Raw genomic sequence first — 144,179 nt, forward strand, 5'->3', positions numbered from 1 at the left:
TCTTTCCTGCACGAAGAAAAATGTCTGGGATAAAACACTGTCCTGAAGCCTGTTTCAGATCTCGTAAGTGGAAAATTTCACTGTAATAAATTACCAATGCTGACACACTAAAGGGCTTTGTGGATCTGTCATATTCAAACATTTCATTAGACAATGGCATCAGTACATGATGACACAGCTTAGGTCAAACCATTCCAGACCTGGTAACTGTATCTCTTATTTTCTCTCCCCACAGAGCTTCGTAACTGGATTTACTGCAATGCGATACAGGAGCAAGTACTGACTGTGGAGATGGTGGTTTGTGGTGTGTGTAAGTGTGCGTATGAGCATATGTGTGTCACTGTGTTTTTGCGTTTGCGTGAGTGTGTTTGCGCATATGTTTCTGTGTACGCGTACATTTGCGCATATACCGACACACTACTGTGTTTAGGAAAGAGATCAGATGTTTGCATGGTCCATCTCCTGGATGGTGGAGGAGCAGAGGACGCTAGGATATGCCCGGCCCGAGGGGATCCTCTTGTGTGCTGAATGGAATTGAGGAATGCCACCATAGACAAACACGCTGCAAGCTATGAAACAACCGCCATACAACTGAAATCTACACTGTGCGTCCCTGCTATCCAGCACAAAAGGGAAGTCAATCCAAGAAACTAAAGGAGAGAGAGAGAGAGGGAAAGAGAGAAAGAAAAGAAAAACAAACATTACAAGGGTGCCTCAGTATAGCCCAGAGGGGTTTCAATGTAATGTCACAGTAATGCTTAATATGGAACACAGCATGTAATGAGTTGATGTAATAATAACACATGCATTTCTCTTTTTTTAATTTTATCATCTAACAAGATCTATCCATAGTCTTACAAGACACATGTGTGGTCAAGACTATATCACTACTGCAAGCTAGAAACTCATGCAATGCAGTTTGAAATGATACCGTCAACATCCAAGATCCTTTGTTTCCATGTAGTTACATAATGAAGTTTGATAAGACACAAGGTAAAACAGGTCAGGTGTGTTGGTGACTGCAAGTGTAACACACAAATCTACCTTTAACCAATATATTTTTCTGGATCGTTCACTTATTTTTACTTAGTTATAGTTCATAAATCGACTTTGTCCATCCAGAAATCAGGTGATAATTCTCCTGTGCGATAGCCTGTGCAGTTGACATGCAAAAAAAAATATTGTTTTCAAGTCTTCACATGGGTCAGCCATTGATCTTTGAGCCTTATATGTTAAATTGCTCTTGAGTGAAACACTGGACTATGAATTGCTCCCAATATATGTGTAAAAACTATTTTAAGTTTATATTGCTCTGGGCTAAAAAACATCTGTCGAAAATGAGCAAATGTATATGAGTATTTTATGTTATCCTTGGAAAAGCCTTAAAACTTTTTAAGAACAGCAGTTTGAGTTTCACAAAGCTGGCAAATTTTCAACCACTTATAAACATTTCTGGTTTTCATGATACACTGTATTTATTCCTTAAGGCCCATCCTTGCATTCAATATTTTTAGACCTCTTTAAAACACTATCCACGCTGAAGGCAACTGTGCTATCTCAATTGATTTAGAGGAACTGTTGATGGATAATTAATATATTGAGTTTCTAGTATTCTGTGCATGATAAAAGGCCCAAGCATTCCAAAAAGTCCATGAATGATTCCATAATGAAGCTGCATCCTCCTAAGAATGGTTTATGGACTTGTTGCACACATAGAGAGCAAAGACCTTGGATAATAGGACTGGAGGAGCTCTCTGGTTTTGGTTCTTCCTCAATGTTGTTTGCCACATTTGCTTTATGTAGAACACCCACAATTAAAAAAAAAAGCTTCCTGCACTGGCAAGGGGTTTATGAGGTGAGGGAGCTTTTTCTTTTTCAACATTCAGACAGATAGCATTATCATACCCGTGCGTGTGGATCCGCAACATTGGCTGACAATTGTCACTCATGTACTTTCTAATAATTTGTGCATGCTTGGCAGGATATTAAGCAGGCTTACGATCATGTGAGACGAAACGATTTGAACTCGTGTTTGTGATAGAAGGCGTGCGTGTGTGAGGGAATGTAATTGATTTATTTATTTTATGACAAAGATGCAAAGCAAGTGTGAGATTTCCTACTGTAATGCAGCTTCGGAGAGAGACATGGAGCCATTGTGGGATGAAGGTGGGGGGAAGGTAGCTTCTCGTCTGTGGCAGGCCCTCGCAATCCTTCCAAACCTTCCAAGAACGTTGATAAGCAGATCCCTGAAATGAAATCTTCCCCAGCACCCGGCTGGATCTGCCCCTAATCGTTTTATTTACAGTCACTATAAAAGACGCCTCCCTTTTAATGGCGCTGTGAAATAATAGGCAGCCGAGGAACAATCGGTACAGTCCTAAGCGCATTCCCCCCTTCCATTTTCACATTAGGCTAATCGAGGCGAGGGGAAGGATATAAAGACATCAGTTGGATGAAATGAGTGTAATTGGAGAATAATGTAGTTAGTTTGCTCTAATCTTCTGCATAATATTAAAATGTTCTCAATGCACCCCAGCTGCAAGCAATCACCCCGCTCTGAGGGGAAACCTGGGCGACGATGTTTGGAGTGAGGAAGGAGTGTTTGAGTGAGAGATTTAGGAAGAGATATATGAGAGAGCAGGAAAAGGAAAGTGGGAGAAACAACTGAGAGCTTCAGTAGGAAGCCCAAGCAACTGTCTATGAAGGCCTTTGCCTGGATAAACTGAGCCTTCATCTATCTTGTCCCTGTCATGGAAAAGCAATCCTTGCACCCTGCTGACGGCTGGCTAATTTGTACTGAGGGCTTGTTGGTTGCCAAGAATGGTTATGGTGCTGTTGAAATCAGGAACAGTCGGGACCAAAACTGTCAGCATGGGTTTCAGAGGTTCATTTTCTCCATGCTGAGTGCAGCCTGGTACAGCCTGACTGTTTTTATTTATTTATTTATTTATTTGCTGCCAAAAAGCATCCTCCAGTACACCAGCTTACAATGTAACCAAACTGTTCTGAGCACACAGATGCATTTTGGGAATTAACAAGTTTTCTCTGTGACTGGAGTAGAACAACTTGCTTTGTGTACACAGAGAACCATTATTTGAAATGATTAAAGATCTACTCGAGGTGTGAAAACATCTTCGGCTACATCTATTAAATTTTGTGCAACTTTAATGGCCTTGAGATTGGATATTGAGAGGTCATCAGTCATTCTGTTCAATATGGTCTCTTATACCTCTTTAGTTTTAAAAAATGACTGTTGCCTCTAACGCCTCCAACGCTGGGCCAAAGAGGCTAAATGAAGTTTTGATCATCCCGCTCTATACAATTAGGACTGTAGGGAAGTTGTAGTGTGAGCAGGCACAGCAGTAGCCTCACAGTGGAATTAAGGGTGAGGTTTATTAGTCCCCCTTTGGCTTAGCCTTGTCTGTGATTTCAAGGCAAAAAAAAAAAAAAAAAACTCGCTCTGAGGCGGCTCTTTAACTGGTGTTATTGTGCAAGAAAATTGTCATTAGACAGTGGAACAAATAACCTCGAAACGTCATGGGTGTCTTCACTAGGGATCTAAAACAACAACAAAGAATTAATCAAATTAAAAGGAAGCCTTGTTATGCGATTTCAGTTTAATTTCCACAACCAAGCCCTCTATTTAGTGTTTCACAAAACCTAAAAAAAAGGGCAAGTCACAGTTTAGGGGCTCAGTAACAGTTTTATATTAGTGAAGAATTATCAATCCTTTAAGCTAATTTGGATAAGTTGGGGAGCCATAAAGTGGGCTATGAAAATGGAGTAGCCTATTTGTTAAGCTCCCACCCCCTTCCACACTCTTTTTATGCCACTGGAGCACTAATGCACTTTTGTTTTCCCTTGTTGATCATCTGCCATTTAAGGCACATTAAATCCTGCAAATTAATATAAATCTATGAAAGCTATTAGTGATTACCGCCCGGTATCAGGCACCCACACAGGCCTTGAGTAGGTCCTAAATAATTACCATAAAAGGCGTAAAGCCCTGTCGTCTACTCTATGGAAACAAACTATGGTGAACTTTTTTAGTGTTGTTTCACAGATACTGCAACTTCTAAAACTCCTCTAATTCCTCGTTACTCTCTTCTCCCCTCCTATTGTCCCTTCTGCACTTTTTCTTCATTTAAGTAGACCTTCCTCTGCAGTCTCTTCTCCACTTTCTCCCAAATCTTTTCCTCTCCTCTCTCTGTTCCTCATAGCCAAGCAGTTTAGGCAAGTGCCATATGCCCTGATTAAAGCTAGCGGCAGGCCAAGGAGCACAGGGAGGCTGTTTTGTCATTAGCCCCTCACGCGGCTGAGGTGGAAACTCATTTAGCCCCATGCTGGACCTTCATTATGATAGACTTGTATCAGATGGCATCTCTGGCTGGGATCTCTGGCTTCTGGCTAACGGATGGGGAGATGCTGCGGCTTCGGCCCCTCTCCAGCCCCAGCAGGGAAAGAGAAAGGGCTTTAAATGGGGATAGGGCTGGAGGAGAGTAGTTGTGGCTTGGTAATGGGAAGTGAACGGGGATGGGAGGAGTGGCTGAGAGTGGTGCAGGGGGAGAAGAGCAGGAGTTGGGGTCAGACCTGAGGTTAAAGGTTAAGGGTCCTCGAGGTGGGACTGAAAAAGTATGCAGCTATGGATGAGAGAGGAAGAAAATATTAAGGATAAGGAATTTTTTTTGAACTCTTATACTAATCTGAGTTGCACTGAATTTGAGCAGGTGTAAGTTTTTGCATAGTGCCTTCTTCTCCTGCAGATCACCTGTCAGTTATCAGGGTGTCCAGTACTGTGATGTCTCTCTCTAGGCTCAAGTAAAGTTTCTACTCTTGTAAGTGGAGCTCTCTTCTTATTCTCAAATTCTCGTTATTCTAGACACATATTGGATACTAGCTAGTCCTTATATTTAGTATTAAAAATCGTTACTGCTGGGAAACACATCACTTCCTATGAGACAGAGGATTTTACCAGCAAAGATCATCTGCTGTACAAGACATCAGATGTTACCGAATGTTTGTAAATCACCATTGCACTATAGTACTGTGAGTGCTGATATAGGTAGCAAAAAAGATTTAGTTATAGGTAGACTTTACTGTCCCTCTGAATGAATGTATGGTGAAGTGAATTGGCATTTTGATGGGAAAAGGCTGGAGAAGAGATATGAGGTGGGGGTGTCTTGATCGGTAGAGGTTGTTTCCGCAGCAGAGGAATAGGCCTATGAGGGGATGGGGATGGGGCTGGAGGGAGCTGAGGCCGAGGCCGCATAGAATGAATAGATATGGGCCTGAGGGTCCAGATTCAGAGTTACTAACATGGTGACTGTGAAGACAGTGGGGCAGGAAGAGTAGGAGAAGACAGCTGGGCCTGGAGGAGAAGGCAGTTGATGGGGCTCTGGTCTTGAGATGGGGCCGTGGAAGGATCTGGGTCTTGCTCAGCCTGGTGCCTCTCTGGCAGATGCTGTAGCAGACTGGATGAGGGGACCACCACTGACAGACTGCTGGCGGCTAGAGCTGTGTGTTCCTGGTAGACCGAAACCACCTCTCTGTCTGGCTGTCTCTCTCTGCCTTAGTCTCCCTGACTCTACCCCTCCCTCTCTCTATCTTTCTCTCTGTCTCCAATTCCTCTTCTTCCTCCCTCTTTTCATTGTACCCACTACCATCAATGCTTACAGCTGTACCTCCTACACACAAATCCACACACACACACACACAGCAAAAACATGCTTGCTGCTGACACACACAAAATACCCTGCATACAGTGCGTACATGGAGTACAAAAATTATCAGCTTCAAATGTTCCAAAGCAAATGGCTGAAACAAATTTCTCCCTATTTGCTGACAGTTGTGCTACCTCCTGTAATAAAAAGTCAATGAACCAAGAGCAGTCAATATATTCCAATAACAAAGAGAGAGATTTGTCATTTTCTCACTCTCTGCTTTTTTTCTTTTTTTTTTTTTTTTTTTTTGATGAAAATATGATTTTCTTCCTTAGCATGAGAAGAATGGGGGTGGTGGGAGAACCACACATGCACACAAACACAGTCACACTGTCTCTTAAAAAAAGAGAAATCCAGGGAAATATGCCTGCACCCCCCACTAAACACAACCTGAAGAGAAGGCATCTGACTGTGACAAACCAAATACACTCTGTAATAGAATTTTCCATCTCTGCAAAACTGATAAGGAAGAGAAAACATAACAACAGCGAGTGGCACATATCTGAAGTAGATGATTTCAAAGAACAACACCAAGGCACTCCAGATGCCTCCTCCCGCTGAGTTCTTACATAAATATGCCGTTAAGCAATATGATGTATTATTATTACCTGAAAACATGCTATGAGCCGGAGTAGGCAGCATATGAGCCAAGCGCCTTAGCTCCCCAAAGGAGATTGTCTCGACACCACATATCAGCCTGTGCTATTGGATTCCCTGACTTTTAACTGGGTTAACCCACTTCCTGGTGAATACAAATTCAATTTTAACTGCCGCAGTTTTTTATTTGCCATGCGTGCCCCCCCCCCCCCCTCCCTCCTTCCCTTTTCACTTGCCTTGCTCTCAATAGACTGGCATAACCGCGTAGAAACAATTTTCCTCTATTGAGTATACACAAACTATAAAATTAAAATGAAGTGCTATTACAAGTGAGCAAAAAGGAGAGGGGGGAACTGGAAATCTCCTCTAGTTTCTTTTATTTCTGCCATCCATCTATCTTCGCCCATAGCTCTCTTTCTCCCCCTTCTCCTGCCATCCATACTGGTAGATGTTGATAATCTTACATGTCCTGTTTCCTGGTTCAGGATGGAGCAGCCATTTACAATGGATACAGACTCAACTTTAGCCACACTGTAAAAAAAAAAAAACAATATTTCTGCAAATGTTAAGGCTTTAATGAGATACAGTTTATAAAGTTTACTCGATGAATATCCATTCTAAAAGAATTTCTCAGGAATTATTTGCTGAAAGTCTGTCATTCCAGATTTATATTGCAAAAATTGAAAGCAAATTGACTCTGATGGAAACTGATTAATCTATCAAGTCAACAACCAGTATGTTAGATCAGAATTGAAGAATTTTATACTCTATGTTTATGATAATTGTTTTGCATTATTCATAAAGCACTTCATAAGCTAATTTCTTTGTAGTATTGTTTGCCTGAATGTATTAAGAGGCTATACTTTACTGTAATTGCATAATATATTATGAAAGAAAAACAGGAGGCACAAAAACGTATGATGGCTACACATCTTATAAAAACATAACTATCAGAAAAATAAATGTCCATTTTAGATGATCTCAGAACATTTAAAGCTCCCCAAAGGGGCTTCCAAGACAGTACTTGATGGAAAACAGTGGTCCTTACAAGCACCTCTGAGCACTTTTTAAGGCACACTGAAGGTCTTCAAAACACCACTTTTTTAACAGTGCAGGCCTGTCTTCCAGGGCCTGTGTGACTGTCTTCTCAATGGGCTAATGGCTTTCCTCAAGCAAAGGGAGGGTGAGCGGGGCCTAAACAAAGCCAGATGAGAGAGTCAGGAAGCCTTTCAGGACTTCATTAGGTCTTCTCTCTGAGAGGGGAGGTTAAGAGCCCAGCAAGCTGGTACTGTTTAGCTGCTTAACATCAACAGGAATGCTCACGCAGCTGCCCCATAGACCCACCGACGAGCACACACAGGACACAGCAACGTGAGGCAAACACACACATTTGCAGATATGTGCGCCCCGTCTCACAACATACTACATGCGCACATGGAGACAGATAGACGGCCGCAAACACACACACACGCACATACATGCGCACACACAGACTGTCCCCATGTAGCCCCTGGTTCAGACAACACACACCACTAAACATGGGCTGGTTAGCATGAGAAAAAGGCCACACAAGGACTCAAGCAGTCTCTCTCCTTGGTACAATCATGTTGTTGCTACGGGCACCAACCACCCACACACACACACACATGTACACACACACACACACACACACACACAGATACTGTAAGGACATTAGATCTTTCTTTCTTTTTGAAGTTCACTGACATGTTTATTTCATTTGTTCACTTCTGCCGATGACATGCTCCACAAACTGTGGGCAAGGTAATACATTATTGGACTCTATCATTTATCATTTACTGTATAAGTTGCATAAGTAAAAATGTACTGCAGCATAAAACAGAACAAGAACAGCATGTGTGCCTACAGTATGCATCTCTCTATCTTTCCTTTTTCTCTCTTGTTTTTCAGTGATATGGTGTCATATGTATCAGCAATATAAACATTTCTATGTAAGTAAATTAACTATATAGTAAAGTAGTAGGAAGTGTGGTTTTGGAATTATTTGTAAAGTATAGCTAATTTGAATGTTTGGACATTCAGAGTGGAAATGTGTCTAGGATGTTTAAAGTATTTGTGAAATTAGTAGTGTCCTACTTTCTGATAAGCGTGGTAATAATAGAAGATAATCAGTGCTGTTCAAGTTACAGTACTATCAGCTACCAGATCATTTTTACAGATTTTAATTAATTTCCCTGTGATTGACCTGCCTGGCCTTAAATCCTGTCTGTGGAAGGTCACAGGTTCCTGCACACAGAAATTAAATAAAATATTGCTGTTCAAGATGTTTGCTGCACTTGTTTCAGGACATTCACGACATTTTAGCCTAACAAATCCACTTCATCGGAACACTCACAAACAAAAATCTCTTTATAGCAATTACTGTATTTATAGCTTACACAGACACATAAATGCGCACACACGTGCGCCCAAACACACACATCCTGTACTGTAGGTCATCAGAGCATTTGGCCAAGAGAGTTGAATCACTGTTACAGTACGTGGGGAAACTGTGTGTGTGTGTGTGTGTGTGTGTGTGTGTGTGTGTGAGTGATTATATGTGTGTGTATGTGCTTTCACAGGTATTGTGTTGCAACTGGTCGCCTGCCCCTGAAACACTGAGCATGGTACAACACCTTCCTGGTAAAAAAGAAGGAAAACAGAGGAGAAAAGGCCAGATGATTAGCTGGATATCATAGCTTTAGACACGTGTAGCTGAGACTTGATGAGTAAGGTAGGAAGAAGTGTATGTGTGTGTGTTTGTGTGAAAGGCAAGGAGGGAGGGGTGAAAAGGAAGCTGATGAATATCAAATGAACAGAGGTCTGTAAGTTGAGCCTTGCATCTTTTCGCCTGCTTTGTGTGTGTGTGTGTGTGTGTATATGTGTGTCTGAGCGTGAGTGCGTGTGCATGGTTGTGTGTAAGGGCAGGGGTGGGGGGTGTTTTGTTATTGTCTTAGAGTGAATAGAATGGGAGTTGATGATCGTGCGTGTAAAGAAAAGAAAAGAGGTGTGTGTGTGTGCTTGTGTGTGTGTGTGTGTGTGTGTGTGTGTGTGTGTAGGTGTGCGTGTAAGTGTGTGAGGCCTGTGTTCAAGCACCACCTAGTGCTCGAGTGTGGCACCTCACCTGTAAAGTATAAGCATAACACCTCAACTGTTACAATAAGAAGTTAAACCTTGCAACAGACTTATTGCATAATACATTAAATATGAGCACAAATACTTGATATATTTGGATGTCATTAATTTTATACTGTTTAAATGTCAAAAATTGTATTAGAGTAATAATATTGAGATAAACAAACATGTTTTGTCACACTGACATTATATTAGTTGTGAACCTTTTATATTATATCTCAAAAGTTTGGCTGTTTAGCACCATCATGATGCTACAGAATAGAAATATGCAGTCATATACACGTGTTTGAAAAATTAATATGGTAATAACATACAAAATGTATTTATCTTTATAGTATTCAAATGCAATACAAACATTTATGATATGACATGGCCTGTAGAGAGAAAAAAAATACAGAAATTGCTACCACATAACACCTCCTCACTATTGTAAGATTTAGGGGCTATTGTGAGACAGAGATAATGTCACAGTCGATTCTTCACTCATCTGACAATCACCAACAGCCACCAGATAAGAGGCACTAGAAGAACCCGGGATAATTATGGCACACATGGCTTAGCAAACTTTCCCCCATTTCGCCAGCTCATTTCAATGTGCCCTTGAATACAGTATACTGTCAACACACATCCATCGCAGTCGGCTTACTCCAAGTTAGCACCACAGCCCCATCAAGCCCTTCCAAACAGGCTGGTGACAGTGATGTGAGGCTGTCGTGCTGGATCAAGGTAATTCAGTCTGAGCCCCCGCCCCAACCCCCCACCTCCCCACCCTCCACCCCCCGTTGTCAGTCGAGCGCGCTGTGACCCTCGGGCATCCAGATTCAGCTCCCCAGACCTGTTTATTTTTATCACAACAATGAAAATTAGCATGATGCTGAACGCCTATGCACACTGCACGCCTCCGAGGCTGTTTGTGTGCATGTGTATAAATGTGTGTGTATGTATATTTATGTGATCAGGCTGTGTGTTTGTGCGTGTGTGTGTGTGGGCGTGACAGTGTCACCTTCTTATCATGGGGCCAATGTTGTGTAGACAGGGAGATTTAGCTGAGAGATTGAGGGGGCTTGGTGGTTACTACTGTGTGCTGTGACAGGTATCACCAATACAAGGATTATCAAAACAAAGATTCCATAAAACTGTCAGAATGAGTGAAGTGTCCCATGGCGGTTTTAGAGAGGAAATGTCAAAATTACTGATCACGCCGTTTCTCTGCACCTTATCTCATTTGGTTTTAATGTCAAACGGATTTCATTCTCATTCAGATATGCATCATGGGCTGAGTTTGTTTTGGTGCGCACATTTTAAAAAGTTAACTTACATTTTAGTTTGTATCTACATTTTTAAGTTTAATTTTGATGGATGTGTTCACAGCAACACTTTATTGAAAAGTAGGTTTTATAGGACAGAGACAGACACAAGACAACATCAGATGCACACTGCATGTAATGCAACATGTAACTGAAAAACGCATAGAAGCAATAGTGGTGGGATTGGACACAGAAAAGACATTTGACTCTGTTAGACGGGACTTTTTATATAGGGCGTTGGAGTGGTTTAATTTCAATGAGACGCTCATCAAAACCATACAGGCTCTATATAATAAACCAACAGTTAGGATCGAATTAATGGGAGTCTGTTGAATTGTATCATGCTTGAACACAGCTGTCGACAGGGATGCTCAGCGAGTCCTCTTCTCTTCTCCATTTTTCTGGAACCTCTGAACCAGAGGATAAAACAAAATGGAAATATAAAAGGTATAGACATGGAGGGGGGTGCAGAAAATAGCACTATTTGCAGATGATGTCCTGGTATACCTATCAAGACCCACTACATACTGCCTGGACTTATGTCAACTCTTACAGACTATGGTCTACTATCTGACTATAAATTAAATGTACAAAAGACACAGACACAGGCCACACCAAACTACCAGAGTAAGATATGGAATATAGTGGGAACTGAAATAAATGAAGTATCAAAGTATCAAAATTAAACTCCATCATTTACAACCCATTACTCTCTAGAATAAAATCTGATATTGGAAGGTGGAGTCTAATTCCTATTATGAGCATCACCTCAAGAGTTGAGGTGATTAAAATGAATATACTTCCAAGGTTACTATACCTGTTCCAGACTCTGCCAGTGGAGGTAACAGACAAAGATTTCATGGAATGGGTTTAAAATGATTTTGAGATACATTTGGCAAGCAACAAGACTGAGGACAAGGTACAGGACTTTGAGAAATTAAGGGAGAAATTACCTTGATTAAAGAGCTATTATCAAGCCACAGAAATAAAAACACAGTGCAGTCCCTCCTACTCAGCAAGATGGAAAGAAATAAAGAAATTGAAGGTAGTACAACGATGGTGTTCCTATAGAGACTATAAATGGTGATAATTAACTAAGAAAACTTAGAGAAGAGACGAATCCATGGTTGGGCATATCTTCTAAGATCCAGTTCGAAATAATCACAAAGAATAGCCTGAAAGCACATAGTAAGGTATTACAATGGATTGCATATGACTCAGAATTTATACTAAATAGAACAGATAAGAAGTTTAAAACTTGGGAAAGAGGGCCTACAATATACTGGGAGCTCCTAAAGAAGAAGGAAATCAAAAACTTTCAAGAATTAAAGGATAAATATGGCTTAACCAATCATGACTTTTATAGATACTTGCAACTGACACATTACTTCGAACAAACAATAAGAAGGGAGAATCTAGATGGGCTAGGTAGAAATTAGTTAGAAACTAACTAGTTAGAAATTATTGAAATGTTTACCTCAGCATATAAATCAGATTCAAGTAGGAATTTAATCTCAAAATTATATAGTGGAGTGGAAAATTTGTGGAAAAGGAAATGATACACTATATATAAAAGAGAAGTGGGAGAAAGAGGCTAATATTGTGTTATCAGTGGATGAATGGGAAAAGATTGATGAACAACAGTGGAAAACAACTTGCTCCTTATCTTTAAGTGAATACAGATGGAAAAATATGACAACATTTTTCTATAACACCGGCACAGAAAAATATCAAGATACAAGGTGCTGGAGATTATGCGGAGCAAATAAAGCCGATCACTTCCATGTCTTCTGGGATTGCCCCTCTATTAGCCTTTACTGGCAGGAGCTAAAGAAATGTATGGAGAAAACATTGAGGGTAGAATTTCCACTTACCTTTAAGGTATTATACTTGGGGAAAACAAACGTGTGTATGGATACATGGGTATGTATAGATATATGTGTCAATGTATATACAGTATCTTGAAATCAGTCCTTTTATTTTATTCAATTTTTGGGATATTTTTCATGTTTAAAAAAAGGAAAATGTATAAGAGAAGACAATGTTTGGCAGATATATGAATATCTATCTCCATAGAAAGAGAAAATAATAAAATGTAGGTTTTATTATAATTTAGTATTAAGGCATTTCCTTATTTAATGCTGTTAAATCGTTTCAGGATTTTCATCACAGAAATAAAATCTAACCAAAAAATCAAGACTAATTAGAACTTAAAAGAACCTGGAATTGATTTGTTATACATTTCACATTTCACTTTAATACAATTGAATTCCGTTTCTTCAGTGAACTATGACATATGTTTTTTGTTTGTTTGTTTTTTTGGTTTATTACACACTGATGTTTGTACTTAGCCTGTAAGGCTAGCAAGTCCAAACGTTATACATTATAAACTATTTCTGTTATTTAGGGTATAAATTTATTGATCACACACAACAATGGCTACAAGATTGTCAGTTTTTCATTGGGTCTTTACAATGAGTATTGCTGCAGGAAGTTTAAGTGTTACAGTTTTAAAGCCTTTGCACAGGGGCGAAGAAATGCATTACTGGTCTGTCCGGCCTAGTGGATGGAACTGAGACAGATGTTCAATGCTTTGCCTGCCTGCACACACACATACCAACTATACTGGTCCCACACATAGATGTACGTGAGCTCATAGATGTATGCTCTATCTCTCATTCCACTTTACACACACACATACATACACTCACCAGTGAAAGCGTTTTCCAGTGTGACTGACAGCAGTGATGGAGGTGAAGATAAGCCTGATTAATTGGGAGGATGGGTGGGAGTGGGAGTCTACACAGAGGCTACGCTGCAGTGCTTCAGCAATGCCTTTGTGGCATCGCATGCCACTACTCAAACGATTTGTCAACACCGCTGAACGACATTTATTTGAGTGCACCCATGGTCTCCATTTTGCAAAGTGGTATTTTGTCATGGCTGAAAAATGGCCTTCCCGAATCAACTTTGACACCCAGCTCTGAAGTTTTTTTTTGTTTTTTTTCTTTTTTTCTCTTTACTATCCCCAGTGTAATGATTGGAGATGAGTATGGCAGTTCAAATCCTCAGACAGCCAAAGGTCTACTCAACAGACTGTCCTTCTAATGAAAAACACATGTGCCTTTTGCTCATAATACATGGAAACAATTTCTCAAACTCTTTCTACAGGAACCCGTGATAGCCCTTGACATTAATGCCACAACCCATTGGGACCTCACACAACCTGGTGAATCTCAATAGGACCAATTACGCTTGAGTTAGACACGGATGATTTTACAATGAATTTCAGACACAAGTTAAAAAATATTTGTACAAAAAAATGTACTGTATCATTTGTTAGATCTTAGTACTTGTGGGCTTTAGTCATGTTTTTCTCAAAAGGCTTTTGTAAAATTCATGACACAGAAAGCAAGATTTTTTGAATGAATGTTTGAATAAAGCTTGTCTTAATTCTATAGACCCAAAGCTCTTATCAAGATGGGATGATGAATAAAGTAAAGTCTAATTCAACAATATAATGGACTCCCTCTGTATTAAAGCCATACTGTACATGTGGCTAAATCTATGCGATTTTATTCTGTAACTGGAGTCCTACATTTGGAAATCAGAATCACAATATTTATAATTAATGAAGTCCATTACAAATTAAACAGCTATGTGCTTAACTTATCCCACTCCCTAAAATCCCAAAAACTCAACACTATTTTTTTTTTTTTTCAGGATGACTGCAAAGACATATCTTGGTTGACAAACACAATCAATCACTATCACAATCAAGAAGATGAAATGGCAACCTCAACACATCTCCATATAATCATTAAGAAGTAAGTGATTTTGCAATATAACATGTAACTTAATCTGGTCTGATATGATTACCTCACACTTTAACATGCAGCATAATTGCCCTCTGTGTTTTGAAATTGGGCTTTCTGAAACTGATTTCCTCTGTGATATGATTGCTGTCTCTTCACTGTCAATCCTGTCAATTTAGGATTTTGTTAATGCAATCAGCATTGTAGAAAACTTTCCCCCCTAAACATATGTTCAACAAACACAATCCAGTTGTGTGGTTTCACTGTGATTCAAGAATCCCTGAGTGCACTCATTCAAAACTGCAGGGAGAAAGACTGATATGGCAGAGCAGTGAGGATCCATTCAAATATGATTATAACTGAATTAATAGACATTGACGTTTGTGTTTGTTCCAATGTGGTGAACAGCCCAGCCTTTCCTGCCAATGGGCCCATGGATGACACTAATACCTTGTAATCAAAGGAAATGTGTATAGCTCCACAACCATTACATTCAGATTTTGTCTCTCTCGTTTTCTTACTTCACTCTTGTTTGTTTCGGTGTAATGCAGATCAGTTCTGGGTTTATTTTCTACCCTCAAAGCTGAATCTTTTATTTGATTTGCGGTAGAAAAAAAATCTTCCTGGTGAAATTACATCCACATGGCAGAGCCTCTGAGCTCATACTGTAGCTGGGTTGGCATTGACAACAGCCATGCCATGATGACAAGACAAGGTTAGCAACAACTGAGGAGTTGTTTTCCAAAACACTAAGCTTCTATTTTAGGTAATAAATTATTAAATGAAGGCCATTACTGATTATGTTTAAAATATAGAAACATCAAGAGCAGGAGTGTTTGATTCACTAATTCACAAATTTCTTAACTCCATCTGGTTATTCATGCTTGTTTGGGAAGCAGTTAAGATTGTAATGGCATAACTGACTGTTGCTAAAAGAAAAATCTTAGAAAGTATAAAAATTAATTCACCCTTTGTCAGGCTTTGCAAGCATACCATCAAAATTGCTTTTTGGCTAACTAAATATTTATACATTTTTACAAAGAAGATAGCACTGACATTACAAAGTTGCAAGGCACTCCCACTTAATCATTCATTGTGTCCTCTTCACCTCAGGATGTGGTTGACATGGCATGAAGGGATCTAGATGCGCTCTCATATCTATCACTGAGCGACTTTTCTTCCTTTTTCTTCTCTAATGCCTGTGAAGACAGTTCACCCTCAGGAAAGAGGCGGCTACGTTTTCACCTCTTCCGAAAGCACAGAAGGGAATTAACCAGTTGAAAGGTTATGTGGTAAGTCAATATTAGCTTTTCGGCTTACCTCAATGATTGAGCCCTGTAATTATACGACACAGTTCTGAACCCTTATTGGTGGAATCCTTGTCTCTCCTTATCCTTTAACTTTGACAAAATACACCTCTGAAGCTTCTCATATATACATGGTACTTTTGTTTGAGCTTGTAACTGCAAATTTTTGGGATCCGTTAAGTAATAAAATACAGAATTTGCATTTAGGGGTGTGCTGGTAAAGACTGGGGTACATTTTGTCTCCGCTTGCAACACTGCGGTTTTTTGACTTAAGCTTTTGTATTCCCTGTTACTGTCACTGTTTAGCATTTAATCACACATAAATACCCCTAGGGTAATCTTTCAAAAATATATAACTATATAGGGGATGACTGGCAAGCCATAGTAACAGCTTAAAACGTATAATGTTAATGGGGCCATCTCTGAGGTAAAGCCCCTGTAATAGAAATTTTAGTGGATTTACCTTATGACAATGTAGCATAACTATACAGCCTGTAGAGAGCTCTTAATCCTTGAGAAAACAATCTTTGTACAAACTGAGTCTGTACTTTTGCTAATATTCACTATTTACCTTAGAACAGGGACATGATGTCCCCCACTGACACTAATCCACAATAAATTAGGGTCTTTACTGTTAATATTTACAAAGTCACGAAATGAATAGGCTGGTATCCATCTGGATTTCATAGAGACAGAATTTCCTTGCTAAGGACACACTGTAGGATGACACAAACCAGCCCTGCACATACCATTAAAAAAAACAACATTTGTTTGTTACACTATTTCACATGATGAAGGGACGTGGGATATTCTTTCAGCTCAGTGTTTACAGCAAAGTCAAAGATGGTATGCTCTCTGGATTTTTTTTAGTATTTTGACACAAATGCCCGGTCAAGTGGGTATGTACTAGTATGTTTGTGTATATCTGTTTATCCAGAGGACCTTGAGGTGATGTTGCCTTGACATCCAGTAGTCAAATATAAACTAAATACATTTTTTTCTGTAGTGGAAGACAAGATTCATCCACAATCCAAGTGGGAACCTATCCCAGCATGCAATTAGTGAGAGTCAGGGTACAGCCTGTACAAGTTGCTAATCTATTACTCATTCCAATATAAAAACTTTAAACAGAACACTGTCAAACGAAACACACAGCATTATGAGGTAAAACAGCACATAATTGTCATCATAATGGCAGTAAGTGTCAATAAATATGGTACATGTGTCAATACAAACTTAAGCAAACTGTTTTTTATTTTATTCTTGTGTTAAGGCTCACTCCAGTTCAGATTTGCCACAGCAGACACTAAACAGTCCATCAACTACCATATCATTGTCTGTCAGAGACTTCCGCTTGTACTATATTACCTTCTTGCCGTTGAACATAGCTCATTAAATCTCACTTTTCCATACCACTTGTCCCAGTAAATAAAGTTGTTGTTGTTGGCGCATGCTGCTTTCACAGTCATGCTCTCTCTCTCTTTCTCTCTCCCTCTCTCTCTCACTACGCGCAGTGTTCGAAGGTAATTGAAAATGTGATCCATGAAGTCACAAGTGCAATTTAACTCAAAGCCTACCCATGTTAGCGCTTCCACTCGTAACAGGTCAAAGAATGAAATTAATTTTTAAAAAGGCGACCCATGAAATTGCACTCATGATAGATGGGGGGTAAAAAGCAATATTTTAATACATTTATGGCTATATATTTTCTAGCCACCTTGACATGGAAACACCGCTTCTCTGTATTAAAAGATAGTGTTATATGAGTTCATTTGGAGAATGAGGGGAAGTGTGGTACATGGTAAACTTTAAGTAAATGAATATGTTCTTGTGAATGAAGAACCCTTCAGGAGCATTTGAACTCCTACGGTCTTCACTCACGCAAGCCTTTACATTCATTACTATATTACACAAAATGTGCGCTATTAATTGTCAATATAAAGTGCAAATTTATATTGCAGCCTTGGACATAGTTTGAGCTGAAGTAATGAAATAATTTAGCACCCATACAATGCATGTAGCAATGATGGAGTTTTGGTACTATTTTCACAGGTTTTCAAGTTGGGTACCTTTCATCATATTCTTCATCTTATTCAAAATGTTTGCTGACTAGCTGGATTTTATTTTACGCTTAGCTTTTTACTAAATTCAAAACATCTGTGCAACCCTCTACATGGGAGAAAGTCATATGTCAGATGGTACAGGGCAGAGGGAAAAAGTACCGATTGGTCAGTCGCGTCTGTTGGGAATAAAAAGGCTCAAGTACGTCAGTAAGTAAGTATGACATACGTGTCTTAGAATAGTTGTCTACGTCTGAGACCATTTAAACCTCTATAGTTCACTTGACCTGCCCATAGAGAGTGCTCCAAAGCAGTGTTCCTATTCTTAGAAACATTTTTACATGCAGGACCTGGCTAGTACAGTAGCATCAGAGCCAATCTGCAAGCCTCTCAAAGGTCCCTCACCAACTGTCACCTCCATACTCCACAGAGGGAACAGGGGCGATGTGGACGATTCTGGAGGAAGACTGAGGTGCTGAAGGGGCAGCTGCCTTCGCTTCGGTCTGAGTCCTCTGACCCACTTTCCCACCTTTTCCACCTCACACGAAATCCCCTTCGCCATCTCCTCTCCCGCTCTCTCGCTCAAGATTAATGGTGTGAACCCAAACCTGCTGGCAAACTGGATGTAAGGATGATGTCTGAGGTGAGGCCTGACAGAAGTTTGGAGTGCAGGATAGGAGTACTGTGTGGTTGTGTATGACCACTCTGTGCTCAAATAAATATGGCAGGTCCGTGGGGACGGTCCTTATGGTGAAGACATCTTGTTGCAGGAGTAAGCGAGGAGCTGTAGCTCATATTTCACTCTCTCTGAGCTGCCCGAGTTCTCCGTCTTTCACTCTTTCTGTCTCTCTACCTTGTTGCCTTGAGGGTGAAAAGGCAAATTCTCAAGGCCTGAAAGTATGTGAGAAGACTTGGTTGGACAGAAGTTCAAGATGTCATAGGAGAGAAGTTGTGTTTCGACACGAAGCCTTGTTTGTGCTCATCAGCAAACCTGTCAGGAGGCCGTTTGATGTTGTATTTGGGTGATGTCCTCGGGCACTGTGTTTGTGTTAGCTTCCATATGGATTAGCTTCATATAACTCGGCCTTGCCTTAGATTATCCATCAATAGGAGACACAGCGATGCTCGAGTCAAACTCATCCACTATCGCTTATATTCACATATACCCCCTTCCACAGGAAAAAAGTGCCCTCACCGGGATTTGAATTAATGACAAGGTCCAAGAGGAATTCTTCAATATAATTACTCCAGGGGGGAAAAGTTTTCTACAGAGCTGAAATTTTCTCAAATCACCACCATACCTCCACCTGCATAATTGATAGAGTCCTCATGATTAAGCTAATGAGGCTCAGAGCTTAAGCCCTATCCAACAGCCCCTAATTACAAATATGTAATATCCCCCCTCTGCTTCAATTAGCATTAGAACAGAAGGTTAAGAATCATTCAATATTCATGCGGACGGTGAACTTCAAGGTTAAGGAGACTGGTCATTTAACCTCAGCTTTAAAATAAAAGTCATTTTCTTTAATTGTCTTTGATGAGAGCCACTAAGTATATAGCTGTGGGAGATGCTTCATCAAGTTTTACCAAGGTACAAGCGAAATGTTATTGCATTACCTTCGTCTACTTTTCGTGTCCGGGGGATGCTTTTGATGAGTCGTTTTGGTGTTTTAGATGTTTAAACAACTTACAGACCTGATGCTGTTCCTCGCATTTCTTTGTTCTCTATCGGTTCACATATTTTCTTTTAGAATACCTGAGCCAAACAGGTGTGTGACGTAAGGTAGCCGAGCTGTCAGACCTGTGGAGAGATGGTTTCTGATTGACACCCCTGGAGGCAATAGGCCTAATCATGGGAAAGCTCTCTGCAGACTTGTAAGGACCGCTCTCTTATGTGATGAAGGCTCAATGAAAAAGGGATCAGATGGCAAGGTGTGCATGTGTAAGGACTCTTGCTTTGTGCAAAATATACTGAACTTCCTTTTACACAGTTGGCACACTTTGTCCTACATCTGCTTTGTCTGTTGCTTTTCAATAGTCAGGGTACATTAAAATAGGTAAAAAGAGTATAACATATGAGTATAAGGTCATGTATGAATTTCTTCTCATATTTTTACAATATATAAATATTATTGCACTATATTGAGGAGAGACATGGGAGTTACATGGAACGGGAGTTTTAACTTTGGTCTTGCTTGAGTCCACCTCCTCCAGAATGTGTCTGACCATTGACTCGGGGTTTGACGGGGGACTGCATTGGCGTTGTGTCAGCAGTAGAGACCACAAAGCAGGGCCTGGGACTCAGAGACTGGGCTTGGAGCCTATAGCCTGGAGGCTGTAGGCCCAGCACTGCACCCGCTAGCCTAGGCCAGCCCAGTCCAGCACAGCCTAGACCAGCCCAGCCCATCCCAGCTCTGCTCAGCCCCCTCCTCCCTGTGGCCTCCCTGCACCTTCACCAGCTGCGCTTTTCTGGCTCCAGCTGCTAGGTGTATATGTGTGTGTATGCTGTCCGCCCCCTCTAAACCCCCTTTTTTCCCCCTGCATCTTTTGTTTTTCCCTTTTCTGGTTTTCCCTCGTTCTCTCGTTCTCTTATTTTTTCATTTCTGATTTGTCCTCTCACCGTGTGCCTGCCTCATCGTCTCTTTTTTTATCCTCTCTGCCTCTCATCCTACCCTCCCTTGCCAGACACAGGGGTTGTAATAGTGCCCAGCAATTACTGAGTTGGCATGTGCTGCATTGTTTACTCACAGTCCTATTCCTACTGGACTTTATTAAAACACCATCTGCCGTCAGCTCTGGAATGGTAGAAGAGGTGGTGGAGGAGGAGATGGAGGAGGAAGGCAATGGGAGAAAAGCGATAGATTTGGCTGCAGAATGGAAGGAGAATGGCTGGACTCACGTGGAGAGCGCGGGCTGCCACGGTGGTCTCTTGTCAGAGGGACATCGATGGTACATGAGATAGAGGAGGCTAAATGAGATTTTTGGTGCAAGCGAAAGGGTCTGGTAATGGGAACAAACTAAGTGAGTGTGAGCTCCAGGAGACATGGATCCAAGTTTTTGGAGAAATTATCAGTATTTCAAAAGTGTGTATAAATATCTGTAATCTAGTATGAAAAAAAGTAATCTTAATAAAGTGTCGATTACCACTTTTTACAGATTTGACCAAAAGACGTGAAGGCAGAGATGACAGAGATCCTTCATCAGGCCTGTCGGTCACACAGAGCGACTCAGGTGCTAAATAGCATGTGGGATAATAACAGCATGGCCACGGCTGTTTATCAACACTCACATAACCTCTTTCTCTCTTACACACACACACACACACACACACACACACACACTATAGAGCCATGCTGGGTAATAATGCTGTGGCCCGCCCATGTAATGACATTCTGATGGTTATTTCATTAGCTGTAATTTGTTACGGGACGTGTCATTTCGGACGAGAGTCTGGATTGATTGGAGAAGTCATTGAGAGGAGGCGGGCTGGACCCACTACAAGCTGGATCAATTAGTCAATTATTGCAGAGGCTTGGCTTCAACAGTTCTGGCATACCATGTGTGTGTGTGTGTGTGTGTGTGTTACGGAGTGTTTCTCTACTGCATTATCTATATACTCGAAATGAAAAAAATTCCCAATCTTTAAAGTCAGTCTTCTGGTTCAGCAACAAGTCCAGTTTTCCAACTGCAATTGAATGTTTTTCTCTAAACTCTTACAAAATCCATTTCAAAGTATGATTTCTTGGGCTTCACATGATCAGTTTAGAACAGAAAGAACCTGAATCACAGTACTATTCATAAGAATGCATAAATATTTTTAGAATAAATAATTGTATATTGTAATTGTATAATAATAAATAAGGTGCAGTCCTTAGGGATGTCTCCATGTTGTAATGCCAGATTTTTTGCACATGTTGACATTTGTGGAGGATCAAAACTGAATTCCTAAAATAATTTCTTTGATAATCTCACTGTGAAATGTTTGTCTTCCACATCCAATGGCTACATCTGTAGCTTTTACTAAATGGGGCCCATCATAATACAAAGCAATGTCTCGTTATGTTGTGTAATTTATACCAGGCACTGGAGCAATCATTGTCAGGCTATTAAAATAATAACATGCTGATCGTTTAACAGCCAAGGCTTATCCTTCATGCTGTCCAGACTGAGGCGAGTCTAGTGGTTGTTTATTTGTGCTCCGGAAATGTCTGTAGGGATCAATGAGGTGGAAGACACAAGCACACTCACACAGATACATGTGCAAACACAACACGCAATTATTAGGTCTTTCGAGATGCTCTGTGGTCAGTCTGTTCCACAGAACCCAGTCATCATAATTGGATGCATATTCGGTAGGAAAGTAAAGGCTGGCTGAGGGAAGATAAGGTGAGGTAAAAGAAGGGCACTTGTTTAGGCAGTTTTACCTCAGCTGGGCTGGACAGTGAACATGGGGCCTCATTTGTACATTGTCTACCTAAATCAGCTGTCTGTCTCTGCTGATGTCTGCAACAGATAGAATTATCTGGCAGCATGAGAAACACTGGAGACTAATGAGAGTAAAGAGGTGCATCCCGGCCATTGTAGGACAAATCAAACCAGCACAGATTCTGTATAGTCACGCGGCAATCATAATGTCGCAAGCTACAGTTAGCTAGCTCATATGACATAATGCTTGTCAGACATGTGGCGAAAATATCCCACATGCCTTTCCTTTAGTTCTATTTTGCTATATATCTTAAAAGACAGTCAGTATTTTGAGACAGTATCTGATTCCTGTGAAAACTAAGCTATAAAAACTGATCATAAATGTTAATCTGTCATTTATCATTCAACTTATATCCCTTTTATAAGGTTAAATTAATGACTGCCAATTTTCTCAACTGTATGGAAACGTATACATGAATACAGTTTTAATACATTCACCATATCATGCTGAAACTATCAGTTAACTGCAATGTACAAATATTTTCTTGAGCTAAATATAATATCTATCAGGTTTAAATAGTATTTCATATTTTGTTATGGTTATATTAGAAATATTCAGTACTGTACAGCATGTACACATTTGCCATTTTATACAGTAGAGGGGATTATCATATTCTGTTTTTATTGGTATGGATATATTCAGTTGCAAATGAGGTAAAATAGATACAAAATGGGCATAATATGGAAATAAAAATCTCATTTGAGGCAAAGACAGCAGATATCACACTTGCAGTCATGAGTTATTCATGCATTAGAGATATTGTAGATTGACAGCACAATTATGTCAGATGGTATTACGCATCAGCAACCATGTCGTGCCCCCTGGATGGGCACATACACCACACTACAGATTGAAAAATAGAGGGCATCTGAGGGGAATTCACTCTAACTGCAGTAAACTGAATACTCAGATAAGCTAACAGATGAAACCATGAGAGTTTAAGAATAGGGGAGGGCAACTTGGATGTGTTTGCGTGTGCGTGTGTGTGTGTGTGTGTGTGTGTGTGTGTGTGCCATACCACACAAGCAGATCCTCTGTGGCAGCCCTCAGCTGCTGATGTTGTCGGGGGTGGGAGGTCAAAGGTCGGACCAAGGTTCATTATGGCCTGCCATCTTTCAGCCTGTCCAGACGCCAACACCCCACTGTCAGCAGCACTGACACAAAAAGATCAAATTAAGGATTATTGTCATTCAAACACAATACATGAAGACTTCCGATATCAAATGAGAAAATGTGAAAACTACAGAAAAAATCTGCCTCTGTAGGTCTTGAAATATGAACATTTTTAATTAGAAGACGTGTTTTGTGGAATCTTTGAAGTGTAGAGTAGCTATTCCACATTTGATGTTCCTTGACTTCCATATTGTAACAATGACTCACATTGTTTCATTCTGAACATACTGTGTTCAAAGCACATTAAAGACAAACAAATAACATAAAATAATCCTGCAAAGTCATAAATAATTTCGGTGAATGAGATCCACCTGCTCCTCAAATAGATGCTTTTTTTTTTTTAAAAATGAGCACACATGCCAGGAGAGGATACAGTAACTGTGCCATTAAACTCAGAGGTGTCGTGCACTCGTGTACAGTAGAGTGTAGTTATCTTTAACGAGAGTGAAATCACTGTCTCTTAAAACAACGCATACTGTTTTATAGGTCACATCAGAGCTGCGTTCAAAGCAAGCATCCTCCGCCACAACAGGATGGACCGCTCACCACTTCCTCCTCCGCTGCATTTCACTTCCTCTATTAATGCTTTTATTTACTATTAGGTCGCCATTGTGTATGATACTAGAAGATAAACAAACAAAGACATCTGTGCCGACACTGTGACAGTTTAATATGTAGCATCGAAACAAACGCTGATGATTCTTAAGTGTTGAAAAAGTCAGGAAAAATGGATTCTCAGTTGCATTGACACAGTAGACTTCCAGTGGTTAGCCCCAGACTAGCAACAGCAATCAATAATAAATAGAATAATAAATCAGCATCATCATACACAGCTTATATGAGATCAAATGGATTTCAGTATCCATTTGCTGTTAAACCATGAGATAAGATCCTGTCAGTCGTAGCAATCTGCGCTCTCTTAGCACGTCTTGTAAAAAGTAACTGTTTGCTGTAAAAGAAAAGTTTATCTCCATTCAAGTCCATCCAGGGCTTTAAAACACCACGTCAGCGTTTCTCCGACCTTAAGGAAATGGAGAAAGGCCATCTGGGGTGCTTTTTGTTACATTTTTATTTAATATTGTAAAGTGTTAGACGCAATTTTAGGTGAGAAACCTCGCTTTAAGCCCAGGCATTAAAAACAAATACACGAATTCAATTATCACTCAGCACAGTTCATCAACCGGTGCGACAGGGAGTTAAAAGTAACAAGACTGGGGTGTCTAGCGCGGTGTCAGCATGTCTCTATCACCTCAGTGATGGAGGGGCCAGCTGAGGATGGACTCTTATGGCCTGCGACATGTTCCTCCACCCCGTCGCTCCCTCCCCTTCGCCTCCGTTCGTCCCACATGCCCTGCCTCCTACAAGCACCTTTTGTGTGGGCTAAATGGGGCTGGATGCACCCCTTTAACTTTGATTTCCATTTTCCATTGTCCGCCTATTGACGGGGAGGGTGACTCCATCTGTGCCTGCCTTGCGTGGTGCCACCCTTTCAATAGGCATATGCTCCACATGTAAGAGCCCTAAACTTGCAAAAGAATGGGTGGAGGGAATAATGATATACAAGACGGGCCCCTCACTTCATAGAGGGAGAGAGAGATTGAGAGATTGAGGAAGAGAGAGAGAGAGAGAGAGAGAAAATACTCCATTCATCAATTTATTGTATAGCCCTTAAAACTCCACAGCCTTTTTATGTATATTCAAGAGCGCAGAAGAGATTACACAAAAGCCCCTGCTGAACTGATGGCGTTTTAAATTGCGGTCAAGCTGCTCCACTCGCCTCCTGAACTGTGCTCAAAATGTGCACGTGTGTTTTACACGAAGGGAGACGCAGCTTGCCCGCCACCGGCCCACAATGGAAGCCCCACAGAACAATTGATAACTGTTAACTGAGGTGGCGCGCCGGGTCAGTTTTGACTTGGAAATGTGCAATATGCTGTGAAAACAGCCCCTTGTGTTCGCTCTCCCCCTTCAGATCTTATCTCCGCATGTGATAACACCACTTAAGATCTCATACAGTAACACACATTAAGTCATTTCCCTCTCCAAACAAACTGAAGAGGAAAGTCAGTGAAAAAAATAAAAAAACGTGAAATTTGGTACTAGATCATTATTAGCCAGTGTTTTTTCTTTGAGATTCTTATCTGCAAGCCCAATTTTGATTTAAACTTTTTTCTCATGTTAGGATTATTTTCGTCTTGAAACCCAATTTAGCTGAAGAAAGAGCCTCATACAGGGTGGGAAGAGGCGAAGCTCATGGCTTAATTTGCCTTCCATTCCACTTCATTCATTTACTTATTCATTCATTGCCTCTTTCTCCCTGTCCATCAACCTTACCCTAATCTCTCTCTTTATCCTTCTCCTCCTACTCCTTCCTTGACACCCATGACGCCCAGTGCCCCCACACTCACCCCAACGCTGTCTAGCCCCACCCCTCTCCGTTCCTCCTGTTCAGTTATAAGGCTCTATCGATTACAAGCCTGTCGTACAAAACGACCTAATGGAGGGTCAGCTTTAATGTGAGTGGCGGGGGGGCCGTGTCTTAGGTAGGAGCTGAGCCTGGCTTTAAACACCCCTTCTCCTTCCTTCTCCTCCTCCTGTGTCCCTTGCTCCCTCCTGCTGGGCTCCACCTTGTCCCTCTTAGCCCCTTTCCATTGGAGAGTGGGGGCCATGAAAAATCAACAGCGGAGCCATCAATCCCCCCCCCCCCCCTCCCTCCTCTCTCTTTACAAGGCCCACCGCCGGCTGCAGCGGCTGCCCATGTGCGAGGGTATTTAGTGGGGGCCTGAAAGCTGAAAGGAGAAGCGCCTGGATCAAATGTGGAGCGGAGGGGGGGGGAGTTGAGGGAACAGAAGGAGCCCTCTCAGGAGGGGTGCTGAGGCCCCGGCTCGTTTTATAGACTCCCCTGAAAGAACGTGATTACAGATCATTATCCAATTGAAGCAGATTGATGGGCCGGGGTCAAAGTAATATAGCTCATAGTAGCTCAGCGAAAGGGGAGGGGTGATAGGAAAGGACGGAGGGCAGCGCAGAAGTGTGGGGTGAGGTAGGGGGGTTTGCAGACAGGGTGAAGATGGTATAATGACCGGATTGTCACCACAGAATGGAGTACGGGAAAGGGGGGAGAGGAGCAGAGGAGGAGAGGGAGGAGGAGGAGGAAGACCCAAACTTGTCGAATGAAAGACTGGGGCTTTTCTTTTTCAGGAATGAGTTGAAGTAGCACAACAAGTCCTGATGGAGAGGAGAGATGCTGGATTGGCCTTGTCACTCCAGAGGGCAGATAAAGAGATCTTTATGTGGAGGGGAGGCAGGAGAATTTGTCCAGAGTGACTTGGCTGTGTGTCTCCTTGTAAATAATGTGGTTCATTCTCTTCTTTTTTTTTTACTGACAGAATCAAGATTGAATCAAGAGTTGTTATAAAATTAGACAGCTGTTGGATTTAAAAATGGTATTTTAATTCTTTTCAAGAATTTAGGAAAAGGCTATTTACTTATGTTAACTTAATTATATTAACTTATGTTATTATTTTGACTGAACTCAACAAATGGTAATTGCACAGAACCACTATAATTTGTGTATTTTTATGATAGATATTACAATATTTTTATGAGTTCCAGGAGAAAATAAAGTCCTTTTTTTTTGGTTTCAGAAAGTTATTTTAAGCATAGGCGTGGACGGTGGCACCATTAGATTTATTTATTTTTTTCATTTTTCATATTTCACATTCAGTACGTCATTTGCTGCCGTCAGCTAATGCCCTGACCTCTTTTTATGATCTTTCGATAGCTTATTAGCCTGTGTACCATTTGCTTCAAACTGTTCTGTTACATAATACAATGCATTACAATGCATAATGTTCCTGACCTTTCCAATGCACCGGAAAGGTAGATCTCTGATGATTATCACTGTTCAAGTACCGAGAGCACAGATCCGGTTCTCCTGTCTCCTGTCCTCACAGAGCATATGCATGTAAACCAACATGAGAACACTACACTACAAAGGACTTGTGAAAAGGCCTATTTGTGAAAGGTCCAAGTGTGTTTTTAGAGGACAAGAAGACACATCATAACTGAGATTCTTACTGAGTTGCATCATTCATTCACATCACGTCAAATTGCATTGTCTTGAATCAAATCATGTCAAATCACACTGCATCCCAATGGTAGTTGCTTCATATGTACCTTAAATGTAATTGGATCGTTGGCAGTGAATCGAGATGCGTATCACATCAGTCACAGTGATGGAGATTCACATTCCTAGAATGTATATGATGATATACATATGAGGCTGCATAGCTGTTCATAAAACCTTACGTGACATTGAGTGTAATTTTAAATGGATTAAACAATATCAGTGGCAATAATAGAACATGTTTAGCACTTGTTGGATGCCACAGTGTTAGTCATAGTTCAGATATGTACATTTATATTGCTGAGGGCAGATACATTTTGATAGTCAATATGCCTGATTTTGAGATTTTATCACTTGTTTTGTCAACCCACAACATGGCTTCTGCACGACAACAACTCAAGCGGCTTTCTCTACTCAAACACAACTCATACACACATTCATGCACATGAGAATCACGCCAACATGCCATGAGTTGGTATGTCATGGCGTTTTATGTTACATCTATGAATCTGATGCATTCATTAATGGTTTGTTTGCAGGACGGCGGTTCTGTAGATGGTGCCAGTGGACTGGAGTCTTGTGACAGGGAGCGTCTTCATCTACAATAGAGTGCTTATGGGTAATGGCTATGGTACTGAATAGCCTTTTGATATTGGCTGAGACAAAGTGTCTCTAAATGTCCCTTGCTTTCCAGATTCACAGATGTAAAAAAAAAAAAGAAGAAAAAGACAGCACGAGCATGTTTTAGATCAAACTTGACATTTTTCATTTCATTCATTTTTTCGCATGGGATATTTTAAACAAAATGTATCCTAAATGATGCAGAACTTTGGGACTTAAATCGGACTTGACAGATGCACATGCTGTCCGTGTGCGCTCGGCATGCAGAAACAGGCACACAGCAATTACGGTGAGTGAGCGAGAGCGTAAAAAAACATCTTAAAGGTTCACAACTTTGCTCTGTGCAGCCTTTGCGTAATTATAGGATTAATGAAGAATACATTCATCATTGGCGGCTGCGGCGCATAAAAAGGGTCACATACTGCTGCATGTTTAGGAGGTGCTTTATTCAACTCTTGCTCATTTTCTGAGGAAGTGAATTTACGAGGTGACGCACGGGCAAATGCCATCACATGTGGTCAGGAACAGCACACACAACAGCTTCATTACACACACATTACTCATATTTGCACATGCCTAGACAACATACAAATAGCACTTACGTTGTACTATTATTCCATGTGTGTTCATGTTAGGCTTAACACGCTATGTGAAATAGTCACAAAATTTAATCTTTAGATTTGTGTACATGGAAATGAATTTTCCATTGTTTTCGTGACACTCAGCACAACTTTCAAACTAATATATTTCAAAGTTGAAGTGTTTTATTGGATAACGTGGCTCAATATTAATTGAGGAAGACTCCAAATATTCTTGGAAATATAAAATTAAATGTGCAACTTCTCATTTTTACGATCACAGGCTATGAAACGCCTTTTCTTAACAGAGAAACAACAGCAGACAACCCAAAACAGTAGTCGAATGCACCAAGTCTGCCCACAACACGATGCTCTTCCGTAGCCTGCTATCAAAAACTGACAAAAAAAAAACCTTTATTTCTCAGAATCCAACTAAAAATAATTAAAGCACATGGCCATAACATTAACCTATTGTATTGTTGAGTTATCAAGGACAAAGATATCATTAAAAGAAAACCTTAACACAGTGAGGAAAATACTTCCGGATGGGTCCTCCTGTCCACCCACCGGACTGATCCAGACCATTGACTATAGGCTACTGATTAAATTAAAATAAAGTAAAAACAAGGATAAATCTCATTAAATGTTGAGTAATGTAGCAGTTAAAGTAAAACAAAATAGCTTCTGTGTTCCTGAGTCCTGACTGACAGAAAAAAAACATGGTGCAGACACGAAAGATACTTCCAGTTGAAATACATTAGTTTAAAACTAAAAATAGAAAACTGGTGTCCATGTACATGAATCTATAGAGTAAATTTCATGATTATTTCACAAACTGCTGTGAGACTGGGTCGGTTTCTCCGCAGTTGTAAGCTGTGATATGTGAGAAATCGCAACAAATGAGAACATCAGTCAGTCAAACGGGCAGACGGAGTTGTAGGCTTTTAAAACGCAGGCTGCTAAAAGCCATGCTTCCTCTGTTTTCCAGCCAGTCTGGGAACTGACACTGAGCAGACTGACCCATGTGATTACATCCTCAGAGAGGGCATAGTGTGTGTGTTTGCACGTGCAGGAGTCTGCAATCGGTTTGCCTGCGCTTTGGCTATTTACATCTATAAATATTCTGTCTAGATATTTTTGGTTCATATTCATGTGTGATTCTGTGTGTGTGTGTGTGTGTGTGTGTGTGTGTGTGTGTGTGTGTGTGTGTGTGTGTGTGTGTGTGACTCAACCTAGCTTTGGGAACCAGCCACACGAGGTAGATCTCATTGAAACTTCATTTTGAAACAAACATCACTGACTGACTGGGGAAGAAGGAAAGAGAAAATGCTGTCTTGATATTTGAAAACTTGCATAGAAGATTGTCTACAGTTTTGAAGGAAAAGAAGTGACCTCATATGGATTACTCAATGCTAAAAGCTCCTCATGTCATTCTTCAGTGAGCTAACGTCTCAAGAACAGGAAGAACTTCAGAAATGTCCTATAGTTTCTCTTTCATGTCTGCAACAATTTTCTTGGAAGTATTTGTAATTCTCTTCAGTTGGTGCCTATCTCACTCTGGCATGAAACCACTGATATGTGTTTGTGCTGGACATTCATACAAGCAGGGGGGGAAAAAAAGATCAAGCAGCAGGCATCGCTATAGGTCAGACTGTAATTGCAAATTCTTGTGGATTGAAGCAGTTGATCTTTGATTAAACCATACTGTTACATCTCACAAAAGTCTTTGATAATGACCTCTTTTTACAACATTCAAACAGAATCACCAAACACCAAATACTCCTGTTAATTATGAGCTTTGCAGCCGCTGTTGCTGTTCATTTACCTAAAACAAAGTGAGGAATATGATCTTGGAGGCCAGGGATTTTCAAACACACTTAGGTTTCTAGAGCTGTTTCTGTTTGAGACATAAAGGCCTGAAGCATCATCAAACAGCATACTGCATTCTGAAGTGCCAGAAACTGGATCACAGCAGCAACTACACTCTATATACTGTATCTGTCTCCCATTAACATGCAGGAGGACCATTAAAAATAAGAATTTGATCTTCATTCTTTAATCGCACCTCATTCATGCCAGGTTAAATAAAGTTATGATTTTTAAAAATGTCAGAATACAAAGTAAGTCAGTCTGGTAAGTCAATTAAACCATTGCGTAAACAAGTTGTCTTTGAAGACACCACACACTGTAGCTACAGCTCTGCGACCTGCATGCTAAACCCAGTTACAGGCAAGAGAAGAAGCTCTGACTCCCTCTGCGTTACACTTAGTCAGATAATTGGAAATGCGAGGGCATTAACTCCAACGGGATTAAGAAGGGGAATTAAATATGTTAATCCCCAAAATAGGTAAATAGCCTCAGTGATACAATAACCAATTTCTAGGGTTTTCCTCCCCCGAGGACACGTCTGCCTTTGAACGCAACACGCTCGCACACAACCCCACACACACACACACATGCGCGCACACAGTCACGAGCAGACACACAAGCTTCACTCGCAGCACACATTTTGCACATAAACATGAACACACGTTGCACACGGTGAGCCGCAGAGAGAATCTCGAGTGTTCCAGAAAGTTCTCCAAGGTCATGCCTGTGGTGTCGTGTGGCCCTGTGGCTGACTCCTGAACCTGTTCTCCCAGGTCTGCTTCTTTGTTCCAGAGATCATTACCTCTGCCGCTCTGCTCTGCTCCGCTCCCCTCCCGAGACCGCTTTGTCGCCATGTGTTCATCTGCCTTGTAATTATAGCACGGTCCTGGATGTCACGGTTAAGGGACTCTGCCTGGATGTGAGTGAATGTGTGTGTGTGTCAGGGGACTGAGCGTAAGATGTGCGGCATTATATTGCGCTTTTATGCGTGAGTGTGCGGGAAATGTGCGTACGTCTGTGACGGTGAGCGTGGACATCGGTGTTTTGCGAGAGCATCCTGTGCGTTCGTGTACGCGTGTATAATTTCAATCACCAAAGAAAGGGGCATTGTAACTGAATATAGTGCACTTTCTCTTTAAACTATTCAAGCAGAGGCATCGCCTTTGGAGATGGCAACGGAGCTGGATTTTGATGAGCTACTGTACTTGTGTCGGGGACATGAAACAACTGAATAAAAAGTGTATATTCAAAACACTGACACATAAATCATGAACCCAGAGTGCCAAGGCATCAGTTGTGGGCACAAATCAAGTTAAAGTTCCCCACTGAGTTCAAAGTACATTTTTATACACAATTAGTGGAGTACAATTTCTGTTGGAGCTGAAGCATAGCGAAAAAACCCCAAGGTCAATTGCTGATCGCCTCTGAGAAACATTATTTTTATGTCTCTGTGTGTCCAAAGATGAATGTCTCAGAGGGGAAGAGAAAATAAGAAGGAGAAAAGAAAACATTAAAAGAGAGAAGTCAATCATTCAAGAATGCAAGACTGTAATGCACCACAGTCAAATTCAATAAAGTCATTATTCCTGGCTTAGCCATAGCAATAGTATTTTTCCTGGATATTCCTTTCTCTCTGTCTCCCTTTCTCTTTCTCTCACCATTCCTCTTTTCTCAGTTTTGGCTACAGGGCATGTAGGATGGCATCAATACTCTCATTTTGCAACATGAAACCCTCTATTTACTCCGAAGATTCATCTGCGATGGATGTCATTCTGCAAAGGCCACCTCCACAAAAGGAAGAAAGCAGCTTCATCATGCCAAACCTCTGCGTATTAGCCCTGACATATTCTATTAGGCCGATTACACATAATGATGCCAAATAAACAGCGAATGAAGAGCCGGGGAGTTATCGCTGCCCCACAACGGGAAAGGGAACAAAAAAAAAAAAAAAAAAGAAAGGCTCAGCAAAGTTTCTTATCTCATTCCAGCTGAAGGAGGAACCACACACACACAGTCCAAGCTGCACTTATCAGTCATTAGGCATTTAAATGCTTGCCCAGAGAGAAATTAGATTTCTGAAGAGTTAAGAAGATAACCAGTGGCACACTCTTAAAAAAGATGTAGCACTTTCAACACATTTGAGTGGATTCTGTGACAACACAGTTACAGAGTTGCTATAAATCTTTGCATGTTATATTACTGAAGCATGTGTTGCAGTTAACACAAATTGAATTGATAACTGCACAAGATGCACATGAAAATGGCATGTGATCGCCACATGTATAGAGGAAGTAAAGGGATGCTGACAAATCATACTTATTCAAGATCCTTTATTACCCCAAGGAGGTTGGTCCTATGTGTAAGTTTGTGTATCATGTTTATTAACAGGATATCTGAAAAATTACTTCACAGATTTTAATGAAATTTGGTGGATCAACAGGCCATCAGCCAAGAAACAAGTAATTCAATTCTGGTGCAGATCAAAATCCAGGATTTTTATATATTTCAAAACACGGTGAGATCCTATACAGCATTTCTTTGGGACATTATGACTATTTCTCATGTACGACTGCACTTACTGGGATACAAAAAGAACAAATAATTGCCTACCAATATAAGTAATTTGATGTAGATCTGGATCCAGATGCAGAATAAAATGTTCTAAACATTTTCTTTTATTAAAAATAACACATTTAAATGACTGTAGTCTTTGCAGAGGTATGCACGTCTATGACAGCGATGTTAGGGGTTTTCAAAGTGGAGTCTAGGGACACCCAGGGGCTATGGGGGAGTTCTGGAGATCACCAGAGAGCACAATTTCACTATAACCTAATTCTCTAGAATTATTCGTGTTAGAAAAGTATAACAATACGAGCTGCTTGCTCTCACCACTAAATACACTTTACCCCACGGAAAGCAGAAACTGCCACAATTCAAAATGACATTACCAAGAACAGAAATGATCCTATACAGTGTTGTCTGAGACAAATATCTCATCAATGGAGATTGTTGTTGTCTGATGTGTCTGATTGGGGGCCCTTTTTCCCTGCTAAAGGGGTTTTTAGGGAGTTTTTCCTTATCTGATGTTGTATTGCTGTACAGACTGTAAAGCTCCCTGAGGCAAATTTGTGATTTGTGATATTGGGCTATACAGATAAATTGTTCATTTTTTAATTTACACTAAGTATTTTCAGAGTCCATGTAGCACACTGCTGAAAAGTTTCTGGTGTGTCAGTGATCATGGAACAAGTGTGTATGTCTTGTACATCCTCCTTGCTGATAACCACAGCGCTTAAAAACAAGGCCTTGCTACAGTAACACCACCTCGCCCAACACTCCAGGCTCAGTTGTTGCCAGTGGAACAAATTGCAGAGCATTTACCAAACTTTTATTAGGTTCACAAAACAAGATCCCGTGCCATAGATGTGGGTGAGGGGTATTAATTTAGGGAAATGAGCACAGGGTAAATAAAGGCTGTCTGGTTGCCGTCCTAACAGGAAATACTATGCAGGGGACCGGTGAAGGAGCTGGGAGGGTGAAGATGGGGGGGTGGAGGGTGGGAGGAAACAATTATGACCTCATTTAATAGTCTCTCTCTCTCTCTCGCTCTCTCTCTCTGCTCTCAGGCAGCGATCAGAAAGGAATGCCCAGTTTCAAAACCGCAAGTCACCTCTGAACATGGGAGCATTTGGCCTAAGTGTTTCCTGTTGCAATAAAAATGTATGTCAAGTATGTGAACCGAGGTTCCTCTGTGCTTAAAGCCCGTAAAGCACACACACACACACACACACACACACACACACACACACACACTCACACATATACACTACAACCACAGTATTTTGATTTGGGATCCTATGCAGCAAAAATTAGTCCATTATGAACTGCACTGTGCAAAACAATGTTTTGCCCGAGCAAAACAGTGTGATTAAACCAAGCATGTAGTGTGTGGGTAAATGTGTGTGTAAGTGTGTTTTGGAGTGGTATTGTGAAATGGGCGGGGGTTACTGTGTGATACAAAGCCCATGCCGTTCTGGTGCCGGGCTCATGATAAGAGTTTGGGAAGTCGTCGCATGGTGATAGCCACAGGCACAAATGTGCAAGGGGGCTCCAAGTGCTAATTTTATTCATTTACCTCCCTCTCTGGATAATTGTTTCTGTCAACCAGCGACGGCTTGATAAAGGATTTCACGCCGCTGAAAACAGTTACACGGCTACTTTGGAAGGTGATCGCCAGAGACGATTATATTTATCACCTGCTTTAATATCCATAGTGTGGTGTAAATTGATTCATTCTCTGAGGATCGCTGTCACGGGGAGCAAGGTGTGAAGAGTTCTGCACCCAAATGAGACATCTGACATTTGACACATACTACTGTGAAATTGGCACTGGCAAAGATTAAACTTACAGAAATGTTCAATTGTCACTGATACTATTATATTCTATTGAAATTACTGTAAAATAAAAAATGCTTATTGAACAATTTTTTTTTTCTTACAAGTGTTAGAATCAATTTATTAATGTTTGTGATGACACATTCACACAAACACTCTCATACTTGTCTTATCACATTATGCCATAATACAATAAGTAAAAAAAATAATTATTAGAAAATACAATTTGTCAAAATAAAAGCGCAGCAATATTTAACACTAACTAAAAAAACTAAAAAAAAAAAAAAAACACTAAAAAAAAAGTCTTAAGAAGTGACGCTGCCTTTTAAGAATTAATACCTTGAATAAAAGGTCAAGGTGTCATATTTTACTGGATATCTGTTAACACCAGCTGATAAAGAGTCCTAACATTCTCAACAGCTTTGAAAAAAGAAAAAAAAAAGTTTACGGTTGTTAGAGGCGGCCCCCAAAATGTCAATCACAAAGCTTTAAATTCCACAGCACACCTTTACCTCAGTAACTGACAGATTCCCACCCATTCAAAAGAGTGGCCTGGAAGCTTTCTTCCCCTGGAGTTCAAAAACACATCGCTCTGCCTCCACTCGGGGAAGCCTGCTTTTATTGGACTCTTTGTGTAACATCTTTTCTTCCCCCTCATCAAAAGAAGGAAAATAAGTCAAGGCATAGTTGCATTTCCCCTCTTCTTTTATTACTATTCTAATAATACTCCATATTTGTGTTCATGCCTTCATCTTTTCAATGCGCTCATTGAATATGTGTGTGTGTGTATGCAGGACTATAGTGAGGCAGCGCCACTTTACCCACTGCATCTGTACTCTAAGCTTCAGTGGGCAAATGCACAGGATGGATAGAGAGGACTCAGCCTTCTCATTCTTCTCCATACCTTTGCTGATACAGTGTGTCTGAGTGACTTCGACTGTACTATAAATGGAAAGAATGCAGTGAAACAGTTCATGTAAGAGAGAGAGAATCTGAAAAATCTAAAGAAAAATCTGTCAAAGACTCCTCAAATAGTGGCTTTAAAAGCAGATACGGGAGAGGAAAGGGGCATTAAAGAATGGTGGTACAGTTACTGTGTGTGCGCGCATGTGTGCTTGCAGTGTGTGTGCATGCAGAAACGTCCTGTTAAAACCACTCTATAGTAAAGCTCAGCTCAGGCCCCCCTTTGCTCCACAGAGGCCTGTAGAGGAGGTGGTGGTGGTGGCCTGTGGAGGGAAAAGAGGAGGTGAGGTGGAGCGTTGGAGGGCAGTTCCCTTCGCTGACTGGAATGAATGGTATGGAGCAGTAGTGACCATTCATGCATGCTCCTTTACCTCTGTCCCCCCCACACCCACCCCCCACCACCCTCTCCCTCTCTCTCTCTCTCTCACTAGCTATTCCCCATTTGAGATTTTTAGGTGCAACAACACCGATAGGGAAAACGAGAGAGAGAGGGAGAAAGGGAAAGAGATAGGAGGTTAAGAGATAGAGAAGGGAAATAAAATGAAAAAAGAGGGAGTAAGGGAAGTAAAGAAAATAAAAGAGAGAGACAGACCAAGGAGGACAGATAGAGAGAGAGAGGGAGAGAGACTCTAGTCACTGGGCCACTGGAGTTGGAGAGCAGCGCAGCGTGAAATAAGGGAGAGGAGCAGCTGAACCAGAAAGAACCCAGGCTGCTCATTACAAAGGCCTAGGCCTGACTTCTACCCTCCACACACTGTAACACACACACACACACACGTGAGGATACACAGATATGCACAGGACACAAGGAAACAAAAAGAGGAACTCACGCACATCATAACGTACGCACTTTTATGTGGGCGTGCACATAATGTCACTCGATGTACAGTACATTTGCAAAGTGGCACACACACATTCACACACACACCGGAGCCAGAGACAAAAAAAAATAAACAGTTTTATCCTTTAGACTTCGTCGTGTGTGTGTGTGCTATTCCATCAATAGTGAAACAAAATATGAAGTTTTACACTTCTGCTGCTAAATACAGAGAATTTATGCAAAGATGTAAAGAATGAATTGCAAGAGCAGTCAATACTAGCTAAACTAGCCAGGAGCTGATTATCTGGATCCTTCTTCTTCTTTTTTTTTTTTTCTTTTCCCTCAGATATCGACTCTGTGAAAATGTTACACTCGCCAAAACTTTGGCAGGCTTTCCAAAACCACGCGGGGAGACGGAGAGGAGGAAGTCTCTATTCTCATTGTGTGACCCTCCCTTCGCATCGTGACAGCTGATGAAACATTTGGTGCAACTTGTTTATTTAGATTTGATTTCCTTCCCCTAACATTTGAGCAGCTGCCTCTCAATACACGGTTCACAAACATCTCAGTCAAGGGCACAAATAAGTGTGTTGCCAGACTGTACGATATTGACTTATAAGCAGAGACCGTAAATCTTATATCAACTTGCGTCACCGTTAATGGGATGACACTTCACACTTCACATCAGGAAAATACTTTGGTTTTTTTTATGAACATTCACATTTTAGAATAAAGTAAATTATGGAAAGATAGCATTCTGTATTGTAAAAAATATATTTCAAAATATAGTATAACCTCTTTTTAAATAAACTGCATGTTGTCTTTTGTTCCCAAATAAAATATTTAACCTAAATGGTTGATCACACTCTGGTGAAAGCAAGATTGACATTTATCCTTGCACCAACCTGACAGTAAACTCAGCACACAGGAAATGACTCCATCTGTTTTAACAAATAAACTGACTCAGATACAGTATATTACTTCATCAACATTTACAACTCACTCTTTTATCTTTTAAACACACACACTGGAACTGAGGGCCAGTAGCAGTATTCAATCCAGCAGGGAGATGTAAATATTAAAAAGAGACATATAGAGATGTAACAAGGAATGGGATGACAATATTCTCCTTAGATATTCCTTTACAAGTTCTCATAAGACCTTTTTTTTTTTCAATTCAAACAGAAGAAGCTGTAAACCAGTGCTGCATTGGCTCCTGATAATCCCCCTCCTCCCCGCTCGCTGTTGCATATTCTGTGAAATACTGCCATCTCTTGGTGCTTCAAGCGAGGACTTTTACAGTCGAGGAGAGTTGGTGGCTCAGACGAATGTGACTTCAATCATATGTCAAAGGGCAGTGGAGGTCAGGTCTGGACATAAATATAAAACTGGATCCAAAAGGCTGATTATAAGAGTCATGCAAGAGGATCAGAGTGTCATAGTGGACATATTATCATATACCTACTTTATGTTGTTGTTGTTATAGACACTTGATGATCTTTCTCAATCCTTGCCCAACTCCACTCAACTCAAAAAATTATGATTTTATGCAGAAATGTGGTGGTAAATAATAAAGAAATTGAAATACTATGACCTATGCTCATATGAGCTGCATTAGTATGTTATGAACCATGAAGTATACATTTTTGTCAGCCACTAAGGGGAATAAACACTACATATTTTCAGGTTCTAGAGTCTCAAAAAACATTCTGCACCAATTTATAATCCAAATTTGGAAATTTTTGTCAAAGAATTACACAGCTTTTAATGAAGAAATTGAGAAAACAGTGCCATCCTTGCGTTTAGTCAACCCTTTCAAACCACCCCAAACTAAAAATAAAGCTTTCATTCTTAGTTCTTGAAAAGCAGACATGTTTAAATTTTTTCACCCAACAGTGAAATAAATGCTTCCATTTTATGTGGCTCAAAATTTAACATTGCACTTGTTGTCCTCTGAGCGACACCCACAATAACTGCCTGAATGTCAAAACTCAAGAAAAAAGAGAATGTGCATCTCACTTATATAGTGACACAAATCATTTCTTAAGTGCTGGCTGTCGAAAGTGGCGCACAGTTGCTGCACACACAGCAAACTGTGGTAACCATGCACTCATGATGTGGAGGTGCGGTTCAGCAAGTTGCAGAACTGATTCAGCAGGTTTCTGAGCTGTTTCTTTGAGAGAGATAAAAAAAGACTCGGTTTGTGTCTGTGTGCCGAGGTTGAGACACATGCAGATAAAAGTGACATCTTCTGAAAAGGGGGAGTGAAAGTGTGTTTCTCTGCTGCTTCAACAGTGTAGTAGAGTTGTAATTCAATACTCCCCAGTCAGTGCTTTGCAGGGTTTCTACAGAGGACTGTTGTGTTTCACAGAATGTATTTCCAGCATGGAACAGGTTGTTCATCACAAGGTCTGTTGATCTTAAACACACACACACTGAGCTGGGAACTTTGAAGTGTGAAAATAAACATTTTCACCTAACCACTAATCTTCTCTCTCTCTCTCTCTCTCTCTCTCTCTCTCTCTCTCTCCCTTTCCTCTCATGTAGCTCTCTCTCTCTCTCTGCCTCCCTCCCTCCTCTCTCTGATCTCAGGCATTTTAACGTGAGCTTCATTTACAACTTTCATTTCAATTTGTCCCGTTAGTCCATTTGTTATTGTAGCGGAACCAGCGCCAGGGCCTCTGGTTAGTGAAAATGTCAGATTCTTTGATTTGATTTTATAGGATTTCAGCAGGGACTGAGGGCTGTGTGGTTCTGGCCCTCTCCTGTGAGTGGACTGACTACTGTTTGCATTTAAACATCCATTTGAGCCAGATTCCCCCGAGGATTCATTTGTTTCACAGAGGGTCAATTACCTCTCACCCTCCTACCCCAGCCCCACGCCCCCACACACCCCCCAATGCAAAAAAAAAAAGAAAAAAAAAAATCTGCTTTTTTTTTTCCAGCTGCAATTAAATAGATTTTTCCTGTTTAGGTTAGGTGTAGGAAGAGGGTGCCTGGCCGAGGTCACCGTTTTAATTAGGCACTATTTAAGACCAATAACAAACTGATTATTTGCCAAATGGCTCTTGAGAACTGAGAGGCTTGATGGCTGGCATGTTGAGTGCCCTCAACTGCTTTCCGAATAGCGCCAAAGACTAGAAGGTGAGGTCACAAAATCCACTTTGATTGAGGTTTCTATGGATACAAATACATCCCCGCTGACTTTTCTTTTTTTTTTTCCCTCCTAACCTCTCTCCGTCTCTCTCTCTTCCTCCTTCTCTACCCCCTGTGCAGTGTCATTGCCGAGCGCTAAGTAAATACGTGCTCTTTATGTTCTTCGTTGCCTTTCAATATTTGGCAGCGTGGCAGCGGGAGATCAAAATGTGTGTGTCTGCTAAATGTCAGTGGGTAAAGGGGGTTGAGTTTAGAGCGGCACACACCGTGAAGCACCTGCTGCAGAGGCAAGCAGCGGGGGGAAGTTTCATCTCGGTTTGATCCGAAATGGAAAAGGCTATGAGCACCACGTCGACATCAACATCAGCCCCCACGTCGAAACCCCACTTCCTCAAGTCTATTTTCAATTTAGCCGCATTCAACAGATGGTGGTAGAATACCTCACCTTGGCATTTTAATCAGACTACAATAGCATTTAGAGTTATTATGGCGCTCGTATGCCATAATATAATGCTGCAATTGATTATCGGTTTCCTAAATATTGTTGTTTATCCCGACATTAAGGTGGCTATTTGAAGCAAAAGCGATGAGTCACAATTATTATTATTTCTTACCTACCTTAACTTATCTCTAATGAGATTAGATTTTATGGGAGGCAACCCATGGAGACATCTGTGTCTTTTTAAAAGACTATCATGGCTTAATGTATTAAAAATGCAGTAATTGATAAAAAATGCTGAAATCTGAAATTATTAACTTTTCATGACTGCAAAATGGGGGGTTTACTATGCAAATTAGATCACTTCCCGTAAAAAGCATCACTCAGTTGCTTGATAAAAACAGTTGCCAGGGAGGGGAAGTGAGTCTGGCTGCTTTGGGGTTGCGTATGACATCAAATAAGCTTTGGATTCTATGTGAAATGGTCTGGATGAGCGTGACCAGCCATGGGAAGTATCTTTGGCCTCCAGGGACTGAAAAAAAAAAGACAGGAAGCCCTGAAGAGCCACTGCAGGCCATCTCCTCCTCCTTCACCTCCTCCTCCTCCTCCTCCACACCACTTGGCCTTTGTCTTTGCTTGGCATGTGTGTGCGCGTGCATGTGTCTGTGTGTCCCTTTGAGTCAGTACTTCTCTGTGTGTGTGTGTGTGTGTGTGTGTGTGTATGTGTGTGTGTGTTTGCATCTGCATCCTGTCCTTGTTGCCTGTCCCTGGCTGCACCATTGGAGGCAGCTGATGCTATCTCATGGCAGTATTGTGGCAGCCCCTGCTGCGAATAATCAAAGGCAGCTGTTTGGAAAATACCAGAGATGCCTAATAGGAAGCACTGATGGCCTGGATTCACTCTTTACCCAACAAGCCCCCCATGCATCTAAAAAGAAATGCACCAGATCAATTATTATTAGCAGCGTGCAGACTATATGCCTCCTCCTCAGGATTGTCATATTGTCCTTGTGCAATTTATAATACTGTGACTAAGTTTATCGAGTAAAACCTGAACATTTATTTTATTTAAGATTCTGATTCTTTGTTTATCTTCTCATATGTATTTAATGAGTAATTACAGCAAATAATTCCCGCAGTATGAGCTATATTTTGGGGTCTTTGTGGGGTAAAATGAGGAGGAAAAGACCTATTATTTCTATTATTTGGATTGCACACCAAGGCAGCTTTTGGGGTTTGATTGTGTTTTGTTTGAATAAGTCAGTTAATGAACGCCAATCGCAGGACGCTGGTAGTTCTTGATGCATATCTGCTGATCTGAGAGTCCCAGCAGATCTTGGCCAAACACTGGGCAAGGCAAAAACAAATCTGTCTGTCAGTACGGGGTTAGGAGTCCTAATTAGGGGTCCTGACTCTCTGTCCGCGGCTCCAAGTCAAGCGTCAGCTCTCCCTGATTGGTACAAATCTCGTTTTTCTAAGCCTCAAAGGTTCGCGGAGAGGGTCAGCAGCTCGCCCTGATGGTGATTTGCTTGTACCTTTAAAAGGCCATTGATTACGTAATTAGAAAGGGAAAATGTTGGACCACTTTGGACTAGAGGGAGCGGTTGAGTTCTTTGATAAGTGGTGGGAACTTTTGTGAAGAATATGGAAGCACAATGGGGAGGGTGCTCAGAAGTCAGGAAGTTAGTAAGAAATCAGTAAGCACCTACAGTATATAATTTATAGCAAAATCTCACAAGACACATCCTCCCTTTGATGTCCTGTTAATATTGGTTCACTTTTAATTTATTTTACAGACTTCTCCAAGAAAATAGCCTTTTATTGCCTGCAGGACTTGTATAAGTAGAAAATAAAACATAAACTTCGTATGGTAATTTCTTCCCAAATGCAGGTTCATACTCTGTTTTTTGGTGGAGCCAAGCATGTGTTGAGATCAGTTTCTCGAGGTCAACGAAAACAACAAAAACATTCTGGGCAGCCGTTCACACGAGCTTCTCATCTCACAGATCATTTCTCCTTTCCAACTGACTCACAATGGAAAGAGACGATCTTACCAAGGTACTTCTGGGAAAGGCAGTCTGGTCATTTTTACATGATAACATCATCACCTTTACAGTAACAAAGATAACTCGACCGGTGAAAAGCTTTATGGGAAGTCAGACTCTGGTCAAGTGCAGCATCGGAAACAAAAGCACGAGTGTCTTGTTTGGTGAAAGTTTACCTGAGTGCATTGTGTCATTACATAAGAGCAATCTGAAGAGTTTGAACTGTGGTGTGCCCTCTTTCAACCGATGTTTTTGAGGAGAAAGGTAGGTAGAAACAAAACGATTGCATCACTTTTGTTTCCCGTTAAAAATCTACAACGCTTTCAGAAAAAGCCAGCTGCTCTGTGTGTCTCTCCCCCTCTCGCCTGTCTGTCTGTCTGTGCAGGTTATGGATGGTCTGGTCTACGAACACTCGCTGAGAGCAGAGGCCACATGCACAAAAGCAAAATAAACTGCAGGGGAAGGAAGTGGTTAACATTAACAAGGATCCAATAAGAAGATTAAATGTAAAACGCTGGCCCTGGTAATTGATGTGTTCCTAACCGTGTGCGTATGTGTATGCGAAAGCATGTTCGGGTCTATATAGGTGTATGTGAGTGTATGTGTGTGTTATAAATATGTGCTCTGTGTGTGGACATAATTGCTCCCAGATCTGCAGCATAACTCTATGGGTTGATTAGCAAACGTCTCTACTGTAAATAGTTACCACTAATCATGCAACACCATGGCAATTAGCATAAATGGGGAGGGTAGAACTGAGCACACGAAAGAATGTTTTTTTCTCTGCTGTATACAGTGACAGTGATATAGCTGTAGTTCTCAAAAAATGTAACATGTCTTCTATACTTATCAGGTTTAACCTGTAAATGGCAAGGCTATCAGAAAACTGACTCTGGTCTACATGTTTTTATTGTTATTTTGGACTTAACATGATAGAAAGGAAAGATTAAAACACATCTTGATGGTTCATTTCCTTTTCTACCCGCTGCAACTGAAGACAGGGTGTCTCTCCTGCTGCTATTCTGTATCTTATAATGAATTTAATCATTCGAATAATAGAGGGATCTAGATTTAATATAGATTTAACTCAATTATTATTGAAACAGAATGGTGTGTTTTGATGTTGCCAGTGTTCAAAGTTGGCAACAAGTAGAATACAACAGCTGCACCAGTGCTTACACTTTTGATTGAGTATGTACACTTCCTCTGTATGACACAACAATTTCCCAATAAGAATAATAGAGTTTACAGTATTATCCAAATTTGTAGGTAAATGTTTCTCATTCTTGGTTAAGTAAAGAAGTAGTTACACTTCTACTGCACTTCTACTGCACCCATTAACATTAATTATTTAGACAGGCACTAGAAAACCACTGCAGCATTAGTTTAAGTAACATTTTAGTTGTTTGATCATTATTTAATTTTGTTTTAGTGATTGAAAAATGTATCATATTTAGTTCATAATGCATTATTGATTTTCTTTCTCTTTTTTCTGTCAAGTATTATCATTTTATGGAAATATTACTGTAAAGAACCCAGATAGTTTTAGTAATGATTTAGGTTCATTTTGAATAAATTCTAACAATACACTTAATGTCATTATGTATTTAATAGCATTTATATCCAAGAAGATTTAATCCTTCATGAGGGCACATGAAAAATGTCAAATGAACTGAAACACATCCTTAACATACAGTAAGTGATGTCACTGAACACTATAATAGAAACATAAATATGTTTTTGGTTGTTTAAAATTGCAGTAAAACATGTTCTATGTTACCACAGTCACTGTGTTTGGTTTGTATTGGTTACATGTGTTAGTGAAGGGAACTGGCTCCATTTACTGGTTCAGACAACTGACTGTCATCCAATCTTTCACATTCTTATTTAGTTTTTATAAATTGTTTTAAATTGTCATGTATTTCATCATAGTTTTTGCCTAAAAAGTTTTTTTTGTCTTTTTCATTATTGGCATACAGTTGTCACATTGACAAAAACTATTTGTATTGACTTAATACCAATACCACTGACGTACTTAAGCTGTTATTAACAATATGTCTGGTTAAAACCATAAATCAAAATCTTAAATTTCAGTTTTCCAACTGAATTTCAAATGCCACATCACAAAAGCATCTTAAAAAAAAAAAAAAGCCATTACACCATCATGGAACACATTCTGGGCAAAGTGGCCAATTCTGCTATTTCAAAGGTACTCGATGGTACAACTACAAATTTCATTTTAAACAAGATGAAATGATCAACAATTATATGATAGATCATTTTTTCATATAGATTTAAAAGGTCTTTATGCTATAGCTGAGAGTAAAAAGACATTTGTGATGAGGACACGACTGGTAAATATCAAATGATAAATAGAGTGTAATATTTCAGCAAAACAATGTATCAGATAACCCTTACCTAATCTTTTTGGGAAAGGTGGTGGTAGGTGTGGGTGTGATTGGATAGGAACTGTGTTTGGTTGTACGTCGTGTGATTCCACTGTATCCCTGGAAAATCCATGAAATCCTTAAGTGTTGAGTGAACTGTATACAGACTGCAGCTTTTCATTTCAGTCTGTGATACCAGCTGCTTTTGTTAATGCTCATTGCAGAAATACAATAGTGCCTCACATTCACACTACTGCTGTCAACCGCTTCCATTAGGTTTTATCAGTTTGTCTCGAAATACGCCTACATTCACAAGACTTTAAGCTTTAATGCTTCTATCTCTGCGAATTACAAATAAATTGTCTCTCCTCCAATGTAAACAAAATGCTTTTCAGTTCTCATAAACAACCAGATAGCGTGCTATTCCGTTGCTTTTAACATGCTGCCACTTTCAATGCTGTGTTAGGGTGACAGAAGCCCAAGGCAAAGTTAGGAAGCACTAAATATATGCCATTATGGTTAATAGATTGAACGAAATCCAAGACACTCGGAGATTATCTATTGAGACGCTGTCAAAAAGGGACAATGCATGCCATCGCCGTTCCCATACACTCTGCATTACTGTAAACCCATACACCTTGGTGTGGAGAAAAAAGAGACATAGGGAATCAGGGAAAATGTGGATAAAAATAAATATAGGATAAAGATAACCTAAGGGCAAGGCGAGTGGATTTAAGCAAGCGTTTACTGCGCTCAGCATATGTTCCCTGTATACTGTGTATCCTACAGAAAATCCCATGTCCAAAGTATGATACAGACTGTGTGTAAGGGTATGGATAGTGTCGGAATGTTAATGGTTTTCCGATAATTACCGCTATCTGTATGCTGTAATCCATCATTCAGAGCAGTTATAAACAAAAAATGTACATCTGTTTATTTTCCCGCCGACAGGCGCAGCAGGCCCTGTGCAAAAGTTGATACTGTACAAAGGTTTACCCACTCCTTGTAAAGAAAACCGAGGTAATCTCCGCTTTGAACCGTGACTGGCGTCGCATGATACCGCATCAGTGGGTGGAGAATGGCGGAGACACCGAAGTGGAAGGGAAAGACATGTGAACAAGAACAAATATCGGAAATAGTAGCAAAATTGCGGAAACACGAGTAAACATGGCCACCGCCCAGCCAAAACAGGACTGACCTTTGAGAAATGGTAAAAAATACATTATGGTGCTTTAATGGTTCATTTTATATATTCAATTAACTGAAACTTTGACATAACTTCAACTCAAAATGGAAATAACATGTATGAGTGCGGTTAAAACATTTTAATTAATTACAAAAATGCAATTGTTGCCATTCTTTTGTTTGGCTTATGGTTAATTTAATTAATTACTAATAGTTCACAACTGTATATGCAGTTCTTCAGTAGATACAAAATAACTACTTTTATTGATTTTTGTTATCTCTTAAATGTGAGCCCTAGTCTCTTCACCACATTTTTAGCTGTATGTAATAATAAATGTCCTTCCACTGTTACAAAAGGGAAAAACTGGACATGACATATTCATTTATAAACCTCTCCCAAACAATGGCTTGTCTGCTGCTAGTTGCCAAACTTAACATGTTTAACCTTTTGCACAGAATTGGCCATCTTTGCTTTCAACTCAGCGACACAATGTCAGCCTACTAGTAATGAAGACAGGGAAATCAATCCATTGATGAATGAAAGATTAGTTTATAGACAGAAAGCTAATTAGAGCCGTTAGGCCACAGCAAAGAGTGAGACCAGATGGATGGATCCCAGCTCCGTAATCAGGATATACTTCATTTGACACCTCGAGGAGTATAATTGAAATAATGATTTCATTGATGTTTTGGATGTGTGTTGTAAGAAGATGTGTGGCGATGTTGGCGCGTGTGTGATATATTTGTGCATTGTGCATTCACAAACTGGTCTTTATGTTTTTTTGTAATTAACAGAACTTTTCAAAGTGTTGGGATTACTTTATCGACACAACTGTCCTTTGATGCTCATGCCAGCAGAGACATTCAAATTCAAAGCCTCTTATGCTAATGGGAACATTCACCATTGCAGCTCGGTTGGGGGCTACATACTGTAAACAGCGTGTGCTTGGGAGGATGATGTAGACTACATGCATTTGTCTCCTTCATTTATTGTGTGATATCCAAGAGCAGCGACATGTAATGTACATAATGCAATTACATGGACGCGATCAACAAAAAACTGTATGTTCTGCAGAGCACGTTTGTATGTATGCATTGTACCATGCGCATTAACACCTCCCCTCACATGCATGCTGTAAACACTTAATACATTAGTGTTGATTATCACTCCCACACACTGAATGACTGACTTCATGCATCCCATTGAAAGTGTATGATTAACTATATTATGGCTGATCTGCAACACAGGCCTCCTTACCATGAGTAATTGATTTGTGAGAATTATGGTTGTACACTGTCTTTTGCCTATTCATTAATCATACAGGCGTTGTTTGAGTAAAACAATGTAGTGAGTAATGATATTGATGAAGTCTTGACTGCACACAGTTGTCTGGGGAAATGGAAATATGAAGCTAAACATAGCAGATGTCTCATAATACCGGAATTAAGTGATTAAAATAATCGCCTTTGTGCAAATAATCTCAAATGGCAACATCCGCTCCGCCACAGCTGATTGTGTGTTCTTGTGATGCTGAGAAAAAGCAGGAGCGTGCCTGTTCTGTTGCTGCTTCAGCTAATTTCCCATAATCCACTCTGATAAGGCCCCATGGTCCTCATCTACCTATGCTGCATAGCGACGTGATGCACATTAGTCAATTAATAGTGTGTTAAATGACAGAGGTTCCAGTCAATTGAGTATCTCTTGGGAACGGGGTTGCCATTGTCCTACAATTCAAGACAGGGAGAGATGAAGACAAAGACACTGATGCTACATATGATGTATGTTATGTCACTGATAATTTGTGTTTCCTTGTTTTAACTAATGATGTATTATTCTGATTTATGATACTATCCCCTCTCTTGTTATAATTATGCTCTATAGTGCAACTTTGACCAACATTATTAATACCAATCTATTCAATTGCAGGTAAGTAATCTTTAAGAAGTTAGCAGTTATGAATAACTATGAATAACACTTCTTATATTCATCTTATATTCCCATCCCCCAGCCTCACCACCCCCACTGCCTCAGTCAAAAGGGTTGTGGCCCACATATCAAATGGAGATCTTTAGAGCCAAGCATTCCCGCTGGAGAAAGAGGGGAAAATGGCCCCCTATTATGCGACCCTCAGTTGAGGCCTTACCTTCTGACAAGGGTATTAAAATGAAATAAATCAGCCATTAAGAAGCGGGCGCTGGCAATTGAAACCCTATTAATGCGGCAGGCAGAGAGAGGTAGCCCCGGCGTGATGTGACAATGGAGCACCACAGTGCCCCTTTAATTGCATTTCGGCCAGGTTTTTATTCCCCTGACTGGGTGAGGATGACAGGTGTACGCCGGAGATGAGTGTGTGTGTGAACACACAATCGTATACTCACTCTTTGATGCACATGTGGACACACACAAACACACTAATTATTACAGTAAGTTTTTAATGCCATAAAATAACGAAACGTGCCTCTTCTTTCTTTCTTACGTTTCATAACCGCAAACAGCCTTTCATAGCAATGGTCACTCCTTCAGTCAGCCATCAATACTATTGTCCATGTGTTTGTGGCAGCCAGGCCCCATCAATGTTGCATAGGTTCCTTTCTCATTACCTTCGCTGTTAGACTAGACACTGGGTGATGGATCATGGCCCCGACTGGACCTCATTTGGGTGATGTATCGCTAGTGTTCCCTTGTGAAGTGTGTAGGTGATTATACGCAGACACAAAGACAAACACAAACACTCACACAAGGCGAAAGACGACAAATTGGTCCCCAGCAATTTAAGGTTCCCACTTATGGTGTCCTTGATATGAGAAAATGTTGAAGTGAACTATCCTGTCTGAGACACACAAGTTTGGTGTCATCATACTGTATGTTGTGTATAGTATCCAAAAAGAGTTATGAGTGTGTTCAGATATGAAGAGGTAAGACACCGCTAACATTAAGTAGACAAACAGGCCCAAAGAACACAGACGACAGGCAGGTAGAATAAAATATATGGTCCCCACTTTTTTGTAAGTCTGCAATTTAGAAATCAAACTTTCTTATTCTGTTCATAAATGTTGAAAATTTAAAAAAAACTCTAGATATTTTATTGAGATTTTTATAGATTCGAAGCTTTTAATTGTGTTATTCCCTCACTCGCCTTGGCAGAATGTGCTGTAGCAAGAACAAATGAAGGCATCAGGAGAGGTGTTAGTGCTTATTTGAAATTTCGTCAGGAGCACTCCTTCACCTGTCACTGGTTATTGATATATTCATTAGAGGGCCCTATTCTCTTTCTCTGGTATCAGTTTCTCTTGACAGTAGCACTGTTGACAACATCAGTCAATGAATCACTTTACAATTATGATTGTTGATGGCCCATGACACAAACTTGGAAGGGATGTCATTATATGAACATTAAAGTGATACACAGGGATGCTGGGATGGAGGACCAGGATGCTGCAACCCTTCCCCCACTGTTCTGACGCCTTCATTTAAAGCAAGGCCCTCTCTTGTATGGCTTTATCCCTCAAAATAATGTTATTACGTCTTTATACAATGTACACTCTCTAGCACTTTGTCAGATAGAGGTTAATACACGGCGGTTTGCGTAATTGCAGATTTGTGTCATGATAAAGATAATAAACCGTGCACGACCATCTGCATGATCGTCTGCATGTTTGTCACTTATTTAGCATGAATGAATACTGTATTTATGTAGTCTGAAAATATTCACACAGCTGTCCAGCTGTAGTCCTGGTTAGTTGTTACAGTCTTTCTGTTTCAGTCGTCATTGGCTGTGTTTACATGCATTCGGTAATCCAGCTAGGTCCCTTTCAATGTTAGATGAGGTTTTGATTTAAAGACTAAATATATAACTGTAAAAAATTCCAGGTCCAGGACCAGACATTTATCATATAAAAGTAGATCTTAGAAAATGATTTTATTTTCTGTGGTCTCTATTTTTTTCCAACAACACAGCTCATAAAAAGGTTAGACAGAGTCATTGACCACTAACAAAATTTTCAAGCACTTGGCAATTGTCCAGTGTTAATTTACCAGCTGCACACCATATCACAATGTACCCACAATGCACCAAAAGTTTGCACAGCTCACACCAAAGCTGCTAATGAGCGATATTCGTCAGTTTTGATGTATTTCTCTCAACTCGTGTAATTGACTTTAATTACATTTGCCATAATGCTAAAACTTGTCTTGACTTGTTGCATCAGTATGTGTAGGTAAGACCAGTAAGTGAGACAGAGTAGAGGAATGTTTCCACTGAAGTTGTGCTCCTCATGTAAAACGCAGACTGGCTTGTACATTCTGTTGTATGTTAAAGCTACTATCAGTAAGGAAATTGGTTTCTCTTCCTCTTCTGTGATCTTCCCAACCACAAAAATGATGAGTGAGTCCAGATAGAAGTTTTTTTTTATTTTGAGGGACCAACATTTGCGCCAACATTTGGCCAGTCGTCACCACAAATGGTTTCTGGTTTCCAGTTTCCCATAATAAGGGCATGTGTGTACCAGGGTTACTCCAACCAAGTGTTGATATTTTCAATGTGTTGACCTAAAACCGGAATGAAAAAGAGGAAATCTCCATGTATGTAAACATAATCAGTGTTGTCGAAATGTTCGCAGGATGAAAAGTGGAGTTTTTGTGGTTTACACTTGATCTCTCCATGGGGTCTGTATATCTTGCCCTGCTATTGCTGCTAGTAAAGTGTTCCCCTTTGAGAGATAGACTCTCATCTTCCTTTCACATCGCTCTCCTTCTCCCAATACTGTGCAGCAGCACACAAACACACAAACAAACACACACACTGAGAAACACATGTGGCTGGCCTTGTTGCCATAGCAGGCTAACGGGTTGTGGTAGCGGCAGATTTGATTGCCTGCCTGGCGCTGAAGTGAAGAAGAGGAGACAGGACTAAATGAAACTCCATCCATCTTAATGAAACACAATTATTTTCCACTTATTAATCATTGAAAAATCAATATGTCTCTTCTCGGCCGAGTGTCGCCTGGATTTGTCATTTGAGGCTGAGCTGTTATGTATCATCCTCTGACGCCAGGACAGTCATGGGTTCAGTCACCTGTGTCCTTTAGGAGGGAAAGGGGGAGAGGAAAGGAGAGTTAGAGAAAAAGAGAGAGAGAGAAGCGTAGCAGGAGATAGTGAGACATGGACAGATACAGTGATGGGTATTGAATGAGATGTGGAGGACGAAAAGAATCTGAGAGAGGAGAGGTAAGCAGGAGAGAAAGGGAGCGGGGGAAGAAAAGTAATGAATGAAACAGAGAGAAGAGAGAGGGATGAAGGGCTGCTCACTCTGTCTCTTCCCCGCTCTCTGAAACAAATGGGAACTCATTAGTGGCTGTTGGTGATTGCATGTTTCTTCACAGATCAATTTACTAAACACATTGTTTAATGGCTCATTATTAAAGTCTAAGGCCTCGTATTGACTGGGAGAAAGAATGCAAGGGTGAAAAATGGAGGTTTTTTTTATTAAATATGATTTTTTTTTAATTAAAATGCAATTGATTTCAAAGAAAATATATATTTTTTGTATTTATTACCAACCTGTTGTTTAGTGTTTATTTAGCAGGACATTGGATGACTTATTATCCAAACTGAGCGGTGTAATCAAACTGCTACAATATATTTTTTCAATCATATATTAAAATAAATACTATTTATATGTACTTCAACGCTGTCTCCTAGAAATTACATTTGTTTGTGTTGGAGGAAACATAATCCTGACCGGATTCTGGTCTTATTAGCATAATGAGGACATAGAAATAAAACAGAAATATCTGGTGAGTCAGATATGTTGATACCGAACGTCTCAGTAAAATGATCAGGAGCAATGCTTTTTTTTTTTTTTTTCTCTACAATATTCGCACTTACAATGCAATTTCCACTCATAGCGACTAAAGCATGATTAAACTTTTTTATGGTTAAAGGATTTTTTCTTAAATTTTTAAGGACTTTTAAGGTTAGGTATAGGGAAATATCATAGTCTTGATTGAGTACTGAATAAGTCAACAGTGACTGTAATCACAAGGCACTACATGTTTACGGAAACCACAATCTTTCACCAATCATAATTTATTAACTTTATTTTAATCAGATCATTTGCAACCAACTGGTTAACAGCAGAGAAACAGACATCAGCTGCTGTGAATTAGGAAATATCTGATAACCTGAATAAAGAAGTAAAAGGTGTCCCAAAAACGTATTAATACATTGTAACCAATCAACTTGATGATTTTTAAAGTAAAGTGACAATAAAGACATATAGACCATTCCTCTGACCACACACTGGACATGTGCTCATGATGTTGCTCAGTCGCTATACAGTATGAGAGGAATTATTTACAAATTACAAAAATCACAAAAACTCACCAATTACTTCAGGTATTTTGCATATTGTCATATTCCACCACATGTTTTTAAGGTTTTGATTTGGAATTTAATGTCACTGTTGACAACACTACCCTGCATTTCTGAGATCTCTGTACTTCTCTGCATATTAAGAAGGATGATTTCCAAAATATACAATTTACCTATCCACTTGTCCCTGATATTTGTCCCAATGGCTCAATAAATAAAAAGCACGACTGCTACTATTACTAAAACAACTCTTAAGATCACTTGTGCATGGAAATGTGCCAGCAAGCATCGTCATCAGTCATAAGTAACTTTCTCAAACTCTCGAAACATAAAAAAACCTTATGTGCATCTCTGTCGTTTTTCTCCTCTGCGGAGGAATGAAATCCATCAATCTGCCATTCATCAATTTTATCGCCAGTTCTCTCCTCCTTGGCCACCTCAAAACCCCAAAAGGAAAGCTTTTGGTGCTGTTTTGAAAAATCGTCCTGAGAAAAAATGATTCCAAACGGCTCAACCCTTTGTTTTCCCTCTCAATAAAGCAAGCGACAAGGCCGGCGCTTGATGTACGAGCGTCGTGGGCGCCTGGGCGTGCAGCAGAGTGCATAAGCAAAGCCATGTTTCACAGCAAACAGAGTGTTCTTTACAGTCACCACGCCACCCAGATGAGAATATAATGTTCTACAGCACATAACTGCTTCAGGTCAATACTTGATTTGCTCCAGCATGTTGTAGAGCCTCTGCTATGGTCGGGGTCTGGGGATGCATTAGGGGGCCCAGAAACAGGACACAGAGGTGGTGGGTTTGGGGAGGGACGTGAGGTTGGGGCTGGTGGAGGGGGGGGGGGTAGGAGGGGTGCTTTTCAGTGTCAGAACTGGGGTATCGGCTGGGCCACGTTCCCCTGAGTCCTTGAAATCATTTCCAGGTATGTGAGTCTGCATGTGTGTGAGATGCACTGCTGTTCTCCACACTGTATATGAGCACATCATTTCAAACCGGTGATGATTAGATTGAAGAAAAGGGCAAAAATGTTCCCCTGTGGTGATCCTCGAGCAGGCAAAAATATTATCTGATCATTATACAAGCCAGGTAGAGGGACAATTAACTCAACTGACTGAGAAACATGCATTTTATATTACTTGGTCCATATGTAGCCTCATACACGTGTATCCCAAACTATGTGCTTACATGTGCAGGTCCCCACCAGGCCAGAGGCTCATCAAACCAGGAATCAGCACCGACTCCTGTGGGAATGGATACACTCTTGTGGGTCACCCATGAGCATCTTTGCTATTACACCATGTGGGGTAAGATTTGGATGCTGCTTGTGTGTCATCCAGGGACAACAATCCTTGAGTGTCAGAAAGCACACAAATAATGGATGAGGTTGAAGCCAGTTGCTGAGGTTCCTTAAATATTAATGTTGTTGAACTGCAGTCCATCTCAACTCTGACACAGCGGTGAAAGAAAATCACTTGCCCTTTCAATGAGATAAAACACTGTAGACATATCTGTGTTCATATGACTCTATATATAGATAGATGAATGACATCATCTCTTGTGATGATACTGGTGCTGACTGACACCTTGCCTCTGAAGATTTACTGTGAAGTAAAAAAAAAAAAAAAAAAAAAAAAAAAAAAAGCCCGGGGCAAATAGTGGCTCTGCAGGATAGGGTACATGCCATGGGCTTGCAATGTTTTGAGTCTAACTCATGAGTTCTGTTTCTTGTCATCCCTTTTGTCTTCCATCTTTATCAGTCTTAGACTATCCAATAAAGCAGAGGCCCCATAGAAATAATGAAAAATGTATATGATAAATAATTATAATAACTCCTGGCTTTAGCTTTGCGTTAAAATTTACCCCCAGGATTGTTTTGTTTTTACATGAAAATCTCCTAAATAACCACTAATCAATAGAAAAACATTTTTTTGTCTATCTATATATCTAATATAGCCTAATGTATAACATAGCGTAATATTTCTTACAGTATAGTCACAGAAAAATATATGGAAAAATGAAAAAAGCATTAAAATAACAAGATAATATCAGATGGTTCCTGCCATTTTAATGCTAAATTAATGAGCCTACTCTGGAACAAGTTTGCCTTCTGGAGGAAACTATTAATTTGTGGTGTTGGCCTGTAAAGCTTTTTTTTTTCCTTTGGCTTTTTTTTTTTTTTTTTTAAACACAGCTTGTCACAGTGGCAGACTTGAAGCTTGCTAAACCAAGTGCGGGAGCCTGTTTTTATCGTGGCGCTAATCCAGAGCCCCTGGGTCCCCTTGCCACATTGACCAGATGAAAGGCCTTGCCCAGATGTTTACAGCCTGTGAAAGTGGCAGGGAGCTAGTGTCGGATGCTGGCACAGCGCGCCGACAGACAGAAAACAAGGCAGTAAAGCCCCACACTGTTTATGTAGAGTTTAGGAAACAGGAGGAAAGAAACCGTGTCAAAGGGAAATGATGGAGTCGTAAGATTTGAAGAGCATGCAGGTATGTGTTCTGTGTAGGTGCACATACAATACTGGAGGCCATATTTGTGTGTTGTCTTGATAAAAAGCAAACAAATCTGAATCCAAACTACTACAACACAACAAAACACAACACAACACAAGACAACAAAATGCATTCCCTGAACAAAGATTGCATTCTGTGTCTGAGCTACACAAAAGTGCACAAAGGTTGAGTGAATGAGCTCAGTTGGTGCGGGTCACAGCTCCCAGAAATGTAACCTTGACCCCAGTTTGCCAGATGGCACTCACAGTGGCATTGCCATACTTAGCACATTGACCTCTGTGACACTGATGAGAATGGGTTTGTGAGTGTGTATATGCCTGCTTGAATGAGTGTGTGTATGTGTGCATGTCTATGTGAATGTGACACCGAGAAGTCTATCTAGCCATGCCAGTCTGTCTAAAGCCATCTGGTGCCCTCTGTCAGAGTGTGCTTTTATTTAGCTTTCCTAAATAAAACTTGAGAAATACTGTATACAGTAGGCCAGAGTTTCACTGCCAAGGTCATTTCACAGCAGTGCAGATTCCAGCAAGAGGTGAATTTTTATTCAAACGTGCTATGTAGCATTTTAGCATCAATAAATTATTTACCATTGTGGTTTGCACAAAGACTTACAAGAATGGCAGCATCTTCCAGCATCTACACTACATTAAACTTACAACTTCACAGGAAATCTGCTGTTTTGCTTTAAAGCTCAAAGGGATTGTTTTATGGAACAAAACAGGAAGTGGGCTAAAGTTGGGCAAGCACTACGAGTGAAACTAAAGCTTTTACATTCTGGCAGATGGTGACGAATATGGTTAAAGCTATTTAGTGAATTACCAACAAATGCCCTGATTTGTCTTTTTATAAAAACTAAAAACAGTGAGCCCTACATGTAGTGAACAAGAAAACAAGTACACAAAGAAGCAAATACATGGCAAAATAAGGAGGCAGAAGGGTGAATCCATTCTTTTTTGCTACAGGGAGCAGCTGGGTTTATGTATCAGATCACGTGCCCTTAAAATCTTTCTTCACTTCATTCTGACAAGTGTTTTGTAAAGTGGTAGAGTCATTGTAGAAATCAATTTAACTGCTATCCATCGTGTATTCATGTTCTGAACAACAGTCAGAGCAACAGTGCAGCATAATATACTGTACATAAAGCCAAAAATCTCTTGACCTACAGATCAGGGGTTTCAATTATGTTTTAATGTTCTGTTTCTAACCAAATATTCAAAACAAGACGAGGAGTCTAAAACCTTATTAACCTCAAAGCTATTGACCTGATCTTGTGTTTGAATATTTGTGCAAAGTTTGGCCTTGGGGCCCTTTTGTTAAGCAGGGAATTATGTAGATGTTGCCTCATTATTGCAATAACGTCTTGTGTACACCAGGATGCTAATAAACAAATGAATAAATGGTCTTCTATGACTCGAAACAAAGCAACATTTGCACCTCTTGCCCAATTAGAAAGCCTCTTTAAATGAATGTGCTGTGTGTTGCTTGAGCCACGCTGTCTCGTGACTTAATCTGGATTGAGCAGAGCACGCTTTTATTAGGTTACACACGGCCGCAATGTGTCTTGTCACTTTGCGGAGACAGCGGCCGATAAAATCCGTTGAACGGAATTAGATTGTCATTGATGTGTCAGTGAGATCGTGAGAACAACAGATCGATGACCGAATCACCGAGCGATACGTGGAGATGCAGACAATGGATAAATGAACAAAAGGAATTCAGCGGGGAAAGTTTGAGGAGTTGCACGCAGCGTATGTATGCGTCTCTCACACACATATACACATACATGCACACACACAGGTCTTTTCTCACACTTTAGCTTGAAGCGATCTCACAACGCTGAACAAGAGAGAGTCGGTGAGAAAGGGAGAGAGAAAGAAGCCAAACCAATTCCAATACAGCACTAATGGGCCACATCATGCCAATACAATAAATAATGGCCCTTTCAGCTCAGTCAATAGTGAGTAAATGAAAATTTAACCTTTCATTAAATGTGGTCGTATTATTTCCACCACTTGCTTCCCAGCTCTATTTCCCTCTGACACTTTTTTTCATGGTGTACAAGAACCATGTGCAAATGTTATGATGTAGGGCTGTACACCAGTGTTAAGTGGTCTATTGTAATGTAACAGTCTAGTTTACTGCTGTCAAAAGTTACAGTGTATACAGCAAGGTCTATGGATCATAGAGATGGGTATCGTTATCTTACTATCAAATCACAGACAGTGGAAATGTGCTGGTTATCCACAAAAATCAATCAACAACCCACTGTGCAGAGAATATTATGGCGAACACACAAGGGATTAAAAAGCACTGTCTTATTACAAAGGCTTTAGCTAATTTCCCTTACAGTAGAGTTTTCATATGTAGCATACCTGTTACTAAGTCTCCACTGACTTCTGCAGGCTGTGCTACAGCATTATTGGGAGGGGAGGCGATAAGTCTCTAGGCATCCTGTCTGGTAGTAGATGAAAAGGCTCTGGGCCCGCTCTCCACTGTGGCCAACCTGCCCTCTTAATTAATTAGCGCTAGCAGGAAGTGCTGGCCCATAGGGGAGATGAGGGCCCTCCAGAGGACTGGACAAGGTGATAATGTCCTAAAGGGGAGACCAAGTCCTGTATGCTCGGCTAGCTAGCGGATGCTCTCCAGCTCTAAATGTACAGTTGCAATCATGGTTGATGTTTCCAATCATGCATGTATCCAGCGTCTGCTGGGTAGGCCTCAAATGATTTGGAAACTTTGTATTAGGTTATGTGTGTCCTCCTCAGCGCAAAGTACAGTAATACAGTAATATTACTGTACATTTAAAAGAATAATTCGACATTTTGGGATAAATGCTTGCCGAGAGTAAGGTTAGAAGATTGATACCAAAATATGAAGCTAAATCCGGCAGGAGGTTATCTTAGCTTAGCATAAAGACTGGAAACAGAGGGACACAGCTAGCCTGATTCTGTCTAAAGATAGCCAAATCCACCTGCCAGCACCTTTAAAGCTCTGTAATTAATACATTATATCTCGTTTAATAAAAACAAAATCTGAAACAGCAAAAATGTGTGGTTTGATGGTTAGTTGTGTGCTGGAATATTTATGTTGGCCGGGTACAGTGACTTCCTGGAGTTTTGTTGTGTGGTTGCCAGGCAAGAAGTCAATGTGCTAGGCTAGGAAATACTTTCAGCGTATAACTCCCCACAAACTGTCAATTTCACATCTCACTTTTTGTGCAGATTAATGTGTTTATTAGTGAGCTTTAATGTTGTTGGTAAGGAGATTTTGTTATCTTTGGACAAAGCAAGGCAAGCTGCTTCCCCTTGCTACTAGTCTATGTGCTAAGCTAAGAAAACTGCCTGCTGGCTCTCACTTTATAATTAGCCTACAGATATGAGAGTGGTATTCATCTTCTTATTTAACGCTTGGCAAGACAGCGAATAAGCATATGTCCAAAAATTTCAGACTGTTTGTTTAAGTTAAGTTTCCATGGCACTAGCTAAGAATGACAGGGCACAGATATGAAGTCGGTAGATTAAATTGGCATGGGTCCCTGTTAAATCTTACAACAGATCAGTTACACTAATGTTCATTTTAGCGTAAAAAATAGTGTGATGCAAACCAAAACAAGAACTCTGCTGATTTGCATGTAAGAAAGTCAAACATTCACACAATCAAGTTGAACTTTTTACACTGATCTTCATGACCCATGCGTTCTTAACATAGTATGCGTGATGTTGCGATTTATCCTTGCTTTGTTTTTGTGTGTATGTGTGCGTGTGTGAAAACTTCACTCCCTTTCTCTCTGTGTCTCCAATAATGAGCATGTGCACCTTTTCCGCCCGGGGCCTTCATACACAATTTAGCCAGAAAGCCATAGCTGATCATGATTTAGCTTTTGACACAGCTCGCCCCGAGGCAGGGGGGGACTAATACAGATATCTGACTCCCAGACCGCGATGGAGGGAAGGAGAGAGAGAAAGTGAGAGGCCTTTTATTGACTAAATGATGAAGAGGTTGGTAATGATAAATAACAGTCATTTTATTGTGGAATTCCCAGAAAAGACACATTCTACACAATATATAAAAAGAGAAATAATAGACGAGGAAGTTGCTCGCCGGGGTCTTGACGTGCTAGTTCCCTACAGAGCCGCCCATTGTTAAACTCAAATATTCCTCGGCTGGGGTGGAGGTCACAAATTGTGTTAGAAGGACCTGCTACTATGAATACTACATAAGGCTGATGCAGAGTGGCAGCGTCATCCCTGTCTCTGGCACTAGGAGGAGGGCCCAGGCAAGACAGCGCCAGTCTTGCCCATGGGCATCTCTCTTTCAGTATCTCTATTCTGTGATTCTCTCTCTCTCTTCCTTATTGCACAGTCTCTCTTCTCTCTCTCTCTCTCTTTCCCTTTCTTCCCTTCTTTTTCCTTCGCTCTCTTTCTGTCTCTCAGCATGGTCCTTGCACTGTTTTCCCAGCACATCAGGGTGGCAGGGGAGCCTGTCTCTGCTGCTTTTGCTCTCCGCCGCCTCCGAGTCTCCAGGCCTCAGCTATCACTAAGACAAGATGGCTGACCCTCTAAGGACAGATAAAGTCCTCTGTGGTGCTCCATGAATGACATTACGTGCAGGATACAAGCTCAATTGGTTGGAGGAGCAATGAAAGAAGATGGCATTGCCTGCGTTAATGCAATTTATGAAGAGCAATGCCTCTGTTTTAGAGTAAAATAGAGAAAAATACGCCTTGTGTAAACATATTAAGTTCTTATTACCTCAGACCTTTGATGGATAATAGTGTGTGTCTGACCATCATCTGGAATTAAAGATCTTTTTCACCTGATCTTTTAATATCACCTGCGTTGAGTGCATAATATCTTAAAAAGAGGGTTCCAGTTGTCCACTGTCTGATCCAGCTGTGCTATCTAGTGGGAAGTTCCCAGCTCTGTTGGTGTGAGAGACTGGTAGCAGTTAGTGTGTGTGTTTGCCTCAGGATACCTCTGCAGCTCTGCAGTTCTTGAATACTGAGTGGAGAGTGGCCCAGAAATGAGCAGTCAAATCCAATTAAATTACTCAAATTAAATTGTACAATGGTTATGGAATACCTGATCGAATTACTCACATTCAGGGGATTTCAACAGCAACCAATTAGTTCAAAGTATAAAGTTCACACGCTCAAATTAACACCAAGAGAGGACAGGGCCTTTATTTGAGGGAAATGATACATCATAATTACATCACGTTGGAAAAAAATCACAAATTATACAGCATGCATTTAATAAGAAAATGGAAATGGTTAATAGGTCTTGATAAGACAAATCTAGCCCTGTCAATAGTGTAACGTGGCTAGGTTGGCTAAATTAAAGAGGAGAAGTTATTATTGTTTCAAAGGAGCTTTAGGGCCCTTTGTTGTTCAGTCAGAACGCTGGTACTCAGAGCACACACCCCCTTGTCAAAAACAACAGTGAAAACCAACATAAAAGACAAAAAAAGGGAGGGGTGGGGGGGGGGGCTGTCATAGCAGACTGTATTTAACTCTCCTCCTCTGGTAATTGAGATATGTTGAAGAGGCTGGTCCAACAATTAACAAGATTTCATTTTGAAGTAGGTCTTTCTCGTTAGATTGGCCAAAATAGACACTTTGTCATTTCCTCAATAATGATGGAATTCTTTAGAAACTCCTGGCTTAATTGTACAAGGGACTTCCTGACCTTTTTTACATTTTAAATTTAGCTTCTCAAGGTGCCTTTCCAAGGTGAAACACGTGAGTAATGAGATACAAAATCAGCCCGTTAATTGACTTTCAGCAAATTTAGATCTGCAAGACCAACGTATACATTTCCCTCCTTTAAAAGTGAACCATTTTAGCTAATAAAGTTATTAATCTTGCCCATACAGTAATTATCTCTGTAATTATGCTGTAATTGCACATACATCAAGGCCACCTCATATAGCGGGCAGGCTTGAGCTGGCTCCTGATGATTTTCTTCACATCATGTAAAGACATTACTCTTACTCACACAAACTGAACATATAAAATTGGCACTCCCACTGAAATCAATGGGATCCAAGTGGCATAGGTAAGATGCAGAATTATTTATGTTTTCACACACTGTTTGTGAAGATTTAACAATGAAACCGCAACTAGATTCCTTAAGAGATTCCATGAAAGCCATATAATTTCTATCAAAATAGACTTAAGCACGCAGATACACTCAACCTTTCTAACTGATGATAAGCATACACAGGCAAATAATGTCCCACATGTATTTACTTGACCCTCACACTTCAGCCAGTGCCCCCCTCTATCCACTGAGCCTGTTTTTCTTCCTCTACTGTCTTACTTGTTGCTAGTCGCTGCCTGCATTCGTGCATGCATGGACGGCATAAAGCCACAGTAGTACCATAAACGGCGTAACATGATAATGCTGCTTTAATTACCCCTTGGTCAGCCCACTTACAAACCTATTGCCGCAGCAGTCAATATCCCCAAAGATCCATTCATGCCTCGGCTGATGGTTAACTTGGGAGCCTTTGCTGAGTGCTTTAGCCTAATTGATATCCTTATTTAGCAATGAGCCAGTGGGAGTCGGAGGGGAGTTAAATGGAGCAGTTTACCAGGCAGCGAGCACGCTAAACCAGATCCCTGACACCACCACCAGGGCTTACTGCTGCCTGGACGATGATTTATACCAGCTAATTTACTGTTTCAAATTGATTAAGGCCACTTTTGTTTTGTTTTCACTAATGATTGCTTTCACCATTTGTCCTTCTTTTTATTTATTTTTTTCAGTGATCATCACCCAGAGCAAATTTAGCCATGGATATTGTTTTAGAGCAAATTACACCTATTTACGACAGTTGACTGCTCCCGAGCAACTAACACTGGGGCCAGCTCAGAGGAGAGACTTCAGTAGCTTCCTAGGGGAATTTACACCAACCCCACTACACATACGTATGCATATACTCATGCCTCTCTATACATATTTCCACACATTTATTTACATATGATGAAATATTTGAAACATGAGTGCAAACATCTTCCGCAGAGCTGCGGTATTTCACTTTGTTCACTTTCCCAGGGAGCAAAACAACAACAGGTATATAACCGAACCTAGAATCGGTCGTGAGAGAACAATGCATATCCAACAGGTCAAACAAAGCCATCGGGAGCAATGGGAAAATCAGATTCTTCTTTTAAACTGGGTTTGTAGGTCTCTCCCTCCTGCCTGTCTCCCCAGATATGTCTCCCTTAACAGCTCAAAGTAATTAGCAACGACCACATGCCAAAGGTAGGGTAGCTACCGTACACAGAGTAGGCAGACCTTATCTTTAATTTGAGACAATGAGACGCTCTGTGGGGGCTTGTGAGGAGCTGGGAGCTATAAGGTAGGCAGGCAGGCTCCCCCTCCCAAGGTCGCTTCACTGAGATGAGCTAGTCTGGGGACAAAGGATACCCACCGTACAGTATGTGAGCACACATTATGACAGTTTAATTATCAACTTAAGCAGCATCTTGTTTTTTCCTCGAACCAAAGTTTGAGCCCGTTTCCTATAGAAATAAACATTTTGAAATTAAAAAATATTTGTCGCCAAAGTGAGCTCTTTCTTACTGTTTCAAACTTTGTTTTGAGTGATACCTCCGAAAGTCCTCCAGGGCATCCCATTAGTCACATTGGTGAGCACAGAGCTCAGCCACAAAATGGCCTCCAATCTTGGAAGAGCGCCGTCAGCCCATTCTTTATACTGTCAGGATGAAGAAGAGCATAAAAACTCAGAGTCAATAAAGTCATATGAAATGCTTGATATCGAAACATGCTGCGCCCCGGTGACTGATTAAGCGTCTGGGTCCGGTTGTGATGCATCTTGGAGGAGAGAGGAGGGGAAGAGTGAGGGGAGAGAGTGTGAAAGCATAATACAGAAGCTTTCGAAACTAGTTTGTTCTGGTTGCTTATGTATGTTTCTGAGGCATAAATGTTTCTGTATGTTATGTTTCTCTGTTCTATTCTAAAAAAAAATCAGTCAATAGTGTTGTAAAGATTGTATTTAAGCCTTACATTTCTTGGTATGATCCTACATATTTGACTGGAACATTATTATTTAGCTTTTACTTGATTACAGTAATCGGTGTAGTCAATTATGGATGGTATCCTTATAATGACATCCAGAGAGAAGGATGTTGGAGAGAGAAATGTATTTGGGCAAGTCCATACGTTCTTGCTATGGTTAAAACATACCAATTACTGCAACTTTACTTCCTTTGTCTGAAAAACGTCTGGGAATGGAGGTTGTAGAGCCGTTTTTTTTTTTTTTTTCCCGACAGTGAAGTCAATACCGACTCAGACAAAGACGGTGAGATGAGAAAAGGGAATGACAGAGATTAAAAATGAAAGAGAGTGCCACTTTTTGTCCAGATAGTGGTTTTAGCCCGCAGCACCTGACTGCTCTGTTCTAACTCAAATATTCTCGCAGCGTTTGATCAAACTGAAACTTAAACATACTTTATGCTTCAGACAGATCACCATAAGTTAAAAGGTCTTCCAAATGAACATCTGAACTTAAGTAAAAGTTGGCAATTGCACTTTAAATTTGCCGGGGAATATAGTAGATTGTTAGAAATGGACATGTCTGCTGGGTCTAAACATGACAGGAATGTTACTGTTTTAATAAGCCTGAGTCAAATTCAATTTCCACATCACACAGTTTGAAAACCACAACTTTAATCTATTTCAACACTCCAATCTGATGTTATTAACCCATTACTGAGAACTCGGTATCACCTTTGCTATTCCCCACACAATATTTGGTCGACATTAAACCTCTCAGTGTGTTGTATACAAACACTCTCTGTCAGGCTGCAGCTCCAATTTGACATTAACACACAGAAACATTCCTGTCTTGAATGAACCACCAACTTGACATGAATGTTTTTGCACAGGAGTCGGAGGAGAAAGAGGAATGAGAGAGAGAGAGAGAGAGAGGGAGAGAGAGAGAGGGAGAGAGAGCGGTGCGGTTTTGGACAGACCGTGTTAAGATCAGTGCTCGGGGCTAGGCAGGTTGCTATGCGCTGAAATGCTAATAAGCTTCCTGGCTCTCGGTGCAGGTCGGCTAGCCTGTGCCGACTCGTCTTGACACTTCACACACATGCTGTCTTCCACCCTTTTTAATCATTTTTGATAGGCCTCCCTGGGATGCCATCCATTTAATTTGAAAGGGTTGAGCCACCCAAACATTTTCACCATCTTTAAATAGAGGTCTGCCTCAACATGCCTGCTGCATTGTGACCCGACAAGGTGAAAAGCAGTGAGGTATAAAATGCTGTTCGGCTGTTTAAGAGGATAATATTAGGCCGGCACTGGTAGCAACTCGTAGGAAAGATGGGTGAGCGATGCTGAAGTGGGTAAATAAAAAGGACGGAGTCATTTTAACAATACTCAAGTCAGTCAGCACACAGACACAGGTGTGGACGCTTGGCCCCAGTTAGAGAGAAATGCGGGATTGCTTTGTTTAGATGCCTATTTATTTTATTAAACACACCATTTGCACAAGGGAAGAGCGGTTTAACCTCCAGAAAAGAGAGAAAAGGCTAAAATAAAGTTAAAATGAAGGTGTAAAATACAACCTATGATCAAGGTTTCTTTACCAAATCTCTCCTAAATTGAGGGAATAAATACAATGTAGGTCAATTAGAAAAAAAGACAGCATAATGTACCAGTTAAGATTCCAAATCAGTCTGCAAAATCGTTTTTGTTTTTGAGAAAATGTTTGAGAAAGTGTATTGCCAGACAGAGTTTAACAACCACTGTCCTACTCTATATATCTTCTAATTCTGTCTGAAAAAAAAAAAAAAAACCTCAGAGCCTGCAGCCAACACAGTATGGTCAGAAATGAAGCCTGGCCATGTTTTATGATTCATAGGGAAGAAATAACATATTTTATTGGAGTCTGAGAGATTTATTTACTGGCGTTGTGGTGGATGTGTAAGGGAGACAATCACCAGGGATTTTCACCATCCAATTTGCCAGTGTACTCTTCTATAAACATCAGTCAGTAGAAATGGGACAAATTCTACAGAAAATAATCATAAACAAACCATTACATCGCATTTTGGAAATTGTCAGGAGACGCTCTTGACGATAACTATCCGCTCAGAGTCAAAGGCAGAAAAGCCCAAAAGGCAAGTGGGGATGTCTGTGTGCTATATGATATTACCGTGACTCTCAAGATAAAGATATCATACATTATTGGTTTAGACTGGCAAAGAAAGAGAGAGAGAGAGAGAGAGACCAGTGCAAACAGATAGCGGGGGCGAGACACAGACACATATAGACAGAGCAGGAGAATGTTCAAATATATTGCCTCTTAGCAAAGGCACAGATAGCTCTGAGCCTCTTGATGTCCTTCTATGCGAAACAGCTGGAGCTCTCCATGAAAACCACACTGAACTCCACAACAAGCCTGCTTGTTAGCTTCTAACAGTGACTGATCCAGTTTTATACCCTCTGTGCTCTACTTGCACTCTGCGCAACATGTACCGTAAACCATCATTTACTCCAGTCCAATTTAGTTGTGTGCATTTGCATGCAGAGAGGCACGTTTTTAAGACGCAGTAAACAGAATTGTTGTGCATGCTTTCATCAAAAAAAAAAACACGGCTGCGATCACGGCTGCAAACCAGCATGTAACCAAAAGCTGGAAAGGAGGAATTGACATAATTATTAATTAGTCGATATTACTGAATGGAAAAAGTCTGTCTTTGGTTTCCTCCCTAGAGCTTAATCGAACTCAGCCAAGATGAAGCTAAGCTAAACAACACCAGGCAGTTAATCTCCACAACCATACAGTTCAGATGCTGATAATGTCCACAGGTCTTAAGTGAGCGAGCGGGGCCCATGTTTTTTAGATTTACTTGTTTGCTGTTGTTTGCCATCTTTAAGTGGTCTTTTATTAAAGCCAGCCATCTTCCATAGAGCCCTAATGCATTTCACTATTCCGATGCTAATGACAGCCTAAGAATGCATTATTCAGCATTAGTTTTATTTCCCTTTGAGCCTCAAATGGCGACAAACTGTCTTGTAACCATTAGAGTTTTAACTTGCGTAAGGCACGCCACCCGCAACCTGTCTGACAACGCGTCTCGAACAACGGTGGAAGCATTTCTGTACTTACTTATCGAGTGCAAACAGCTGAAGAAAAACAAATCGACTTTCTGTGTAAAAATACAAGACATTTGACACTTTGTTTATTATTTGCAGACAGTCTCACGAGGACGGAAGATGACTGCCAAAAAACAAACAAAAAGTGTGAAAGTTGAGGCAAAAGTTTGAACCTGCGGTCTGTCTTTTTTATACCTGACATGAATGAGTGCTCGCATGTGTGTGTTAATATGTTTTAACAAGCATGTGAGCATTAGTGTGTCGTCGGTGCTGGAACATGATGTGCTTGTATGTGTTTTTTTTGCTTGAGTGTGTTTGAATGCATTTATTGGAAATGTCTTAACATGTTTTTTTAATATACCTGTATGTGTTGCTTCCGTTTTAAGCATGCTTGCCTTTGTGCGTGTGTGTGTGTGTGTGTGTGTGTGTAGGCTGAGGACTCCCCACTGACCTGTTGTTTGGCTACAGACAGACAGAGTGGAACTGGCCATATTACTGTTCTTACCCTGCCATCTGCTGGTTCACATCATTCTAGGCCCTGCATCCATCCCACCGTCATAACTACCCCCTCCCACACATCTCTCCTGTGCTGTTTTGCTCTACAGTATGTCCCTGTCTCCCTCTCTCTCTCTCTCTCTCTCTCTCTGTTTCCCTTTCTCTGCTTTTACTAAGTTTATCTTTGTCTCTTCCTTTCTCCCCTCCTTTCATTCTCTCTTTACACAAGAGCATCATCTGCCCTCCATGTCCCTTTACATCACCCCTCCTCCTCAGAGAGAGAGAGAGAGGGGAGAGAGCAGGGGTAGAGTGAACTAAAGGGGAGCGGTGGACGATTGTTATCGAAAAATAAGCATGGTGTTTGAAAGGGATTTTAATTGAGGCATTCGTTATATTTGAAAAGGTGAAGTCCTGAGGGGACGGAGAGAGAGGAGCGGCGACCCTATTCATATCCTCAGACATTCATAAAGAATGGCATCTTTTGACTTTCCCTTTTAAAACCGTGCAACCTTAAATGACCTAAATATAGAGGAGGGGAGGCAGACACGGTAATTCCCTGCACCTTGGGGGGTGCCACCAGAGTACAAGACTGTGGGATACAGCCGAGGACTCCAATTAACAATGAGGGAGGGTCCAGCCACCCAAAATAGAGAGAAAATGTCCTCTCGATAAGCCCCTAAAGGGGATGTCAATCTGTCTTTTTTCTTCTTTCTGTTTACCTCATCTTTAGCTTTTTCCACCTTTGTTTCCATTATTCACTCACTTCTTTGTCTTAGCTTCTTTTTCTCTTCCTCTCCCTCACTTTTTTTTTTTTTTTTTTTCCTTTTTTCTCTCCTCATTCTGTCTTTGTGCAGTAATTATGTCATTAATAATGTGAAGGCCAGATGATTGTGCTGCTAATACCAGTTGTCCGGTCTGTATTTCTACAGCTTAACTTAGGAGGAAGTCGACCGAGTGCTCATTTGTTGTTGTTTGGTAAGGTCAGCTCTTTATGAGCCCCACTTCCAGTAAAGCAGACTGATGTTTTCTTTCACTATATTTTGACTGTCTGACCACTGAGTTAAACTTAGATTGTTAGTTTATTGTAAAGTTGTTGTACATGGACAACGGCTCGAGGCAACACGCAGTAGGTTTGTAAGGTTTTTTTTTTTTTTTGTCTTTTCACTGTCTCTACAGTTTCATCCTATTTGCAGACCTCTCTGAAGGTAATGTTGCCCACATGTACAGTACTGTAATGGCAACAATGATTATCCTTTAGCATAACACTATTTCATCCTGTCATTTGATGTCTATTGCAGTTTTGCTGTGACTAAGTGATGAAGTATTCCGGTATTATTAGTAAAAAGCTTTATCCTCACCCTATGGGAAATCCCCTCAGGCACTGCTCTGTGTAAGCATCCCTGATGATTTATGCAATGTAACTGTAACCAAGGCGGCGTTTTTGATGATAAAGTTATAAAACTTTGTTGGAAGTGCCGTAGCCAAAGAAGGTATTTATCATCAGCCGTCATTTTTCACTGTCAGAATATCTATCATGCAGCATCTCTGAAAACTCATTAAATAAGACACTGAAATGGTATAAAAGGCAGTGACAGCCACTTGTTGAAGTGAGCTTCTTTGTTGTCTTGTCCGTTCTTGATGGATAAATTAACGCACTATTCCAGCGGAAAAGAGAGTGCGATGCCAGCTGCATGAAAGAACTTGACTGTTCAATAAGAATCCAAGACTTTGCTTTTTTGCTCGCAACCTCCTGATTGGATGGAGAAACCGGTTCAATTAATATATGTGCTGCTGTCAGTAAAATGCTACCTGACATTTCATGTTGGATGGGATAAGGCATGTTTAGCCTCATGACTGAAGTTTGACTGACTAAGTGGTGCGATGTCAAACAGAGGGTGTATGAAATAATGACAGCCAGATAATAAGGCCTGCAGAGCATAAAGACGCTGGAAAAAAATGTGCACATGTATAGATATATATGACATAGCGCCTTGCGATCCATGCACATATGCATACAGACATGCACACAAGCACATTTATGTGTACATGAGCAAACACACATAAAAATACTTGTTCTGATCTTATAAAATCCCCGATAACAATACTGATAATAATCACAGCTCAGTCATAATAACTCATAAAAACAGCCTCGGTAATTCATTGAGCTCCTCGCCAAACAAAATCCTTTCTTTGTTGCATTTAATTTTGACTTTTACAGTGAGTCATAAAAATATCCCGTCAGAATCAGAGGCAACCCGGCCAAATCTGACATCGCCTGATAATGAGTGGAGTGTTTGTCTTGAGCCTGGTGGGATGTGGTCTAAAACTGCATGCCTAAATAAGGCACAGATTATTGGTTACGATTAAAATGAATGTGATTAAAGTTTTATTTGACCGCTATTTACATTCATGCAGTCCTGACTGACAGCCAAAAGCCTACAGGAGTAGTATCGCGGATGACAAACAGACATACTTCAGACACGCTTCATGCATTCTAGGTCTGTGTCTGTTATCATGTTGCACGCATAAGCACAGATACATGCAACAAAGCACACACACACAAACTTATTTACAATACACACACACACACACGGACACACTCACTTACTTGTACGCATGCAGACACATGGAAGCACCCACCCAAACACACAACAGCCTTTCAACAGTTCATTTGTCTCATAATTATGCAAATGGTGCACTCTGAGAAAAACCTCAACCATTTCAAAGCTGCAGCTGGAGTATTTTAAGAGTAATGTAGGGGACTCCCCATGTTCTATGTTTCTTATTTTTATACACTGGAGATATTTTTAACTAATTATTATCATTTATTTGCTGAAATTTAAATCTGCCAAAAGTTTAACTTAATTCCCTGTGTGTAATAGCTTTAATGCTATTGTACACTTGTGTAACAAAAACAAGCTGCTCTACTGGATTGCACAGCGGCACTCATTTGCAATAAAGGCACATTTCTAATATCAGAGAGCACGTTCTGAGCAAGTGACCAAGTTGAGGTGTGATCTGTTATTTAGACAGGTTGGATGCACTTCCTCACAGCCTGAAATTTCCCCCGAGGCTCTCTTCCATTTCTCACTGTCATGGATTTGAATCTTTTTACCACTGAACTCTTACAATTACTGAACATTCATCACCTGCCTACCTTCTTAGCTACCTAGATACTGTATGGAGACCAGAGATATGGGACAGACTGGTGCAGTCGGGAATACCAAGTAACACCGCTGCTAACGCAGTAATGAATTCTCATATCCTGGGATGGCAGGAATCTTTTTTTTTCTTCTTGTTTTGTTGCGTGTGTGTGTTTTTGCAGCTGTGTAAAGGTTTTGAGAGGTTCAGTATCTTATATTTATAGATGCATTCAATAATTGAATATCTTCTATCTATCTATCTTCTATCTAGTAACACAATTAATTTGTTTTTTATGAATTAACTCATGTTTTCTCTGTATCTTCTAAACTGTATCACACATGACTTACAACCAAATGCCACTGTATATCTCTGCAGCTTTTCCCTCATGAATAAAAGGCCCTTTTTTTCTGTAAGGTTAGAGGATTTGCCCCCCATGGCACTCTCAGTCGCACCCTCCAGTCCCTTGTGTTACTCACACTCACTTGTAGAAGTCCCTTAACACTAACCCAGAAAGCATAAATATATTATAATCTCATCACCTGTCCATTTATACAGGTGTCACCCTGCCTCGCAACTTGATTTCCAGGAGGGCAGCAGTTTTTCCTGTGGCAGCGATTGGAGTCACAGCATTATTATCAGGCAAAATGTATTCATGATAGCAGAGGTCCGAGTGCCCTCTGGGCTTTGTAATATAATACCAGACCTCTTTATCAAATTTAACAGTTTATTGGAAACAGCTTGTACACATGATTTAGGCACGGGGCGGTAAGGCAAGGCTCCGGGTATCCTCCTAACACACCTCCCATACACACCTCCACACATACACACACACACACACACACGCATTATGAAAACTCACAAACACATGCCGTACACCCGCTCACACAGTGACACTCAAACACACACGCATTTAATCACACATCTCCCTCCTCCTCCTCCTCCTCCTCCTCCTCCTCCTCCTCCTCTTCCCATCATATCTAATGCCAACCTCTCATTGGATGAGGCAGCGGTTTTCTGTGGAGGTCTTTTGTGCTCTTTGTTGTTTGTTTTCTCTGAAGAGCAGCGCGATAACAAAAGCGTGACGTGACAAATGGACTTTGTGCCCCGCAGCCAGATTTAAGTGATAGGTTACTGAATGGGAGCTACCCTCCTATCTCATTTATACAGTGCCAGTCAAAAGTCTGGACACACTTTCTCATTCAAGTGAACGGGAAGGTGTGTCCAAACTTTTCACTCGTACTTTATATACACACACACATACGCACAAATGGACACGCGTGGATGAACACGCCGACACTTGTATGCAAGCAGGCGTGTGCAGACTTTAAAGACGTAACTTTTATTCATCATTGCATTTCTCATTTTTCCTGAACATGCAATTTGAAAATCAGCCAACCTTATTCATTTTCTTCTGCATTGTCACTCAATGAAAAAATACAGATAAAAGTTATTCATCTAATTGTTTTTATGTGTGTGTGGGACCAAAATACTATCTAGTATTTACTATATTTCTTTATTACAAACTTAATTACAGTATGACACCACCAAAAAGGTGTTTTTTTAGACTTGTATTTGACTCTGAATAAATATTTTCTTATCAAGAATCACTGTTAAATATGTTAAAGATAAAAGCCAAGTATCATCTTTATGTTCAGTTTGATGAAAATGTAAATTAAAGGTCCAGTAATTAACTAAATATGATCAACTCCAGTGTCACAATATCCTCATAATAACAAGTCTTTCTATCCGCTTAAAGATCTCCTATGGGGACGGTAAATAGAAACCATCAGTTGGCCAGCTAATGATTTAAAGGGATGGTCAGAGGTCGTATGCAGGCTATTAATGATCCCTTTTAACAGAAAGCACGCACAGGATCTGCCCAATCAGAGAGAGTCAAGAAGTCACCTGGGGCCTCCAGAAGAAGATCTGTCTGGTTAAGGTTAAACTGAGGAAGAGCAGAGGCTGAGGGATCCGCTCTGATGTCTGTGTATGCATATGTGTGTACGTGTGTGTGTGAAAGAATCTGTGTGCAAACAAGGAACAGATCAGTGAATTGCCGATCAAAGTGTGACTCTGACAGAATTAGTCACTTCAGCATATTCCCCAAAAAACATATGTTTACATTCTAGTGACAAAGTGTCACTTTGGACACGGGAGATTGTTATTCATTTCCCATTTCCTGCCAACAGTCGATGTTGGTTTCTTTTAACCACGACTGCAGTCATTCCATAACCATAACCATGACAACGAAGGTCCTAAACAAGAAGAAGTAGTAATTTTAACCCAAACCACAATGTTTCCCTAAATTTAACAAAGTTATGTTTGCTCTTAACCATAACGTGGTCACACCATAAAACTGATTTATTTTCAACAGTGATTTGTAACAGTTTTGGAAGGCACAGACAAATGTACAAACAACTTATTCTGTCATTTAATTTGGGCGACTTATTGGTAAAAATAAATGTGTCTTTATGTTCAATGTTAGTTCTGTTGATACATGTACATATACATATATATATATGAATGGGAAGACTTTTGTGGTCACAGACTTTTGGATCCTTCTGTGTATATTGTACATTTATTACATTTTGTACATATTATACTATATTTTTATGAAATTGTGTTTTAAGTCAGTAGAAAATTTATAGCCATTAAAATGACCTACTGTGTGTTATGTTTGTTTTGTTGTATCTGTCGCTGCATTAAGTAAAAAATGTGTATCACTGTTGTGTTTTAAAGCTATAAAATAAATCTTTAATATAACAAAAAATACACTATACTATGATGGTATTTGGGGCTGTGACTCATCTGACACATTACCAAATTTTGAGGTTTGCTTTTTAAAAAAAATCAGTTTGTAAAAAAAAAAATCACTGGAGCTCCAGATTTACCAGCCACTATAGCCTCTGGATAAACAGTTAACATTCTACCCTGCTCATATTTGTTGGCAAAATTGCCATATTCAGAATACTGGCTTAAAATGTTGCTCGTGTGCCACGGCTTAATGGTTTTTCACTGTGTCTAGCAACTGCAGAGCTTTAAGTATAAACATTCATTAATCCTTTTAGCCATTTCTGCCCTCAACAGGAGCTTGCTGTATGACGGAGGTTATCTGTGCAACAAAGAATAAGCTTCAAGCATGACTGACCCAAGATCTCTGTCTGTCAAATGTTATCTTTGTCTATATACTGTAAGTCTGTGTTCTAGTTGTTTTTAACGTCTCATCTTCTTCCACTGCTTTTTTTTGCACCTTTTCTCCAAATTCAATTGTATTTTATTTTATTCTATTCCTGTTGCCTCTGACTAAAGCTCCCATCAGTCCTGTTGAAGTTAATTATGGGAGCCAAGCTGTTGAGGGGTTGAGGAGAAGCTTTTTTGCCTGAGTACTCGATATACACCAAGTCTGGCAACGCCACCGAGCATTGTCTGCCGTGATAAAATATGGACGGAAATGCTGCTAGGCAAATCGTTTATCAGCCAGGTTTAGCATGCACATGTTAAAATGAAAGACTGTGCTATCTGCATAGGTTGTGTGAGCTTAGTTTAATGTAGCCAACACCGTTTGTTGTGTCTAAATGGCATGCTGGCTGTCGCCCCTGTGGGACGTGATCAATCACACATTGCCTGCTTTGCTCTCTAACAGCTATGGGCAAATCTATTCAAAATATTCAAACTATGATTTCAGTCCCACCTTAACTGCATGCTTTGTTTCTTTGTACTTTCTATGCTTTGTTTGGCGCCTGTGTAAGAATTTTAAAAACCTGATTTTCTTCGCGTTAGTTATTTCAAAATTTAAAAACAATCAACTTTCCTTATCTCCAGACTCCTCGAGTTGAATGAGTGAAACAAAATCTCGAGGCATTTTCTGCAAAGACCTCACCCATTTAGTCCCTTAGCACTAATGGTCTATTATGATAATTAAATCTAACATATTTCTTCAACCCTGGACAAGCCATTATATGGAGCATGAGCTGGCATGTTTGCTCTTTCGCAAAGCGGCCTCTAAAATAACTCTGCATGCTCAGTTTAGTCTCCCGTTCCCAATTTGCCTTAATGAGCCAGTTCAAGCTGTCAGCCACTGAGAGAAAAGAGCTCTGATGACTGTCAGTCTGTGGTGAGTAAAGGGGAAGACGGGGATGAATGGATAGATGGAAGGAGGGAGGGAGGAACGGAGAGAGGTTTAAAGGAGGTGGAGAAAAGTCAGGCACAGATTACACTGGCAGTCATCAGAGCTTCAGGCGGAAAAGGAGAGAAAAGAGGAGAAGGAAGAAGAAGCAAACCTACTGTTGACGGCTGGTGTTCACAAGAAAAAAAGTACAAACTTTGTAGATATTTGGTATTTTTAATAACATGAAAAAGATCTACAAACAGAAGAATATTATATATCATAGAGAAGACAAACATTTAACATTTGCAGACATAAAGAGACACACAATGCCAAGTAAGGTGTAATAAATCTACATATCACTTTAACATATCTTAATGACTTAATCACTGACCGAAACAATGTCATTCTCATAAAAAGCTAAATTCCCAGTGTTTTTGTCAATTTAGTCGGGGGGGACCTTTAGTACATGGCTATTAACAAGTAATCACAAGAGGTGTAATAATGAAAAATGCCCTTCATTTTTGCAGAGGGCAAGGTAGACACCGGTGTCCAGCCCTCGTCTTCAGAGGAAAATATGGAGGGAACTTAGGTGTTTGATGATGCGTTTAATTCACACAGGAATACATTAATATGATAGTCAGTGGAGCGGCAAAGCCCTCAAGTAAGGTTCTCTCATTAGTATGTTTCTCTATTTCTTTTTTTAATTATTCAACAAAAAAATGAGGAGCTGCGTGACAGATGTATTGGCTGTGTCAAGAAGGAATGATTTGAATTTGAATTGTGCATAAAATCGTTCAATTATGAGGGCTCATTTGTGTATGTGAACAAAATATTTGCCTCTAATGAGTATTGGCTCTGAAGCACGAGTCAAATCATGGAGTATATTTTTAATGCAATATTTATTCTCTTTTCAGGGATTCAGCCACATTTTGGTCTTTGAATGTCATGGATATAAAATGTCTGCACAATATAAGAAATGACATTATTCTGAGCATAAACACAGACCCAATTACAAAAGACAGAGAGGTGGACCAGACAAAGTCTGCCACACCCCTCGGTCTCTCTGACTTCAAAAGCATACCATTTGGAGTGTGCAATGCCTCATACAAGCGCGATGCTTGTACAAGTCATTCTCAATTCATCTCGGTGGGCTATTATCTCACTTTGCCATTGTCACAACTGGTTGGTGAGGCTTTCATCATACTTAGGAGGTGAACACCTGATCTGCACACACTGGGGTATTGTCTTCTGGGCTCTGCTTAGACAGAACACAGGAGCCAACTACATGAAGACAGAGAATTATTAATGACACCTCAGCACTTTAATCATTCGAGTGAGGAAGTTTGTATATCTAAAATATCAACACTGCGGCAACAGAGGATTTTTCTTTTTCAGCTTAACGGCCATAAATTTTACAGTTTAGCTGGTTTGGAAAAAGTTTTATAAATCAAGGTGTTGTAGAATTTACTCACACAAAGAGGCTTACAATTTATGAGAACAGTATATATATATTTGAGAAACAAAGCCAAGGTTATATTTAATACATTAAAGCATGCTTGAGCTTTGTAACAAGCACTAGGGTGTTTGCAATGTATTTTTCACTACCACTGATTAAATGTCTCTTTCATCAGTCCGCACTTTGGGGGGAAAACATGATAATATGCATTTCTTTCATAGTAGTTATCACTAAGAATACATCTGCCAATTCCCTTTTTTTTTTTTTTTTTTTTTTAAATAAGGGTCTGTAACTGATTCTCATTATTGTCTCTTCTTAATTTTCCTTGACACAGTTAACCACACTGGGTTCCACTGCTTTCACTTGACACCAACCTCCTGCAAAAGGTTAGGCAGGTAATTCATTGCTTGATTAGGCTCACTCTGCAATTAATCACGCTTAAATGCATACCCTCACAGAGTCATCATTTAGGAATGATGATTAATGAAAGCGTCACATATTTCTCACATTCCAGTCCTTATTGGGCAGTTGCGTTAATGTGGGTCACGACGTATGACTGCAGTAACCCCACAGCCGCTACCGCCATCCTGCTTACACACCCTACGACGAGGGCTGGACGTCTTGTAAGTTAATTCTCTCTCTCTCTCTTTCTCTCTCTCTCCCTCTCTCTCTCTTTTTCTTTTACATTCTTGTGTCTTCATTCCTCTTTGAAAAGCCAGCTGCAGTGCGGCGGAAGTGATTTCTGGGAAACGGCACACATCAAAATACAGGTGCAAGGTCGAGAGGACGAGCCGCGCACCTTGTGGGCACGCGGGGCGTCGTGCGAGATAGTTGTGTGTCAGTGATTGTTGAGTCAATTAATTATTGAACTTGGCAAGAGATCAATCGTTCCAGTAAGGTGATCCCATTTCCAACTGGCAGCATATTGAGACAGTAACCTATGACAATATTAATCACTAGCACAACAGCAGGCTAATTCCCACATGTAATTAGTCTACATTTTAATTCATCGAAAACTAGCACTTTTCTAAACTCGCTTAATTATGTACTTACACTTAATTATAGTCCCCCCCACCCCCTCCCGGTTTGTTTTCAGTGCCACAGATGGAAAAACATTTATTTTGGGGAGGAAGAGATAAAATAAAAACTCCACCTGGGAAAGGAGCGGCAGGTCTCTGCTGAGTTGTGCTGCGTCTGGTAGGAATTTACTGGATTAGCTCAGTCACAAAATGTGAGATGAACCACATTGTCAATCACCCTCAGGGCAGAGCAAGAGAGGAAGAGCTGTCAATCAAAGCGGGTCTTCAATCGTCCCATTCACATCGCCTCCTGGAATCAGTCTCTCCCGCTGACTGCTCTTTGACATTTAACGCACTGGGGCCACGAGGATGAAGAGGAAAAAAACATCCTCAGATCCTCCCTTTCTCTCTCTCTCTGTCTGTCTGTCCTCAATCTTTGTGCTTTAGCAGAGTTAGATATATGTGTGTGTGTGTGTGTATGTGTGTGTGTGTGTTTAAAGTAATGACACTGTTCATTTAGCGTGAGACAGCGCAATAGCTGTGAGAGATAACTGTAAAGCAGACAAAAAGTTGTGGTAAGTCTTAAAGTGCAGTGACTATAGGCGGGACTGTGGAGCGCACGATAAAAACAAAACAGATTGGACTTGAAGGGCACTTTTCACTCTGTAGAGTTATGTATTGTTTCCATTCTGAGAAATCAGTTATAATATTCTGTTGCAAGGTTGGAAAGATATGACTTCCCCTTCAACAGCATCTCTTTTGGGTTTCTACTTTTCTTGAGATGCATTATGAAATTCACACAGAGCTCATCAATAAAATACGGCGCATTTGCTAAAGCTCAAACAATAAATGCACTCCATTTACCAATAGAGTCGATAAAAAAGAAGAGAGAAAGAAAAAAAAAAAAAAAAACATCTGAAAAACTGCTAATCTGCTGAACAGATAATACCTTCCTCCTCTGGAAGATGCTGGGGGATGAAAAATCCTACTGCAGTTTGTTGTCGTTTTTATGTGTTTTCTCTCCTCTTGTTTGTATTCCGGGGCAGCCGCCTGGCTCCGAGTGAGGTATACAGAGTCATTGCTCTTTTGGCTCCAGCCCTGACACCTTGTGCCCTCAAGTGCGGACTCCTTAGCCGCGATCTGATCAGCATCTTTATAGTTTATCAGCCTTGGGGTTCAATTTTGGCTTGGATGCTTTTACAAATGAACGCAATCACTGGTGAGCCTTCGCATCCTGATTGCATTGAGAGAAGCGGGTGGAGGAAAGTTTAGTGGATTACCGTGCCACTTGAGGATGGAGCACAAACACACAGAGGCAGCCACAGAGGGGGCTGCCTTCCCCACCTCTCCCCCCTACCTCCCCCCCCCCGCCTGGCCTATTGGCACTCACTGCTTGTACTCTGTCTTATTTCACTAAAATAATATAATTGTCTCCCATCTTATTGCTTGTAAAGCCATCTTCTGTCCACAGGCGATGTGTGTGATCAATGTACTATCTAACACAATCAATTCTTCCAGGAATACCTTGTGTTTGTGAAATGATCCCAGGCAGCTGCAGCAAAAGACGGGGCTAGAAGTAGGATCCTGTGGTACTAGGATTAGTTTAGCGACTTGGACCCTCCAGTTCACACTGAATAGTATGGCACTTAGCCCATTTCTCATGTTGTTCACTCTGTGTGTGTGTGTGTATGTGTGTGTGTGCAAAATAGGCTTCCCAGGGAATTCACATTCATATTGCCAGTTATGTGCATCATCCCTCGAACATCTTCTAAGCTGTTTATTCCACTTGTAACTGCTACAGTATTGGTCTCCCTTGAGATGTTTTCAACTGTGCTGGAAAATGGAAATAAATGTCATGTCATCTCTTTGGTAATATAAAACAGATTTCTTGAATTTTAGTAAAAAACGTGGAATTTGTTTTTATCCCTTCCAGTATTTATATGCTCTTATCAGTCCGAGTATCTTCATCATTTTTCAACAGCTGCGTTTCTATCAGTGCGGGATATCGTGGTATCAGAAGTGTGTTACACTGTAAAATGAGGTAATAAGTCAGAAATCAGAACTTTAAATGGTAGTAAAATATTCCAGGGAATCAATACAGTTTCAAGATATTAAATCATGTCCCGCTATTGCAGCTAAGCAACACCTAACAAGCCCCCGATCCAAAACACCATGCTTCATGCTCGCAATGAAAGGTCTATCACATCAAGCCACGATGAATGAATTAATGTCCCACCGCCAATCCTGATTGCCTGCTCCCAGTGTACACCCCTCCTCTAATTCTACAGCTAAACAATGATATCAAAAGTGAATTATGGGAGACCTCTGGGGTGGATCGCGGAGAGTAATATGCCAAAAAACTATTACGGAGGGGAAACTATGGGAATAGACCCCTCTGGAGAAGCGAAAGAGAGCGAGTGCAGAGAATTGGAGGAGCGGGATCAAGCCAAAGGGAGCCATTTTGGCAGGTCAGGTTGTCAGCCATTGTCACCGGTAATCTCTGTGGCGGTGGCAAGTTTGTCTTTTTAATGTCTCTGGCGTTCCACCAAAGTCTTGTGTTTTTGCACATTTAATGAAATAAGCAAACAGTCGCACAAAAACTGAGCAAGTGAGCAAAAGGCCTGAGAAAAGAGCATGATGGATGTTTTTAACATGTTGTTGTAATATGGTGTAAACTACTGGCTTGGCAAGCCTTTAGCAAAAGCAGTATATTTCTCAGGAAGTACCATATTGAGTTACTTCTACACACTGAAAAAAAAAGGAGACTTTATGCAAATTCAGGTATGCCTTAGCAATTGTCATTCAGTTGTTTAGTCCAGTGGTTTAATTCGATTTAGGGGAAAACAGCAATGCCAAATTGTGTCTTTCGATAGCATCGCTGCAATGATTGAGTTATGCCTTATTGCATTTGTGACTTGAGTTTGGTCTGTTGCTCTGCAGTTTCAGACTTCACCTGAGAACAGCTCAAGCAGCAAGAGAAGTCGGATCCAAAATCCTTTCATTTCCTTTGTGAACCACATGTCATGTTCTATATTAGGTGGATAAAGGACGTATGTGCCTTCATGTCTGTGCACCTTAGATCTGGCTGGAGATTTCTCCCTCCCATTTTCTCCTTTTTCTTCCCCTTCCTCCGCTCTGTTTACTTTCCTACAGTCTCATCTTCATATGTCTCGTTTTGTCTTTCTCCCCCCTCCTCTCCTCTCCTCCCCCCCTCTCTCTCTCTTGCTCTCTCTCCCTCCGTCCTACCAGTCTCTGCAGCGCCGAACTCAGTCCATTCTTTGGGTAGCACAGGAAGTGAAACTGTAACACAGAGTTCACTGGTAATTGGCCACGGTCACGCTAACCAAACAGGAAGGAATCTGCAACTGATTAGAATTCTTCCTCCTGCAATAATAGTCGTCCCCCCCCCGCCCCCCCCCGCCCCCCCACCAACCCCCCCCTCAACCCCCCCCAACCCCCCGCCCCCACGAAATTAATTACATTCGGGGGTCTATTCCCACTATTGGTTTTCCTGTTTTGAAGCTGCAGTATAAAAGGGACAAATCCCAAGATAACACAGCCTAGCTAGTTTTTCAATTACAGAGAGACGGGCTAAGTCATAAAGGGCTGTAGAGGCACAGGCAGGCATCCATCTATCCATCTCCTCATCCGGACAGGGAGCTACTGGCTGGTCAGATCAGTCAGCAAGTCACAGACTGCTGAATAATCTCTTCGTGACTCACACACACACACACACACACACATACACACACATGCACACGTCAACACACACGGACATACACGGTTCTCTCGATCTCTGCAAACCACTGTGTGATATAAGCTTTTTTAAACAAATGTTGCCACCTTTTTAATGCTCACTGTGGTGTTTTATTGACTTTTTGTAAATTTGAATAACATCTGTTTGTGTAATCTTTCTTACTATGCTGTTAAGACAAAGTTACAGGAAACAGAACATACACAGTACTTCATATTTATATAATAATGATGTCAGTTTTCTTTAAAACTTCAACATTAAGTCTCAGATCTCTTGGATATGTGGAATTTATTCAAACAAATTCCCAAAAGAACATGGAAGTTTTCATATTCCCAGATGAAAAGGTAAATCTTTGTTACCCCACGTTGGATATATTTTATTATGCATCAATACACTGAACTCCAACAACATATGTGAATTCAAAAATATAGATTTTTAAAGACATTATGAATCGCATCTTTAACCATAACAGTGCGGTGTCAGCTGGCAGGGAAACCAGAGGAGCCGTGAGCCCGTCCACCCTTACCCCTGTCTATTTCTGAACAAATGTTCAAAAAACAATCAGCTGTGTGTGTGTGTGAACGCTGCCCACCTGAAATCGTTTTGATGATGCATTTTGAACAAGTGCATTGCCTGATGCGACATATTTCATTTCGCAAACGAGGTTAAGCACACAAGAACAGCGGGACGCCTGGTACACATCGAGTGTGTTAAAAAACACTGTGGTGTTCAAGCACCTTTCAAAAATACAATGAAAATAAAATTGAAGAGATGCATTTTCATCTCATCTTCACAGAGAGAGACACAGAGAGCCAGGGCTGCTTAGAAAAATAAATGGATGCCTAACAATGTTTTTGATGTCCTATATTTAAATTTGTACGGTTACTTACATTACTCCTACTTCCCTGGTCTTGGAACTAATCCGATTGATATGGAAATGGGGTGCTCTGTTTCATGACAGAGTTGGGGAGAGAGAGCGAGAGAGGGAGAGAGAGGGAGAGAGAGAGAGAGAGAATTCCCAGGTTCGCTCCTACTCAAAATATGGTGAAAACAGACTTTGCGAATCCTTTGGCTTCATGGTATTGGTTATAGGGGATTACACAAACCACTTAAAGCTCTACAATGAGCTGCTCTTTTCAACCAACAAAAAAAACCCCTTCATGCTGGACACATTCTCCACACTCCAGAGGTTAATCAGGAACAAATTAAGTAAATATTGTGATTGTGTGGGGCGCCATCAGCACACATAGGATTGTATATAATAAAGCTCAAATGTTTTATTTTTTTATTTTCGAGATTTTAGGCTGGACTAATTTTGTTTTAAAGTCCTGATAGAGAATAATAATAATAAAAAAATATCTAACAACATTATAGAGAAATAGATGACAAACTGTTGATGAAATAAATATTTACAAAAATGGGGCAATGTGTGCCAATCAAAATGAAATATGGACAACCTTAATGTAATAAAGTAAATGTTGCAAGATGAGATGAAAACTTTTGTAATTTCTACATTTATTTACAACCCGATCTTTAAATCACACACAATTGCTCTCTTTCAAAAATAATTTGTTTTTCTCACATTTTATTTAATATAGAATATAATGTACAAACCCCGGAGACCACATCTGATTATATTGTTGCAAAATTGTTAATAAGGAAAAAGTAAATGTTTTATTTAACAGCGTGGTACAAATATTTTATCATATTTACAATGATAGTTTTTTTTTTAAATCGATAAAAAGAACATAATGTATTTGTTTTGTTATTGTGTGAAACACTAACACACACCCTTAATTATACTCATTGAGGCTAAATAAAGCAATTATTTAAATAACTTTTTATTTTTATAACTAAAATTCCACTGATGTGAAAACAGTTTGTCATTTCTGTTAAACTAGCAGTAGTCTATAGCAGTGTTTTCTCAAGCTCAATAACATAAATCACATATGTGGCATACAGCCACTGAAACAGCACATTCAAACCAGTATCTCATAGCTTCCTGCTCTCTACCCAGGCAAATTCTTATCTGCTCCAAACTCTCCTTTTTATCTTAAACAGCATTTAAAATCATCACTTACCAATTCCCTTCCTTAGCTAAACAGCCATTCCAGCGTGTGTTGTCTGTCATTGGGGTTGAAAATTGGGGAATGGGCTGGAAATTGGAACCATCGAGGATGCCGTCCTGGAAAAAGAGGAAATCAAAGTTAAATGAGATCATGCATGCCAAGAGAATGTTTAACCAAAGGGCAAAAAGGAAGCTGGAGATAACAGAAGAGAAAACCGCTTAATGTTGTGTTACTGCAGTCTGTTTGGAGTCATGTATGCTTGTGTGAGTGTGTATTTGGAGGGGAGAGAGGGGGTGTTACTTGTCAATACACATTACAGGATAATTTTATACATCTGTAAATGTATATGCGAGCAACTGCATCCGTAATTGTACATATTTCTGAGTAAAAACATGGTGGTGTATATGCATTTGATGATTGACAAGATCAAAAATATACATGTGTGTGTGTGAGTGTGTGTACGCATCTGAGCATGCTTTTATAGCCACGCAGGAATGTCAACGTTTCCCCCTTTTTTTTTCTTTTTTTTAAAGTGTTTGTGCATGTGCAGGTGTGTATATTGGTGATGACGGGTATTGCAAAAGTTCATCTCATAATGCGGTGTCTAAAAATGTTTGAAGTGGTGCACCGCAAACAATTAATCTTGAGCCTGTGATTGTACTGAGCCCCGGTGATGCAGATTTCCCATGACAAGTTCACTTCAAAAGACTGGAATCCTGCCCCACCCAGAGCCTATATGGTTAGATGATAGACAGGCAGATGCTTCGTTTTAACATGAGAGGACATCAGAGCGTAGGGAGCGACAAGAGGGATGGGCAACAAGATATAATGACTCTTAACTCTGTGTTTATGCAATTTTCAGGCATTCATAAAGCATTTTTTGCAAACTACAACACTGCCAAATAAACCAGAAGTCAGGTGATATATGTATGTCATGTCATTTACACTGTAGAGATGGATAAACACAGTGCTTCTAAAGTGGATACATATAATATTTCCTAAGAAATATAAGCAAATAACAGGAATGTGTGAAAAATACAGGAAACCCTCGTGTGAATGTATGCGATATATGTTTCTATCTATCATCAAAAGATAACAAAGGAAGTAATGAAACCGGTTTAGTAAAATCACTGATTATCTGATGTTTGATTAAATGTTTATCAAGAGCGCTGCGAATCCTCTTTTATCTAACGCAGGCCTTTCAGCTGACATCTAATCTTTGCACTTTTGTGTCCATGACAGACAGGCTAGAACGGAGCATGTCTGGATTATGTTTATTTAATTTAAGTGAGCATTTATCCTCCCAGGTATTGGTTCGCCAGTGAGCGCGTCGCGTATGTGCGTGTGTTTGTGCGTGTGAGCCGAGAGGGGCAGAGTGATCATGAGAGAGCGGGATGACAGGAGCACAAGTTTCCAGTTCATGAGCTGAGGTGAGAGTGCACTGAAAGGGAAACATGCAGCCAGCCTGCACATGTCAAGGTCAGAAGACATGTTCCTTCCAAGGAATGAAGGGTGAGGTAGAGGAAGATAGAGATCTCATTCGCATATGCCTTGATGTGGTTCTGCTTTAGAACAAAAAGGCTTAAAATAACCTGTGACTAGGTAAAAAAAAAAAAAAAAGGAATCAATCAATAATAAGTTGTTTTTTTTAATCCCACATGTAAACTACAAACTGATGGAGATTGATGGTTTGTTTCCTGTGATGCTGTTCCCTTGAGAAGTGTTTTTTTTTAACTGAGAAATCCCACCTAGTTAAAAAAAAAAAAAAAAAGTTAAAAAAAAACATGAAGTTGTCAATTTTACACAGGGTGATGTCATGTGAACAGAATACCTGTGGGTGTGTGCCATCCTTTCACTGAATCATTTGGCGCTGCGCTTTATTTCTTAATTCTCATTGCCATGAAACACTTCTGAAAGAATATCAACCCAGAAGCGATCTTTTCTGCAAGCAAAAACTAGTTCAAAGACATTTTTTTCTCACTCCCCCCAATCCTCAACTTACTGTCCTGGCATCTAGTCAATTTCCAATTTGCAATGACTTTTACAAGATTTTTTTTTTTTTTTTTTCTCACTGACTTTGTTGCAGCATTGAAGCCCCCGGGCCGTTGGGTCATATAATTATTATGTGCAGAAAATGATAAGCATGTTTTAAAAGTGAAAATTAGGTTTAATTGTGGTGTATGGTTGCAATGTGAGCATGAAATCACAAAAGTCAAACTTATGAGACTTTTGCATTATTTAAACAATTTGGCCTGGCTGATTTATGTTTAGTAGAATTTTCAGAGACTGGTGTTGTTTCAGTATTACCAGATGGCTGAGTTCATATTCTGAACATATTTTAGAATTGTACTTGTTTAACTTCTGAACAATATGTAATTTTTATATTCCTTAGGTACAGCCATAATGTCTTTTGGATCTTTGAACATTATTACATGTGTCAGACTGAGTGAAAATGACTGTTATTTGAGTGTTAATTCAGATGTTATTGCTAGTGACACACTCAAATCTTTCTGTAAACACAGGAAGATACCTAACATATCAGGTATATAAACATAGTGTAAATATGTTAGAATGTACAAAATAAGGTAAAACATGTACATAAAGTCCTGATCCTACACCGAGCTGGCATACAGCAGGTCCATGCGCTTCATGCAAATTCCTGCACAGTTCCCGTGACACGCAGAGATAACCTCAGACTTCCAACAGACCCTATAACGGAGCTCCAGGTTTGACCTCGAACCCTACAGTCCCTGACTTGCACATCAGCGCCAATCAGAAAACCGAGCAAAAGACAGGAAATAGAAACGAATGTGCGAGGTGTCCTTGGAGTAACCAAAACAACCGTGAGTCCAATTTCCTCCTTTGTCACTTTTTGTAGCTTTACACTCAACTGCAGAGCGAGCTGAGAAAAGAACGTGTTGTCGGCCTGACTAAAACATTGGCAGCTCTCCTGCGCGTGTGTAAAGCTGACATCCAGTTTCCTGAGTGAAGTCATTTCCTCTGTAGACGTTTTGCACAAACACAGGGCTAATATCTCCCGGGGGGGGTTGGGGGGTGGTGGTGGGGGGGCAGGGGCACTTGTCTTGAAGAAAAGGGCTGACGGCAAACATTCACCTTTAAATTTAATTTTACCCTTTCATCGTCGAGCACAGATAAGAGATTCAGTAGCCACAGTTAACTGTGAAAGTATTATGATAAATTGACTTTTATTATAGTAAAAGTCCATTTATAAGAATCATGAATAATGGGGGAAAATACTATAATATTTTCCCCCATTATTCATGACAATAACAATACAATGTTCCCGTATTGTAACGATGCATGTGTCTGGCTGCATCACCGACAAAAGCAAGGGTACTTATTATGGAAACAGTGCTGTGATGAATGTGTTGGAGCAACTCAAACTTAATCTAAACTACATTACATGTTGTTTTGAATATACCTCCCTGATATGCCCATCTTTAATGTACTATCAAGTGCAGGGAGCAGAATTGCTTCGGTCTCAAAATTCCAAGCGGCGGAGAGAGCGAGAGAGGCTTTAAAATACTGTCTGTGAGTAATGCAAAATTTATGAATACCCCCCTCACATCTCAGCTTGATTTATGTGAAATAATAATACACTATTTAATGCTTAAACATAGCTAGGAGCGATCCCTGGCTATCAAGATGTACAATGGAGTAATGGTGCTGGAAGACAAATCACCTTGTGGACTTGTGATGCTTATTTAAAGGTGCTCAGGCAGATATATTAAACTATATGTAATTGTACACTAACTCTGTGCTGTAGGCAGAGGCGGCAAACACAGGAGGAGGCCAGTCATGATGCAGATGGAGTGGTGTAATCAATTTGACTCAAGCATCAGCATCCACAGCAGAGAGGAGGGAGAGAGGAGGAGGAGGAGGAGAGGAGGGAAGAGTCTTCGATCCACTACGTTGTCATCTTATTCACTCAAACATCCTATTCCACTATCTGTACTTTTAAAAGAAAGTGTGAAGAAACTTAAAAATAAGTTAAACATTTACATTATAAAAAAAATAATCTTTCCTGTTTGACAGTTACAAGAAGAAAAAAAAAAAAAAACTTATGCATCTGGAACTGGAAATAATAAACACAAACTGGTTGAAAGGTTAATTCTCAGCTTCAGTAGCTTGTGTGTGTGTGTGTGTGTGTGTGTGTGTGTGTGTGCCTATTGTAGGTTTTAACACGAGGTGTGTCGGCTTTAAAGAAGAGGACCAGGTTTAAACAGAGCCAGTGGTCACACGGATCGTGATTTATGTTTCACTGATTGCCTCATTTAATTAAAGTAAATGGCACAGCCAAAGCCAGTCCAAATTGTCCTGATCTGATGAATTGGCCCCGTTTTACCACCAAAAGCAGGTAGGGTAAATAAACAGGGTAATTACAATGGTAAATGAAGCCTCTGTGAGCGAGCCGTGTGGGCTGTGGGCGGCTCACCCAGGATGCACTGAAGAAGTGAACAACAGGCGTTCCAGTAACTTTCTTTTATCATCTTCCTAGTGTCTCTAAAACCCGGCCATGCCAAGAAAAACATTCTTGCATACACACAGACACGTATAAGGTGTGCACACACTCACACATTCAGTGACACACACACACACACAAACCGCAACTCTCCTCCCACCCCCATCCTGGTGCGTTCATGTACAATTATAGCTACGGTGATCCACAGGTGTTGAATTCTTCTGGCAAGCCATAAAACATGATATGCATGATTTGTGCAGTCAGCCAGGTCTGTAATTTCATTCTCCTTTTCTTTCATTTTCCCTTCCTGGGCCACACGATCCATTTTCCTGCTTTATGAGAGTGCAGACACCCAGAGAGACTTTCAGGATGATTACATGCCCCGTGCCATGGGGGGTCTGAGAAGGAAACACGCCAGCCTAAGAGCCGTGTCAAACCTGGGTGAAAACATCTATTTGAATAAGGTTTTAAATATTTGAACTGCTCGAGGTGTGCTTCATTTATCCTTCTAGACATTTACACACAACCTCAAAAGCAGAAGCGTCAACTTCCAGACAAGCTATATCAGGTGCTAATATATGTTTTGTTTCCTCCATTAAAGAATTCAAAATATATATCACATATTCTGCCCAGGTGTGCAGCGTGCTGTCATATGAGCAGCGCTGACTTAAGATCAGGACACTCCGGCCCTCATGGTCTTGTGAGACTCAGGCAAAATAAATCAAGCGTACCTCACATGCCTCATGTATTTAAGGCTATATTCATATACACAGTCGGGCCTGATGTCACAGCACGTGGGTTGGTCTGTTGGCAGAGAACCGCGATGTCCTCCAGGGTAAACTAAACAAACTCTGTCTGCCACTTTCACAGCGTTGCCTAAACGTGATCAGGGTGAGAGGTAGTTCCTCTGCTGTGGAGTTATCCAAGTACACACACACACACACACACACACACATACACACAAACACCTCCTGGGTTATATTTTTACACCTACAGTAGAAACGCCAAAGGAGAAAAACTATAAATTGAGTTTGTACATATTAAAACTGAGTCATTATTATAATCTGATCCAAGATTCACACAAGCTTATTTCTAATATTACTCTGAGATTTACCATGGCGTGCAGTTATCATAAACATAATGTTAATATCTATGTAAATAACTGCCTCTCGTGGATTTAAGATGAGGCTATGTTAGTAAATGGGTGTATAAGGATAAAAGAATGTGAAAAGCTAAATAGGCCACAGAGCAGAATTTTGCATATTGCACAATTTTGTGGCTTCTGAAAAACCTGTCGACTAAAAGAACTCCTCCAGCTTCAATCCATAAGTAAATAATATTCAGACCACAGCATTAATCCTGGTGTGTGATTGACATTTCATATCTGTGACAATACTCCAAATAATTAAAAACAGAAATCTTGAAAGGTAATAGCTTCTCAAATCCATTAAGTAGTTAAAGGTTATGAGAAAAAAAAAAAAAACTGGATTATTGCTCACAGCAAAACTCCTAATTAAATGACACTACGTAATTTGTTTCTCAATCCCTTTCTCTTCATAAGCACAGCGCAGGTTAAATGAATGGGCAATGAAACATGTGTGTCATTTACCGTCACTCTGAGGAGACAACAAACAATCTCCAATTCCCCTCCCCCAATTTTCTGTCTATATATATTAGAGTAAAAGCAAGTATGGAAGATTGGATAAGCAGACACACAATTCCTGGCAAATTGTTTGTTTAATTACTTTTTCTTTCCTTTTCTTGTGAGCACACTTGCAAAGAGGGATGCTTCCCCCTCCTGGCTGCTCCTAAGAAAGCCAAAGACTCTCCGGTCTCCTGTGCCTGCCCTCAGTGCCACATATTCACTCTGTTATCACTGCTTGTGACCTGTGTGGGATACATTTGTTCAGTTACACGTCTGTGTGAGTGTTTGTGTGAATGTAAATCTGCACAACGTCCGCACTAAGTGGACAGCTAACTTCCTTTTTAGTTCACTAAAGTTTGTGATTCTCTCAGGATTCCTCTTCTGACCATCAAATCATCCACTTTTGGATTAAGAGATGCCCCTGTATGTATTCACACATGTTACTGTACAAAGGGTTCTTAATAGAGATACATCCAAAAGAGCACATGAGGAATGACTTCAAACAAATGTGGAAATGCATAAAAAGAATTGCAGTGATTTTCTTGATCAGTAGTACAGCTGCATATTCTTACCAGTGGCATTAAATCTGAATTTCTGTTTTCTTAAACTTTGTCATTTATGTAGGCATGGAGGCTATTACTTACTGACCCAACACATTACCAGGACAAACCCTAATTGGTGAATGATTATTAGCTGTCAAACTATATGCAAAGAGCTGAAACACCTTAACTCCATGAACAAAAAAAAAAAAAAAAGCGTGACTATGATATAAACTGGATTCACAAAAACACTCAAATAATCCTTCGTTAAAAAACATAAAAAGTAGGACAACAACTAATGCCAATTTTCATTATCAATTCATGCAACAATTATTGGTTTCTTGACTGACTGATTTATCGTTTGGCCAACGAAATGTCAGAAATGACAAACATAGATACATATTCAACCAACCAACAACCCCAAACTCAAAAGTAATGAGTTTGCTATCATAGAAGATTGAGAAAACCTGCAGTTGTTCACATTTGAGGAGCTGGAACCAAATACTTTTTGGTATTTTTCTTTAAATTTTTTTTGGTATTTACCAAAAAATACCAAAAAAGGTTATTATATTTAATTATTACATTTTTTAAAAATTCTTGCCGATTCATTTTCTGCCAATTGACTGATCAGTTAATCGACTTTCGGCTCAATAAAAACATGCAAAGTCAATGAATTCACATTCAGTTCATAGAGTAATATAGGATAAGGTAGAAATCTTTACCCAGAAGGTCCTTATAAAGCTACTAGTGTTGTAACTGCATTATCAGGCCCTGTTTTGAATTAAGTGGACTATTTACTGGATGTAAATTGACCTTCAACCCTGATATGAAGCCCTCCTCTGATGGTAAAGGCATATTAAATGGAGAATCTAAGAGGTCCGACCCACCATGCACCTCTTGCCCTCTGATGACAGAGAACAGATGAGCTGAATTTCAAACATCCACAGCCACCAAACAGTCTGGCCAGTCAGTCTCTGCTCTCTGGTCACTGGCAGAGGATAGAGGATGGAGGGGAAAATGAAGGTGGGGGGGGCTGGAGGGAGGAGGGGAGCCAGGGCGTGAGACGGGTGGTGGCGGTGGGGTGGGAGGAAGAAAAATGTAAGAGCAGCAAGCCTAGCAGATCAAAGAAAATAACATGGGAGAGGATATGAGTGCTTTGAGAAGTAATATAGGCGAGATAGCATCTGTTTTCCGTAGCATGCAGGAGGCTTGAGACAAGCCCAGGAAAAAGACAACGGAGAGCGAGTGCACTTTAGCCGAGGATAAGACCAAACACAAATGGGTTATTAGGAAACCCTCAATGTAATATCTGGCTGACATTAAAGTGTCTCTTTTGAAATGATTCACTGCCAAGGATGCGTCTTTCATGATACTGAGGGTGAATAAATAATATGAGAGATCATTATATATATGGTGGAGGGTGTTTATATACATGTGTGGACCTGTATTTTCTTCTAGGAAAAGAAATGAAAGAAGAGAAATGTCATCACTAGTACACTGCAGGACAGTTTACTAAACCCCAAGCAGCAATTTAAAAGCCAGTTAATGATTAAAATGTGTGTTGTTAGTATTTCCTGAGTCTCACCTCTACACTGACCAGAATTTAAATGGGTTTTAATGAAGAGGGAAAGGATTTAGTAGCTAAAACCTTTCCCCGTCCTGCTTTGTCCAACGTTCAGTGTATATTGCTCAAATGTACTGCCTTGGTTGACCATGAAGAACCCTATCTGATCGCCCGATCTGAAGTAAAACTTAATAATGTAACTAATGTTTCATGTTATTTTTATTTAAAAAATGATTTTGTGGTTCAAGGATGACTATTGTCAATTCAAAAAAAATATATATCTGAGATACTAGCTCTATATGCAGGACACTGACCCAGTATTTTAATTTCTATGGTCCATATAGTATATCAAAACCATTCATAGGTCGCGCTCCCATATGAGCCTCCTGAAGATTGAATAATGTCCTTCCTGATCCACGCTGCAAGAGGCCATATTGGATCCAGATTTCACTGGTTCAAAAGTCATTTCATTCCCCCTCATTTCTCTCTCTCTCTCACTCTCTCTCCTCCCTCTACTTTATTCCTCTCTGTCTCTCTCAAGCCTTCCCTCTGCCTGCTTTATTTATTGCAGGTCCAGTGGTGTGGTACAAAGCCATTACCCGCGCATATGTACCTTTTTGAATAATCAATAAATAATTATTTTATTATTTAATAGGATCGTATGGGAAAAGGAAATGGGTTTTATTACATAAATCCATCACGCATGATGAATGGACACACTTGTAAAGTTGGAGAAGGGGAAAGTAGTCGGACGGGCCTGCGCCTGCGCTCGACTGCTGTGCATTGCTGAGCACTTTCTCCGTGCGAGGTTGTAAAAATGACATTTTTGTCTCTTTGGGACTGTCAATTGGAGTGCGAGGAGAATGGGGGAAGGGATAGTAAATTCAGAGAGATTAATTAACCTTTTACATTTGAAATTCAGCCCTGCATCTTTTTCTGTAGCCTGTATTGTGACCCCTATGCACAGAGGGGTGAGAGACCTGGCCATAGACGGCCCAGGGAGTGCAGACGTCTCATTCCAAATGAGTTATTAACAGAATTTTTTGAATAGATGGAAAAATTGTAGCCTGGCCATTTAGTGTCATAAAGGCCGGGTTGGCGAGGCGGCAGGGGCCTCCCAGGGACAGGAGGCAATACCATTACAATCAAATCTGAGATGGAAGAGGGATTGAGCTGTCCATTCTGAATTTTTATATTGTCGGAGGGCCGGGGAGGAAATAATGCCATCCTGGAGTGTATTAACCTCTGGCTGGGGAAAGAGGACAGGGAGAGAGAGAGAGAGAGAGAAAGAAAGCAGGCAGAGGGAGGGATTTAAGATTGGACAGCAGGGAGAGAGGAAGGCTGAAAGAGGGAGGAGGGGGAATGAAGGAGCAAAAGAGAGTTTCATGCCTTATTCTGGGGGAAGCCAAAGAGGGAAACGCGGGGTTATGATGAGATGGCTGAGAGACAGAGCAAGAACAGAAGAAGGGAGAGTGGGGAATAATGCAATAAGGATTTAGAGGGAAAGAAATGTAAGGGGAGGAAATTGGGGGAGAAAAGCATATATGGACATGAAGGCAGTGGGGGAGGAGGAGGAGGAGGAGGGTAGATGGGAAAGACAGAGAGGGATGAAGAGGGAAGTCTGGAAGGAATGTGGGAATGACAGGGAGGGAGGAGATGAAAGAGCCAAGGTAGAGTCTGGGGAAGGAGAAGTTGTCTGGAGTGATGGAATATGGACATTAAACGACTGGACAATGTTATGAGCTATAGAGCTGTCCTGCCTGCCCACAACATACAGATACTTGATAATTAGGATGTTGTTTTATTGTTGAATTTTCACTTTTGCTCACTTTTTTCATTTCACCATTAAATGGTCATTATTTCTGTTACTGCATTCAAAATTGTACTTGAGTAAAAGTAGACGTATTTTCAGTAAAATGCACTTAAAGTGTCATGTAAGCAGTACTTTAATGTTGTGGCTGTTGGAGAGGAAGATTTGGGTAGTTTAATCTATAATATTACATTTATATATATATCATGTTTTGTTTGTGAATCTTAGAGTATCTTTAAACTAACTACTACAGCTCTGAAACAGTGGAGTAGAAGGTAAAATATCTCCCTGTTAAAGTGGAGCATAAGTATAAAGTTGCATGAAACTGAAACACTCAAAAGTACCAACCGACCAACCAGTGGATTTATTGTCCTCAGGCGCCTGTTTTAAGCTCTGGTAGTCTGAGTTCACATTATGAATTTGACTGTTCATTAAATGGTCCATTTAAAATATTAACTGAGCCACTGAAATAGCATATTACTTTATAAATGAATTGATATTTCTCCAATAAGTCTTTTGCATGGGAAAAAAGCACAGAGGGGACACATGTTGCTACACCGGGCAAAACAGGAGAACTAGCATGTGTGCAAGTGTGCAGTGCTAGTGGGCAGCAGACAGTAAACTCACCGTGTAAGTCGAGCTGGACTCTTCAACACAGGTAACGTTACAGCGTTTGTGTCGTTTTTAAAAGCTTGCACTAAATTACTGAACGTCCTATTCCTCTGTTCCTGTCTTATAACGACGGCAGACTAACACAGTTTTACCAACTGAAAGACGAATAACCGTATTTCAATGTATTTATCGGGCTGATGGTGAGAAGTTACCTGCTGCAGTTAGTGGGTCAGTCGACCAATAGCATCACAGTTCAGAGGTCGGAGCAGAGCGGAAGTTGTTGGCCGCTTCTGCTGCAGGTAGCTGTTAGCATCCGACGAGCTAACACGCTCCCCCAACGAGTTTTGGCTGTTTGTCAATGAAGAAAAGAAATATGAGAAGGTTAGAAATGCATGAAAGATGAAGCCGGCATGTCCAGGGAAATGGTTTTCAACCGGAATAGCCTTTGAAGAGGAGGATAAGCTAACGTAAAGAAACCAGGAAGTGCTGTCGAAGGTAAGAAGCTTGCTTGTTTGGCTTAGAAAGCAAAGACAGGGATTGAAATACTGTCTGTTACTAGTTGCAATTCTCTCATATTGGTTGTTAGGATAACGACTAGTCTTAAGACTGTGCTAGATAATCAAATGACAGCTTCTGTTTGAGTTTAAGTTGTTAGCAGCAGGCTATGTAGCATAGATAGCTTTACTGGCTATCATACTTTTTTTTCTTAAAAACGCATTTATTATTCTTTCACATTAGTTAATGGTGCTGACAGTCTTCAGTTTGGGCTCTCCAGATTAATACTTATGCTAAAGAGCACAGATCATTGTTTTCTTCTCACATTTCCTCAAATATTCACAGCTAATAACACGACGTGTCTTGTTCAACACACCTCGGTAATGCTAGATATGATAAACTAAGAGCTGTGGTTAGTAATAGAAAATTAACAAAGCATAACTGTCATGTCTTGTAATAAAAAAATACACTATATCTTAGTAGTTATAAATACTATTACTGTCAGTATCAACTGTTATGATGCAATTTTAGCTTATACAACTAAGGACTTGGAGAAATGCAAATTAGGATTATGCAAATGTTGCATGCACGTCTAAAGTTTTCTAATAATGTTTCCAGTATCATAGCAACTGCATTACAATCTGACTAGCTTTATTGCGGAAGTATAGCTCGGTTTGATCTCCCGGGTGCAACAGGTTGAACAGGTAATGAAGTAACCCTTTAAGTGGGGCCTATCTTAGGAAAGCTCTTAGATGAGATGAGGAAAGCTTAGCACTTTGCTGTTTCAGGTTAGTTAGGTAATGCTAGTTACTGCATTGCATTTAGTTTGAAAGCTGTCACAGTCTGCGTTGCTAACACAGATGGATGATGAGAGGAATGACATCTCTAGCACACATTGAGCTCCTACTCTCTTTACTCCTACTAGAGCCCTCGGCTGTGTTCAGCACTTCAGCAGGAGAAAAACAGACCTGTACTGAATGTGATCATTGTCTATCTCTGTCTTTGTGTTCACGCAGCTCCCAGCAGCCACAGACACGATGAGTGCCAAATATGGCCTGGTGGGCTACAACAGTTCACGGAAGCACATTTCAATTTCCATCCCGTCGTCCACGGAGGTGATGTCACCTCACATAAAGTCTGTGGAGGAACTGAGGGTCCTGGGAATCAACCTGAGCAGCTTCAGTGCCCCCACACAGTTCTTCATCTGTGTGGCTGGAGTCTTCCTCTTTTACCTCATATATGGATATCTGCAGGTATAGTTGGCAGCCAGGGAAGAAAGACATGATATGATTGATGCACACACATACACACACACACACACACACACACACACACACACACACACACACACACACACACACACACACACACACACACACACACGTGTATATAAAATATTTTAAAATAAGAATTTAAGCATGTTACCATGAAGGTGGAGTGCTGGTGTGAAACTATCATTACCTGATTGTGTCTGTATTTGTGATTCTTTATTTGACCCTTCTCTCAGGAGCTGATATTTTCCGTAGAGGGATTCAAGCCTTTTGGTTGGTACCTCACTTTGGTCCAGTTTGGCTTCTACTCCATGTTTGGACTGGTGGAGCTTCAGCTCACACAGGACAAACGCAGAAGGTACAGCTAATACTATAATCCCATGCTCCAATGAAGACAAACATTACTCTTCTTCTATGTATTCAAAGTCATCGCTGTCACTTTTTGTAACACTGACCTGTCTCACATGCTTTGTGAAGCTATGTAAGGATTTTTGTAATGCTGTTAAGCAAAGCAGGAGGTTATACTGTATGATGATATTCTTAAGAATGGATACAACTGTGAGCATCCACCTGTAGCTGATTGTTTTTTGAAGAATTAGTAAAACACCAGTGGATTTTCTTGGTCAAAACTGCTGAAGCACAAAAATCCATTTCTCATTTTCTTCTTATTTTCCTGTCTTCCAGGATACCAGGGAAGACCTATATGATCATAGCATTCCTAACAGTGGGCACCATGGGCCTGTCTAATACCTCTCTGGGCTACTTGAACTACCCCACACAGGTCATCTTCAAGTGCTGTAAACTCATCCCTGTCATGATTGGAGGAGTGTTTATTCAAGGTCAGCTGATATTATCTATATATGTATTTACAGACCACACAGTAAAGCTGGAGTGTAGGACTTTTCTCTCCCCTGCTGGCTGTGAGAGTAATTACAAAAACACTGTTGACATATGCTTATGTCATAGGCTCCACGTAGCCTACTCTTTCACTACTGTTGCAGCTGTAAAATGTTTGGTAAATTGTTGAGTATCACACAGCCCCTGCGACATGACTCATTTCACTATCAGAATTTGATCCATTCGGTCCAATAACATTTGAAAAGTCTAGAAGAGCTGCATGATTAAATTAATAGAGCATGCGCAGTATGCATTCATCCAGCCAGCACGGAACTGTCAAATCAAAAAAACAGAGACTTATCTGGTGATGATAGACTTAATCACATTGTGTGAACTCGTTTGGCAAGGGCTTGAATGTAACAGGTTTAACTAAATATTTACTTTGGTTTTGTTTGTGCTGGTGGTTTTTGCTGCTGTCTTTATGAAATTATGGAAGTGGAAAAGCTGAAACCCTAATCAACTGTTTAGGTTAACTAAAGTCAAGATTTTCAAGTTCAGCTTTTCTTAGCCTGTTTTCTGGAATACCACACAGACCTAGATATTTAATTGTGTTCAGCTGGATTTGTAGTTTTCATTATTAAGACAAACTCTATAATTATTTATATATGGAAATTTAGCTCACATGTATGGTCAAAAAGGATAAGGATTGGGCATTGAACAATTCACAAAATTCAGAAATCAGATTTTTGCTCCTAGGATTTAAAAACTTTGAAGTAAATGGAGTCATTTGCATTTTTATTCAGTAGATAAAAGAGTCACTGTAAATAATCATCATTACTTGCATCATTACTTAAAGAACTGCAGTTTGAATATACATGTTTTTCCAGAGTGAACTTAAAAGTAGCTAATCATCAATCAGGAGAGGTAATCTTTGGAAAAGACACATCTTATACTTGTTGCTGCTTTGCACGTTTCCTTTGAAGCAATGACCACCTTTCAACTCTCGGTACCTCCTTTTTATCCACGTCTGTTGTTTTCGGTTGTCAGAGCCCATTCGGCAGTACTCGCTGTTTATCCCTGCTCTCGGTTCTGTCTGTCCTTTCATCCTCACACCGGCCCTCTCAAGGTTCTGTGTCCTCAACGTCAGACAGGTTTTGTGCATTTTTTTTTTTTTTTCCCTTTCCTCCATCTCTCTGTGGATGGTTAGATGTAAGGACCACGGTCCCTGAAGGGGTCGAGTGGAAAACAGAATTTGTTCACTTAGAATGCAAAGAGGAAAGAAAGTGAGAGAGAGAGGGATGGGTGGATGGAGGGAGGGGTGTTAGGGGTTGCATCTGATATGAGACCCTTCAAAGGCAAGTCAGGGAATCAAAGCCGAGCACGGCCAACCTGCTGCTGCGTCCCCTTGTCATCCTCAAGGCATCCATCCGTCAGCCTGTTTTTGGCAGACTCCTTCATCCTGTTGTTTTTTCACACAGCTTTTTTGTGGATTGTTACATGCACAACTTCAGAAACTTTGAATTGTGAAAAGTACCCATTGTAAAAACTTTTAGTTTCATTTTAACCTGAGTCCAATGTCAACTTCTTTTATTTAAAAAGAGGAAGATCATTTTCTGAAGATTTCTTTGCAAGCTATGCTTAAGGGGAAGTACGCTCCCTGTGCAATGTCTGAATTTGGTTTCTCTGCGTTTGTGATGTTGTAAAAGGTTTTGGAAGTTTTACCAGTATCATTCATTTAAGTTCAGATTTCATGCAGGTATAATTTCTTAAATGTTTTGTTGGTTTCCTTTGTGAAGTTTCCCAAATTTGGTTCAGGGAGTTTCTGATTTCAGAATTACAGATAAAAGACTGTTTGAAAGAAATCAGTGCTATGTTCATGTGTTCCAGGTAAACGCTATAATGTGGCTGATGTGTCAGCTGCTCTCTGCATGAGTCTGGGACTCATCTGGTTTACGCTCGCTGACAGTAAAGTGGCCCCCAACTTTAACGTCACAGGTAATTTCTCCTTGATCCAACACCAGAGTGGAATGACTTCACAGAAACACTCTAACACTACATTACCTCTGCAATCTAACAAGTATCCATCCTGCATAATCAAGGTTAGGACGCTGAAAGTTAAGTGTGACATTACAACAAAGCTAAGACATATAGCGATACTAGTATGTGATTAGCCCCAAAAATTTAAATTATTAGTGCAACTCACTTATTTCTAAAATTGTTGGTTGTGAATGCACAGACAGGACATGACTTATTAAAAGACTGATACTGGAATTTAGGTTTAATTTCTTTCTCTGAATCCTAAAAGATTTGTATCAAAATTGAAGTAATCTGATAGGCACTCTGTTATGCTGTAGAGTTAGTTATATACAGCCTGAAAATAATGAACATATATAGGGGTTAATGGAGATTTGATACAAAACTCTTCTGAGGGCATCCTGGTGGCCTAGTGATCTTAAAAAACAACCTGTCAGTCACAACACTCTCTCTCCCCTGTTAGTTAGTGCATATACCCATTAAGTGTCCTAACTGCATCTCCACCAACATCTATCTTTACAGCTTGAGCTAAAAAGGTTTCTTTGTTTATGTGCCTTCTTAAAAATGTTGTGTTCATATGTCATACAGGTGTTCTTCTCATCTCCTTGGCACTGTGTGCAGACGCTGCCATTGGAAACGTGCAGGAGAAAGCCATGAAACTCCATAATGGCTCCAACTCCGAAATGGTACTCTGTTTATCTAACTTATGAGTAGATAATAACATATACAAGTCTACAGCGTTGACAACTAGACGCTCACACACAAATATCAGAGGTGAATAGAGGATATGTAGCTCTGTTTGACTGTGTCCTCTAAACCAGGCTGCTGTGTCATCCATGTTTTCACTGTGAGATTTGCGATAATTGTTATAAATCTGAGTGTGATGATGTCACAGACTGGTCATACGGTGTTGTGTTTACAGGTGCTGTACTCGTACTCCATTGGTTTTGTCTACATACTGACAGGTCTGCTCTGTTTGGGTGGGCTGGGACCAGCAGTGGCATTCTGCTCAGAGGTGAATAAACCTTTAGACAACTAGACTAGACACCACTGCCACTTAATATGGCAGCCCACACACTTTGTTATACGATAATATTTGTTTCTTCTGTAACCTTATGAAATTTATTTATGCGTCACATCCTCATACAGTGATTTAATCACATACAGTAAGCACTTTGCCGTTCACAAATTTGTTTTCCTTCCTTTCTGTGGTGTCCTGATGTTATTTTGTTGATTTTGTTACATTGATGCAGAATCAGGAAGATGCAATGGTCAGTAATGATTCAATTGTCTTCCCTCCTTCCTCCCAGCATCCTGTGAAGACATACGGTTATGCATTCTTCTTCTCTCTTACGGGTTATTTTGGCATCTCCTTTGTGCTGGCCTTGATCAAGCTCTTTGGTGCCCTGGTTGCAGTGACAGGTCAGAAAATGTTGTAGACAGAAAATATTGTCATAATTCACAAAATATTTAAAAAAAAAATACAACATAATTATATGTATAAGCAATTAACCGTATATTTCCCAGCCAAAGACAAGAAATATCTCTTAGAATATAGCCCAGATTAGAAGATCACATCTGTTGAGCTTTTGTTTCTTATGTCTTATTCATAATTAAGAAAAAAAAAGAAGTAATGTAACAGGCATTGATGGAACCCATGACTGTGTTTTACTTATTTGCAGTAACCACCGGGCGAAAGGCCATGACTATCGTACTTTCCTTCATGTTCTTCGCAAAACCTTTCACTTTTCAGTAAGTACTGTCACCTTTTGACTTTGATCAGTTTTCTTCTCGTTTAAAGTAAGTTTAAATGTGACCACTGACCTCTCCTTTGACTAATAAAACTGGATTTGGCTTTCCTGCCCCTGGTTTTCATGTCCTCAGTCCATTTCCAGACCTTGACTACTCCTCTGCTCTGTCTGCCTGTCTTTGACTCTCTCGCTCACCCTCCAACTCTTCTGTGCTGTCAAAAGGGTCTCGTTTTCCACTGTACCTCTCCCGCTCTGTTTCTCAATCATGACTTTCCACACTCACACATCCACATAATGCAAAAAACTTTAATGTATCTTCTTGGCCAACTTTGTTCACCCTCCAGCTGGTGTGTGCCCTCCACCATGACCAGGCTCATAGTCCCTTGCATGACTGCAGTTTATGCTTTTTAGACCAAGAGATTTTTCTTTATTATTGGAATACTGTATATACTATCAGTAAATCGTTGCTCTGACCAAATTCCAACTTTGGTTCATTTACCTTTTTATAGGAAATCATGATGCATGGTGAAATACAGAGGGGTCACAAATTAAAGCTTTTAAAATTAAAAAATAGGTCTAAGGTGTTGGCAACCACGAACCACCAGAACAAATTCTATGCTCCTTAAAGCAGGACTGTAACTCTACTCAAAGGGTTAACTCACCATTCTTCTATAATATATATATTGTCTTATGTGGGGTTTTGATAATGGTGGTGGTGAGCGCTGTCTACTATCCAAAATCTCTCAGAAATGTTACATTTGGTTGAAATCTGGTGACTATCAATGCCATATCAACAACTCTGTGACTCTTATGTTTCTCCTCTCATTTATTCAGGTTTTTAGATTTAATTGACCACCCATATGTAGATTCATATGTGTATTTTCATGTACTGTATCTCACTTATTTTCCAAGAATTCCTGAGTTGATCCTGATGCTAACCTTACCAATTAACAGTATTTGGTGTAATGTATGAAAATGGTGTGAAAATATTAAGCCACACCCTAGACTGAGATAAAAAATAACCTCAGTGAAAGTCAAAGGGCCAACGGTTATGTTGCATATTTGTTTAGTAGGAAATCAGATTATTTTTGAGAGGATTAAGTCTTATCATGAGCATTAATTAGCATCCTTGTTTGCACCTTGCACTCCATTTCTGTCTGTCCCTTTAAAATATTTTAACACTCAGTCTGTCCCTCTTCAGGTACATCTGGGGCGGCCTTCTGGTGCTCTTTGGCATCTTCTTGAATGTTTACAGTAAAAACAGAGACAAAATGAAGCTTCCCTCAATCAAGGACCTCAGGAGCTGGCTGCTGACAGGAAAGAAAGTCCGATTTCTCTCACAAAACGTATAGGAGGTACCCACGGGCGTAGTTGGAAGACCTGTGCAGGCACACTGTATGTCTCTTCAGATGTAGAGTTCACAGGCCCTCCTGTCTCAGGGGATATGTTGAAGCATATGCCCCAGCTAAAGGCCTCATCACCATCAACTTTGAGCCAAGGATGGGTATACAGGGTTTGACTGCCAATCAGCCTCACAAACAGCTGACACAATGAAACTACAATGGATGATGAAGTCAATGTATCCTGTCTCCCTCAACCAGTACACCAGTGGTGTAGTACTGATGGAAAACTGAAATAATCCAAACTATCTGCAGCAAACTGAAGGAAGTCTGTTTTTTAAAAGATGATCATGGCTAGTGGGCTATTTTAAAGCTATGTTACAGAGCCCCACAGAAACATTCCCAACATGGAGATGCAACACTGAGGACTTAAAAACTCTCTAAAGGGAAGCCAGCGCCTTAGCTAACCAAATCGCACCGTTTTGCACTGGAAAAGACTTGTACACTTAAACCCTTAAGTGGTTGGAAAAGCTGTAATGTTGGAAGGAAAAAGTACAGAGCGAAATGTTAATCTGTCATGTCTGAGATGAATGTTTGTCCCCCACCCTAAAAGAAAAAATACATATTGATTTAAAAAAAAAAAAAAAGGCATATTTGCCACCGCATGTGCCAGAAAGACAGAAGATAAAAATTGTTTTACATACTTATTGTCTTGATGAAAGTGACTTTTTTTCATAGTTTATTGGTAATTATTTACTGACTGTGCCCTAAATCATGAAAAATGTGTGATCTGTGTGATCATATGGGGACATTTTGGAGAGGAAGGAGTTATTTGCTCCACTGTACATCAACAATTCAACATCAACTGCCATAATTTGCTAACCATGTGTTTGGGTGAAAGGGTATCGCTCTTTTTACAATAAAACAAACCAAGTTGTTTCTCTTACGCCTCATCCAGTGTTTTGTGTGTGTATGTATGTATGTGTGTGTGTGTGTATGTGACTCGTCAGCCAACCCTTATTCTCTCCTCTTGCACCACTTGAGAGAAGAGTTGAAATGTTGCCAAACTGTGTGTGTGTTTATCCATCCAGTGGCCTTAGGCATGTTTGATTAGGAGTCCTGAAAAAAAGATAGCACTGCTAGACAGAAAATAAACAGCAGTCTTCACTGTGCCTGTGTTGTCCTGTTCATTTGGATCTACCCTGTGCATCTGTCATGTGCCAGTCTGCATTCTCTCTAAATGATAATGTTGATGCAGCCCACACCTGGTTTTTCATCAGCAACACTACAGATTCCTCCGCTGGGCTATGCAAGGATTTTATGTGTGATTTGGCTTTTCATTTCGGTTTCCTCACTGACTATTCTACCAACAGAGGGAAAATGATTGTTACAGTAGGAGGGTGTCTTTCACACACACACACCACCGTCACTAAATCTCTGCTTTTAGTATAAATATTACAGTACATCTGTTTTCAATGGGAAAAAATACAATCCAGTGCGTAGATGGTCATTACCCAAGAGATCTGTGCTTGTCCAATCCTATTCGCTGTTTATCGTACACATATGCCTGTTTAACAGCAAAGCCCTTTTGATGTGCAATACCGCTCTGACAGGAACTGGTATCTGGGATTTCATCCATAAAGCTTGATTATAGTTGTAAATATAGATACGGAATAGTTGAAAAACAAGTTCCAATTATTGGTCTGATAATCAAAGACACACATATATAGCAAAACATATTTTAACAGTGTTATTCTGTGTGTAAAGATCCCAGGGCACAAAATATAAATACATTATTGTCCTGAGTTTACTGTGCCAAGTGATTAGAGACGCTGTCATTCAACCTTGGACCCAGAATCCTCCCTGCTGAAGTGCCCTGGAGCAGCACTAATGCTCTGTCAACTAATGCTGGATTTTTACAAGTCAGTAGATACCTAGGTAAGCAGAGAATTTCCCTACAGATGTCAATAAAGTGTTATATTACATTAATTCCCTTGTGCAGCACTGAAAATCTGATACAATATTGTTTTGAATGTTTGCAAACCCAATAGGCCAAACCAAGGAAATATTGATTGATTGTGTTTGAAAAGTCTTTTGTCCTTGATGATCATTTTATGTGTGTGTGTCATTGCCATAGCTTGATATGAAATGACAGAGACTTGCCAGCTCAGCAGGAGGCAGCTGAGTGTGTCTCTCTCTGTGATCCTGATAGAGGCCCAGATATTACTGTCTCACTTCCAGGCGGGAAACCTAACGCTGGGCCAATTAGTAATTTGGTATTTCATAAAATTTGGCAGCTTGTGTGTGATGACAAACTGACAAAGATCCTCCCTCCTCCAGGGAACCTTTGGCAGTACAGCAGTACACACACTCACCGAGGAATGCTAAGTTTTTCTTCCAAAGCAAAGTGGCAAGTGTTGCACAGATTGGAAGCACATAACTCAATTGAAAACAAAAAATGACTTTGGATGCTTCCTTGTTTGGCTGTAGATTCAGGTTTCACACAAGCACAAAATAGGGGAAAATATTTTCTTCAACAGGCATTTTTATGACACACTCCGCCATGCTTAACTACTCTTTTTATATGATTGATGAGCAGTGAAACAGTCCATTAGAGGTTGAGAGGTCACGTTGCAGTGTTAAAACATTACTTTGCCATTATATACACCTCTGATGTGCAGCGTACAGCACTGCTTCATCGCTGTGGGAACGGCTGTTCTCTTGCAGCTCCCTGAAAGGTCATTATGGGATGGGAAAGCCCAGTTGACCCAAGGCAAAGTACATCATTTGTCTTTTAGCACCAGGAGAACACACCTAACAAAGCAGGCTGACCCCTGTTAGAACGCTGAGGATTTGGGCAATTTTTCAAAGCCACATAGGAATTTACCATCTACTGAAGTCAGCTGTTTTTTTTTTTGTTGTTGTTGTGGTTGTTTTGGACAAACATTTTTCTTTTTTCATAAATTACTTTCAGCAGTGCATGTTTTCCAAGGCTATGAGATGACAAAATGTGAATGTGTGGAAATCTCTCCATGTATGGTTGACTGATGTATTTTAACTTGCTTTACGAAGTTAAGGAACATGAAGGGAATCAATGAAATCATGATTTACATGCATTGAAGTCCTACATCAGTGATATCGCACTCTTATTCCTCCTTCTCATCTTTACTTTCCTTATTTCTGCTTTTACCCTTTTCTCTCTCCTCCTTCCCTTCCTTCTCCCACCTCCTCATCATCATCCAACCCCCACTCCCCATCACACACACACCACCTGGCAACCTAGGCCATCCAACCTGTGCTCTCACATGGCTGCAGCCCTTCCTAATAAATAATGGGAGGTGTCCGGAGCTCATCATCCCAGCAAATAGGCTGCTATATAATATGCGGTCCACTTCAGATAGGTTGCCATATAATATGTGGTCCGACCTCGGATAGCCACAGCGGGGAGAGCTGGCAGCCCATTCATTATGGGTGCAATCGGTTCAGTGGGAGCAGCAAGGTGGCTAGGTGAGGGATACGCAGTCGCTCTCGCACAGACGTGCACACACACACAGTCTTTGGCTATATAGGAGATGCACGTACATAAGAAAAGAATAGTTTGATACTTTGGGAAATATGCTTATTTGTTATCTTGCTGAGGGTTAAATAAGAAGATTGATACTACTTTCATGTTTGTACGCTAAATATGAAGCCAAGCAAGAAAGTCAATTATTATTATTCAAATGTTAAACTATTCCCTTAAGGTAGAAATTGAATGATTTGTTTTGACATGGAACCTGAAAGACATGCAATCCTAAACCTAAAAATCATGAGTTAAATAGGATAGTTTGATTAAATGTTGTCTTTAAATTAACCAAGATTCACATTGTTTATTTTTCTTTATTGCAACATTTTAAGTTTGTCTTCATGCTTTAAAGGGAACATGCCATGCACATTTCCAAGTCTATATTTATATTCTGGAGCTCTACTGGAATATCAGAGTGGTGGTTCCCATTTTCACAAAAGTGGACCAAAGGGTGTGCTCCAACTATCAGGGAATGACACTACTCAGCCTCCCGGGGAAAGCTTATGTCAGGGTGCTGGAGAGGAGGCTCCAGCCGAACCTTGGATTCAGGAGAAACAATACGGATTCTGTCCTGGCCTTGGAACAGTGGATCAGCTCTTCTTCACCAGTTGTGATGGTGACATACCACACTCAAGCTGTGCTGTGCAGTACACAAGCAGGTTCTGGTAGAAGTCCATACTACTGTTCTTTGCCTTGTGTATTAGCCTCTTCACTGTCTGGACTGACTTTTCCATTAAACCATTTGACTGTGGGTAGTGAGGACTTGACTCCATTCTTTGGCAAAGTGTCGTAAACTTGCATTGGAAAATTGCGATCTGTTGTCTGTGAAGGCCTCACTTGGCCCACCATGTCTGGAGAATATGGCTTTCATGGATGTTATCATGGCTGCACTTGTGATCATGTCCACATAAGATTTTATGTCCTCGTTCATCTTGGTGTTTGCCTACTCCTTAAGGTCTACAGCTCTGGACAACATGTTGGCTGTGTTCATCAGCTTACCTGGGGTGTACATCACATTCAGTGCGTAGCGTTGCAGCCAGATCATCATTCTGTGGATTCTCAGTGGACAGTCATTGAGTGGCTTTTCAGTGGCTTATGGTCAGTTTCAACACTGATTGCCTGTCCTGACATGAACTGGTGGAATCTCTCAAGGCATATGTTATCTTAGTTCTTTTTCATTTTGTGCGTATCGCATCTCCCCGTCGGTCACTGAGCGAAATGTGTATGTGATCGGTCGTCATACTTCTCTTAAAGAACAACTCCAAGCCCACTGTCTTGCTTCTGCTCCTCAGCTTGGTCATAATGATCAATTGTCTCTACCATTTTCTGTAAGCATGAAGAATCTGTGCCTCTAAAATGTCACAATTCTTTTTTTAGGTATACAGTAAGCCTCAAACTTGTCAGTTATTTTATCCACCTTCACCTTGAATTTATTATGAACCTCCAGCACTTCATCACCCACCACATGACGCTTTGATGTTTTCACTCGTCTCGTCAGCACCGACAGCTAGGTACAACTCAAAACGTTGCCCAAATCATCTCCACTTTTCAGCCACGTTACTTGTCAACTGAAGTTTTGGTGGTGGGTGTAATCCTTACATTTTCATTTCGTCTGGTTCTCTTTCTCCCACAGTAACTATGCTACCAATGTCCTCTGCTGACTCGCTGATGTATATTGGGTTAATTCGCTGGGTGGCTCATATTGCTAGCATGATCCAACATTGTGGCTAGTTTTCTTTGCTAACTTTGAAATTTGCCTTTTCTCTCCAAGTCCATCTTCTGTCACCATGTTAGCAAGGTATGTTGTTTGTTCTGTGGGTTCTTCAAGAACAACACTATAGTCTAACTTGAAAGATATTGTTTTTTATATACATTACTTCAGTGAGTCACATAGTTACAAGAGACACTGTCTGTATACGTGCAGTTCACCTAACTCAAGCCGAAGAACCCCCTCTCCATGCATGCTCCATCTGATAGGCATACAAATGAGAATAGGCAAATCACTGTTTCGTCTTATCATTACAATGTCCCCTTCAAAAGTACTGCAACAGGTTCAATAGGAGTAGTTTCTTTCTTTCTTCCCCATCTAATTTGCATTTTCCATCCTTCCTTTCTTTCTTTATCTCTGTCCTTTCTCCATGCATTTGTTCCTTCCATCCCCATTTGCTTTTAATTTCCTTACTTCCTTCCATATCCTCCTTTCCTTCCTTCCTTCCTTCCCTCTCCACAGTGGCCCCCCTCCTCCCCACCTTTTCCTCCTCCTCCTACCTCAGACTCATTACACCCCACCCACCCATACCCCCAGCCTCTGTGAGAAACTCTCCCCATATAATATGATGGCCATCTGCTAGGCTGAGCCACGCTTCCCAAAAAGCCCTGGGGCTAGATGTTTATCTGTCGTCCCCCTCTCAAACTCCTTTAAGGATGCAAAACATATCAGCGATCATCGCCGCTACAATTAGCACAGGTGCTGCTGAGCTGTAAAGTGATCAGGAGAAATGGGAGAAAACATAATTGAAGTGGATTAGAGCGGAGAGGTGGGAGGGGGGAAAAAATGAAATAAAAATTCTGGAGGCTTGGACAGCGGCCCTTCTCCATACTGCTGTTTGAAATTCACTGTGCTGTGATTAAAATTGGTGCAGAGCGGTGGCGGGAGTCCTGGCAAGGAGTTTTGGTTTTTAACAGCTGTTTAGTGTTTTTTTTTTTACCCCGCTGTTTCTGTGAATGTCATCCTGTCAAGATGACATATGAAGTTGGACAGTGGGATTGTGCATTGTATAACTGAGATAAGGGCTTTTTATACATGGACTGCATGCATTTTTCAGTTTCACCCGAGGAGTTTGTACAGCAGTGTGTGTGTTCTCTATGAGTACTGTGTATGTGTGCTACAATAAAGAGTCTAACATATGACAAACCAAACCTTTTCGTACTTGATTTGACAGCATCTACTGATAACGTGGCAGCAATTGTGTGCACACATGCAAACACACGCAGTGTACATACTGTACAGACATACACACACACCTTTTTTGTGAAGACTTCGGTAGCTCGAGCAGGGCCGAAATATTCTGCAGCAGTCACTCATGAAGAGAAATTCTTAATAATAAATATCCAGCCAATAATGAATGTGCTGCTGGCTGCAGTTGTCTTGGGGGCATAATATCTAATTTCCTCCCAATGTTTCATATCCCTACTCCTGCATGTCGACACAGTCCATCATTACACTCCAATGCAGGTTCCTATCACTTTTATTTATTTTTCAAATCAATATATAAATCAAAGCCTGGACAGATGAGATCCAATAAATTACAGAGTGCCGGACAAATGTAGAATGTTAACTGTGTACCAGGAGAGAAGATTCCCATGGGTGCTGCCTGGTCTGCGCTGTGTGCTGGAAGAAAATCTACTAAATGTCATATTAAATCATGGCTAACTTGAATATTACTCAATGCTGTTTTTAATACAAGTGGAAAAACTCATCTTAATTACATCCAAGACCCTATCTGAATAGGTTTCATAAGAATGTGTGTATCTTCATGGATGGTCTTCTATATCTTACCTTATTTTGTTCATTTTTGAAAAACTAAACAAACACATGGATTAGACAAGCAAATTGATTATGTTAAGGTGAAATGTAGTTGAAAAAGAAGGCACAAAACAGTTTTTACACTGAAATGTCTTTCTGTGATACATCCTGGTAGGGAGGGATCTCATTTTGCATCCCTTCCCACCAGGCATTCATTTAAATTTGAACTGGGGATGCAAAATAGGGCAACGGAGCGCTGATCCTCACCAGCCACAGTGTGTGAGTCACCCCCGTTCTATTCCAAGCTCAGCCACATGGAAAAAGAGGAGGGTAAGTCGGAGAAGGGGAAGAAACAGGGGCAAGAGGATAGAGAACCAGATGAAATAGAGCATAGAGAACAGGGGAGTCAGCCTCATAAACCTGCAGCTGCCATGTTGAATCCTCACTGCGGACTCACGTAGGTGCAGGGGGCTAACCAGTCAGCTCGGGCACAGACCATAACGTGAAGGGCGGGCTCAGAGGGCACACACACACACACACACACTCTCTCAGAGCTATACCTGAGCGTGGCAATCATCGCTATCAGCAGGGAATATGCTACCATCAGGCCCAATAACATCAGAGCGCACCTTAGCGCTGACACCACATGACATGCATATGTGCAGAGGCAGCGTGAGGCGATGCCGGGCCAGGCAGCAGCAGGGGTTTGAAGGAGATTCCCACTGACAGTGGTCCAGTGGGGGGAGAGGAGACCTCCACTGCAAAGTGAAACAACAGGCCTTCTTCACTTCATGGAAGGAACACAAAGAGCACAGTGGAGCCGCATGGGTACTGAGAATGTGAGAAAAGACAAGAAGAGAATAGAAAGAAAGAAATTATGTTAGCTGGTGTGAGTAGCAGGCATGTTGCGTACTTAATTAGCATGATAACTTGAAATCTATTAGGAAATGTGTGTCCATTTTTGAGTTCAAACATAAAGTATAAAACAGGTATATGTTTATCACCATAATGAGAAGCACTAAAGTATTCCATATTCATATTCACACACACACACACACACACATATATATATATATATATATATATATATATTACCCATACATGGTTACACGGTGCTCAATATCAAAATATTAAAGAAGATGCAGTCCCATTAGGTCTAAATTGTCACTATAGGAAGCACAGTAGGGTATATCAGGAGGGTCTATGATCATACAGGATGCATTTTAAACAAATAGATGCACTTTTTAGATCAAACTTTTGTCAATGCTTGAAATTTGAAAAAATGTTTCATGTCAACATGACTTTTTCTCTTCTCTGTCTGCAAGTCTTGTCTGTTCATCAAGGTCAAATCTTGTTTTTATCAAGATTTTGGCAATATCATTTTAGATGAGCAAAGGATCACATTGATCATTGATCATGTGGAGCACTAATGTTTGCACATAGAGGGATGTTGAGCACTAAGAACTGATAGGTAGACTGGTGGGAGAAGAACTATGCCTCACTTTATCTTAAATCCACAAGTTGTTAAGCAGGAGTGCAACTTGCCTGAAAGAAACAAATAAAAAAATTTTAAAAAGCCCCATCTGACTGTGTTGCCTTTGCTTCTTTTTTTTATGTTTTAAATGATATTGTGGCTCCAATTTTATTCAAAGGGGGTATTTATAAGATAAGGCAAAAGAAAATTTTCTATCTTGTGATGTTTTTGATCAAACATCACAATATAGGACACCAAAACTCCAACCATGTGACACACGGAACAATTACATACAGCATCTTTTAACGCTACACTGCGAAACAAGATCTCATTTAAAAACAATAGCAAATCAGAAGGCAGTTGCTCTAACATGGAGAATATAGAGAATAAATAATCCAGTTGTCTGCAGTGCCCAACGCAAAGCAATTTAACGCATCAGTGGTAGCCGCCTATTAATTTCCTGTAGAAGGAGAGAGGGGGGAGCCTAGGAGCACTGATTGGAGGGACAACACAGCCGCATCATGTATCACCTCACAGCCAAACAAGACACACACTCGCAAATAAATGCATAAATGCACGCTCACACACAAACATGCATCCACACAAGCAAATGCATGCATGTCATAATTGTAATCATGCTGTTTGGTTCCCACAATGTCAGTGGTTGCATGAGAGCGAGGTGGCACTATATGCTTAATGATAGTGAATTAATAAGGTAAGCCTACAGATAGAGAGGCCCATGTGTGACTCTCATCCTTAGGGTGTTGCATCAATAATAGATCCCCCAGGCAGACCGTCCTCGCTTCTCCTATGCATGTGCTGGAAATCCCAGTCCGCTTTAATTAGGTACCCAGCTTTTTGACCCCTCCCCTGCTTACCAAATAACTAAAGAGGGCGTGGCAGCACCAATATCTTTGGCGCTGATCCACAACAAAAACACCTCTTTCGCCATGGGGGAGGAAGAAGGGGGGAGACCGTAGCACTATAAATCCAGAGGTATTTGGACACGGGCCACCATCGGTCCCAAGCGACCACTGTGATGGCAGCAAGCATGCAGGGGCCACAGCCAAGAAACCCCAAATAGCCTCCTTAAATACATCATAAATGCTGAACTTCTTTCTCTCTGTAATGTGTTCCTTTAATTTTGATATAGAACAGGGCATCTTATGTTCCCACAACACAAAACATGACGTTCTGGTCAGAGACAGAGTTCTACAAATAAGAATTTTGTTTGCTAAAAGTTTTAAATGTTTGCCAAAAAATTACGTTTACTAGCGATGAAGCAATTTCCCATCCATGGTAGAAAACAGTAACACTGGACTGTCTCTCCGCCACTCTGCTAGCTATTCATTTGACCTGTCTCATAGAATCAATGTGTTTTGTTTGATGCATGGTTTTTCATTATCACTATGGACCATCATTACTTTCCTCTTATTATAGTCTGGGGGACATTCGAGACAGTTCAGAAGAGCTGTGGATGAGGGACAACACACACACACACACACATACACACACACACACAGTCATTTCTTTCTTTTGGGGGAGAAAAAAAAAATGTGCCCCACAGACATAATGTCTGTATTTTCCTGCAATTAATTAATGGGTCCCCAGCTAGTTAGCAGTAGGCAGCACTTGTTTCACCGTGGCGACTGAGAGAGGGCGAAAGGGGTTGGAGCCAGGCTCGCCTCGGTAGCTGCAGGCTTTTAGTTGTGAGCCACTGGATTTGGACTATTTTTAACGAAATCCTTTTATGGATAGATAAATCTGATTTTATGCAAGAAGAGTCTCCTGGGTTTCAATTAACTGGGGGTCACGCTGCAGATCTATCACAAAAAGAAAGAGGGAAGGGGAGAGAAAAAGAAAGGGGGAGAGGAAAAGATAGAGGAGAAAGAGAAAGGGAAGAGGAAAGCCTTTAATTAATACGGTCTAATTAAACATTTGTGAAATGCATTATCTGCACTGTTTTTTCTTTGCGCTTTTTTTTTTTTGCTTTTTTTTTTCATGATGAGCCACGGTTGCCTAATTGTTTGCTTGCCCCCCCCCCCCCACACTCCTAAAAGTTGTTTTGTAGTTACATCATGGTTGTTAATAATGCAAAAGATGCTTTGGAGTTCCTTTTAACTGCAGTTTGTCTTTCCACAATTGAGGATTCAAAGAAAATTTGTAATTGGGAATGCTATGTTTCACGCCTTTCAACAAGAGTCCTCTGGGTGCCTCTTGAAAACATTTGACTAAGTGCAAAGATTTGGTGGCGTGGGGGTCGGAGGGGGGGGCGGGGGGGCGGCATGCTTCTACAGGAGACTCTGGAAACTAATTTGATTCCTAAAACATGCAAGATGACAGCTTCCCACTGCACGGCGGAGGTAGATTTGACTTTGAATCATGACACATTGTTTAATCACGGGGCCACGAGGCATGGCAAGTCGCTAGACCTGAGGAAAGTCACATAAAGAGTGTCAAGCATGCGGGGCGAGAGATAGAGAGAGACGTAGAGAGGGCGAGAAAATCCATAACAGATTAAACAGTGTTTGGTCAAAACGCACAGTATGATACAGTATGAGCATCTATCACCTTAGCGCTCTCTCTATCTCACTGAGATGCATATTTCTTCCCAGCCAGCCTGCTCTCTCATTGTTAAACTACCCACAGGGCACTTCTTAATGTGAAGTTGATCTCAGGTTATAGTCGCTTACACATGCACACACACATACTCACCGGTTCCACCCAGCGCACTCTACTCCCATTGCTGCGATGACATTTCTCTCCCCATTCAATTCCAAGCATGTGAAACAGTAGCAAAGCATATTATGTCCATCGTTTTTCTCTCTCCCTGCATAGTAGGGGAATGATTCAGTTCATCAGAGCATGGTAATATGCTTGTATACTTTTGGCTGAAATGCACACACATGGTGGACCAGCACAGGTTTATATGATGATACAAACCAAATACGTGAGACAACACAGGCCATAACATAGGTGATTGTGTTCAGAACTAAAGTTGTCTTCTTTTGAGTATCAATACTAGTCTCAAATAAAGGATCCAACTCTGTCTTCTACATCGTTTTTGTTTTCTGGCCTCCAAAGCTTTTTTTTTGATTCAGTCTCACAGCTCTCATTGTTTTTGTTTTCAGCAAAAAAGCTCTAAAATTCTGCTGTACGCTACCTGTCTAGCACCATACAGCAGACAAACAAAGTTAGCAACTAGCTGGTGAACAGAGTGAAGCATTTAGCAGCTGAAGATATGACAAATATTTCCCTCAAAAGTTGGTGGAGAGTAAAACAGAACTAAAAGGAGAGTGAATAAGGGACTTAAATTCATCAGGAGGCCAGAAACACCAAATGAATGCTAATATTGATCTGTTTCTGCTGGATGTTCGCTAACAAGCTCATTATATCAACTTAAATTGTTTCTGCTGCCCCAAAGTGGTCAAAAAATCTCTAACTAACAGAAAATAGTAAAAAGAAATTGTTAATGTGTGGCAAATCCTTGGGCAATGGTGAAAATGAATTCACAATGCTCACAAAATAATAACCTCATAAATCATGACACATTCTTCATTCTTCTTCCCCCCATTTGGTATCAAATTGGTATCACTATCGGTGTTGGTGGTGATTCTGGCCCTGGTTTTATTGGTATCAGGTTGAAACCAAATTTTATGATATCGCCCACTGGCACTGGCCAAATGGGATCAGGTACAAACAGGGCAGCCAAGTGGTTGGTGTGTACACCATGTTCTGTGTGACACAGAAAAGTAACTTGTCTGCTCACTGAGGCAGAGATCTGTTTTATTGGCTGCTCCCTAAACCCCCTTTCTACCGATTTAGCCTCCTCTCTTTTTGCTTTCTTCTTCCCAGTTTTTGCTGTCTCTACTTCTCCCACCCTCTATTTCTCTATAGGGTCCTTTCTTCCCCCTCCTCTTCCACCATCCTCTCCTATATCAAGCTTGTTGTTTCTGGTTCCAAGGTGCTCAAAGTGGTGGCGGTGCTAATGTGCTAGCAGGGTGCTAGCACATGCTCTTCACTGAGCATGCCCAGAGAGCCAACCTAACTAATTAGAGATCCAACCTTGATGAGTGCTCTCTCTCTCTCTCTCTCTCTCTCTCTCACACACACACACACACACACACACACACACACACACACACACTGTCTCTCTCTCTTCATAAGAATGTGTATCTGGGCCCAGAAATTACTTAATATGATATATTAACATATTTCTGGCAGGAACGGCAGGAGGAGGGTGCTCGTTGGAGACAAATTATCCAAATTAATTTCTAATTTAAAATCCTATGCCTTTTATTATAAGCTGTGAGCACCCTTGGTACCAGAGACGCACGGAGGAAGAGGGATGAAGGCAGATAGGCAGAGGAGTGAAGTCAAGGATGGAAGGATGGAAGGAGGAGTAAGAGGATGCTTTAATAACCTAGGCTGGTTTTTGCCCACAAACCAAATGAATAAATGGGGGGGGGGGGGGGGATATGAAGACACAGGAAGGATTTAACTGTACATGGCCGGCTGAACTCAACCCAGCTTAATTCAGCCATGAGAGAACATCCCCAGAGAGGAAGAAGAGGAAAATGAAAATGGGTCCAAAAGTTTGAGGCATACTTGGATCTCCCCTTTGCTCTAATTAGTGGCCTCACAAATTCACTAAGCCTGAGAGGGAAGTGAAGCCAACGGCCACAACCATGGGTCAATCTTTGAGAAATTGTTTTGAATCTGCACACAATAGCCCTGGGTGCTCATGGGAAATGCAGGCCCGAAAGCATGTCCACGTGGAATGGCACTGGAGGTCTTCAGATCCTCAAAATGACCAATTAGGCCGTCTTATTTTGGCCAGAGATAATGCTGCTATCGGACAACATTCTCTGTTCATAATTAATGCCTATTTCTGAGGATAAGCTGCAACTCTTTCAAGGGCTTAACAGCTATAAACAGTTAAATGATTTATTGAATCACAAGGCATGAATTGTAATTACTGCACCGATTTGAAAAGGAATTCTCAGGCAGTCGGATTAAAGTGTAAGACTGGTAAATGTGCATGTACCATTGTGTAACATATAGGTCAACAGGCATGTGTTACACTTTAGTTTAAATAAAACAAAGCTCATGTCTGATACTCAAGTTAGAACAAGAAACGAACAGAGCCGTCGTTCTTCCACTGAAGGTGTTATTAACCATTGTGGTATATTGTTCTGAGTTTACCACCTTGACTGTCATATAAGTGCCAGTGTAGATTTGTTTTACAGTGTGTTCATTCTCAAATTAAACATGAAGCAGTAGCTCTGGATGATGATGTTCTGTCTGAAACTATCCCTTTCTGCATCATTTCAAGATCATAAAATTCACGTCACAAATTATTACCGCACCATGTCTTGCACTTTCTGAAGGCCATTTGTGAACAGAATTTCAACTGCAAATGTTTCCCCTTTAAAGAAGAAATTACAGGACAACAAGCGCTTCTACAGCGGTTACAACTGTATGTAAATAAAGAATGTATCAGTCATTATATTCCTTATTAAGCCATTATCCACTGACGCAACGTGCGTCACACATGGACTTGTAACTGCATGTTTAATCACCAATCTACCCAGGAGCCTACAGCTTGTTTCAGCTAATATCAAATAATAGCACAGCTCACCGTGTAATGAACAAACACCCACTTCCCTACACAAAGACACGCACACACACAGCCTCGCTGCTACACCCTCTAAACATGGCGCTGCAGCACAGCGGACACGGACATGCGTCTTCTGTTTCTCTGCTCTCGGGGACGAGGAGGTTTGCGGCGCTTGTGTTTCAGCGGGTTTTTTGCTGCAACTCTGGGTGCTGTGTTGGCTTGGGGAGAGGCACAGCGCTGTAATTAAGGACAGAGTGAGGAGGATGTTCGTTAGATGTAGTGTCCTCATTAGTGTAAGTTCCACCCGGAGGTGGTGCTGAGCAACGGACACCTAATGAGACGCATATTGTAATGAAAGCAGGGGAACCAACAACCACCCAAGTGCAGGCATGGGCTCTCAAATTGGGGTGTGTGGAATAGCTTCATTAGGCCTGATGTGAAGTTACTTCACAATGTATAGATTTCCTGTTGTGTAGGGTCTAATTTACAAGAACATATTCTTGGAGCAGGTGTAAAATGGCACAAAAAATATAACTTTTATGACCACCTCTGTTGTTATGTTAACAGTGTGCAAGAGATGGGCCATGTTTTAATGTGCATCAGTGCTTTCTGATTGTGTTATGTGATGAGCACCAAGAATTTGGTGGGCATGAGCGAATATTCTATTACATTTTGTCACTTTTTGTTTTCTCTTTCACTCTAATCTATTCATTTAGACCTCAGATGATAAGCACTGCATTTGTATGCAATGGCAGGCTACAAATCATTGTTACATACTGTAAGCAGCCAGCCAGCCATACAGACACTGTAGGGGCTCACCTGCCCTGTGGCTAAAGACGACTGTAGCTACTGTATCCTGCGCGCGCACACACACACACACACACATAGACAAACTATCTCACAGCATGCTTCTCGCCACAAGTACTGTACAGGTAATCTCACTTAATCATCTCAGAGGTCACCGCAAAGCGAGGTGGGGCGATAATTGCTGTGCTGAGCAGCGAAAAGTGAAGGATTGCAGGGAGGGAAAGAGGGAGAGACAGAGGGAAGCAGAGATGAATGGAGGAAAGAAAGAGAGGAAGGACGGGAGAACAAAATAGAGATGGAGAGAAAGGGGTGAAGTGTGTGTGCATGTGTGTGTGTGTGTGTTAGTGCTAGAGGGCAGATTCAGAGACAAAGCATACTGGCGCTGCAAGGACAATTGTCGGCCCTGATGCTTAGACAGCCACATGAAGAAAGTCCTCTCAGAAAAGTCTTTAAATTAATTATATTTAGAGTTATACAGACTATCATTTCTGTTTATTATCTTGATATTTTGTGTTTTGTCCTAATTTGTGATGGCATATTTTGCATAAAATGTTATTTTATATCCAACCTGTGCTCCATTATCTTTTTACAAGCATAAAAAATTCTAATTACTGAGGCATAATAAGAAGAAAGAAAGAAAGAAAGAAAGAAAGAAAGAAAGAAAGAAAGAAAGAAAGAAAGAAGAGGGGAGAGTAGAGTACGGAGATGGAAGAATAAGAATTGAAGAGGGAACCAAACAGAGGGAGAGTGACAGCCTCTCTCCCCCGGGGGCTAACAGGGGCTGGCCTCCCTCGGCCTGTGACAGCCAACCAAACAGGTACACTGTGAGATGATTTAAGGCGATAATAACCTCCACTTTGGCGGATGGATGATGTCTCTCCCGTGGCTGCTGACGCTTAATGAATGAAACATTAGTAAACACTACTAAAAACATGATTAGAGAGCCCCCCTGCCAACAGCAGGCGGAGAGGAGAGAAAAAAAGATGAGTACGCAAATGTGTCTTCAGCACCACCAGCACCACCACCCACAGATACACACACACACACACACACACCACCCTCCCCTGCCTCTCGTCACTCTCACTGGATTGTCCAATTCTTTTATTCCTGCTCAGCACTTTTGAATAAAAGATGAAAGAGAGGAGAGGGGACCTCAGGAGGCAAATATGTATCAGTGTATGTGTGTGTGTGTGGGTGTGTGCCTGTATGATTTCTTCTGTCTTCTGGGGCTGTTGCCACTAGACCAAATGATATGTGTACAGCAAGGTGTGCCGCCTGCAGATATGCACAATCCATACAAAGTGGCTTTATATAGGCAACGAGACAAAGCGCTCCAGATGTGAGGTGAAGACAGGCGAGGACTCACTAAAATAGATACGCACTGTCACTGCCCTACCAGTCAGCCTCAGCTAGAAAGTAATACCCACAACCGTAATGTGCAAAATCAAGATTGTATCTGTTAATGGTTCTGAAAAAAAAAAAACACTTTTGAACTACCTGCTGCATTATTTATTAAAGGATCAGTTCACCAAAATTGGAAAACAAAACTCTCCCACTTGTTAAGGTAAGTAAGGTTTGTGGCTTGTCCTGTGTATCTGGGACACTGTTTATGGAAATACACATTGCACAGTGTGAACTGGTCAAATAGGATTTTCACTGCTTTCATCACCACAAATGAATTTTAATTCAGCTCTATTGTCTTTGGATGGCAGAGGAAGTCACTGAAACTACATAAATGGTTACATACCAGCAGGTGTATGTTGTTGCTTTTTGTTGTTGTTGTTTGAGTGACTGACTCTTAACATTCAGTTAATGGAAATGTTCTGTGAGGTTATTTTTTGGAGTTTTATTGAATAATTAAATTAATCTAATGACTTTAGAAATAAGGTGAAGTCATTTTGAAGATGTTTCTTACATTTAGTGTTCTTCAAAAGCTTTAGTTGTGACTCTATCACCAGACTAGAAATTCTGAAAAATCCTGGATTACGTTCAAGGACGACTTTTTACGTCCAATGCCGACATTTTTCAAATTCTTCTTTCTACAATATCTGCGTATGGCAACTAAGTTATGATTAAGGTGAAGGAAAGATAATGGTTTTGGCAAATTAACTACAAGGTACGGTTAGGGTTAGGCAACCAAAACAGGATGGCATGATAATACTCATGTGTATGATGTGTTGCTGCATCACTGTCAGAATTTGCTTTTCCATGTTTTGGTTCATCTTTACTGTGTCATGGCTTTGTATACTCACATGCACAAACACACAGTAACCTCAACGCCTTCTGTACACACACACACACACACAAAGGGGCACATCCACAGAAGACCAAACTATAAACTGCAACCTGGCTCAGTGTGCAACAAGGTTGGCAGAAACAGCAGTTTACTGTCACCAAGGGGAAACGCCAGAGTGATATCGTTGGCTAACAACACTAAATAGGACAACAGCAAGTCAGAGGGGACACAACTAGAGGAAGTGCTCACTCACCTATTTCTAATCATGGACATGTCTTTGGCAGAGACGGAGGGACACACAAGGACACACAAACAGGCCAGACCTATCTTTGACTCTGGAAGGGACGATAAAAACAAACAAGGGCAGAGAGAAGAGAGTGTGTAAAGAGTTTGGTGTACAAGGAGTGGAAGGAGAGAAAGCAAGAAATAACATTTATTCCCATTACTGTAATTATCTCTCCCTCTTTGCTTATTCATTATTGATTTGTTTCAATCAGTTAAGCATGCTTCGCCTAAGGCAGGCCTCCTTTACAGCATTTCAACCTTGCAGAAAAAATGTAAAGGTAATTCATGTAAATTTGTTGAAAGTGATTAGTAACTGACACTGATAGATTGGTTACTGGTTATTTTTTTGTGGATGAAGCAGTTTGGTTGGAACAAAAATTCTGATAAAAGAAGGATGATGAGTTGTGTAAATCATGAGTGTCAATATTTAATGTGGTTCGCAGAATCTGTCACAGATTTTAAAAGGTCCCAGCATACACCTAATACAGGATTATTTGTGAGTTAGGAGCTCACTCTTCACAGATTCTATCTAAAAATGTCAGGGGGGACTTTTTTTTTAAATGTGAAAGTCACAAGTACAGCTGAATTAGCATCAAATCCATTAATAACATCAAGGATGAAAGAAGAATTTCCACTGAACATTGATGGTTACCGTAATGTTCATATGTGTAACACAGTGTGACTTCAGAGTCAAATTAAGTTCACTGGGCTAAATTATGCCAGGCTGAATTTACCCATTTATATGACTCTTTTTATGGCTGATTCAAAGCCGCTTAGATAATCAACGCTCTATTACAAAGCTTCTCCATGGCGGCAGTTTGATTGGCTTCAATTTACATAATGGTGGAACGCTGAGAAAGTGAGGCCTCAACTGCTTTCCATTTCTCCGCCGAGCCGATTAGATAGGTTTATGGATTTGAAACATGTGCGAGGCATTGATTTTATTTATTTCATTATTCGTTCATTGGTCTATTGCACCCGGGAACAAGCAAGTTGTCGGTCTGCGACAATCATGAGGGGAACATTTTCTCACATCCTGGACTACGCTCAGTGCCGGAATCCAATTTGTGTTTGGAATGAGAAAACCGTTTCATCTGCAGGTATATACCTCTGAAAGTGACACACACATGCACACATGCAAGGACACACACAACATCAATATTGGTGACTTGTGACACCTATGTTATTAATGCATTTAAATGAGCAAACTTATGCAAGGCTATAAGAAGTGAATAACAAATGATAAGGACTACAACAACTGCTTCTTACATTCCTTACGTTACCACCTTTTCTGACTTGTTATCTATCTCCTTAATATTCTTTCCATTTATCTGTACTGTCTAGAGTTGAAACAAGAGTCTACAGGTCTGCTAGCAGCTCATTTAGTACAGATTTACAATTTATCCTGAAGGAGACATGAATGTCTGAACCAAATTTTGTGCCAATCCGTGTGTTATGTATGTATGAGATATTTCCCAGGCTACGTGACAACATTGACCTGATGGTGTCGCAAGAGAAAAGACAGGGGTTTAGCAAAGTCAGTAGGCTCCATCCTCTGGGGTCTGTACAAACTTTAATGGCAATCATCTAATAGTTGTTGAGATACGTCAGTCTGGAACAAAGTGGTGCACTGACCAACATTTCGCTCTCTAAAGCCATGCCGCTAATAAATAAAAGTAATAAATAAATAAATAATAAATACATGATAAATAATAATAATAAATAAAAGTGGCGTATCCAGGACATTTTGACCAAGATGGGACTCAGAGTTAGTGTGGGGTTGTCAAAATGTGTAAATACAGATATTCAGTGCATTGCATTGCTTCAACCTATGCACAGATAAATCTTAACTAAACTCCAGAACTCTTGTTAGCATCCATTGTAATATTTGTACTCAAGGCCAGGTTGTTGATTTTACATTTTATTATGCAGCATTAAACTAAAGGTTCAATGATGACCATCCACAATAACTAAAGTTGATATTACAACCTACAACAGCACTAACATGCAGCGCCCCCTAAAATCACCATTGTGCTGGTATGACTAAAAAGATAGGGCTCCTTCCTAGTCCACATACCCTAACAAAATATTTTAAAATTACATTACAATTTTACAACATTTAGCTTTAATATTGTAAGTATCCACCATTTGCTGCTTAACAGTATTTAGCACCTATGTAAAATCAATGCTGCTCAACTCTTGGAGAAACATTTTGCAGCAAAAGCTTTTCAGCTGTCAGAAAGCACCAAGAGTGGCCTTCCAACAAATTAGACTATGCTACTTATGTGTTGTAATATTGTAACATGCCCTTTTAGTTATACAGTAATTGAAAAAAAAAAATCATGACGTACAGTCACTTGCATTGCAGTAGGCCTTTTAAGCAAGATTTGGAGTTTCTACACCAGTTGCTACGAGAGTATTGTGGACCAGTAAAGAAAACTGGGTTAGAGAGATAATATTTCAATATCATAGTGGTGTGAACATGAAATACAGTGTGTGTGTGTGTGTGTGTGTGTGTGTGTGTGTGACCAGCTGCCAGAGGCACCCCAGCAGGAATCTCTGCAGTCAAATGATTTCATTCCCTTTTCTCCTTGGCTGCCTGTGCTGCCATTTACAAAGAGCACCAACAGAGGACGGTCATACATGCCTACAACACACACACACACACACACACACCTATTACATGTACAAACCCGACTTACACACACATACAGTGTCATGGGCAGGAGATACACACAGGCAGGCGCACACATACCAGCACAGTTGTCTTTGATTGTATTGTTAGAGGCCTTGTGGCAATCAGTCTACAGTTACATGAATAAACAGATCAAATTAAAGCCATGTCCAGGATCATGACAACACAATAATAGTAGTAATCATAGTTTTTATTGTGATTACAAATCAACTGCGAAAAGTCATGGTTGTTGGTTTTGCTAATCAACATCCATTGTGAGCCTACAGAGTTTTATTTCTATGTAACACCTTTAGCTGTTTGTTTAAATCGTTTAATCTCTTCATTTATTTTCATTAAAAGCTCTGCATTTCACCACAGCGCGCACACACATGAACACGCAGAGACACACATGCACACACAGCATCAAAGAAGGACGCCCCTAAAGCGGCACCTCTCCTTTGGTCTCTGTCTCATGAGTGTGCCTGAAAGCCAAGTGGTGGAGGATATTAAACAGGAGAAGAAGAGCAAGAAGATCAAAATTACCAGAGCAGCAAAGCTTGGGGCGCAAAGCCCCGATGTGTTTCCCCCTTTCTCCCTCTCACTCTTGCTCTCTCATCTGACGCCACATGAAGCCTGGCCCAGGTAACTGCACTTTTTAATGATGCCATTTGCCTAATGCCTTCTTGTGCTTGTCAATCTATCTCACATTATCCCTCATTTCTTGCCTGTCTCACTGTATCACCCGCACCCCTTGACTCCAGCACACCAAAGAGCCTCGCCTGAAACATCGCTGCAGCGGCCCATTAGGAGCATCCCCTAGACTAATTGGTGGGAGACACCATGTAAAAGATGGGGAGGAAACAACAACAAGCAACAACAAAAACAGGGGAGAAGAGGACGGTGATGGGCATATCTTTTATCCTGCCTCTTCCCCAACTGAGCACTTCCTCTTTCTGCTGATCAGGGAGGTTCCACCAGGGCACAAATTGGGATGAGGGAGGAAGTCAAAGAGGAAAAACTGTTAAGCCATAAGTTGACAGCTCATGTTCAAGCTCTCTCTCTCTCTCTCTGTTGTTTTCTCTTAGTCTCTCGTTCAGCCAATGTACTGTTTCTGTCCTTGTCAATCTCTTCTGTACCCTCACCCTTCTCTCACCCTCTCCCTCTATACGTCACATCCCTCTAAGGTGTCTCCCCTCAAACATGTCGTTTGTTGCCTCATGTCTACCTTTAACTTGATGCAAGGCTGCAACACATCAGCTGACAACTCTCCTTAAAACAGGGTGATAATTGGTGATAGTCTACCATGTTCTGTGGATTTTTTTTCTAAAGGACTGTCTGTCTGTCTGACAACACAGGCACTTATAAGACATGTATCCAAATATTGCCACGCAAGCATGTTCAGATTTTCTTTACGTTAGCATTGTTTGTGTGTGTGTCAAAATGGAGGAACACAAAAGGCCACCTGCTGTAAAGTCAAAGAGGAAGCATACTTATCAAGTCAGATTTTGCACTTGAGCAGGTACTACTCAGTATCTATGCAAAGTTATAGATACTGAATGTATTGCCTATATACACACACACACGTATAAAGCCTTTGTTTCTACTGTACACCAACACACAATCAGTGTCCACTGCTGTACACACAAAGCATGCACACTCATACATCTCTACCACAAACACACACTTACACACCTTTCATCTCCACCACACGCGCAAATACACACACGTCTCCGGCACACATATCCCAACAGAGGCTTTTATGACAGGGCTGGGTGACATGAAGTCCTCTGGATGAATAGTTTGATAGCCCCGGGCGGGCGAGGGGAAAGGATAGGCCGTAAATAGGATTGAAGTTTAAATGGAATAATGCGGCCTGGAAAAGAGCTAGGGCCTAGAGTGGGGGCAAACCCAGAGGTAACGTAGAGGTGACGGGTTTGCCTGGAGAGCGACTGAAGCAATAATAAGACTTTTTTTTTTTTTTTGGATGGATGGATGGAAGGGAGAAGAAAGAGGTGTTTGAGAAAGTTATATGATACAGTGGCGCAGTCAGGAAAGCAGATGAGGAATGTTGGTTTTAGTTGTAGCGAACAATAGAAAGCGGCGCGTTTGACAGTTTCCAGTTGCTGTCGTACCATCATTCACACCCACTACTGTATGTTTTTCAGGTTTACAGTATAGGGATCGATTCGTGGAATGAGATAAGAATAAGACAAAGAAAAATATCTGTACCGTGACTAAAATGTTTTGAAAGTGGAAGGAAAGGTTGTCCTTTGGAACTGATGAGTGGACAGCCTGGTGTGAGAGTATGGGGGTGATCCCAGTAGGCCCACATTAAGAACAGAGCACTGCCTTTGTTACGAGTCATTAGACAGCCTTAAAGCTGATGGCATGGGCAGAGAGAAGATTAATAAGTATCCAACAAGAAGGCCATTCACAGGATGTTTGTGCAACGTTTGCATGCATCATGTTGTATACTTGAGTAAACATGCGACCAAGTATCACCGATGAATTAACTGTAGCACGTACTTCTTCATTAGGTGCCTTGCATAACATGCATGAGGAATATTTGAAAAATTACTAAATACGTGTGAATTGTAGCCAGTTATCGTGATTAAACATCAATACTGATTGATGACTGAATGAATGCTGCTTAGCTGCTTTTATCTATACTCCTTGAAATTACACAACAAATCATTTACATTACTTCACTCAAATGTAAGATCTTTGTCTTTTTTTGCATATGAGGTTATGACGAGAGCAATTTTAATTTCACAAAAATGGCAAACATGGACTTTGTATGTAATCTAACTAATCTAGATGTTCCTCCTCTTTCCTCAGCTCTCTCTCTTACATCGATAAAGAGCAAGTATAAAAACCATTATGCGTACTCCCCCAACAACTGCAGCCTGGGATAAGCTTCACAGTAAATTAGCTACAATTAGCGCTGCAGCAGACATCGACAAGACCATCCCCCGAACGCTATTAAATGCCCACCCAATCATATCTGAGTTAGTACAGTCCACTGGATCATTTCTCAAATCAATGATCTCAGTAAGTGCTTGGTAAAAAGGCCTCCTATGCCTGATCAGCTGGATGTGGACAATTAGATTGGAGTTAGGGGACAGCCTTGATTAGCACTTTGCTCCGAGGCAATGCAAGTAATTTATTATGCAGCGCTGCACCACACCACCTTGGTATACAATGACAGCAACAGTTTAAGCTTTACGGCATGCAGGTTCATTTTTAAGTGATTATTTTAAGAACCTTCGACGGCATTTCCATTTTTTTTCCTGTCAGACAGTAATTTAGGATTTATTTAGCTATCCTGTAGTGTAACTGTTCTTCTTCCTGTGTATATTTGTTTTTTAACTGTAGCGTGTTTATGCTGGAGCTGTCAAATTGATGCTAGGAAAACAAGCAAGCCAAAATTTAACCTGAAATGTCTAGGTCATGCAACAGTTTAAGGCAATAGCAATGCAACTTTGGCATCAATTATGACAAACATTGCTATTCATTTTACCTTTGTTTCTGTCACCAACAACTCATTTCCCTCAGATCTCCAGCTTTGTTAAAAATGAATTTTTCTCATGATCTTTATTTTTAAAATGTTGCCTGGAAAGGTGAGTCCTCATCTCTTACATTTGCAGTCAAAGTAGTCTGAGACAAGAAACACCACTACACACTACTACACTGTATTATTTGCTTATATTTTATACATTTAATTAATGTACTGTCTTAAACAACATTAATACACACAGTAAAAAAAAACTGTAAAATTGGTATCAAATCACTCATGTATTTTAGGGTGATGTCTCTGCAGAATCACACTGTGCATTCAGGTTGAAACCTGCACTACATTCACTCACCCATGCCACCCAGTGCCACCCACTGCCACCAGGTAATAGTTCTGGTGCCCAAGCAGCATCAGCCAGTCCTCACCTCCATGAAATTAAGCATAAAACATTAATAGAGGCAGATTAGGTCTTAAAACCCAACTAATGTAGCATGAAATGCTGCGGCCATGCTCTAGTGATCAGAAGCTCGGAGAACTGACCTATTTTATACTGGCTGCATCCAAAGTCTCTTGGTTCTGCAACACACATACATGGTACACACATGCACATATACACACACACATAGGAACATAAATAGTGTGCATTATCTAATATTTGATGGGTTTTTTTTACAAACATGCTCATATCGTCCAAGCAAATACTCTTCTATAATAGAACATACACTTGCAGGAGGATATATGCACACACAACAGACATCAACAGAACCAATGCAACATTGTTACACTTTTACATGCACAATATTTCACTTGAATGCACAGTTACCTCCTACATATATGGAAAATACATCTCAAATTGTCACATAACTTGATTGCAGAAAATGAAATAATTGACTACAGAGGGAAGGCCTGAGTCATATGTTTTACTCTCTTTTGGAACATTTGCCACACTGACGTCAACAGCATGAGAAAGTTCATACTAGCATCGGAAATATGCTGAAAATCAATTATTATACAAGATGTCTTTGTACCATTGCTACATTATTGGAACAGACCCTGTCTACGTTAGGTAAGTCGACTCAAGGGGTAAACTGTCTGCTTCATATCTTATGACTCATGGAGAAATGAATTGGAAAAGACTCCAAATGCTCTAAAGGGGAACAGTTAGACTGAAAAAGGTCAAGGGTTATTGATTTGGATGTTTTCATTTGTCAAGTGGATGTTTACTGTGCTTTACTTTAGAGAGCAGAGTCTGCCCCATGAAGGGAAACTGAACAAAGACAGATAGGCAGTGAAGCAGGCAACAGCACTGTCGGATGTTGCTGTTTATGCTCCCTGTCACGCACACACAAAACACACACATGCAACAACACACACATAAAGCGAAGATATGTGGCACAAATACACACACGCGTGCGGTGACATAGACACACACACACACCCTCAGCAGTAGACAGCAGGGCCCTGTCTCCAATCACGGTGGAGCATGGATCTGCAGCGTGGTGAAAGCAAACGATTTGAGGCATATGTCAAGTCCTTGTGGATTCAAAACAAAGCACTGTCAAGAACGCTCTGCCTTGGCCGGGCAGCTTGTTCCCTGCTCTGCTGTGCTCTGCATGCGGCGGGCGATACAATCCTCCAAGTCCAAGACGAAAGCCATCATCATCCTTTCACATCGTTCTGTTCTTTGCCCCTACAGACTGCTGTAGACTCCGTGTGTGCTGCTCCCATCTGAGCGGCTGCCGCAGATTTGCCTGCGAGGCTAGAGAGGGGGCCGCGACACATTCACACGAGTCCATTCACATTACCCACAATGGGAGAAGCTGTGTGGCGGGCCAGAGATGGGAGAGAGAGAGAGGAAAGGAGTGAGGAAGAGGGGGAGGACAAGGAGGAACAAAATAAAAAAAGAAAGCGTGTGTGTTTGTGGTGAGAGAGAGGTATGGAACTTTGAAGTGAAACTGAGGTACTGAGACTGTAGAAGGTTTGAAAGTTCTTCAGTCTAGTTTTCTGATGCATACATGTTGGACATATTACTGCAAACTTAAACATTTCAATCATAATCAAAGTGAACACTGGTGGTTTGACATTTTTGGAAATACATTTCACTTTCTTGACGAGTAGGTGAGAGGACGGATACCTCTCATACCTGCACGATAAATGTGAAATGTTAACCAGCTACTACCAGCAGCCATTTAACTTAACTTGGCACAAAGACTAAAAACAGGGGAAACAGCTAGCCTTGTTCTGTCCAAAAGTAACAAAATCCTTCTATCAGCATCTCTAAAGCTAACTAATTAACATGCTATGTCAAAAAACCAAAGTGTAAAAACAACATATAGTGATTTTTCAGGGATTTTGTGCTGGACTGTTTATTATTTCCCAACTAAGCTAAGCGAACCAGCAGGTAGTAGCTTTATTTTTACCATACAGACATAAGAGTGGTATTAATCCTCTCAATGAACTCTTGGATAGGAAAGCGAATAAGCATATTTCCTAAAATGTCAAACTATTCATTTCCTTTCCTTAGAGTAATAATCAATTCTCTGGCATTATTTCATGTACATCAGGGTAAAAAAGTGCCTCTTCTTCTGTTTTATGCTCCATGTAATAATATTCAATTCTCAAATAAGCTGAAGAGACAGATAATTATTATAATCAAATAATGAGGAGAACATAACATAGAAAGGGGATAAAAATGCAATTTATGGCACAATTAGTAGTTACCAAATATATTATGGATTAAGAGATGCGGGCCCCACTGATGGCATTCTCTCTCTGTTTGGATCATAATGACAGCAGGCTGCTTGAATTAAAGAGCCCTCTTATAAAAGGGAATTAAATAATCTCTAATTGCAGTATCATAATAGTCTTAAACGTCTAATTCAATTATCAACACAAGTGGTGTAAAAAAGTAGTGTAGAGAGGGAAAGATCTTACTGAACATGCAGTGCCACGTCAAATGAGTCTCTCCATTATCCAGAGTCGGAAAGTATTTCCAGCTTGCCACTGTGAAAAAACAAAATGGTAAAAAAAAAAAGAGCCCTTTTTGTCTTATTTGCTCCAGGGCAGTGTTAGACTCTAGAGTTTGCCTTGTATATAGCTTGCTAACCTCAATAATCATAATCCAAAATAAGCAAATAAGCAGTTTCTCTATACCAAATCGAAGATATCACTCGACGTTATTTCCCTTATGGATACATAGCCATCCATAAGCATTTGTACTTGTCTATGACTCCATGTGCGCTAGTATGAACAGATAATAAAATATTGTATCTATCAAAACTAGGACTGTGACAGATGTGATGCATTAGGAGGGAGGAAGAAAGGGTATAGAGCATGTAAATATAAATAAATGTTTGAAAAAAAGTGTTTAGTAAGTAATTCTAGTTATAATAAACTATAAAATGATAGAAGTCTAATTTTAAGACTGAAATAAAACCTCCAGATAAGATATAAAAGCTGAAAACAGGAAAAATATTCAAGAATGCTGTTATGGCCATTCCTCATCTCCCTCTTTCCCCCAAAACATGATTGATGGTTTTTCTTTGCACCCCACAGGGAGGTGTATAATGGAGTTAAAACAGGGATTTTTGAGTTCCATATAGACCTCTTCTCAAGACCCTGGAAAATGACTCTCATAATCCTTCACAGCAGGCAGGAATGATCCACTCAGTGTGGACTTCTCGCTCCCTGAACCAACATGGCCGTCCAGACTTTCTTTGTTTATTTATCAGTCTACCAGTTTCCAGCAGACATATAAATGAGCTTAAAGTATTCATGTTTATCAGGAAGATGTATATGCACACACGCACGGGCGCATGAACACATGCAGCCATCATGCAAGACACAACATGCATTCAGATATTTTGTCCAGCACCCAAACACACATCCCCCTCTCTAAACATGCTGCTAATGGTATTCTTCCTCCTTGGTCTTTAGTATGTAAAACATATGATAGATGATCATAGAAGAAACAGAGCAGGGGTGAAACACAGTGGTGGTGGTAATACACTTCGCCCGGTTCACAACAGAGTCGACCCAAGGCCCCGGCTAACGACTCCTTGCCAAGTAAATGATGATAAACACAAGCGCTCCCTCCACCAGTGAGTGTGCATTACCTAATGATGTTCAATGGCAGTGGTGAGCGGTAAAGACAACAAATATATTATACCAATGCATCTTAAATGGGCATCCCTAAGGAAACCCATCTGAATTGTAAATTCATGCACAGGCCTCATTTTTCATATGCGGCAAGGGTAAAATTCCAAACAACTGTGTACTTAATGTGCAATGTTTTTTGCATTTTTACATCTTTATGGGCACTTACTGGTGTTTGTATGTATTTATTTATATGAAATGTGCAGCACTTACCCATTGTCAGAAATGGACTAGGTTTAGATTTATGTTTTTATGTGGCAGCATGCCACAGGTCAAACTTCTAACAGTTTGTTACCATGAAGTCTGAGAAAGGCAGAGAAATTGAAATGCTTATTTCTTATGAATAAATCCTAATATCTTCGAGCTATATGACCGTCACCTTCTAAATCTTTCACTATGCAACTGTATTCATTTCAGGAAGTGTTATGTATTTGGAAATAGAATACATTATTTCAATACCTAGAAAAGGCAATTGGTACTACTTTCTGTTAACTGCTATAATGCTCAGTATACCTTTTCAACAGGATAAGTGGTATGTAGTGATAGCTGTGTGATTGAATTTGCACTTTCCATCACAACAGTAAAGACACTTAAACTGTATCTTGTGGTTCAACTCATCATTTATTGCTGTTAATGTAAGTGAAGAAACATAAATGGCATTGTCTCCAATTGGAGTAGTATATTATTTTCGCATTCTTTCATAGTACTTTTAACAGCAAATTTGGCTTTTGTTATGGCTTTCCAAATCAGCAGCATGCGGTTTTAGTAAAAGTCTTCTTTCTCAGAATCAGAAGTTTAGGCAGGATCAATTACAGTGTATTTTGGGGATTTTAAAGTCAACTTGTACACTCAGGTGGTCACAAAGACTCTTTATATTCAGAGGATGGTGATTAGCCGGAACCAAAGACGTCCTTTAGCCCTAATATGAAAGAATAGCTGGCATCAGGTCCTTTACTCTGAAATCAAGCTGCCTTTGAGAGACACAAATTGCAAGAGACGGCAGGCCAGGTAGCGAATGAATGCTGGCTGGACTTAAAATGATTGTGAGATGGATACCTGGCAGCTGCTTTGGTGCAGAGACGGGTAGAGCCTGTTGGATGGGAAGGAGTGGGAAGGTAGCGAGACGAAAAACAAGCGTCCCAAAAGTGGAACATGATCTGATAAGCCTGGAAAAGACTCAGGCTTGGTGACATCTGCGCCAAGGGCCTTTCAACAGCTCCAATTTAAACTGCCCGCACTAGCAGGCCTCCTGGGAGAGGTGGAATGGAGCACATGCAAACACACATACAGACCACACAGACACAACACACATGACAAGTGCACACAACCGTCCACATTTAGACTATGGATGTTAAAGAAAAAGTGTTTGTACTTGTGTTTATATGTATATAATAAGTGTGAGAGGTCAGTTTTAGCCATGCTAGCAGCAGAGCTCTGGGGATGGCAATGTTGGTCTCTCAGTCAGTCATCACTTTGGTCCAAACTGAAATATCTCGACAACTATTGCATAGATTGCCTTGAAATTTTGTACAGACATTCATGGTCCCCAGAGGATGAAGCCTACTGATTTTGATGATCCTCTGACTTTTCCTCAAGCACCACCAGCGGGTACAAATTTTCACTTATCTTTGATGATCCCCTGAGCTTAATTTAAGTGCTTACATGACATTTCCATTTGTTTAAATCGAAATATTTCAACAACTATTGGATGGATTGCCATGAAATTTGATACATGGTTAAGTGTTAGCATGCTAATATTTGCTGATGGTTAACATTTTACCCACTAAACATCAACATGCTAACCATTATCATTATCACTAAGAGCATGTTAGCATGCTGATGAGAGCATTTAGCATAAGCACCGCTGTGTTTAAGTACAGGCTCACAGTTCTTAGTTTTGTTGTCTATTTAAAATTAAGCACTCAATGGTTGATACATATCACAGCATTGTTTTATAAGTACAACACACTTATCAAAGTACAGCACCTGAAAAAATTTCCCAAGAGCATCTTCCTTCAGTTGTAAGTATGTTGAGACAGACTGCTGAGTTGGTGAACTTTGATCATTCACAAGCCGATGAAGATCTTCAGTTACTCCCCTCAGAACGAGAAAAAAAGAGAGAAAAGGAGACAGAGAGAAAAGGAGAGATGGTTTGATTCCCTCTGGGCCCACCCATACTCACAGTGTTGTAGGGACTGTGGATAAAAGCGTCCAACAAAGGGCATGTACATCTGCTCTGTGAGTCAAATTTGAGAGAGATTGAGCCCATTCTATTTCTGAAAATGTGAACTGTGGGTTGTCTGGGTGGGTGTAGCACTGAGAACCTCTAATGGGGAGGTTTAAGTGCATCTCAGAAACACATATTGCCTCATGGCTTAGCAGTCAAACACTGAAAAATAGCTCAGTAAATAAAGAGTTACTGGGCCTGCATAATACACAGTAAATCTCAAATCTGTAACTTTGTGCTGCACAGTTACATCTGCATTGTTTTAAGAGTACTTGTAGATTTTTACTCTTGTACAAACTCTTGTACAAAAAATGAATGAAAATCAACAGTTGTCTGTCATTCAAAAATGTGAAATTATACAACAACAACAACAGCCGCTGGTTGCCAGGACATTGTTCCAGCACATAAATACTTCCAGCACATTTTTATCATCTCCAGGCTCTAGCGTTGTATTTAACAGACAGATACATGTACAAGAGCAAAAAAAGCAAATAAGCATGTTTCTCAAAATGTCAAACTATTCCTCTTAAATTCATAGACATATTTTTCCCGGATACCAATCTCATTGAATTTTCCTTTGGTTGAACTTTTACAACCATGACACATGCACACACACGCACATATATATTCACCTCTACATTTCGGCTTCAGTCGCTGTTGTTGAACGTGTGTCTTAGTGCTACCAAGGGCACGTCATCAGGAAGGACCTGGCTTGTCTTCTTAAAGTTGAGCACTACTGCAAAGCTGATGAGACTTTCAACCACCTTGAAAGTGCTGAACATCAGCCCTCTGACACATAAAATAACACGTAAGCACTCATACACATGCACACACCTCTCTGCTTTTCATGATTACCAAGCTGAAGGTATGTCAAAGCACAACCGAGGGGCTAGCTGCTAGCGTGTCACCAGGGTGGACGTGAGCTGTCACACACATACACACACACTCACACACACACACAGACTGATGCCTAGGCTAATGCCCTTTCTGCTTCTATCTGCAGGCTGTATGACAGACAAAGAGCTGCGCACTGAGGAACAGGTTGAATCTTTCTGTCACAGAGATCTCCACAGCTTGCAGGGGATCTGCCGATGCAAAACAAAATCCTGTCCTCTTGTCTAGGACAAAGAGACACACATGTAGGAATAAAAATCCATACAGTATGCATGCACAGACACATATGCAGATAGAGATACAGGCAGTCCATGACACTTTCACAGGGGATCAGTGTTCATGGCGGCATAGAAAATATCTAAACATCAATGAGGGATCCAATGTTTCCTGTTTAACATTAAGTTAAACTGTGTAAAACAGTATCTGATTGTGTGTAACATCTCTTTTCTATTGGTTTTAACACTTCTTTCACAAAAAATATCAAGATAACACAAAAAGTTTTATGTTCATTGGATATTACAAATTTACAGTCACCTATAGCAAGCACTATACATCATTAGATTATGAGAATGTACTGTAATCCTCCTGTGAATAATTATAATTACCCATGTCAAGATGTAACATGAAATAAAATGCCTCCAAAGTCAGAGGTCTCTGCCTCAGGTAAAACTAGTAAACAGCATCATGTGAGGGGTAAACAAAGGGTTAATGAGAAGACCCCATGACCACCAGTTTCCATGCCAACATTTACTCCCTGAAACATCCCATGATGATGTCATGTTGCTTCATCTATGTCTCCATCCATCTTTCTATAACTTCCTCCTTATTTGCATCTCAATCTCGCCCATTCTTCTGATTTGGATGGCACCAGACCTCAGTTGCCTCGACCCCTTTTACCCAGTCCTCGTGGCCCCTGGGTCTCCTTTACAGCCCTGCATGGCCCCTTCCCACCAGTCAGCCAGCAGCCATCTGTCTGTTCATCCGTCTCCGTGCCCGGCTCATTTGGCCGCTCAGTAGGACTGTGTCGATTCTCCATCGCTGGTGAGCTCTTCTTATCAGACCCATGCGGAGGGCCTAATTAGTCGGTGGGCTTTTGGAAGCGCCTGGCGGGTCCTGGAGCAGCCTGACATACGCCGGAGCTGGGGTTAAGAGGTGGCCAGCAGGGCCTAAGAGGTGGTCTGCTCGATCCCCTCTAGCAAAGCAAAATGGGAGTAGAGCAGATTGATGTGGGGAGCGTGAATATTCCAATGTTTGATAATGAAAGACAGCAGTGTCAAAAGAGTTTTCTCTGTAATTTTCAACTTGGTTGTTGGTCAAACATTGTCATTGTTAAATTTTTCTTTTTTTTTGCTCTGCTGTAATTGGCAGCTGACATTGTTCACAGCACAACAACATGTTTCATTGCCCTAGAGCAACACAGCATATTGGAAATGTGTTGTCAAATGCTAAAAAATGTTTTTCTCAATGACTGGAAAGTTGCTTTTTGAGGCGCAGAAAGCAACACAGGAAGAATGTTAAAATGTGGTCAAATTTTATGCGGCTAAAAACCAGAACCGGAGCATCTGTGTCTCACTGTGTGTTGCAGCCTCCTGTTTGATACTTTTTAAGAATTTTACAGTGATATTGTTTTAGTCATTAAGTTTTAACACATTTATTTCCATCTGCAAAATCAACATGGAAGGGCAGGTGCCTGAGTCACTACTCTGAGGTCAAAGGTCATGAGCTTGGACAATGTGCAGGAGGGAAACAAAGATACCCAACAAGGAAAGTCAGGTTTTTTCACACACGCAAACACACACACACAAATTTGCCCTGTTGAGTCTTCCTGTTACTTTCTGTGGCTGCGGCAGGCTGTAGGAAATTAACTCTGCAAAACCGACAAGGTGACGACAGAAGAGAGGTAGGAAGCTTGTGGGAGAATGGAAAAAGGGGGTAAAGGAGGGGTTAGGCTGGGAATAGAGCAAAGGAGCAATTATAGAAGAAGGAGAGGAAGAGGGGAGGAGGAATTAGGGGTAATAGAAGAAGAAAAGATAGGGTTCAGAAGGAGAAAAGGAAGGGAGGAGGAGGCAGGGAATGAAGACCTCACTCAAACAATTAGGTCATTTGAGTGAAGTGTTATGTGGAAAGGGGTTTTGGGGTCACATTGTGTGCAACGGCATGTATGCTCATACATGTGTGTGTGTGTGTATGAATTATTGGCATTAGAAGGAGTGGGAGGATATTACAAGGCTTTCCCCTCATTCCCTCCATTCCCTTCTCATCAAGTCACATTACAGCCTCTGAATGAGACAACTCACACATCCAAATGACCAACCACACCTCTTATATGATGTAGGCACAGCTCTCCATTACATCTCACATTTCACTTTATTTACACTTCCAAAGGAAAATCGCTTCTTTTTTTTTAGACAAAGAAGGTGGAGTCTTGTATCCATTCCTATCAATCATTTCCAAACATTTTTGTAGGTTTTGACACAAATCCAACAGGATAATCATCAGCCTTAAACAGTGATGCTTTGTTTAGACAAGATTTTGACAGGCCATGTTAGCGGATTTAATGGAAAATGATTACAGTGATAAAACTGCAAGAAAATTGTGTTACCGTATTTACAATAGATAGATAATACATTCCATCAAAGTCATTTGTTCTTTTTCAAAAAAACATCTAAAATACATGAAACCCTTTACCATCAATAAAAATCATATGTGGTGATACAAGTCACATGTAAGCATGTTAAGAATCTCCTTTAAGTAGACAAATGTTCTCTGGGACACCGACATGTACAACACATTAGGAATTTACGCTGATCTGAAAAATGTCCCAGATATGAAAAACATATAAAAAACAATTCATTTCACATTGCTTGATATAATACATGTATAGCTACAGTATGTCTAGAGGACAAATATGGCATGTGTAAAGTTCAAAACACGATATGTTTCATTGTAGATATATATGATGATCACTGTTGTGCACTTACAGCTCATTTTGAGCTCTAAATCATTCAGCTCTGTATTATCTCGCAGACAAAGCAGATCCACTATAGTATCCTTAGGCGAGTTATGCCTCCCTGGGTAGGAGCGTCTAAGTGGCAGTGTGTGTATTTGTCATACATTAGAGGGCCTCTGAGCCTTGACAAATTATTAGACACACATACACATACACACACAGGTAAACAGACTTCCTCCTTCGTCTCAGTCGGTCAGAACTGTGTTTGGCTTCCCTGTGACAGGGCCCTGGGTGAAATACAACACTGGTGAGGTAAATTAAAGAGATGAATGCGTGCGCTTTGGCTCACTCAGTGACTTCTCCGTCTCGCCGCCACCATTCATGTTGCTTAAGGTGTGTTTGTTCATACAACGAGTTCGTCCAATTAGGCACCCCCCCCCCCCTTTCTCTCTCCCTCTCCATCTCTATATCTGCTTCCATCTCTCTCCCACTTCTTCTCCCTCTGTTATCCCAAGGCCTGTGGGCAGGTGATTATCAGAGACCAGTTCTTCCTCCAATTCCACAGATTTGAAATGAAAGATGACTGTGGCTATCGTGTTATAAGTGATTCCTTCATCTTGGGAACAAGCGGTGGCTGTTTTGTAGGGACTTAGTTTTTGGTGACAGAATGATGTCATGGGACATGCTGTAGGGTGAAGGTGCCCATTATTCTTTCCAGGACTTTTTGGTGTTATAGCACGGTAGACTAAATAATTATAGTAAATTGCAGGAGTTTATTTTTTGAGGTGAGGCTTTGTTATTGTGTTGCCAAATCGGCACATACTGTACATACACCCATGCTCAGGGCATTTTTCCTAGACTTTACTCATCCTCAACAACCTCTTTTCTCAAATCTTTTCCTTTGCACTGTGTAAAAGTTTGGGTCTTTAGATGTTTAAAGATAAAAGAGTTATGGCAATAGTGAGCTTTAAAGAGACTTGGTAGATTTTACCTGAGGAATGAAAAGAATTCTCACACCTCAACTTTGAAAGCTGCAGCCATAAGAAGGACACACAGACACCATGCTGGTGAGGTGGGGATTGATTTGAAGGGAACGTCTCCCTTTCAAGCTTTCTTCCACAAACACATGCACGCACACGTGTGCACACACACACGTGCACACACGCAAACACACACACACACACACGTGCACACACTCTTACAGTAATCATTCAGCAGAGACGTGTGCAGGTGGCTCAGGAGAGGAGGCACAGGAGAGAGTCAAAAGCCTGACTTAAATGAGAGAGAATGACCGCTGGCGCTGCTGTATGGTGTCAGGGTTTGACAGCAGCCTGAACAGAGGCCACTCTGACTAATTGGGCTAATTTGGCAGCAAGGGAAGAAAAGGAGTCTCAAAGGACCAAGTGGCTACTCTTTTCATCATCTCTCTCGCCTCATCTGAACCCACTCTCGCTCTCACCAACTAGCTAACTCTCCCTCCTTTTCCCGCTCACTGGCTCGTTCGCTTGCTCTCCATTTCAGTTTCTCTTCATCTCACTTTAATAGCCGCCCCTCATCTTCCAATCAAGGGATAGACGAGCCATCTGAAGTTACCTGGCTGTCAAAGCTGTCCCTATCCATTTCACAGATGCATATGGAAACACTACTCACAGGCGCATTAGAGTGGGCCTGCAGTGAGGATATGCTGCTTGCGGTATATGGTACTTCTAGCTTTGAGCTTATTTATCCTCCTGTGTTTTTTTTTTTACCAGAACAAAGCTGCCAGCGTGCCCTGCAAGCTTGGTGTTGAGTGAAAGATTAGCAATGCCAAGCCATCTAGTGAAACATGATACAATATAAAAAAAAAACACACAGATACAAACACACACACACACCCTCCTGGAAAGCAGCACCAAGTCAGAGTACATGCCAAGGAAAAGATAATCTGCTTTGTGAAGGTTCCTCAAGGCAGCGCAAAGACTATTCTCCTCCAATATCAATAAAACATACAGGCAATACATTACAGAGCCATGTTTGGTGGTGGTGGTACTCTGAATTTAATGCATTATGGCTCCTCTTCTGGCTTTTGATAGGAAGGATTCATATTATTTTGCTCCTCACTGTGGAGATGAATGATAGTCTATGTGACATGTTTCCAGAACACTCTCTTCTTCCTCCTGCCTTCCCTCTTCGTCCTCAGCCCTTGGCACTGGCAGACTCACTGGTCATCTGCACCAGTGGGATAAGGGGAAGAAGGGTGAGTTTGAGACACAACATATGTTATTCGCTTTTCCAATAGTGTGATGCCTCGCAGGGAAATTTGTGCTATCGCATTATGACACAGAAAATGAAAGAGGCTCCATTGTGCCCCTAGATGGAGTAGGGACAGCCAGAAATAATATCTAGAATGTAGACATTGGGGGCTGGTGACAGCTGGACTGCATGGAGACATCACAAACAATATATCTGACTTCAACTTCAAAAACAATCATACCAAAGATAGAGAACAATAAAAAAAAAATAAAAAAAACTTGTAGAAATATGTGTGTCTGTTTGGTATAAAAGAAGGATAGCGAGAAAATTACAAATTGAGTTCTTTTGTTCTTCTTTGCTCTTCTGCGTCTGTCGTTTTGAATTTGTACATGGATAAAAGAAAAAATTACATATCAATATGAGCAGGAGAATAATAGATGATGTAAGGTTTTCAGATAGGGCTGGAAAACGCCTGGAGCACATATTCCCAGCCCCAGCCAGTCACAGTTTCTGGCAGATTGTCACTGTTTGCTATTCTTAGTGGTCGCTTCTCTAAAAGGCTAAGGAAGATTAGCCCACTTAACAAACAGACATGTATCTGCGGAAGAACAAATTACTACATTTAAAGCATTAATTAAAAGCACAGTCCATATAAAACAACATACCAAAATAAATATGTAACTAAATACATCAAGCAGATATTGACATGTTCTATTCTCTCCTCTGTCTTGCCTTGATCATCAAAACAAGGGAAAGTTCAGAGTTGATCAAAATGGCAGCATGCCCATACACTTAAAATTGCAAAGGCCTACTCCAGCACACATGTAATCCTTGTATTTATGCACATACATAATCACACAGATATGACATACACGTGCTACATACAGGGCTTTCTGAGGATAATCACTCATAATCACCCATATTTCGCAAAAACATGGGGCATGATATATATATATAACCTGAAATTATTCATGCTCGTGTATCAGAAAACTCGACACCCGCATTGTGCGTGTAAGCTCATAGTCAGATTGTAACACCCATGAATTTACAATCACTTAAAAGGCGCCACAGTGTGAGCGTGGCGTGGTGAGTTGTTGTGTGATCAGCGCTCGAGTGTTCACAGCATAAAGGAGGAGGTCAGGAAGCTACACACATGCATGTTTCACATTTATGGCTGCTTACAGAGATGCGTACAGTATGCATTTAAAGGTACTGAGAGTGTACACAAAAACAACTGTGCAAATGTCAACAACCATGCGTTTTTCTGACATGGTTATTTAATGTTTTAAATGTAATATTTCAATATCATACGCAGTGCCTACTTTTGTACTGTCACCTTCCAATTGAATTAATAAGAGCTATAAAATCATTACAGCACCTTAAATACCTGCCACATGCATCATTTGGCATAATTTCAAGTACTGTTCTTGTTTGGTTCTGTAACTTAAATGCTTATAGGTATCTAGATAGATGTAGGAAGAAATAAATAGCTAGAAAAGTGGAATTGGATGGACCTGAGAGATGCTTTCTAACCCAACACTGAAATAACATGTTTGTACACTTGTAGCACTTGCAGCAGAGAAGGTCAGGCAGGACTGAGAGACACAGAGGCACAACAACACACAAGCACAGGAGGCTCAGCAACAACGCAGGTCATCCGCAGTGATCTCCGAGCTGTGCAGCCAGGGATCTCACAGCAGGGGATCTGCAGGGCCAGTCAGTCCTCCATAACAGCGCTGTGCTGCCAAAAGCCTTCGTTTGGTGTCAAAGCTCTGAATTTAGCAGAGTCAAACAGACAGGAGAGGAAGCAAGGATAGAGTGAAGGAGAAAGAGAGACAAACAGAGAAAGGGAGAAAGGGTGAAAGAATAGGAAGATTGGGTATAGTCTGATAGTGAATTAGTGACTAAACATATAGGCCTAAATGATTACTTCACTAGATTACTTCAGTGTGATATCAGTTGATCTCCACTCTTATAACATTAAGATTTCTTAGCTGGTAGTTATTGTTAACAGCTGGTGTTTTAATGTGCATTTTTGCAAACTTGAAAAAAATGTGTGTTGTTTTATGATCCTGAAAGATGTAATTTTATTATCATATATCACAACAACAACAAGAAGTCATACACATGGAAACCACAAGTTGTTTTGTTGTGTGATGTCAGTGAAAGTGATGTTGATATAACTTTTTATCGGGTCATGGGAGATTAAAATCACAAATAAAACTGCAAAATATTGTTTAATGTGTAAATAGTGGTTAGATAGTGCTCAGTCACCGACAGATTTGTGTAAAAAAAAATGACTTTTTTGCGAGGAAGCTTTCATGACAAAGAGGCGTACAAGAGTGAAGTGTCGCTTTTCCAATTGCCCTGGCTGAATTTGGCTCCCTGGAAAACAATGAGTATCAGTGTGACTGTGCTGTGCGGAAAAGATAAAAATGGGAAGATCAAGAGACAAAATTTGGCTGCAGCTCAAGCGAAGGAGGAGAGAAGTCAGGGAAAGGGAAAGGGGTGATGACACAGAGAGCAGAGAGAGTGGCAACAGAAGTAATTTGAGGATCACTACTGCAAAGATTGTGCGCACTGATACCACCATGCACATACATACACACATTAATACTCCATACATTTGTATTTGTGATACATTATGGTATATTTGTGGGAGTTCAGCAGCATTAATCCCCATATGCAGACAGAAACATACAATGTTAGAAACAAATATCTTGTGGGCACACACACCTTGCCTCCACCCCAGCTAACCACCCACCCAATCACTAACCACCCATAGCAACACCACTCCCCCCTCTGAAATCATTAACAAGGGATAATGGCCCTGAGAGTGTCAAGGCACGCAGGCCTGCATAACCCAATATCACTAGCAACACTTACACTCACTCACACACACAGAGTGAGGGCTGCAGTCGGTCCAGTGCAGGCAGGTCTGGGTCACCCCCTCGCCTGTCTCCGCACGACAGATGTGATTGGCTGTGACAGATCCTTGACGAGTAATTGCTCTAATCACTCGACGGCTCACGACTGAAACCCCCCTCTCTATCCCCACTCCCCCTGTTCACTCGCTCGTCAGCGCGGTAACAACGTCAGGGCGGACTGAGCGGTGCGGGAAAATCTCTTCAGAGATGTCCTGCGATTATCAAGCCATCACTGTTGACACACATACTCAAATGTCTACAGTAAATGTGACCTCTTGGGGTACAGCGCTAAGAGACGGGGGTATGAGTTAGCCTTGCTCCCCACTTTATTCTTCCTCCGCCTTCCCCTGTCACTTTCTTCTCTTCTCCTTCCATCTTCTTTTTCCTTTATCTCTCCCTGAGTTGAGTTTTCAATGGTTGCTTTTTTTTCTTTCTGATGATTGTTGTCCCACATTGCCTGTCAAGGATAAGCTACTCTAGAGTCCACGATAAAGCACATTATGCAACACTTTTTAGCCTTTTTCTAAAGCTTTATATAAAGATACAGAACATTTACACTGTTATTGTCATTGAGGCAGCTACATGAGGTCCCTGACTCTCTCTCTTCCATCCTTTTAAGAGAGAAGAAGGGAGATAAAAAGAGAAAGAGACCACAGTCCGTGTTAACTGTGCCAAACCGTGAGAGAAAGAGAAGCAAGCCATGATAAGAGCGCAGGAGTCGCAGTATGAGGGGGTGGAGTGATGGTGACAGGAAAAAGGGGGCGTCTAGATAGCCAACCACCCCCCAATTCCATGAGCAGCCACCCCCACGCCTCCTCACGCCCACCCAGACCCACCCTCCTCGGAATACGAGACCATCAATTAGGGCCAGTGGGTCCGCGACCGTCCCTCAGCCTCCCCACCGCTCCACTGAGCTGCTGCTCAACCGGTGCAGAGGAGATGGAAGGCAAGAGGGAAGAGGAAGAGAGGAAAGAGAGGAGCTATAGGTAGGCCTCTCGCTGTCAGCTCCACTCATAGGTAGCGCTGCATTCATGGCCCTTAATTATATGTGGGTTGTCAGCACTGGTAGAAAACCCAGCCAGTGAGTGAGAGAGAGAGAGAGAGATAGCCTGGGCCGTGGGAGAGTATAGTTAGTGAGATTGGTGAGCATGGACGAGACAGAGATGACAGGCAGGCTACCCGTTCCGCTACTGCGACGACTCCTCCATCCTAGCCCACCAACCCCCCCAACCTCCTACTGCAGTGCCATTGTCCCTGGCTTGACTGGGAAGGTGAGGTGCTCTGTCTCGCTGGGTAATGATGGGGCCGTCCGTCTCGGTCATTTACCACTCGCCTTCAAAACAAAGGAGCCCAAAAAAAGAAATCGATATAATGCATCCCCATTTCATTTTTTTTTTTCCTCAGATGATTTGTGTGTACTTAGTCACGGCCACTGCACACATAGTCTGGTCGTCTTCAGACAGGTCGCATCGGGTAATACGTTGGATTTTTCCGGTCTGCTGTTGCTTTATTGCTTCTAAAACACATCAAGGTTATCATTATTATTGTTTGTTACTCTCTGCCTCATTACATGTACTACAACACTGCATAATATTTGATACACACAGTGCACATGCACAGTTGTCACTTCCAAATCAGACAGTATTAGCCTGACACCAAACATGGTGGCCAATCCAATGCACAAGCAGCAGCAGGGTAGCTTAGAAGAATATGAGCCTGAATTACCGAGTAGAGACAGACAGCTATGATCATCTTAACAATAATCTTATCGTATTTTATTCTTGTTAAAACCATAGTTATAATAAATGCACTATATCTCTAACAACATGGACAGTGAAATGCTGAATATCCAAAGCAGTTCCTGTACAAATGGTGAACAACTGTACTACCTGTAAAGAATTAGTGAAATAAGAACATTCATTTGATGAATGACACAACTAATAAACAGGACATCCTGGTTAAATGTTTCCAGGAAGTCAATTTATATCCGGAGTGATACACATCTCAGCCACTCATCTGTCTATAAGTGAATAATGCAGATAGGAAATTAACACAGGGAGAAACCCTAAATGCATATGTTTGTGTTTTAAAGCCATGTTTCTCTGTCTGAATCCCTCATGGCTCCATCAAAATAGTCTCACAGCCCCCAAAGTTAAGGTTATTCAACATCTATAGTGTACCATATATACTGTACAGTATAACTGTTTTTCACTCTCTTTTGTCTGAGGTCAACTACCACCAAAACACTTACTTTAAGTGGTTGAGTTTTTTGTAAGGTATTGTTTTATATTGTCTATATCAGGATGTATTGAGAGTGAAAGAACAAGAGAAAAGAAAAAATAGCATTTATTTCATTGATCCTTAGTGAAAAATAAAATAACAGTACATACCACACAAAAGACAAAGAAACTCAAACAAAAGAAGATAAAAGTTATTACTAAGCTGTCCCAAAGGCATAGTTTGACATGTTTTTCAACAATAGTTCGACAATATAACAAAAAAATAATAAAATAAATTAAATATTTGTTGAATCGGAACAAAAACAGAAGTTTAAAAACAAAATTAGAGCTAGAGGCAGGCTAGCTGTTTCCTCCTGCTTTCAGTCTTTATGCTAACCTAAGCTAACCAGCTGCTGGCTCTAGCTTTATATTAAGCATACAGAAAGGAGAGTGCTATCAATCTTCACATCTAACATTTGGCAAGAGAGCGAATAAGCATATTTCCCAAAATACCTAACCATTCCTTTAACATTGGCCATGTCTCACTTCGATCCTTTATTAATGTGGCTTTGGTTGGACAGTTTTTGACAGAAACAGTTCCACCAAATAAATCTAGTATTTTGTGTTTTAAAATATGGACAATTTAAAGTTTGTAGTGATCAAATATTACCTGAATCATGTAGTGGTACACATTCACTGTTATTTTAGGTAGGCCTGCTGGAGACTTTAACAGTATGTAGGAGAAAACCAAAAACAGAGCAGGCCAGCAGGCTAAACCACAGTGATACTGGTTAACTTTGTCTTCACAATAGCGTGATAAAATGTTGTCAGAAAAGAAAGTAGCTCCCTCCCAACAAAAAGTTAGAAAACAATGAATGCACACAACAACATTAGCGTTTGGATTTGGTTCAGCAAACTGTTTGCCATGTTTTGCTCCAGGTATGTTTGGTAAACACCGCAAGATCCTATTGAGAGTGACGAGTGTAGTGATTCCACCTCAGCCTCCCAGCCTAAACAACAGGCCCCCATCACGGCCCTCAGGGACTTGGTCCCAATACAAGGAGGAGAGCACCTGGGACCGCACTCTGTACCCTAACAGCTTATAGCACATACACACACACACACACACAACATCACTGTGTTTTCAGAGTAGGTCACTTTATTTGTCAAAGTGGTTGTTTATCATCTTTTTCTAACGAGTGAGGGTGGTTGCACTGGGGAAAGTATCCATCAGTAGTGATCCATCAGAAGTTGACTCATATAATCCAGCAGTTAGGCCAACCTTAAAATTGTGTTATCTTCAACACAAGTTAACTTGTACCAGTTTACATTGTCTTTATTATACCTGCCTCAAAAACCATACTGGAATAGGATAAACTAAACTGGAAACAAGTTGCACTCTCCAATGTCTGTGCATTTGAACATTTTGATTTGGTGTGTGAAGAAAATAGCGCTTTGAACCCCAATAAAGATACAAAGCACTGGATGAGGTGAACATACATAATATAATAGAACAGCATATACATGTAAAGGGATATGCCAAAATAATGAACAATGTATAATGAACATGTTTGAGAGAAGAATAAAATGAACCCTTTATTCATAATCTATTAATATCTGTACACCTGTCTGTGTGTCCATTTGTGGCCAGTGGTTCAGAATACAGTCGCTGACATTGACCCTGATAGAGTCAAATGAAAGATGTTAGTGCCGGGTCATTACACTGCTAAACTGGGGTGTCACACAGAGGACTATGGGGGAGATGACATGGGTGGACGTCTTTCTTTCACCCTCATTCCATCCCCATATACTGTATATCTATTTAAAATGTTTCCTGTAAAAGACCTCAGTCAGGTTCAGCAGCTATACCATCTTGATCCATTTTAATTGCTGGTTTTAATTGTAGGAAAGGTCAATGACATAACTCTTCATACTGTGAATATCAACATATTTCAATTTAAAATTGCTGGTATGAGTATAGAGATACTAAAGTCAAGAGAAGTTAGGTATATTTAAGTCAGATGCCAAATCAATAAGTCATACTAACTTCACCTTATTGCAACGTCAGTGATATAATAACACGTTACTTTTGGCTATTATATAACAAATAATTCCCTCTCCATGTGAAAAGCCTTTGAGTGCCATCTTTTAAATAAAATCTCTGAAAACAGAGCAGCAAACTTTCTAAGGAGAATAGATTCCCCTCATTCCCCTCTCGCCGTGTC

General features: G+C 40.6%; 1 protein-coding gene and 1 long non-coding RNA gene across 6 annotated transcripts; one reads left to right on the plus strand and one right to left on the minus strand.

Annotated features, from left to right (window-relative positions):
* Positions 1–10,803: 10,803 nt before the first annotated feature.
* On the minus strand, positions 10,804–93,158 carry LOC121887953. 5 transcript variants are annotated; one of them, XR_006093095.1, is made up of 5 exons: positions 92,937–93,158; positions 82,281–82,384; positions 62,681–62,813; positions 23,464–23,599; positions 10,804–11,187 (listed from the first exon to the last, which is right to left on the minus strand). It is a non-coding gene; the product is annotated as an uncharacterized LOC121887953 (long non-coding RNA). The 5 variants fall into 5 exon arrangements; XR_006093098.1 differs by lacking the exons at positions 10,804–11,187; positions 23,464–23,599 and adding an exon at positions 50,596–50,754 and having other exon boundaries at positions 92,937–93,153; XR_006093097.1 differs by lacking the exons at positions 10,804–11,187; positions 23,464–23,599 and adding an exon at positions 51,116–51,287 and having other exon boundaries at positions 92,937–93,153.
* Positions 93,159–93,185: 27 nt separating this feature from the next.
* On the plus strand, positions 93,186–101,595 carry slc35b3 (solute carrier family 35 member B3). Its single transcript, XM_042399135.1, has 10 exons — positions 93,186–93,416; positions 94,433–94,669; positions 94,924–95,045; positions 95,372–95,526; positions 97,412–97,519; positions 98,147–98,244; positions 98,481–98,573; positions 98,869–98,980; positions 99,241–99,310; positions 100,511–101,595. The coding sequence occupies exons 2-10, from the start codon at positions 94,454–94,456 to the stop codon at positions 100,659–100,661; spliced, it is 1,125 nt and encodes a 374-aa protein (XP_042255069.1). The 5' UTR covers positions 93,186–93,416; positions 94,433–94,453; the 3' UTR covers positions 100,662–101,595.
* Positions 101,596–144,179: the final 42,584 nt, after the last annotated feature.

This window comes from Thunnus maccoyii, chromosome 21 (genome assembly GCF_910596095.1).
Source record: "Thunnus maccoyii chromosome 21, fThuMac1.1, whole genome shotgun sequence".
NCBI lineage: Eukaryota > Metazoa > Chordata > Actinopteri > Scombriformes > Scombridae > Thunnus > Thunnus maccoyii.

Bases quoted from the DNA above. Each gene is read 5' to 3' on its own strand.
- slc35b3 (XM_042399135.1), top strand. From the start codon at position 94,454: ATGAGTGCCAAATATGGCCTGGTGGGCTACAACAGTTCACGGAAGCAC. The intron at 98,981-99,240 runs GTCAGAAAATGT...ACTTATTTGCAG, and splicing joins TGCCCTGGTTGCAGTGACAG to TAACCACCGGGCGAAAGGCC. The intron at 99,311-100,510 runs GTAAGTACTGTC...GTCCCTCTTCAG, and splicing joins GCAAAACCTTTCACTTTTCA to GTACATCTGGGGCGGCCTTC.